The sequence below is a fragment of the Lemur catta genome, chromosome 1 (assembly GCF_020740605.2).
Source record: "Lemur catta isolate mLemCat1 chromosome 1, mLemCat1.pri, whole genome shotgun sequence".
NCBI classification, from domain to species: domain Eukaryota; kingdom Metazoa; phylum Chordata; class Mammalia; order Primates; family Lemuridae; genus Lemur; species Lemur catta.
The window spans coordinates 259,647,613-259,791,791 of NC_059128.1; the positions used below are offsets into that span (position 1 = coordinate 259,647,613).

The 144,179-nt window shown below is 36.3% G+C and overlaps 1 protein-coding gene across 6 annotated transcripts; it reads right to left on the reverse strand.

The window, feature by feature from the left end:
* Positions 1-18,253: 18,253 nt before the first annotated feature.
* Positions 18,254-112,474, reverse strand: NRIP1 (nuclear receptor interacting protein 1). 6 transcript variants are annotated; one of them, XM_045540468.1, is made up of 5 exons: positions 112,368-112,459; positions 91,867-91,948; positions 72,087-72,146; positions 69,949-70,071; positions 18,254-25,538 (listed from the first exon to the last, which is right to left on the reverse strand). In XM_045540468.1, the coding sequence occupies exon 5, from the start codon at positions 25,185-25,187 to the stop codon at positions 21,672-21,674; it is 3,516 nt and encodes a 1,171-aa protein (XP_045396424.1). In that variant the 5' UTR covers positions 25,188-25,538; positions 69,949-70,071; positions 72,087-72,146; positions 91,867-91,948; positions 112,368-112,459; the 3' UTR covers positions 18,254-21,671. The 6 variants fall into 6 exon arrangements, 5 of the variants coding, with proteins under 5 accessions (XP_045396424.1, XP_045396425.1, XP_045396423.1 ...); XM_045540469.1 differs by lacking the exon at positions 112,368-112,459 and adding an exon at positions 111,718-111,822; XM_045540467.1 differs by lacking the exon at positions 72,087-72,146.
* Positions 112,475-144,179: the final 31,705 nt, after the last annotated feature.

Genomic DNA, 144,179 nt, shown 5'->3' on the forward strand with positions numbered 1-144,179 from the left:
TTTAAATGAAAACATGGCCAGGGACTCCATTAAGTTGTATCTAAGGGAAAAAGATATTGAGGAGGCAATTAAGAGGCTGCCACAGTCATGCTCTCATGAAACTTGCAATCTACTTGTTGAGACAAAAATAACAGAGAGAGAAATAAAATAACATAAGAAGACACAAAACACTTATTTCATTGAAGCTCAGAGAAAAGAAGCAGTTCGTATGAGATGGATAGTTAATAAAGGTATCATAGAAGAAGCGGTTCTTGAGTTTGTCCTTGGATAGAAGAAGTCAAGTCAGAAAGACATGAGGCTGAGAGTGGGGGTGGTACAGGGTAGGTGAAAGTCAGAACCCCAGCTCCACCACAAATGCTGATAAAATTCAAATTGAGCAGTTACATAGTAAAATAAAATTATGGCAAAGTTTTATGCCGGCCCATAAGGAAACTCAAGCTGCAGAAATGACAGAGAAGATAAATCATGTGTCACCTAATCTCCTAGAAGACCCCAGGGCTTTTAGAGGCACAGTTGAACACCATCGATCTAATCCAACATTTTTATTATAATCATGAGGAAACTGAGGCCCAGAGATGTTAACTGATTTCTCTGAGGTCAAATGGTAGTTTTAATGGCCAAGACAAGACTGGAATTGACATCTTTCCATTATATCACTACATTTCCCAAGTTTTATTTTAGCATGAACATCCTCCCATGCCAAGCATTTATCACCAAATAACAAGATTCTATTATTCTCATTTGAACTTACTGTGTCCAAATCTAGCCAGGCTGCTAATAAGTAACAAAAATGTGTCCAAGATTAGCATAGACCATGGTAAAGACAAGTGCTTAGACATATCTCAGCAAACTCACAGGGGGTGAGTCTGGGGGGTTGGATAAGAAAACATCAGTGTTTCTACAACTGAGTGTGTCTTTCACTGTTTTGACTGGACAGCTGTTGAATCTGGAGCTTTGTATCCCGGAAAAAAATTCAATTATCAAAAGGGCACATTCATTCACCAGCTGTACATTGCTAAGATTTTCTAATATTTAAGAGTCATAAAGGTTAGCGTACTTAAAAAGATATTATTGAATGTTACTGTTGCTTCACAGAAATTGATCTTTCACTATTTATTCAACTATTCATTCAGTTGCACTCACTGAAGAGAATCACACTGCCCTGCAAATATTTAAAGGGCTCTTGTTGAAGACGTAGCGAATCGGCATAAATAGGCTGGAAAGCAACATTGGCACAGTCTGAAAACAAATATTCAGAATAGAGAGCCCAATTTTACATCCAGGACACCAGCCTCAAGCAGTTCTATTATTAATAAGACTCTAAGTTCACATTGTCTGTGGTTGAGACGCATAGATGTCCCATTTTAAACTTAAACAAAAGTGCTCGAAACGTGGTGAGGGGAGGGGGCAGAAAACCCCTAAGTCTGAAGCATTAGCAAACGAAGTCAAAACCCAGCTTTCCTTCCTGACCTCAGGCAAATGATTGACTTTGGAGCTGACAATGACCCGTTTAGAGCTATTTAGAGTGCCAAGCACCACCTGGTTTCATGTCATTGAACATGTAACAAAGCGCAGGGAAAGAGAGGCTGAGGAATTGGGGGAAAGGTTTATATTGAATTACATACTGTAATCTCAATCTTTCCCAAACAAATGTAAATAGTTAGATGCACCTGAATCATTCATTTTGAAAACCCAACAGACCCTTTCCTGGACGAGTAGGACAGATTAAAGCAGTAATAACTTAGGCTTTGCTCAACTGCTTTTCTAGATTGAGCTGACAAAACTGCTCTTGCGGAAGCCTGGCCTTGCCTCCTTTCACCTACAGAATTAAAATGCCCCACGCAATGATGATGAAAAAGGAACCCAGCAGAAGGGCCAGAGAAATCCTAAGAGAGGTAAGGCACCCAGAGCTGAGAGGTCTGAATTAGGACCACAAATTGATGAGCTTCATTTATGATATTAGGATAATTTTCAGGTTTAGCTATTCACCTGCCCGTGACCAGCCACACCTGAGACTGTGTGTGGCTCATCAGCATAGGGCCACTAACACACTTGGCCTTCACGTGGTTACACACATGGAACTGAGGGTCCCAAGCTTCTTTTAATTGTGTTTACTTCTTCATTTACGTACTCATTTAATCTCTTACTCCTCCTTTCCCCATTTATCCACCCAACAAACCTTTATGAGTAGGACAGGAAGGCATGGTGCTGATGGATGGAATGTGAAAAGACAAAACACATCACACAACTAGGCAGCATCGCCTTGCCAGATATGGAGATGGAGATTGCGGGGCACACAGGAAAAACTGTAATTTTGCTAAGGAGAGTAGGGAAGGCTCCACTGGATCATTGACCCTGAGAAACAGTGAGGGACAAGACAGAAATTAATCAGGAGGAAGGGGCATTCCAAGCGGGAGGAAAGGTAGGTATAAAGGCAAGTGAGCACTGAAGGTCTTGGTATGGTTGGGGGACAGTAGAAAAGTTCAGTATGCCTAGAGAGTAGGATGGCTAGGCACGGGAGAAAGGGAAGGAATAAGGAATGACCAGGGAGTTGGAAGAATTGAGCGTAGTGGGGTAGGTCACGTCTAAACTGCTTCTCCACCTACTAGCTTCTCAGCCCAGAGTGATGTAGCTTTGCCTTCCCTGCCTCCTCTGAAACTACTTTTTCCAAGATTATCGATTGCCTTGTTGCAACTGAGTACATGGGTAATTTTGAGGCCCCATTGTACTTACCGTGTAGGCCAGTATTATACCAAAGGTTGGGCCATCAGAGTAGCCCACCTTGGGTACAAGCAATAAGGGAACGCATTGTCTGTAAAAAGTTGGAAAACAATCATAAAAACTGAAAAAAGTTGGTCAGCTTTTCATATCACAGTGCACCAACAATTCCAAACAACATTAGTATATAAAACTCCTCCCTCAAGACTCTTTTGTTGATCTAAGTTCTAAGCAATTAATATGGTTACTGTTGCATTCTAATATATTATTATTATATGTCTATGTTATCACATTGCATTGTGTGTATACATGTATAGATGTGCAGACTTCAAATAAGCACACTTTTATTATTTAATCTTTAGTAAACATCATATATACCTGAAAGTTCATTTCAGGAGTTTGCAGTTACACAGTCTATGCCAGACACACATGGATTCAGCTACACATGTTCATTTCAAAAACAAATTTGTAACAACTCAGAGTCATTCAAGCTTGCTTTGGGCACAATGTCTCCAACACTGTGCTACACGACCCTGCTGTAAATATCCTATGTTTAATCAGTAGATTTAAAATAAACAATGACAGCATAAAGATTGTAAAGACAAAGAAATAGAAATTGAGTTATTTTAATTCAGTCATTTTATGTGACCACTAGGAGTTTTTATTTGTATTTAAAATTGAAAACAGTGAACGAGTACAAACTGTGAGGTGCTAATCATTGACTTGGTTGGTAAGTACAAATTTTAATTCATATATGAAATAGCTTAATGAATTTGAATATCTTTAAAATTGAAATTCATTCTTGTTAAAATTATGCTCATGTTAAAATCGAAGAATCAAGAAAATAAAGATGATTATTTATTCTTACATGATGATGACTAAAAATAATTTTACCGTATGGCAGAGGGAATCCCCTCTGGGTGTCGAATACACTAGGTACACCCCTGAGTCAAGGCAGCATTCCACACTTGTGACCTCTCCATTCTTCTTTGAACACGCTTTTCTTTTGGCTTCCATGATGCACACCCTCCCAGCTACTTAGAAGTCTCTTTTGCAGGATTTGCATCTCCTCATCCCTTAAAACACTCTAATTTTCAGAGTTCTGTCCCAGGTAGTCATCTCTTCTTAACCTACAGGGTCTCTTTGGCTTCATGGCTTCAGCAATCAACTGCATGCCAACAGCTCTGAAATCTATACCTCAGGCCAAAGTCTCTCTCCTGAAATAACCTGTTTATCCAGTTGTCTGCTGAACATCTTCCCTTGAACATAACTTAGACATCTCCAGTTCAATTGTCTGAAACTGACCTCATTAATTTCACCTCCTGCTTGATCAATCTGGAAAACTAGGAGCCATCCTTGATTTATTCTTTTACTTTCTCCCCTACTTGCCCACTCAATCTCCCAGGCTGACAAATCACTCTCCTAAATATCCCTGTGTCACCCACTTATCTGCTTTCTCACTGTCACAACCGTTACCTTGGCCACCACCACCACCTGCCTCTACAGCTCCAAGAGAGCAGTCTTCTACATCGTAGATGAACGCTTTCTGAAGAATAAATCAGATCATTTCTCTAACCTGCTTAACACTATTTAATAACTTCCATGGTCTTTATTTGCAAGGCCCATATAAAAAGATTTCTACTACCTTCACAGCCTCATCTCTCAGCCACGTGATCCTATTTCAGTTGTTGTAACATGCTTCAGGTTGTCTCCTGGCTCAAACCGTTGCGTATGCTATTTCCATCCTTTAAGTTTCAAGGAAAATATTATTTCCCTGGAAAGACTGACCAGGACTCAGGGTTGTGTTAGATGCTTTCCGACTGCACCCCATCGGAGCATTAGCTGGTGATTGCAGTTTGTCTTTCTCCCTTCTTAGTCTTTAAACTAATTAGACTGTAAGTGTTAAGAGCAGATACCAGATGTGTCTTATTCCTCATTGTATTTCTAGCACCTCACACAATGCTGTTATAGAGTGCGTGCTAATAAATATTTTGTTAAATGAATGAATGTATGTATGAATTGTTTCCTCTAACTAGAATTTCTCTACACCGTGGATCACGCATGCCTGCTTTGTCTATAAACTGCTCCACTTTGACTTATTTCATTCCTAGAAAACTTTTTCTATGCTTTATTATTTATAATCACATTAATGATTTATATCTGAATATACTGTAGTAAAAAATGATACATGCTAAATGAAATCTGACAGCTTTTTTTTTTTTTTCACCATCAGCAAGGAAATGTGAATAAAAATACATTTAAAATCCACCATGTGGTGATGGAATGCAGGACTTTCGGCCAACCTTAGAATTATTTTTTCAATTTTAAATTCACACAGCGACGAAGAGGATAATTTTAAGTCTCTCTTGGTTCAGAGCTTCAGGAGACAGTGCACAGAGTGGATATTTTCTGATTCTAAATGAAGAGACACATGAAAACTACCAAAGTCAAGGCACTTCATAAAGAAAAGGATGATGTTTCATCACTGAAGAGGCCCAGCTAAAGTCTGATGCTGAGGACTAGAAAGAGAGGAAGTTCGTCACGTACTCTAGCCAGCACAACCTTCCCTTCATGTGTATATCAGCAGCAGTGGCTGCCCCCTGGTCTGATGTTTACACAAAGATGAGAGGCAGCTGGAGACTCTGGCTCCATGCTGGCCCAAGGCAGAGCTGACAGCAGCAGGTAACAGGCACCTGGACGGGGCTCCCCATGGGCCATCAGGGGTTCTAATCAGCCTCTCTTAGCCGGCAGATTTTGAACAGTGGGTATGTTCCAAATGTGTCAGGGCCTATTTTTCAAACATCACTGCAGATTCATTCGTTATGTCTTGCCTTTTTTTAGACCTTGACAATAAAGGGACGGTTTTAACCAAAGAAGGGAAAGAGAAGCTAGTGTACACTGATATTTTATGACACGCTAGGATCCACAGTGAGATTAACCTAGTTCTTTGAGTTCTTTGGGGCCCTGTTATCTGTGACTCCTTGTTATTTTCCTGTCCACGATGGCAATTATATCTCCAAAGGGGGAAGATTCAAACTACACTTTCATGTTTATGTGCTCTGAATTCCTACATATTTCAAAGTGTCTAACTCAAGGTGGACTTTGAAGAAAACAGGCTTCTGTGCTCTGCTCCAGCTGTTTATATATCTGTGTGTGTGTGTGTGTGTGTGTGTGTGTGTGCGTGTGTGTGTGTGTGTGTCCCAACTTAGAACATAAATACCTCAAGCACAAGAATCTTACCTTTGCTTTATTATTCTCCATAGGTCAGTAAACACTTGATACTTAACAAACTTTCACACACATTAAAAAGCAAAGATCTCCAACATATTTTGTGCATGTTTACTGGAGCCTGTGTTTACCCTAGGAAGATATTTGAGGAACAGAATTTGGAACATTAAAAAGGACTCCACTGTATTCAGTGTTTCCTATGTAATAGCAAGTAGTGTATTACATTCCTAGGGCTTCTATAACAAACCATCACAAACTTGGTGGCTGAAAACAATGGAAATTTATTCTCTCATTCTTCTGGAGACCAGAAGTCCATGATCAGTTCCACTGGGCCAAAATCAAGGAGTCATCAGGGCCACACTTCCTGCAGAGGTTCTAGGTGGTAATATGTTCCTTGCTTCTTCCAGCTTCTGGTGGCTGCTGACATGCCTTGGCTTGTGGCCCCATCACTCTAATCTCTACCTCTGTGGTCACATTGCCATCTCCTCTTCTGTCTGTGTCAAACCTCTTTGCTGCCTCTCTCTTATAAAGACTCTTGTGATTGCATTTGGTACCTGTCTGGGTACTTGATGATAATCTTCTCATCTGAAAAATCTTAATCTTAATCACATCTACAAACCATATTTTATCATCTAAGGTAACTTTCACAGGTTCCAGGCATTTAAGAGATGAATATCCATTTGGAGGCCATAATCAGCCTACCAAAGGTGGTAAACACATCATCTTAATAAAAAATTTTTTCTTCTGGGGTGCAAGCAATTTAAGAGAAATCAAAGATGAAAGGTACCAGCTCTGATAGAAAGAAGCATCCTCAACATAAATCTAATCCTGACCCTGTGATTCAGAAGTCAATGCAAAAATGGGGTTCTGACTTCAGAAGAGGATTGTGTTCCAAAATTTTCCAAGTCAGTTGTTGAAAGTTTGCATTTATGTCACCTTTCTGTAGAAACAATACCTAAGACAACTTGATTCTAGTAAGCCACGTAGGACTAATTAACTGTAACTGAGGTATAGAAATAGGTTACTTGTATCTTCTAAGAATTTATTCTATGGAAATAATCAGAAATGTAAAAACACAAATGTGTGTTCAAAGATGTTTCTGGCAACATTATGTACAACATTATGTACCATATCATAAAAAATATGGAAGGGAGAATTTAAATATGCAACCAGAAAGGTTTATATAAATTATAGAATATCTGCATAATAGAATTCTATACAACCGTATTACATTGATGTAAAAATGGTTAAAGACATGAGAAAATGTGCATATAACATTTAAGTGAAATAATGAAAATATCTGTTTTGCTCATGAGTGTGTCATTCGGGCAGCACTCCGCAGGGACACCTTCTTTCCACTCCACGTGGTGTAAACTAAAGCAGCTCAAAGGCTAGAATCATCTGAAGCCTCGCTCACTCATATGCCCAGCAGCTCTGCTGTTGGTCAGAACACCTACACAGAGGCCTTCAGTGTGACCTAGGCTTCCTCACAACATGGCGACTGGGTTCCCAGGGCCAGTGTCCTAAGAATGAGAGCCAGACAGCAGCCAGACAAGGCCTGGCCAGTAATACGTGGGGGTAAAATAAGACTCTACCTCTTATGAAGAGGCAGGGTTCAGACACTAGAAATATTATGTGGCCATTTATGGAAAACAGAGTTGGCCACACAAGGACACAAGCTATATTACAGAGAATAATCCTGATAATGTTAAACACAGACACATCATTATGAGCAGATTAGAAGAAAGTAGTAAAAGCATTTTACATGACTAAAAATAGCCAATAGTATTTATATCTTGGTGGTAGAATTATAGGTCATTTTTATTCTCTTCTTCGTCTGCTTTTCTGAATTCTTCATAAACTTTATGATCAAATATAATTCCTATGACTGAAAATATAAGCATACTTTTTAGAAAAGAGAGCATGTAAATAGCACTTTACACAATACTCTCATATGCAAATGATCATGTGTTCCTAGCAATAATCTGTCAGGCGAGAGGTACTAAATTCATTTTTTGGGCCAAGAATCTGGTACTAAGCCAGGTTTACTGCTAGTTTGAAGTGGTTCTGGACCTCACATTCCAGGCTTTTGACTCCAAAGCCTTGTTTTCTACTGTATTCTAGTTCCCATGGTTTCTCCTTAAAATGGGCTGGGAATTGCAGCTAATATGGGTCATCCTCTAGGAGAGAGTGTCTTCTGTCATCTTCTTGCTCCTCATTGCTGTGGTCAGAAATGAGTCCTCTTCCCTCTTCTCCATGAAATGTGTTTTTCCCTAGAGGAAGGTGCTGGGAAGAGGGAAAACGAAAAACCTTGGGAAAGCTTCTGAAAAGGTTCAGGGAAAAGAGAATGGGGAATGCTGAAGTTTGAGATGGGGACTTGGAGAATTCTCTTGCTGTAGGAAACAGAAGCAGGAATACAGGGATGATTTTGGTTCCTGTTCAGTATAGGCTCAGGTAGCACAGGTAGGGACTGGGACGCGTCTTGATTGTTGACCGCAGTGAGGCTGAGGCAAGAAAGATGAGAAAAAAGGAAGGAGGGATGACTCTCCAAGGGCTGCAGTTTCTGTAAGGAAGAGAAGTTTCTCAGGATAGTCTAGGAAAAGGGTGAGTAGACAGTTCTAGGAACTGTTCATAAATAAATGATTTTCACATGATGGGTGCTGGTAAATCAGAATTTGCCAGCAAACCTTGAAGAAAGAAGTGTCTATAAAGCTTAAGAATTCAAGGGCAATTAAATTAATTGAAATGATCTAAACCAAAATTATCTTCTGAGTTCAAATTTGCTTCAGTATGTGTTTAGGTTCCACTGGAATATATCATTTTGGAAAAGTAAAGAAAAACTTTAATCATATAAATAAACTGAACTAATGAAACCAATAAATGTATATAGATACACAGGTATATGATAGCACAAGTGAACATCCCTCTATTGTTATAATGAGCCTTGGTGAAAGAACTTATCCTCATTCACTTTGGGTCTTACAGTGTCAGCAGTGCCAAACTCTATCAATTCGTTATTAGATCTCACGCTCAGACTCCTGCTGTCTTTCTTTCAGTAAGCCCATAGAGCTTGTCTTACAAACTAAGCCTTTGCCTTTGGATTGGTAAATACTGTTTGAGCCCTTAAGCCCTTAATTTTATCTTCTAGCCTATTGTCTATAGTCTGGAGAAGGAAGGCAAACATTAAAATACAATCAAATTTAATTTAGTGATCAAAAGATCATGGTTCTATGCTTCAGAAAATCGAGTATTAAAAGAAGATGTTACTGAATGCTCATCAATATTTCTGATTCTTCCTCTTCCAGGTACATTATAAAATTACATTTCTCACTGCCTTGAAGGTAAGCAGACCGATGCTTGGTTAACGTAATGCAAGGAGAAGTGTTCAGTTCTTTAAAAGTCAGTGCTTAATTCACCATGTTCTCTCCCCTCTGCCATTATAACCAGTGACATTTCCAGATAATGGAGGCTCCACCACCCTGGGCTCCAGAGTGAGGATGAGGTGGCACAGACTTCTCTGCCAACTGAAGATGGAAAAGTATCAAGGATATGAAATAAACCTTTGTGGTTTTCATTCACTGAGAGGTTAGGGTTGTGTGATACTGCAGCATAACTTAGCCTCTCCTGATCTGTAGGTCCAATGAAACTGATGGGTTTGGGATTGACAGTTAAGCATTTCTTGAGCACAAGAGTGGTGGGGAAATCTAAACTGTTAGAAGATAAGCCTCTACCCTCTGAAAACATGTAAAATATAAATGAAGGAAAGTTATGTCCACACAACAACCTGTACACTAATGTTTATAACAGCTTTACTCATAATTGTCAAAACTTAGAAGCAACCAAGATGGCTTTAAATAAGAGAATGGATTAAAAAAAGATGGTACATCCAATGCAATGGAATATTATTCAGCAATAAAAAGAAGTCAAGCCACAAAAAGACACAAAGTAACCTTAAATGCATATCACTAAGTGAAAGAAGTCACTCTGAAGAGGCTAAGTAGTACATGATTCCAACTATATGACATTATTGGAAAAAGCAAAACTGTGGTAACAGTAGAGTAGTCAGTGGTTGCCAGGGGCTTATGGTGGAAATGATGGCAGGAGGGTGGATGGAGCATGGGGGCATTTTCGGGCAGCAAAATGATTCTGTATGATACTACAATGGTGGGTAGATGTCATTATATACATTTGTCAAAATCCATAGAATGTACAAGGCAAAGAGTGAACCCCAATGTAAACTATGGACTTCAGTTAATAACTGGTTCACCAATATTAACAAATATATCACACTAATCATAAAATGTTAATTTAAGGGAAACTAGTAGAGCTGGAAGACGGGGTATATAGGAAATCTTTGTACTTTCTGCTCAGTTTTTCTGTAACCCTAAAACTGCTCAAGAAAATTAAGTTTAAAAAACAAATAAAGAATATTTTTACTGAGCTAAATACCAAGAGACATTTAAATTATTATAAGTGAATATGGAAGTGGTGGCAGGTGGTTCCATTGAGGGTTGGTTTCGTGGGTTTAATTGTGGGATATTTTATGGGCACAAAGAGTTACGAATATGAATATTATTCAGGAGAGCATATAAAAAATAAATGAAATTCCTGAAGAGAAAAGAATAGAAGATTTAGGTAAATTATGGTTAATGGAAGGGAGGAAGAACCATCTTTAAAACTGGCATGTGATTTAGTCCCCAAGGCCAGAAATAATATACCATCCTACGGACAGAAATAATGCCACATCACAACGTTGCCTAAGCAGGTGACCCTGGAGGAATGTGGCTTCAAGTGTGCAATTGTTTGGTGATCAGAAATAAGATAAGCAGGAGAGATCCACTTTTGGAAAGGCAGTGTGAGGAGCTCTGCAATCCCACTGTCCAGTGCAACAACATAATTGGTGAAAATTAAAAAAAAAAAAAAACTGAAAATTTTCCTAGGTGCATACACCAAATGAAAAAATATTAATCAAGAAACTCTATTAAATCCTGGTCAGAACAGTGAGAGGCTATGGTAATTGAACCTGTTCCTTTTCCCCCCTCCACAGCTTAGCATAATGAAGCTCCACTCAAATTGGGTGTGGCCAAGATGAGGCTCTCTCTGCCCAGTTTCCAGTTAGGGGCCACGGTATCTCCATGGGTTGGCAGGCCAACAGCATTTCTCATCCTCGGTGAGAAGCTCCATGTTACAGAACCTAAAGTCCAGGTGAGTTCCATTAAAAGTCAGGGGCTCTCTTCCTCTACTCAGCCTCCATTCTAGGTGTGGCAGGCCAAGAAAACTTGGGTTTGACTGCCTTAGGTGTAGCTCACTCACAGGGTAGACATTCCCCACTGGAAAAGAAAGCTGAAAGATCAGAAGCTATTGGCCAGGGGCCCTGCTTGTAAAGCAGGGGTGTCACTCTGAGAGAAGCAGGGCACTATCTCTGTCCCCAGCTCTGAGGAGATGACTCAGAAATTTTGCTCAGGGCATGAGGCAGGCTTTAAGAACAAAAAGATATATTACTACTCTTTTGATAATCCTTAAGGCCATTTGGGGAAATAAGCATACTGCTTTCCTGGTGTGTTTACTAGAGTGCTGTTTGGTTTAGGCTTTTTTGAAGAAACTGTAGTTGGTAAGGCCTGTTAGCACTATGTAGTCAATGGTTTCATAACCCAATTTTATAAGTCTACAACCTTGCCCAAAGAGATACTGGAAAAATTTTTTTGATTTTAAATGTGCAGACTCACAGGAAACTCTTTATCTTCTACAAGAATATAAGAATATGATTATCCTCTATATAGTTAAGATTAGAAGCCTTCTTGGTTTGCTCAAGCTAGCATGGAGCTTACAGGAGGAGAACATCTTAGGAGGGTCCCCTCTTCCTTAGGAAACCTAAGGACACTGTACTTCAAACTTACCTGTCCTTCTTCAAATATATCTAGCTATCTCCATGGTCCTTCTACATATATAAATACCTACTTGAAAAGATCCCTTTATTGAGAAAGACCAGCTTTGAGTCATGACCTTATATTGGGTTGAAATCATATGGGTCATGTTAATCAGTATTACGTGGCTATGGAAAGGAGACTGTTCTATCCTCACTGTAAACCTAACTCTTCACCCTAAATATGCTCTATATTTACATTTTCAGTGCCATTTGAAAAAAAATGTAGAATACAACAAGGATGATTTCAACCAAGTCCTTATTTTCTCTCTTGGGGGGTGGGGATAGTAAATGAGGATTTTTGTTTGTTTGTTTGTTTTTTGTTTTTGTTTTTTGGGGGAGATTTTTTTTAAAAAATAAAATACAATAGTTAAAAAATAAGATGTTTATTAAATTAATTTTATGGCATCAGAATAAAGGGAAATCATATCTATTAGCCCAACTCCACAGATACACAAGAGATGAACTTCTGCTTTCTCATCAATTCAACATACCTTTATTAAGCACTTACTGAATCACTGAAAACCTGGTGATTTGGTTTTAATAGATAAGTTAATGCTTTCAAAATCCTCTAATGAAAAAACATGCTAGTCAACAAGTTCATAAATGGCACTGGTTTCTTGCATTTCTACACCACAGGGACCCAGGTTTTCTTGGGGATCTGAAATACCCTAATTGCTAATTCCAGCTCCTATGTTGGTGAGGGTCTTACCATCAAGGAGTTAATTGTACCACACGCACCAGGAGGGTATATTCTGCCTGTGTTTGATTCTGGAGAGTTCAAAAGAATGTAGCCCTATGGAATATGACACATATTCATGAGCTAATTGTCAGGTAAAAACATGACTTCTAATCTCAGGCCTATCTCAATGGTATTTGGAAGGGCTGATAGCTTCCACGCTGAAAGTAAAGCTTCGAAGATGCTCTTGCTGATGTTTGAAGTTATGGTACAGCAGGTAATTTGATCTTTATTGGCAAAATCACCAAAGTTCCCATTCTCCTTTCAAGAACCTGCTTCTGTTACCAGGACATTCCCAGTAGAGATCAAATTTCTGCTGGAGAGCTGAGAAGGCAGAAGGCAGAAGGCCTGGGCTGGCCCCCACAGATCAGGAGCTCTAGGCCAGAGGTGGCTGGGGAAGCTGGGCCTTGCCTCAGGCAACCGATGTGTCCCTACCTTATCAATTACTTTGTTTCCGTCCCAGACCAGGGAGGGGGAGGCTTTCAATTTTTGTTTGAGAAGAGATCACCTTTCATTCGTTCTCTGACTGTGCATACATTTACTAACAGCTATGTATCACTTAATGTACTAGGTACCCAATGTAAAGAGATTGAGAAGAAGATACACTTCTTTCCTTTTAGAAGGAATACAAAGTATATCTTCAGCCCTTCCAATGAGTGCAATAAAGGAGGTTTACACAAAGTATTATGGCATTTCAGAGGAATACACTCTGCCCTAAATTTGAATTATGGAGGGAGAGCTTATTTAAGGAGGTAATATTTGTTAGGTTTTAAATATGAATAGGAATTTACCATGCTGAGAATGGGGAAGGGAGACAAAGGAATGAGGTAGTTTAGGCAGAGAATGTTACGTGACTAAAGGCACTGATGCCAAGAAGGCAGGTGTACTCAGGAAACAGGGAGCTCTTAATTGGGAAGGTTTGAACATGAAATGACTGGTGATGATGAACAGAAAGGCGTTAGATGGTGGGAGAAGGAATTGAAAAGGTGAAGATGCAGTCAGGGCCAGAAGTCCAAGGAGCCTGGAGGACATAGAATTAATCTCCTGGACTCACACCGGACACTGGGAGTCATATCAGTTTTTTTTGGCCATCACAGTGAGTTTTTTCTTTGTTCAAAAATTTGAATTACAATATCTTTAGCTCCTTCATTTAACATAGATCCACCACTTCCTACTGTTTTCCACCAGAAGCCTTACACACTTTACTACTCCACCAGCCCCCTAAAGACATGTGAGTGTGCAGTTCCACAAGCAATAAAAAGCCACCAGAGGGCTTTAGGCAGATTTAACAGATTTGTATTTTTGAATGATTGCTCTGGCAATAGGGGGCATTTTGATTGGGAAAAGGAGATATATAGGAAGGCAGGCCAAGTCGATGCTAGAAAAATAACTGGGGTGAGGTATGACAAAGGCAAAGGAGATGGGTTGCAAGCTACAGATTAAGGAAATCTTCAGTGAATAATAGCAGCTATTAATACTATAAGAAGAGTATTAAGAGAGTTATAGGAGAGGTAAGTATAAGAGAGGACCAAAGTTTTTAGAAATGAATGAATTACCAACCAAGGGATAGAAGAACAAATCAGGGAGAATGAATGTATACTGAATTCAAGACTGGGACGAGTTGAAATTCAGATATTAATAGGTTGACAAGGTGGATATCCATAAGTAGTAGGAAACAGAAGATAATCAGATGGAACTTGGAATAAAGTATGGGGTTTTTAAAAACATACGGATGACTGGTATTGCCAAAGGTATGAAGGAAGAAGAGAGAGCTGGAAGGGCAGAATATGAACAATTATGGGTAAAAGAACCTGTTGTGAGACAAAACAAAATTAGTGGGAAACACTAGGTTGTGAAGACCAAACAGATCATGTGTCAATGGCTCGCCCAGGCCAGAAACGAAAGTATTAGCAGTAAGTGCTCTGTTTCTGACTCAGGTCTGCCTGTTTTCTGAGTAATCTCTATTTTCTAGGGACTGTTGTATTCTTGTTATATGCCTTCCAGCATAATACCATGCAAAATAGGTCAGAACTTCCACCTTTGAGCATCTCAGTCTCCCCAAAACAGGCATTTCTAGAGTGGACCACAGCAAGAACTACCCTATCCCCTTCAAGAGGGCTGTCTATTCTTTGGCAGGTGGACCTGACTACACAGGAACAGCATAAAATTCCTTGGGTTGCAAGCAGTTCTAAAGGATCTGATATGCTATCCAAGCTGCTCCCTTTGGAAACATTATTACAATCATCTTTATTAGTATAGAACTAAGTAAAGTGAGATAGTAGTACATTTGATTATGGAGGTGAAACTGTGTAGAAGAGCAGGTAAGAGTGCTTGAGACCACTGAGCCCTGAATTACTCCACCCTCTGGGAGGACTGGCCCTAGAAGTTAGCCATGTGTGAGTCCTCATTTTAGACTCTGCTTAGGACATATGCATATGTGTATGTTGTCGAAGGTGGGGAGGAGTGGAAACAGTTTCTTTCCCACGGTGTTGCCAACTGCCCTTAGAAAAGCAAGAAAAGAACTAATGGTCTTATGGATAAATGCCTAGGTTTTTATGGACATATGGAAAGGCCACTGTAACTTTAATGTAGCACCTTCTATGCTGAGGTGAGATGTAATGAAAGGTAGCAAACCCAGTGGTATGGTCTTGTGAGGGAAATATTTATTAGTAATAGGACAGCAATTAGGGAAGACGAAGAGAAAGGCCTTAGCTAGAGACCTAAAGCGAGAGATCAGTATGTGCTACAGCATTTACCCCACTGGCTGTAACCCTGTGCTTTGGTCTCTCCCACTGACTGGATTGAGCCCCCGTTTTTATTTACATTAGGTATCAACATTCTAAATGCTTTTTTAATGGATATTTTTTTTTTTCCCAAAAGAAAGGTAACTGAAAGGGAAAAGCATGATTTAGAAGGTGGGGAAGTGGCTGAGATTAACCTTACAATTTTGTTTTTGAAAGTGACTATAAATTTAGGAGAGGGAGAGAAAGATGATCTTTCCCGCTCGCTATTCCCTCAAGATTTACCTAACAAGTCTACATATTCAAAGGTGCCACTGTGAATAAAACAAGAACACAAGAAAATTCACAAGCTCAGGGGACAGAGGCAAAAAGGCAGGGCACACAACAAGATGTAGCAAGGCTAGCTGGTACATCCCACAAGATGCTAAAAGTCTTTTAAGGACTTGCAGTTTGCTTAAGGAAAGATTAGTCACAGTGGCTGCCAGAGGCAACCCTTCAGCCTTTAGAGAAAATTGTAGTTTTCTAATTATAAGAAAATTATCCCATGGTTCTATCTTGGAATTATCACAGCTAAGGGAAAATACAATTTCAGACAATGTACTGTAGGTACCTTCACCACGGCTCTACTGTGTGGCACTGTGTATGCAGCTTTCCAAAAACACAGGCTATGACAGCTATGAAATACTTGGGCATTTTCCAGATGTGATCTCAGAGAGGGATGTTTATCAGCAAAAATGGGCAAAACGAATAGTCCAAAAGGATTGTAGACTTTTCTCAAAGGTTGGAGCACATACCGATGAAGTTTGGTAAAAGCAAGGGAGGAAAAGCAGGCACTTGTCTAAGTCTTTGCGTCAATACAAAGGCTGTATAAAGACTATTTAGAATGGCTCAAAAATTCTCTTCTGACTGCAAGAGTATACTATTTCAAAATTTGGCTTATTGATGAAAAGGTTTACATACTTCTTTTAGACACTCATAAGAGGGCATCAAAAGTGCAGCAGCTCTTCTCCAGGACTGGAATTTATGTGGTTTTATTTCCAACTATTCTACTACCAACTCAAGAGTACATTAATTTTGTTTAAGAGCAGAAATCTTTAACTTATTTATGAAAATGGCATCTTAAAAATGTTGTAGATAATTATTGTACTAACAACCACTTAGAGAATTGGAGTACGAAATGAACGCTAAATGATGCCAATAGATTTTTCTACCAATTCTGAGAAGATGAGGTAGTATTAGATACTTTAAGTTTTATGGAATAAACAAAAAATTACTGGTATGCTTAATAATGAACATTTAAAACATATTTTCTGGAGCCAAACAGGTTGCAGTTTAGCGATACCCATGGTAGGAAAAAAAATTTCAAAATTATTTCTCTGTTGACGATTTTCCACAGTAATAAGCTTGAAAAAGAACCTTACATAGTATGAGGGATTTCAATCTGATTTGATTTTTAAAGACCCTCAATAGTAAAGTCATTGGTACTGTTTTATAATCAAGAATTGCTAACTGGTGGTTCTCATCATAAAAATCTCTCTTAGGTAGTTTATTACTTGATGCACTTGTGCTTTTTTTTTTTTAACCATAGAAATAAATATCATGGCTGTGCATGTCTCATTCTGATGTCAGCATCTATACAGATAGCAAGGTGTAATTTTTCAACATTTTAATAATCTAAAACAGTAGAATGTATATTCATTACTTGAACATTTTTTAGATATTTATAAATTTGTTAAGAGGAGAAGCTACATGAATTATAACGGACCTATTTTAGTCCCAGGAAATAGAACGCATCTTTGGGAAAATGTCTTCCTCCTAAATTATCATTAATATAATTTGTAAAAATAAAAATTCCTAGGCCACAAGCTCACAAGACTATGTGACCACACAAGACCCATCTAGCTCAATTTTTATGTAACACAGTTGTGAGTTGTTCCTTGGTTGCCAACCCGGACCCCCAGGTCGAAGGTCAGGTAACCTGAGCATGCCCAGACGAATCAAGTGTGCAACCACGGGGGAGCTTCAGTGTTCAGACAGCGGAGTGGGAAATGAATTAAGAAGCACGGCACGGCAAGTTCTAGGATTCAATCAGATCAAGTTCTGGCGTCACCCCCATCGCAGGAATTAAGTCTCCCAGCATCACATCATTGCAAGAGCCAATCAAATTATACCTCATCACCCCATGCTTAGAAAACTCGACCCAGTCCCAGCTTGAGGAGACAGATTTGAGCATTTCCTCCTGTCTCCTTGCCAGTCAACTCCCAATAAAGAATTTTTCTCAAAAGTTTATGCCATAGTACTGGCTTCTATGTGCATTGGACAGCTATCGATTGCTCAGTAACAGGTACACAGGTTAGATTTTTTTCCCTCTAAATAAATTAGTCTCTATTATTACTTATTACATATGAATGTTGCTTATCATGGCCAACTACTCATTACCTACACACATATAGTATATAAATATGTATATGTGTGTACATACATTCATTTTTGGAAAATTATTAAAGACTTTTATTCTTTTATTTAAAATAAATGTAACATCCATTGAAAAGTGGATAAAAGCCCTCTAATAAAATCTTATCTTAAAATATGTGTGTATGTATAAGTCAACTTTATTTTTGAATACTGTACAAATAAATTCTTTTCCAGTTTAAAAATCTACAGTGGCCATTCAGTTACAGACTGAAACAGCAGAGAGGATACAGACTGACTGTCATTTGGGGCCATGCTTTAATTACTGTTTCTACATGCACTGACTTGCCGGCCACCTTTTTTTTTCCTGAGAAGGCCAAAACATCCCTGAAGACTTATTGCTATTTTCATAGCAATGTGTTTCATGTTTATGGAAAAACCTGAAAAGCAGAGAAAGTCCAGAAAATAACAGTCATTTCAAACCAGAGAGAATGCATTTTTTTTCTCATTTATTCAAATTCACTGCAGGAAGTAAACACTAAAAGATTAAAAAACAAAACAAAAAAATTCACACTGCAGTATGTACAGTTTCATGACATCACATGAAGAAATCAAATTTCTAATAAAAATGACAAATTATATTACTGAGCAGATTGCATCAAAATTGGTTGTGTAAACCCCAGAATTCTTATTATGAATGGTAATGTGCTTGTATTCCAGTATTTGCTAATACTAGAATACTTCTGGTACGTTTCCAATGGGATTAAAAAATTCATGAAAGTAGTTGTGTAAATTCTTTATGTTTAAAAGTGGTTGACTTGATTTAAAAAAAAAAAAATTAAGACCCTTGGATTCAAAGCACATTCTTCCACAAAGCTTAAACCACAGAAGTCATGTCCAGAAATGGAAAACTGTCATGTTGGGATGAACATCTGATCTGATTTGTTAAGACATTTTGCCAAATGCACAGATGCACAGGGTCCCCCATGCACTTTTCATGCAGCAGGTAATCACAACTTAAATAAAAGGTTATTCTATACATTTGTCCAGACTTGCAACTGTATACATACATGCACAATTTTTAAACCTGTCTGATTATATTTACACTTATACATGGAATATACAGGAACCAAAGAGATTAAAAGGCTTTTCTGTTGCATTAGAACAATACAAAATATGTATTTTTCATTAAGGAAATCACTATTTACATCACCTTTAAAAACCGATTTTAACATCTTCATGTAACAAGTCAATATATATATACATTTTATATATATATATAAAATATATTCTCTCACCAGTTTACTCTTCTGTAAGATGCAGCAGAATAAACAGGTAACGAATGCTACCTTACTGATGCCAATGAGAGCTGTAGTACCCTTTCACAAATGATTTTATTAGGAAGAAATTGTCTAGATATCTAAAATAGTCCTTGAAAATGTGTATATGTGCATCCTTGTATCTACATATGCATAAACAAAGTGAATTTGTGGATTTATGCCCTTTCTCACTGTTATTCTTTAAAATCACCCTAAACTCAAATTGGGGGCATTCTCTAGTAAATCAGAACCACATTCTTTGTGGTCACATTTATTTAAGTATTACATATTCTCATTTCCTTAATGGTTAACAACAAAAACAACCAACCAAAAAACAAACAAAAAAATAGTAATGCTGGCCCATGATGTTCTTTTCCCTGACCTAAATTTCACTCCCTTGTAAAAAGTCCATTTCCTCCTAACCAATGGAGAATACTCACACTTTTTTCCGACATACCTCTAAGGCTCCCAACCTTTCACAATGACCGAGAAAAATGACTTAAAAGCTTCACTTATACAGTGTTGACAATAAGACTGTCACATTATGGACATGGAGTAGAACATATTCACTGGCCAGTGGAATTTCATATCTGAATAAGCATATGCCTTCACCTGTGATATAGCACAATATTCACTCCTATTATTGTATAATATCTCCAGCAATTATTTACAAATCATTTTGAGAAAAAGAAAACCATTTAGGGTTTTAGATATTAGGAAATAACACCCACTTTTAATATAAAAATCTTAGAAACAGCTTCAAGTCGAATAACTTTAAACGAATTTCCTAATTAATAGTGATAATATAATAATTTTTGATAGGTCCGTTACTAACCTGGTTCACAATTAAAAACAAAAATATCATCTGGTGAATGAATTGTGGCTTGTAAAAATTGAACTTAAAAACAGACTTGTTTCAAGATCAAAACCCCATGTGGCTCAAGAATATATTAAGTTCTTCTAAGACTGTATCAATGTTTAATCACTAGTTTAAAATAATATATCTGATGAAGTGATTGTGTATAATTCTGTCATGTATATTAGCCCTCTGTACTTTTCTGTTTAGTCAGTCTGAGTTTTGTGCCTTTCCTGGGTTTGAACTGTTTTTATCTTTGTTAACATTGTTCTTAGGACAATGACTTTAATAGAAGTTAAGGATGTATTCAGGAGAAGTTTCCAAACCATCCTGGAGTCACCTGAGTTTGGTAAGTGGCCCTGTTATTCCATCCCTAAGGCTAATTAAGTAGATGTTACTCATTAGAACACAGAAATTATCACAGATTTTCCTGAGATGTTGAGCCAGTTAAGAAAATTGTCCCCTCCACCCAATTTTTTTGTCGTAAAAAGTATTCTGAACCCGATTTTCAAAGACATAACGGTAATAATACGAACTACAATATTGCAAATTTTGAGTAGAGTGTGACTGTACTGGGGAAAATACAGGCATCAAATAGTTTTTTACAGTCCCATGTTCTGAGAAAAGTCATAAGCAATGGTTCCCAAACTTCAGTGTGCAGAAGAAACACCTAGGGAGCATGTTAGGATGCAGATGGAAGATTCCCAGGTTCACTTAGCAGAAATTCTTGTTCTGTAGATCTGAGATGCCTGTGAATCTGCATTTTAAAACAAATGCTCCAGATGATTCTAATGCAAGTGGTCTGAGTCCAGCTTTAAGGAATCCTGGTCATGACTCGAAGCTACCAGAGGAATGGTGAGAATTAACTTTTACAAGAGGTGGTGAAAACTGTCCAAAGAAAAGCCATTTTGTTTCTGTTGTTAAAAACAATTTCTTAAATATTCAACTATTCAGGAAACCACCTGAAGATAAATATTAACTTTCCTAATTCTGTAAAAGGAGGAGTATTAATTTAATAAAGTAGTTAAAATACAAAAATGGAAATCTGCCTTTTTTTTTTTTAAGGATCTATCAAACTTCCCTCAATTGTAATCAATTTTTATTAAGTAGTACAAGGTTTAAAGAAATATATATTGAAAAGGACTGGGTGGGGCAGACACATTGGGAACCATAAAACCCCTTCCAAGAGTTAAAAATAAATATGTTTTTTAGCAAAAGTGAAAAATGTAAGCATATATTTTTCTAATTTATTTTTAAATTGGATGAGATGTAAATCAGCACTAGGGTTTTTTATTCAATAATCATCCCTTAAAGAGTTATTTAACTGTTTGGATTTTAAAAAATGGTATGTAGGCTGACTTCTGAAAAGCAAAATAAAGTACCCTAATAAAGGCAGCAAAATGCATTAATCCACTATGGATGGAGTTTTACATTTTAATTTATGCCTATTATTTACGATTATAAAAGAATTTCATTCATAGGCTACTCACAGTTGTTATCTGATGCATACAGAAGTGTTAAACAACCAATTGCTAGTTCAGTAGTTTCCTCATGACATCTAATGTTAAGCAAAAATCAGTATGCATATTTAAACATCACCAGTAACCAATACTTTTCAAAATGAAAAAAGTTTCAATTATACCATGCTTTTCTCAAATCATGCTCTTATTTATACAGATCTCAAGTTCATACTAATTAGTTTTAAAAAGATCCAAAGCTGGATGGCAGGTACATTTTATTCTGATTCTTTTTTTATTGTTAGCACGTTTCCCAGAAGTCCATAAACTTCTCCATTTGCGCTGTGTGGGCGAGAAGCATTATTTCCCATATGGCTATTGTAAGGGCTTCTTAAATTAAAGAAAGAAGCTTTAGTTTCTGCAGCAGGAACTAACTCTTCTTTGACTGTAACCTGTGAGACACTTTCGGCGGATGAAGGCTCCCTCCAAATGTCCCTGTCCTGTGTTTCTCGACTGGTAACAGAATTGCCTCCTTTCTGGAGCATATAATACAGTATTGGGTTAGTTTTGGTCAGTCTTGGAGAGTCTTTTTCATACTCATTCTTATCCACATCTGTGATAACCCACTTAATGGGTCCTTTCTCACCGGGCACAGAACACCCATTCAAATGCCCGGGTTCTGGTCTAGACCCCGCACAGCCCAAGTGCTCAGGGAAAGGAGGACTCATGGGAGTTTTTAATACTCCTGGGTATGAAAATGTCCTGTTATCTATGACATTGTTGAGCTGAGGGGAACCATACATCAGTCCATTTAAAGAAGAAAAGCTGAATTCAGGTTTGCTATTGGTCACATTATTTTTGTGTCCTTTCTTTTTACTGTCGATGACAGAGTTACTTCTGTGCGGGGACAAATCTCGCACACAATTTTCTGAGAGAAGCAGCTGTTTCAGAACATTGAAGCTTTTGCTCTCTCTGGCCCAACTCCTATGTTCATTTTCACTGGCTGAACCATGACCAGCAGGATATTTAAATTCAAGATCATTCCTGTTCAATTTCAGCTCTTCCTGGTTAAGCAAGGGCCCATACAGTCCTTCTGGAGCACTGGAATTGTTTGCAGCGTCAACAAGGTTATTTTTCATCTTTTTAAATGGATTTTCTAATGGCTCAGTATAAAGCTTCCTTTTCTTAGGGACCATGCAAAGATTCTTCGATTCTAGAAGTGTCAGTTCATTATTTCTGTGACTTCTGTCTGAATCATCTGCCAGGTAACTCTCTTGATTTTGCCTCAGCAATCGACTTAACAGACCATTCTTTGAGAAAGAAAAATCCTGAGGTGAAACAGGCTCCGATTTAAAGTCCTCAGACACTGGTAAGGCAGCTGCGCTTCTCTGCACAGCAGGAGCCATACCTAAGAATGGGGCACTCTCAGCGTCATGGCTCAAGTGCACATTTGTGTTATGAAGATGTAAGTCATCGCAAGGCTCAGATTTTATTTTCACCATCAATATTTGTTCACTTAAAGCTCTATCTGTATGTTCCTGAGTACTTTCATCTCGTAAAGGAATTTTCTCTTTCTTTTCACTCTTACCTTTGTTGGGGTTTCCCAGGAGCAACTGGAGGACAGTACGTCTTTCAAGGAGATTTTCTATTTCCGAACCAGAAAGTCCTGGTTCAGGACCTGTTGGTTGACTGCTGAATGCTTTGTTTTCTTCAACTGGATTTGTTTTATTTGAGAGCAGAGGGCTATTTAATCTATCAATCATACCTACAGGTTTATCTGTGTTTACACTTAACAGCTGTTTGCTGGGTCTCTGCTCTTCCACTGACATGGAAGACTGCATTCCACATTGCGCTAAATTTTGTAACAGCTTACTGGCACTAAAAGTTGCAGAGTTTTGTGCACCTTCATTTTGGGCTGGCTTCTCTCCTTGCGATTCTTTGCTTTTAGTAAGGTCCATTGAATGGCTAGATGCAGTATTCATTGGCTTTTCAGCCTGAGTACTGCAGGCATATGGTGGGGAATTCCACTTGATGACCAGAGAGTGTTGAGAGAGATTGATGGGAGACTCTGCTTTGGCTGATGTAAGTAATGGTGGAGTGCTCACTGGAGTAGTCCGATTTGCACTGGGGCTTTCTATTACGGAAGTCCTTGTATAATTTTGTGCACTGAACTTTGTCACATCGCCGTGTACTCCCTGAGGGCTGGCAGTTTTTTCAACATTTCCTTCATTCTTGTGGCCTAGTAGCAATTGAAGAAGTGTTACTTTCTGGTGTGAATTTAGCTTAGAATTCTTTGAGGTATCTTGATCTTCTTTGATATCTACATCTGGGACTTTTGGATCCCAAGTATTTAGCAAGGACTGAGTTAAGTTATCTAGAGAAACAGGTTGGTCAGACTCTGGTTTTTCGATTCGGTGTTTGCAAGACAAGTCTATGGGAACACAGTTGGAATAGGAACTTTCGTCACCACTGCTGTCATCTGTAAAGCTAGGATTGTTATCGGAATATTCATCGACAGTTGTAGGTGTACTACTGTCCTCAAAAATGCTTCCTCTCACACTATGGCTGTGTCCATTCATTGGCTTAGGTATAGTCTGGCTTTTAAGAAGATGTAAAAGCAAACTATTGTTAGCAGCTTGTTTTATACTGTTTTTTTCCAGTGAGTTCTTATAGCCTGCATTTTTGGGAGAGGAAGGAACAATACCCACTGGGTTTTGAAATGCCGCAGTATTGCTTTTGCTGGCCATTAGTCTGCTTGATGATGTTCTTGCCTGACCATTAAGATGGCCTGACATTCCTTTTGAGAGCTGGAAACTGCCAACATCCTTCTGGCCATTTTCTTGCAATCTGGCCATAGCAGCAAGTCTTTCACTTGCTGCTTGATTGGCATTTTGTGTTTTTAAAGCATGTTCCCGAGAATACTGCTGCAAATGGGCTTCACTTGAAAGGAGTAATGCTAATTGGCTACAAGCAACACTAGGTTTAGGGGAGGTGGCAGGACTAGCCCTTTTTTCCACCATGCTTGCAACAGCCTGTAATCTTGCAGCACATGACAAGGGTTCACTCATGACCTTTGTTCCACTTTGTCCAACATGGTGAGGTGACTCTACAAACCTATCTCTGATGAGATTTTTAGTTACCTCAGGAAGACTGGTATCAGGCTTTTGATCTTTAGCTTTACTTTTCTTCAACAGAGTTTTTAAGTGACTGGATGCAACACCATAGCACCTTAAATCCTTCTCCACTTTTAAAGAATCATGACCGAGGGCATAGCCTTGCTCCTTGAGGCTCTGCCTAATTTGTTGTGACAGAGCAACAGTCTGCAGCCTAGAGCTGAATGACTGAAGCAAAGAGGCCAGTAATGTGCTATCCTGTTTGCCTTTAGGCACATTGTCAACCATGCCAGCTAGCAAAGCTTCCTTCTTTACGTTTAAATTTACGATAGAATCAGACAGCAAAGCTTCCTTCTTTACGTTTAAATTTACGATAGAATCCGACAGCCTCTTCCGCTTTGCTGCATTCCAGTCCTCAGAAGACTGCAACAGTCTGGCTTTTTTGAGATGCAGCATGCCAGAGCCCTGGTATGTGTGTGCATTGAGAACTGGACCATTACTTTGACAGGTGGGAAATGCACTGCCAGAAATGTTCTGATCTTCTTCATTATGCCCAGCAGACTTTTTGTCAACGGCAGTGCCTGATCCCCCTGCTGCCTGATGCATTAGTAATCCTTCTAGGTAAGTTAAAACAATAGAATCCTGGTGCACATCAGAGCCAAGCTCTTCTCCATGAGTCATGTTCAATAGAAGTGTTCACAAGGGCTTGGTTTTTATTCACTTTAAAGAATGGTTTTCTGTGAGTGAATGTGGTGTAACTTTAATAAGTGAGTGTCAGTTTATCACCTTCCATTGCAATCAGATAGAGATGTACTGTTACATTCCGACCAGGATTTCTTCTGGCAATGACAAGATAAAGGCAGGCAAACTCCAATGCTGTCTGACCACAGAGCTGATCAACTTCTAAGCAAGAAGGAGCAGAAGAATCCCTTAAAACACAGGTCTGTAGCAGTAAGCAGATATAATCCTTAGCGAATATATTGCTTTTCCTTCTTCATCTTTTGTTCCCCATTAAATGCAAACATCAGTGTTCTAAAAAAAATAAAAATAAAAATAGTTAAGGAGGTACAGAACTAGGATCATGTTATGATACCTATAAGCAAAAGAACACAGCATTTGTAAGTTTATACATATATGCTATACACACAAATAATATATATATATGCATTGTAGTCACTTCTTTAGTAATTTATTTTATTGCCATTCTTATTCAATTGAAAATATCTACTGGAAATCTCATGTTAATCCATATTAAAATGATCAATCAGAGAAAATACTTAATGTTATATAACTGCCTTCTGAAGCCTGCCAAGTTTTTGAATTTTCATAAGCACCTTTATGCAAAGTAATATGAATGCTAAGTCTCCTTTATAGCCTTAAAGCTCTATAAGGCAACTAGAATTAGCTTCCTTACATTATTGGGCACTTAGGAAGAAACAAAAGTAGATGTGCAGAAAAAGGAAACGAAATGCGTATGACAGGACTCATCTGATGAGTCTAATATGGGGTTGAGACCAACAGAACAGATTCACTTCTGACATCATCCTCCAAACACCAGACACTCCACAAGTAATTTTTAGAAGTTCTGTCTTCAAAAAAGAAATGGAAGCACTAACAAATTTAGGATTATTTTGTGGGCCTGTACAAAGCGTGGCAGTCTTAATCATATTCATAAACATTAAAATACAGTCAAAGCTTATCCACCTATAGTTCTCAACCATGATTTATTAAAGACAGAGAGTGATTCTTCAGGTGCTCTTTCAGGGGTATCAGAGGTTTAACACAGTTGTTTTAAAATCCTCATGGGCTCTATGCAGAACAACTAATGTCAGGTCCATTCCTCACAAATACAGAAGACAGAACATTATTATATACGCGAAGTACAATGAGAAATGTCAAAAGACATGTTAGTCAGAATTTGAAAAATAGTCCACTGATATTTATCTAAGAAGATATTTATTTTTCTATTACCAGTATATATAAAATTGAAGAAGAAGAATTCATTTCACTTCTGAAAACCTGTTAGATAGTTTTTGTCAAAATAGATCTAAAGAAGGGAGTTATTACACTCTTTGGAAGAGAAGCTGGAATGAATTCCATGATTTGTTTTTCAAAATGCCAAAACATGTTGCTCAAGTTATTAGACTCCCTCAGTTCTATCAACAACTACCTTGGTCCCCAAGAAACTGAAAAAATTAATTTTAATGTAAAGACTACCTTGTAGCATTTTCGGTGAAATGTTTAACTGAAAGTCAAACTTTAGAAAAGAATTATTTGATTGTATCAAATTATTAGATTTATTGACTAAAAAGATAAAAAATGATAGCCCAAAAACAAGATACAGGAAAGAGGAAGTAACAATTAAATAAGTTGCAAGTGTGTAAGGAGCAGGTTGAAAAGGGACTTCCTTGAGATTCCAAAGCCACCATTTTTAATAAAGCTCTACGCTTTGCTATAGTATATTTTAAGAAACATGAACATTTTAAGAGATTTATAATGATTCTGAAATGAAATGATGATAATTATGGGTAGGCCTGATGACTACCACCTAATCCATTCTCCCATTTTCCCTTACTAACAAAACTTTGACTTGTTTTTCAGGGAGTAGGCAAATAACCCAGCTAAACACACTACTTTTTTCCATTGGTAGGTATCTTGCAATTGAGGACATGTTACCTTATTGCAGGCATATTTTTCTTTCTTAGGGGTACAAAAAATAAGGGTGCATTTTACAACTGATGACATCTTAGAGTTGAGGAAACAGTTTTATAATTCTATTAAAAACTGTTATATACAATTAATTCTCAACTAATTAAGGCATTTAACAACCACTTAATGGGGTATGCAAATCCATTATATTTCTCTCCATATCAGTCCCAATCTTTTGGTTCCTGAGTGGAGTAAAAAATCAGTCAAAAATCACATCAGCCATTTCAGATTTGATTTGTAGGTAGCCTTAAAAAGTACTTCATTGAGCAGAAGAATGAAATAAGGTTACTAGAGCATCTTTGGGTTCCCATTATTCACGCTATTTCTATTTCACATTTTACTATGCATAATATAAATTGCAAAGTATTATTCATTGCTTTAAAAAGACTGACTTTATACATTTCTAAATTTTCAAAGTAGATCTGGAAGTTGATTTAAAAAGGAATTGCCATAAATTCTTTGCAAAAGGGGCTCCAATACTTCATTTTACCATTTATTCACTTATCTAACATTTACTTCTTATTTTAACAGACAAACTAGATGGCAGAGACTAAGATAATCATTTTTTTTTTGAAATTATAAATATAATTTATTTCAGCTTCAAGTGTTCCTTACAATAAATATCTAGCATGTATTTGCATAGAACAGAGTGCTAAAGATTACATAAACCAAAAACTAATAGAACTCACAGGAGATACAGACAATTATAATTGGAAATTTCAACAGGTTCCTCCCATTTAAAAAGAAAATCAAAAGGATGGAGAAGAAAAGAACACTCACATCCAACTTGATATAATTGAATAATCATTTTTTAAATAAGAAAATATACTGTAATTGGATAATCATTTTTTAAATAAGAAAATATACTCAATTTTAACTTAACTTTAAGAACACAAAATGACATATACAAATAATTGCATTAAGCTTCTTGTGTCTGAGGCCTGTGCTAATTAAAATTATTATACTGCAACACACTCACTATATAACTGAACCTTATCATAAATTATTGAATGACCAAACTGCTAGTAGAAGGTATTTTGATATTCAAACACACATCTCTCTCCCTCCCTCTGAAAATATGGATAGATACGAAGCTAAAATAATTGAAATCACAAATTTGAAACCACACACTGTAAGTTCATCACTGTAAATCAAAGAAACGACAAAGCAAAGGTCATTCTAAATATTCAATTTGTTCATTTCATTTAAACCAATACAACAAACTGTTACTGAACTCCCAATCTGCTTGGAGATGTGTTTTAGAATTAGTGAAATATGTTCATTTAAAAAAGGAGGATGTGATAAGCAACATCTAAAGGATGAAGCAAGGTGAACCTGTACCCTTAAGTTTCCAGAATATTCCTAATAATTTTCTCTTCCCATTGCTATTTCTTTTCACATGACTTTCTTACATCAGCAAGTACAAAAAAAATTTTAAAAAGTGACTGGAAAATGTTTTTAAGATTTTTAAATCAAAATTATAAAACACTTTAGAAATGTGCCTAACACAATATATATAAGCATAACTATGTGTATATAATAATCTATCTTCTAGAAAAGTGGGCAAGAAACAAATTTAGAATAGATTTGAAGGGAAGATGCTTTAAAAAAATTCTACTATAAGCCAAGGTGGTTATTTTTCATTAAGTTCTTTGAAAAGAAATCTTATAAAAAGCACCAATTACATGAAGCAGTGGAGGAAAATGAACTTCTCATGAAAACCTGTTTTTTAAGAAAAGTCTGTAAATCAAAGGTCATGGCTACTTTGAGAGGCTGCTTCAGGTGACACTCAGTGGTATCACCTAACAACATTCACCAGAAAATGGAATACCTAAGAAAGCAGGAATTTGGAGACTACTTAGAGTCCTGAATTCACTCAGACCCTACTACTGAACGCTCTGTAGGCAGCAGAGTGAGCCAAATTTCTTCAGATACCTTCCTTTTCTATCCCTTAAAAACAACTAAAGAGGGAGAAATCATTAACAATCCTTCCCACCTTTTCCAAGTTTTGCCTTTTCATTTCTATAGTACAAAACTTAATTAAGAAATATAGAAAAAAGAAAATGAAGCATGATCCCTGGATACAGTAAAGCTTGTTGGAACCTATGGATATTAGGGTATGATAGAACATATGACTACCACCTGATAAATAGACATCTTAAGGTTAAAAATGTTAAAGTTATTGAGTATTTGAGATAGGTGATATCTCATTGTGATTTTGATTTGCATTTCCCTGATGATTGGAGATGTTGAGCATTTTTTCATATGTTTGGTAGCCATTAGTCTATCTTCTTTTGAAAAGTTTCTGTTCATGTCCTTTGCCACTTTTTGATAGAGTTGTTTGATTTTTTTTTTCTTGCTGATTTTCCTGAGTTCTATATAGATTCTAGTTATCAGGCCTTTATCAGCTATGTAACGTGAATATTTTCTCCCATTCTGTAGGTTGTCTGTTTGCTCTCATGAGAGTTTCCTTGGCTGTGCAGAAGCTTTTTAATTTGATCAGGTCCCATTTATTATTTTTGTTGTTGCTGTGATTGCCTTTGGGGTCTTCTTCATAAATTCTTTGCCTAGGCCAATGTCTGTAAGAGAATGGCTTTTATCAAAAAGTCCCAAAACAATAAATGTTGGCATAGATGCGGAGAGACAAGGAACACTCATACACTGCTGGTATGCAAACTAGTACAGAAAGTACTATTGCTTTCTGTGGAAAGCAATATGGAGATACCTCAAAGAGCTACAAGTAGAAGAACTACCATTTGATCCAGCAATCCCATTACTGGGCATCTACCCAAAAGAACAAAAGACATTCTATAAAAAAGACATCTGCACTAGAATGTTTACAGCAGCACAATTCACAATTACAAAGATGTGGAAACAACCCAAGTACCCATCAATACATGAGTGGATTAATAAAATGTAGTATATATATATACCACAGAGTTCTACTCAGCCACAAAAAACAATGGTAATCTAGCACCTCTTGTATTATCCTAGATAGAGCTGGAGCCCATTCTACTAAGTGAAGTATCACAATAATGGAAAAACAAGCACCCACACATGCTCACCATCAAATTGGTATTAACTGATCACACTTAAGTACACATATAGTAATAATATTCATCAGGTGTTGGGCAGATGGGAGGGGTGGAAGGGATGGGAGCGATGTGCACCGTCTGGGGGATGGACATGCTAGAAGCTCTGACTCGAGTGGGGCAAAGGCAATATATGTAACCTAAACATTTGTACCCCTGTAATATAATGAAATTAAAAAAAAATTTAAAAAGTTATTCAGTATTAGCGTGATTCTTTTTTTTCTTTTCTTTTCTTTCTTTCTTTCTTTTTTTTTTTTTTTAGCAAAGACATTATTCTTAAAGCACCAATGTATCTTGCCTGGTTTTAAATATGTATTATTTAAAAATGTTACCAGGTTTATATTTGAGTATATCTACTTACAAATACACATTTAAGAATTAGGTTTCTTTAGGAATTTTCAGGCAATATATTTTAAAACTGGAATAGCTTATAAAATGCTGTGATCCACTAGTTTGTCATTTCCCTAACTTCAACAATGATTTTATTAGAGCTTATATATGTGTCTGTTTGAAGATACTCAACATTTTCTTCATAAACACAGTTAAGGGGGAGATTTTACTTGGATGGCATATTCTTGTTAAAAGATTTCTGAGTCAAGGGATCAGAATTTTTCCAAAATTCAGTTTATGGAAGAGGAGAGGAATCAAAGGGAATAAAAACACTGAAGGGACAGAAAAATAAAAAAAATAGAGGGAAAAAATACTAAGAACAAATAAAACCCTCATAAATTCTGCAGCTCTAATGAGGCTTTAGAATGGAAAACTTAGTTTAGAAACTCAAATAGATTGCATTCCTAGCCTGTCTTTAAACATTAGGTTGGGAGACATAATAGGAAAAGTAAAGAAAATTAGTTTAATGAACATTAAAAATGCATATATATAAAGGGGAAGAAAATAAAACCTACTCAATAATAAAATAATAGCTAATTCAACGATGTGTGTTTCATCAACTGTCACGGATGAATCTGGAAATATAAATACTAACTGATTTCAGATTTCAAATACATGTTAAAAGGTTCTAGGACTTCAGGGTCTTCTTTTCTTACTTGTATAACTCAAAATCCTTACACTGGAAACTTCAACAGTTCATCATTATGTTGAAAAGAGAACAGAAATCTTTGTTCCATAATTGCCAAACATTTTTCATTTTTAGATTAGAATTCTGAATGAATTGCTTTGTTTCTATATCATCTGTTTCCTTCCAATCTCTTTTATCACACACCTGCCTTCAGTATTTGTACAGTTAAGAACAGTTTCAAATAAATGTGGGTGCTTCAGCATCATAAAAGATGAAAGAATATTGTCACACACTCTTTGAGCAAAACAGAGCAGCAGAGGTTCTACTGAGTAATGAAGTCCTTCCTATTGAATACCTAACTGGATGAAAATACTGTATTTCCTTTTTCTTCTTAGAATCATGTTGTTGAATTACACTGTGCACTCACTGATTCTTGAGTTCGAGAAAACTTATTGAGGCTGCATCATCATCTGAAGACAATAGTCAAATATGTTGCTTATATAATCAATAATCATTCACGCCCAGGGTGCTACTATCAGTTTCTTTGCATTCATCTTCTGATTCATCTAACTGAAATATCTTCCTATGTCAACTTTCTTCTCTGACATTATGGACAGAAAATGAAAAATACTCAGTTGTCGATTATGTTTAATAAAAATTTCTAACAAAACTGAAAGACTATAAGGATAGTATCTCCAGATTTTTTTTTTTACCTTTTTGAAAGATGATGCAGTATAATGGGCTATAAGAAAACTGAAGATGGCATAACAGTGATGCCTTATTTCACTATTGTATTATCCTTCTAGGTACTTCCATTATTTTCCTTTTATTATTCTAGTCTTTTTTTTAAGCACATATGGTAATAGATGATGAATTAATTTTCAAGACAGTGAACTGGCAGAATGCTTAAAGATATATTAATAGAAAAAATAAGATCACTAAAATTCCGTAATGTACCTCTGATTTATAAAAGGTTCCAATGGACACATATGGTAATAGGAAGATACTATGTTCTATTCTATTAAAAACACATTCATTAAAACTTTATAAAAGAATAAAAGTCATATAAAACGATCCATTCTACTAGTTAGAAACATTTTTAAAAAACAAACTCTGAAAAACTAAAACTGGGTCTAAAGAATCCTGAAAGTACACCAAGGGTTAATGCATTTCATGACAATTTAATAAAACTTGTGTCTACTTAACTGTTAAAATGATAACTGAATCTTCCTCCTAGCAATTAAAATTGTTTATAAGCATTTAATTATCTTTTAAATTTTGTAACATTGAGATTTTACTGGTCTAAAGCATATAGTGGAAAAAACTAGAGCTTCTGGATAGCCGAACTCACGGTGTGCTTGGAAGCTCCGAGCCCCTTCCCCCATACCCTGCCCTATGCATCTCTTCATCTGGTGTTCATTTGTATCGTTTTTAATATATTTTGTATTAATAATAAACCAGTAAATGTAAAAAAAAGTTATTGTTATGATGAGACACAATTATTAAAAAAAATAATGAAATCAAACTAAAACAAAATCCATGTAAACTTGACCATACACATAGATAGATTTTGGGAAACATTCAAGTTTTAACACAGACTATTTTAATGAAATATCTAGTAAAATCCTTGAATTACAAATTATATTTTAAAAAGAGCTACATTTTCTTTTAAGTACCTGGCAGGTATGAAATTAGGTTGAAGTGTAACTTTTTTTTAGAGCTTCAGCAATACAAGTTGTAAGTAATTTGCATACTAACAGTTCACAAATGGGTGTTTTATTGATTCTCAAAGTAAAACTATTCCCACTGCAAAGTGTTTTACATTCTCTTTTTGAAAATGGTTTATTACACAAGGGGAAACTTTGCTGAACTTTTACACACTTTAAAATGGTAAAATCCAAGAAATAAGATGTTACTTAGATAAATGAAAGATGTACCTAATAGAATTCTTACATGTTGGACTACTTTTGGTTGAGAATAGATAAATAATGACAAAATTCTTTCTCCAGCTGTTTTTAAAGAAAAAATTCAGTTTCTTACTTGCAATCAAATTCTCCATTAGAATATACTTAAATGATTAAACATCTATGAAGTCACTTTATATGCTATTTAAATTATGTGTAAGGAATACCTCATGACTTGCAATTGTTTCCATGTAATCTCCCCCAATTTCTTATGCATTATCGAATAGTCTCTAGTTGAGTACTAAATTTGATGGAATTTCTGCAGTTCAGCTTTAAGGAGCATTTAGATTCCTGGCTCTGAATGCAGAAATAATTGGGGGGCTACTTAATATCATTCAGAATAATTCCTATGGGAAAATAATATCTACATTCCACTGTAGATTATTTCAGGGGTACTTTTTATATAAAAGATTAAGAAAGACGTTAATGTGTTTTGTTAAGTATTAGAAGAAAAATATCTAAGTATATACTAAGAAGATTCTAAAGTCCTAATTATTGAAGCTTTTATTTAGGCAATATAGATCCAGGTATTCAGAAAACTCTTGGTGTTCTCTAAGGTGGAACTTTGAAAGGAAGTTTTACATGTGGAACAGGAAAACAAAACCCAAGAACAATTTACCAAAAGGATGTAATACTTAACATTTTATCCAAACAGATGAAATTAGCTTTCCAAACCAAGGGCCAATGAAAAATTAGAATACATAAAACTCGACATTTAATCACATAGAACAAGAAAGGGAAAGTAGCATGTTAGATAAAAGTCCTGAAGCTTTATTAAAAAGTGAAGACTACAGTGAGTGCTCTACTATAAATTAAAAGTTATAAAGTTGTTGGAAAGAAACATTAAGAAAAAGAATAAAAGAAACATTCAAGTGTTGATATTGCACATCAGGGAATAATAACAGAATAGTAAAAGAATCAGCCTGACATTTCATTTATGAAAACACATTTCTAATTTCTTACAAAAAATAAATCAAAATTAGTATATGTCTTCTGAAGGAATTTGAATTCCAAGATAATAACTTTCTTTGAAGTATCATCTTTACCAAAAGGTAGATGTATGGTTGTACAATTTAATGGGTTCCAAAAAATGAACTTATCTAAAAACACGTTGCTCAACTGCGGGCCTCAATATTTGAAATTTGACCCGAAGAGTTTTTTGCTCTCTCCTAGAGGTTCTCATTTTAGGTATAGGTATAAATACTCTTCAGAGACAGGTAGCATGGAAACCACTGACTGACACTGTAGCTAGTAGAACAGGTGTCTGGATTGCTTTCCGTTGCAACCTGAGGGGTTTACATATTTTTGCCCAAGGCCAAATTTGCTCCTAACTTCCAGGTCTATCAGCTTTAAACTTGCTTGTCAGCTGCTTCTGTTGGAGTAAAATAGTGTCACTCACATTCCCTACTAACAAGCACTCACTAGGAGACACTACTGCTTGACTAACTCAAGTGTTCCAACAAGGACGTATGTATCTGAGGACCTCTTCAACTCTAAAATTTTATTTCTATGATTCCATGTAATATGTCAAATTGTAGTTGATAAAAATGACAAGCATTTTAACCAGAAAGATGATATGCTGTCATAAAGTTGTGGAAATAGCCCGGACCAATATGTTTTATAGTCTTTTTAGTGAATTCTAAGGGAAGGAAATGGTTTTGAAATAGCCATACACCCTGCCCACCCAATCCCCAAAAAGTTATTTATCTTCACTACATTCTTCAGTAGGGTCACAGAATTTCAAACAGATGTTTATTTAAAAGCTAAATATGAGTTTATATTTAAACCAGAACTTTGCTTCTTTTATAATGGCTATATACTGAATAAAATGCAAGATAAGAGTAAAGATGCAGGATCTTTGATGACAGGGACAAATGCAAGGGTGATGAAGTAACTGTCCTGGTTACAGAAACAAATCCTCCGTATAATTGATACAGTGAAATAAAGATGGGCTTCTTGAGTTATCCCCAAAAGGCTTATACATATGAATCAGATTCAATAAATCTGCTATTCATTTTATGCATCGTCTATAGTTTATCTAAAAAAACTTTAATTTTAAATCAGAATTAAATTAAGATGAAAAAGTTGGAGACCTTAAGTTAAAAATCGAAGAGCAAGAGAATCAAAAGAGCTAGAGAAAGAGCTAAACTGCAAAACAATTTCTATTTCAAATATACAATACATTCCTGTATGCTGTGCTATACTGTCTTAAAAACATAGAATCCAGAATATTATTAAGTAAAAGTAATTCTAACTATAATTTTAAAAATTCCAGGAAAAGAATTATTATATGACAGAGAGTTACAAACAAAATTTACCATTATACTAATGTCTCTGCACTGTCTTCCACTGTTCTCAAATAAATAATAGTTTCCCTGAAGGAACACAAAATAATCATTAACAAATCATTTTGGTAGCATATAAGAATAAAAAAAGAGTTTAAATATAAAATTAACAGAGGATATAGCTTCTCCTAACCTTTCCCTATAGCTCTTTAGAGTAACTGGTGCTATCAGTTTTCAGAAGTATAATATTTTCCAATCTCTATCAAAATAAGAAATATAATGGAAAATGGATGTTTCTTCTTCTGGAAGTATTTGTTTATAATATATATATATACACACACACACACATACATATATATATAAATGTATATGGAATCCTTTGAGATTGAAGCATAAATCCTATTAAATTCAACTATGGTTTCCCCATCCCTAAAACAGATCTGACATACAGACACAACACAAGGTCAAGGTCACAGATCAGCAAGAAAGATTACCAACAGAACTGATGTAACAGCTGGCATTTGATCAAAGTTCCTAGGGTTTTTAGTACACTTAGCAGACACTGCATTTACTCACAGGGTACACTCTGTCTTAAAAATGTTCCCCATTTTTGAAGACAAGATCTTCATGCACTTCTTCTTATAAAGCATGTTCTGCTAAAAATATTGTACTGGATTATAGAATAACAGAAGACATCAGCGTGTGTGTGTTTCAGAATTATAAATTTTTACGTGTGTATGTATATACACTTGCATATTTTTTTGTTTGTTATAACTGATCTTTGCCATGTGTCAATTTTGAAATTAATTTAAACTGCATGTCTCTGAGTGGATCATGCTTTCTCACACCTCCAAGCCTTTGTTCCACATGAAGTTAATAGTATGCTCCCCAATATCTTGGGTCACTTCTTTCCAAATACACAGATTTAACTGCTAAGCATCGGTTAAATCAGGCAAGTTTTATAGTGTATCCATAGGCTTCCATGACAATTCCCAAATCATACGTATCAGAAGAAACTGTGGTTATCAACAATGGCAACAAAAGTGATTCTTAATGGAATACATTATTAAATATACTAGGGCAATTATCTAACAAAATCATGCCTCTTAGTTTAGTTGTTTAAACAAGATGTTGAATTTATCTTAAATTACATTTATGAAACCAAGAGTTACGTGATGAATGTTCTTACTAAGCATTCTGATCAAGAAATCATTTTTAAGGATGCATAATGCTGATGGGCTAAATTTACTCTTCAGAAGCTTTCCTTGTTATATCAAGTACCACCTGGTATGGCATTACACAATCTACAAATTATTATACTTATGATACACGTAAATGTTCTGAATTATCAGTTTTTAATTTTGCAAAAAGTATTTCTGATGAATTAAATAGGTTTGAATGAAAATATCAGAAATGTACTATCCTGCAAAGACTGCTAGTTTCTCAATAATAAAATGAAGTAAAAAAGGAAAAAAAAATATATCAAATTATCACGTTAAATACCATTGAAATTACATTATATTACATCACTCTTGTCAGTACTGGCTCAGAACACAAAGATTCAAGCTTCCGTTTAAAAGCTTCAGTCAGTCTGTGCAAGAGACTTGTCACTGCAGACACAACCCATGGACAGAAAGACATGGTAACGATTTGTGTAAAGGGAAGACGTCAATAAACCTGACCAGATCCCATCCCAGAGGATTAATGAACAAAAAACAGGAATACTATATGCACAATGTACCTGGAGAAGGTCAATATATCTAAATACTAACAGGTAACATTGAAGTATGTCTCTCAACTAGGAAGATGAAGCTACTGGCACACCATCAGTAGTAGGCTGCTTACTTTAAATGGTTTTATTTTTATTGACGAAATTGACGTGCATCCTTTTCCCTGACCTCTCTTTTGCCCATCTGTACACATAACCAACTGTATGAAGTAACAATCTCAGTAACTGCAGCCAGTAACTGCTAATCTGGGATCCAGTTTTACTGCTGTCCAGGTCTAAGGCATGTTCAGTCCATGCTGCAAGGAAAGCCTATGCACTGTCCTTGCCACGGCACCCGCCACTCTGCCATTCTGAGTTGAAGGTAGACTGAGACGGGGGTAGCAAGGAGGCTTTAGAAGAGAACTCCAGTGAGATGGAAAAGCAAGAAGGGCAGTAGCAGTCTAGGTAACAGTCAGTCAGGGCTTTCCTGACTTCACTTATTGGACCAAAACCATTTCAGAACCACTTGTACTTTAACAATAAAGATCACTAAAAACAACTACTTATCTATTATTAGCATTACTTAATAAAATTAACCATTTGAACACCAAAAAAACCCTAAATATTTTATGAAAATCCCTCATTATTTTTGTTTTTGTTTTTTTGAGATAGAATGATGATGTGTGGAGTGGCACATATACACATTGATCTCTCTACATTTTAGTTGTTCCTTCAATTCTTAATATCAATTTCTTAAACACTTACATCAATATTTCCTACTGTTTATATTTTGCTTTGTGTTTTGGTCTTTCCTGTGCTTTCAATTATAGCATTTGTATAAAATAATTTGTTTTGTATTTAAATTCTTATCATTAAACTTGAGGATATAAATAAGACAATAAGAGTGTGGTACAGAAAAAAGACTATAAAGAACCTTTTGCTTGGTACCCTTCCTCCCATTCGCCCACATAATCCCTACCATCACCATCACTTGATGAAATATATCAGACTTAACAATGCATAGAGAATCACACAATAAGCCCCATTCATCCACACCCAGGCTAAAGAACTAAGACATCTTTTTCATTCTGGAGGTCTCAGCTAAGGACTCACCCCTATTTAGGCAGCCTTCCCCGAACTCCATAGGCTGGGGACAGTTCTTCATCTCTGTGACTCCACAAACTCAGAAGATCTTTCAAACTTCTCACTTACAAAATTGTACAGGCATATGTCACCTTATTGTGCTTTGCAGTTACTGTGGTTTTTACAAATTGAAGGTTTGTGGTAATCTGGTGTCAAGCAAGTCTATCTTGTCATTATCCACAGCGGTCCCAAACCTTTTTGGCACCAGGGGCTGGTTTCATAGAAGACAATTTCTCCATGGATGGGGGTTTCGGGAGGGGTTGCAGCAGAGCTCTGTGGCCCAGGGGTTGGGGGCCACAATTCTAAGAACATGTGCTCACTTTGTGTCTCTGTGTCACATTTTGGTAATTCTTGCAATATTTCAAACTCTTTCATTATTATTATATCTGTTATGGTGAGTTGTGATTAGTGATCTTTAATGTAACTATTGCAATTGTTATGATAGTGTACTTAATCTATAAATGTGTTTGTTCTGACTGTTCCCCCAACTGGCCGTTCCCCAATTTCTCTTCCTTTCCTTGGGCCTCCGTGTTCCCTGAGACACAAGAATATTGGAATTAGACCAATTAATAACCCTAAAACGGCCTCTAAGCGTTCAAGTGATAGGAAGAGTCACACTCTCTCATTTTAAATCAAAAGCTAGAAATGATTGAGCTTAGTGAGGAATGCATGTCAAAAGGCAAGACAGGGCAAAAGCTAGGTTTCTTGTGCCCAACAGCTAAGTTGTAAATGCAAAGGAAAAGTTCTTAAAGGAAAGTAAAAGTGCTACTTCAATGAACATATGAATGACAAGAAAGCAAAACACCTGTATTGCTGATATGGAGACAGTTTTAATGGTCTGGGTAGAAGATTCAACCTATCACAATATTACATTAAGCCAAAGCCTAATCCAGAGCAAGGCCTTAACCCTCTTCAATTCTATGAAGGCAGAGAGAGGTGAGGAAGCTGCAGAAAAAAAAGGTAGAAGCTAGCAGAAATTGTTTTATGAGGTTTAAGGAAAGACGCTGTCTCCCTAACACAAAAATGCAAGGAGAAGCAGCAAATGCTGATATAGAAGCTGCAGTAAGTTATCCAGACCACCTAGCTAAGATCATTGATGAAGGTGGCTATACTAAAAAAGCAGATTTTCAATGTAGATGAAACAGCCTTCTGTTGGAAGAAGATGCCATCTAGGACTTTCATAGCTAGAAAGGAGAAGTCAATGAATGCCTTGCTTCAAAGCTTCAAAAGACAGGCTGACTCTCTTGTTAGAGGCTCACCCAGCTGGTGACTACTTTAAGTAGAAGCCAATGTTTATCTGCCATTCTGAATCCTAGGGCCCTTACAAATTATGCTAAATCTCCTCTGCCTGTGCTCTATAAAAGCCTGGATGAAAGCGTATCTGTTTACAGCATGGTTTACTGAATATTTTAAGCCCACTGTTGGGGCCTACTGCTCAGACAAAAAGATGCCTTTCAAAATATTACTGCTCATTGACAACGCGCTTACTCACCAAAGAACTCTGACGAAGATATACAAAGAGATAATGTTTTCGTATCTGCTAAAACAATATCCATTCTACAGTCCATGGCTCAAGGAATAATTTCAACTTTCAAGTCTTATTATTGAAGAAATATTAATACATTCTGTAAGGCTGTATCTGTCATAGACAGTGTTCCTTTGACAAATGTGGGCAAAGTCAATTGACTTTGGAACCTTATAGAAAGGATTCCATTAAGAACATTTGTTATTCATGGGAGGAGGTCAAAACACGGACATTAATAGGAATTTGGAAAAAGTTGATTCCAAGTCTTATGGGTGATTTGGAAGAGTTTGAGACGTCAGTGGAGAAATAACTGCAGACGTGATGGAAACAGCAAGAGAACTACAATTAGAAGTGCAGCCAGAAGATGTGACTTGAATTGCTGCAATCTCATGATAAAACTTCAATGGATGAGCAGTTGCTTCTTATGGATGAGCAAAGAAAGTGGTTTTTTGAGATGGAATCTACGCCTGGTGAAGATGCTGTGGACATTGTTGAAATGACAATAAAACATTCAGAATATTGCATAAACTTAGTTGATCAGGCAGTGGAAAGGTGTGAGTGGATTGATTCCAATTCTGAAAGAAATTCTACTGTGGGTAAAATGCTATCAAACAGCATCACTTGCTACAGAGAAATCTTTCTGATGAGGCAGACTTCATTGTCTTATTTTAAGGAATTGCCACAGCCACCTAAACCTTCAGCAACTACCACTCTGATCAGGCACCTGTCATCAACATGGAAGCAAGGCTCTCCACCAGCAAAAAGGTGACAACCTGCTGAAGGGCCAGATGATCATTAGCAGTTTTTTAGCAAAAAAATATTTTTAAATTAAAGTATGTACTTTTATTTTTCAGACATAATGCTACTGCACACTAAATAGTATAGTATAAACATAACTTTTATATTGCTTTATTGCGATATTCAGTTTGTTGCAGTTGTCTAGAACTGAACCTGCAATAACTCTGAGGTATGCCTGCATATTGGCTTGTTTAGTCCTGGCTCCCCACTAGAGTGTAAACTCCCTACGGGCAAGAATTATGTCTTTGTCATCTTTATGTTCCAGCACCTGGGCGAGGTACAATTCCTAGCAGAACATGCAGCAGGCAACAAGTCAACCACTTGGAGCCTCAGTCTGTAAAATGAGGGGTGTGCTGTCATATTTCTTAGTTTTCTCAAGAATGAAAATAATATGATAATGTTATTTATAATGTCTGATTTCAAAATCAAGACATTTCAATTTCAAATCAGACCTGAATATAAACTAACAAAAAAACTACAAAATTAGGCTGGGCGCGGTGGCTCACGCCTGTAATCCTAGCACTCTGGGAGGCCGAGGCGGGTGGATCGCTCGTGGTCAGGAGTTCGAGACCAGCCTGAGCAAGAGCAAGACCCCGTCTCTACTAAAAATAGAAAGAAATGATCTGGACAGCTAAAAATATATAGAAAAAAATTAGCCTGGCATGGTGGCACATGCCTATCATCCCAGCTACTCGGGAGGTTGAGGCAGAAGGATTGCTTGAGCCCAGGAGTTTGAGGTTGCTGTGAGCTAGGCTGACGCCACGGCACTCTAGCCCGGGCAACAAAGTGAGACTCTGTCTCAAAAAAAAAAAAAAAAAAAAGAATGAAAATAATATGATAATGTTATTTATAATGTCTGATTTCAAAATCAAGACATTTCAATTTCAAATCAGACCTGAATATAAACTAACAAAAAAACCACAAAATTAAAGAGTAATAAAGTATTTTATCCTACACAGAAAGGTCTGTGGGTTTGGAAAACATGTGTTACTTGTATTCTGGTAGAAAAACAAAAGATTTAAGCATTTTTTTAAAAAAATTTTAAATTAAAAAAATGTTGTTAAGAGATGGGGTTTTGCTCTGTTGCCCAGGCTGGAGCGCAGTGGCACCATCACAGCTCTTGCAGCCTCGAACCCCTGGGCTCAAGCAATCATTCTGCTTCAGCCTTCTGAATAGCTGGGATTAGAGGTATGTGCCACCGCACCCGGGTAAGCATTTTAAAAATACACATATTTTTAGAAGATTTTAAAGTCTGTCTAAGATGATCTTTATTTTACAATTTGTTTATAAAGAACTGACCATATTCATTTAGTTTCGTTTAGTCACCGTTTCCCCAGACAAGGGTAAGTAAATTCTGGTATGCATTTCAGCTCCAGTAAGAATAAGCATATATTTCAAAATGTTGGTACCATCAAGTTTTACATCATTTTTCCCCTCTCAAGTTACTCCCCCTACAGAAAAATGAATAAAACTCATTTAATGTTAAAATATTATTTTGTTACATTTTCTTTTGAAGGAGACATATTAAGAAAGGAAGTATCACATTGAAAGATTTATTCCCTGAAAGCAGACAACTTATACTCATTCTAAAAAAGTTACAATGAAATGATAAATTTTTTTAACTGTATCAACCACAATTAAGAAACTGTTTCTCTATGCTCATTTTAAAAATCAATCCTTGGAGTAGATAATAGTTGTATGCCAAAGAACCTAAACTCTTTAAATTGTGTGATAAAGATTAAATGAAATTGGTCAAAGCTATTCTTGCAGTATTTTTCACTTGAACCTGTATTTGTTGAAGAGCTTCAAGTATGGACTTTCATTGAGTTGGCTGAATAAATATAATATATTGCCATAAAATGATTCAATTAGAATATGTAAGAGTAATCAAATTATCTTTTAAAGAATTTAAACCTGACAAAACTAAAAACCAACTCAACAAAAACAAACATTATCCCAGTAGATCTTGAATACTGGTGCAAGATGAGTCAACATGTCATTGCTGTGCCTTTTCTACTTCTTACCGTATTGACATGCTGCCATTGCTAGAAATATAAAATCAGGAAAAATTACTCCTTTAAACCTGTACTGAAGAGCTAAGCTTCAGGTCCACTCCTGCTTCATGGCACAGTATTAAACCTCAATAATGTTTTCAGTTCTGAGGAGGCTAAGAAGTCATGTGGGTCCAGAAAAGATCTGACTTTGATGTGTATGAATAGACTTCGAAAACCCAGTTTTCTAAAATGCATGGGAAGACATTCATTAATTAAGGCATTTGCTTGGATATTCACTTACGTATTTGTTTTAAAGTTATTATACTATCAAATTTCTTTATCATTAGAAAATGATAGCTTTTTTGGCAGACACTTTATTCACTTGGACTAATGATTTCTTTTTAAAGCTAAACTGACAAACATCCTATCCTACATAACACTAGATACAAATTTTATAGAACTTCTTTAAAATTGGAAGAAGAGCTAATTTTTATGAAGTGAAATCCATTTCCCTCGAATGATTCTACCACCAGCTATCATTTTCATAACAGTATGGTGTGTAAAGTGATTTTCCAAACACGACAGAATCATAGAACTTAAAGGTTAGAAGACAACTGAAAGGTCATCTGCCTAAGCAAAGTTTCTATCTGATGCTTAATCCTTTTTATAACCTATTTGCTAACTCTGGTCACTTGGTTTATTTCTGAAAACCTCTGATGACCATGGCCCTGTCTTCCAAGATGGTATCTTTTGCAATCAGATGGCTCTGGGTTCAATTTCTGGCTCTTCCATTCACCAACTGTTTGATCTTGGGAAAGTTAGCTATTCTTGAAAGCTTTATCCTTTATCAATGTGTAAAAACTAACATCTATTTCATAGAGCTACTGTGAGGAATAAATGTGATAAGGCTCATAGAGCCTGGACACAGAGTGCTCAATAGGGCTATCTGCACAACTGCATCAGTGTAAAATTCTTCCTTGCACTGGGCCATAATCTGTCTCTTTTTAGTTCCATCCTTGGTCCTTTCGGGGCCACAGAAAACAAGGCTAATCCTTCAGTTATCTTTCAAACATTAGAAAACAGCTGCCATGTTCCCCTGACTGTATCTATCACCTTGTTAAGGTCTAGATAAGATAGGTAAAACCCATTGATGACAGGAGATTAGCAAAGGACAAACAAAGGAAGACATATGTTCCTGGGCACCAGTCTGTCGGGGGTGCTGCAAAGATGCAACACTTGAGGAAGTCTTGACTGGCCAAAGTAGTATACAAAGCCTTCTGGGAGCTCTAGGCATGGATTGTTGACTCCTACTAAGTATACTACACATTTAAAAAGCTCTGCTTTTTCACAGGTGCTTTAAGCCATACCCTCTCCTCAAATGAAATACCAATATATATTTTTCTTTGATTCTCCTCATGGGCTTGGTTAGTATATTATTTATTCTCATTCACATTTTACCAAACAAGGGCACTAAGGCTAAGAACAACTATGCGATTGGTTAATTGTCTAGAAGTGGATGATCCAAAACCAAATCAAGGTCTTCTGAATTCTAGCCTTTCCTATCATATTAAATTGCCGTAGATTGTAACAAAAACATATTTGAAAACATTAGGTAAACACTTTTTTTTTTTTGCAACACTTTGAAAATTGTAGATTAGTTTTTCTACTCTTAAAATCTTGTCTCTGTCATTATAAGTCTCTTGTATTTATTAGAAAGGCCACAAAGCACAACGGCTAAAAGAACACTCTCTGGATTCCTGACTCTGCAACTCAGCAGTGGGTGACTTTGGTCAATTAACGTAACCATTCTGAGGCTCAGTTTCATTAGCTGTAAAAGAATAATAATAATAGTTATCTACCTCATAAAGCTGTTGTATTAGATGAAATGTGTATGCAAAATAATACCTGGCATTTTCTAAGCACTCGAAGAATGTTAACTATTCTGTTATTCATAGGCAGAGGACCAGAGAAACGAACTTTCTAAAAAATTGTTTTTCACTTACTAGTCACCTGATGTAAAGCTCCCTGAGAGTTGGGATTGTCTTTTGTCTTTGTATTTCCATGCCTGATAATTTAGAGGCACTCAAAATTATCTGCTGAATGCTTTAAAACATATTCTATACACATCCTGAAAAACTTAGAAAATAAAACATTTGGATCTATAAAATAGTTAAATAACCTAGCTAATTCTTTAATTTATAACTTTGTATGACAGGTTTACTTAAATGAAGAGTAATTGCACGTACAAAAGATGCCTGTAATTTCTCCTTTCCCTAGAACTTTTTCTTAAAGAACCTATTCCCAGACCACAAGCCTCAGGGGAATGGACCAACATTGAAAACCTGACTGAAATGGACCAATCATTTCCTTTTCTAAGGTCTGGAATTCAAAGACAGACAGAAAACTTCATTTTTGGGTGGGCTTAATGATGGCACATTTCACAGATTTGCACAGAGGAGTCAGTGTGTTGAGAGAAAAGAATGGAGTAGGCACAAAGAGAGAGAAGAAGAGATGAGGAATGCAAAACAGAAGAGAGAAGAGACAACAGGGAATTGTTGAATGGTTTTTGAGTTTAAAAGAGGTGCTGAGCACTACTACCCCTGAGTTCCTGAAGAGCCTTCTACATACCTCTAGTAAATGCCCCATGCTTGGGCTTCGCGTTGAGAGTGCTTCTGTTCCATGTAATCACACCATCCTGAGACACTGTAGTCATATTATGTAAGGCAAACTGCACGTATTAAAGAACTCCACAAACACTCTTTTTTCTCACTTCCAGAGTACCTTTACCTCATGTATGGTCAAAGAGCAATATGTACCTCTGATTTTCAAATGGGGAAAGTTAATGACACAAAAAGGTAAATAAGATGTCCAAGGTCATACTTAAGAGTCTGTAGGTGCAGAACTGATAACAGAATTTCAGAGTTCTTGTTCCCAGGGGTCTGCGTTAACCAATAAACCAACTGCCTCCCTTGATGGAACTAAAGTATGCCAATTATCCAAACTGTGTAAGAAACGTTGACCAAAACAGGGGTTAATTGGACATTGGTTGTTTTAATTCCATAATCAGCTCTTTCCCTGAGCTACCCTGGGAGTGAATAACGTATCTTTCACAGGAATGGGAAGGAGGCCAGAACAGGCCATCTGGCCGAACATGTCCTTTCCTCAAGTCATCCCTGCAGCTGTGTGAAACTTACTGATGTTGAAGAACTTAACGGTTTAATTTGTTTCATCATTTTCCTTCTATTCTATTAAATTTAAAACTAGATAAATCTTTATGTTCATACTGGCCAAGCAGTTTCACTGACTCTGTAGTTATGGAATATACATGAACATATATATTTGATATATTCTATGTGTGTGTGTATGTGTGGGGGGGAGTCTGAAATTTTTTGATGTTGAAAAAGATTTTTCATAATCAAAAAGAGCAATTCATTTAGACTGTGGCCACTAGAAAAGAAATAAAGACTTGGCGTTATTTCACATGAAAACTAAAAATATTGGTCTTCCTATTAATCAAGGAAAAAAAGGAACCATGAAAGAGCACAGGTAGCCTATTTCCTTGACCATTTTCCTTAATTCTCCTACTTTGTAATTTTGGTAAGGTGGCAATAATTCTGTAGTATTAAATTCGAGAGTACTTTCTAATACCTCAGAATCAGATGCACATCCATCGAGTGAGTTCCAGTCCTGATTTTAGGATCACTAGCCTAAGAGCTACTCCAGCCTGTATTTTCCCTCTCCCATCCCTTCTCTCTTCCTGCCTCCCTCCACCCCTCCTCTCATATGGTTTGCTCTCTCTTCTTCTTTTCATCATCTAATTCTCAAGTTTGAAATTAATTCTACTCGTCTTACTCATGAATACTGTGGGCATTCAGAACTACAAAGGCTCCAGATACTGACATGAAGGCCACATCCTGTAAGCTGGGAACTGTGTACAGGGGTGCGATTGTGTAGATTACCCTCAAGCAATGCAATTACTAATGCCCACCTGTGGGTCAGACTAGGGTTGTCCAAGCCCTAGATGATGAGCCTTGAACAAGGTCTAAGAGAACATTGAGAATGAATGAATGAATGAAAGATGAGTTTAGGAGGAATGCCTTTACCTAATACATAATCTAGGTACTATGTCTATTAAATAGAAGAAGGTAAGAGGCCACACCACGAAGCAATAGCAAGAACTAGAGAAGAGGTGATAAAATATTAAAAGAGATGCTAGCTATTCAAACTATAGGTGTGAACAGATATGAAAAATGAATTCCTAAAGTGAAACCCTAGCACGAAGGATGGGTGAATGGTTATGTTGAAGTTGGCCAGCAAAGACCAGATGGTTCTTCCTCAGAGGACCAGATAGCAAAATATTAGATAAGGGGATCTTGATTCAGCTAACTGCTAGCAGGCCCAGCCCAGCATGCCTCTATTTCTAATAGATGCGCATGGCATCTAACAGTGGGCAGCCACCACACTGTGCCTGCAGTCAAGGCTCATTAGTGAAGCTGGGAGGGAAGAAGGGTTACCCTGGGGCAGGTAAGGCCAGCTGTGTATAGAGTTCTACGTGCTCCCCTTGTTTCATTTGCTGCTGAAAACTATTGGGTTTCCCACATGTCTCCAGTTCTTCTTAAATAAACTTTGGTGGCTCCTGGTTCTAGATAACAGCTCAGCCCCAAAATGTCTTGACAGCAATTGCCTAACAGAAGGAGTCAGAAATAACAATTATTCCATGGGGGAATAATCCAGAAAAAGAGGCAGCCACTACTGTAGTTCTAACTACTTCATCCTCAATTCCTTCCTGCATATCATGTAACATGCCTTGCCTCTTCTTATCAACAGGACTTAGGCAAGATCAATGGAGGGAAGACTGAAACTGTCCATACGCACCAACTCTCAGAATGCTGGGGCTGGGACACTGAAGAGAGAAAACAAGTTACTACATGTTATTTTCTCTTTGTGCCTTACATTACTCATTTAAAAGCGAAAGTCTAAGCAAAGTCCTCTTTTAAGATTCTACTGCATTTTCCCTGGTTTTAGTTATTTCACTATTACTAGTTATTCACTCTAAAGGCCTTCTTGAGAATGTTCTACGGTTAGTATGGTTAAATCTAATCACTCTGCCTTTCTTTCCCTGTTCCATCTTTTGAGATTGATGTTCCTTTCAGGTATAAGTATGTATTCCCACTCTAGAAGAATAAAATGCCTATTTTATCTTCCTTATTACCCACAAAAAGGGAGACTTTTATGAATGTCACTCCAGAATTTTTGCAGCTGAGTTTTAGAGATAATTATCATGGCTACCTAGAAGGAAATAAAAGTATTTGCATAAATGATAAAAAAATTAATATACCCGTCTATGGAAAGGAAGAAATAAAAGCAAACAAGGTGGTCACTTTTTTCTATTTACTTTCGCCAACACATTCTTAGAGCTCAGGCATGTGGCAAAGATTTGCCAAAATGATCCTAGTATTGAAGTAGAAGGTGACTAAAAACATTGTTCATTTATATCCGAGATGGTAAGAAACCTCAACCAGAATTAAAAAGCTGCTCTTCCTTTAAGATTATTTTTTCTTTTTCCCCATTCTCTGACCAATGTTTTGTCCTCTATTCTGAATATTTTACAGAGCCTGAAGGAACTCAGTCTATTTTTGAAATGAACCACAAAGGCAAAGGTATCACTTAAACAATGTAACTTACACATTTAGTTTGAGTGAGTTTTGTGGTTTATAATACATGGATAAAAATGGAGTTTCTACACTCCATTTATGTAAGAAAATACTATTCAAACTTTCAAAATAAAAAACTTACTATTTTCTCCCTGAAAAATCCAACTGTAAACATCAGTTTGCTACAAAATAACTATCAAAATTGATTTACCAAATAAGGTGTTCCTTCCACCCCAAAAGTATATATACTGCAGGAATACTCCCAAGAAGTGACACAAAGAGGGGAAAAAATACTCCTTCAATATGGTGAAAACATTTACAGTATACTAAAAAAGTTTCTATATTTGGCAATTTTTCTTCCAAATATATTATTCAATAGCATAAACATTATGAAGTAGAACTGGTTGGAACATGTTTAGAATAAAAGGGTTAAGTGGAGTTCAGCATAACCAGTAAAATGGCAGAACAAAATTATGAAATTAAAACACACATACACACATTAAAATCTGCATATTGGAACAACTAAGAATGTGCCTTGAATCTCTACTTTTATCCACATAATAAAAAAGTCATCAGCTGATACTAGTCAAATCTTAGCAAAATTGTAACTGAGAAGGGATAAAAATGGTTCAACTTTCTTAAAAATCTCTGTTCAATAATCAGTTTTTAGTTATTAAAAAATGTCACTTCTACAATTGCAGACGGTAATTCTTGTTTGTATTCTGTACTGTTAAGTACTTATAGCTTTGTGTTATCAGTGATGAGCCTGGAGAAAAAAGATGACTGGAAATAACCAACTAAAATGAGACAGTAACAAAAAAATCAAGGCTCAGGAACCTACACTTGACTTTCACCAACTATTTTACCATACTGGCTACACACAGGAGTAGACGCCACTCCAATCTATCAACTGTCAATTTCAACAATTTCAAATAAAGCAAATGTAAAAGTCAGATTTTCCACAGTTTACTTCTGAAAGAGCTTCTTTTACACCTTCCAACAATCTCCATAATCAACAATTTCTTCCATTTTCATTTCTAAAAGATACCATGAGCTTTAAAAACAGTAACACTGGAGTTCATACACTTGCTATGTAACCCTGGGTAAATCAGTCTGAGCCTCAGTTTAATGTATATGATACAATTTATCTAAAGGGCACAGTTATGAAGATTAAAGAAGATAATATATATACATATATACATATATATATATGCATGCAACATCCAACACAGGAGGTCCTCAGGAAATGTTAATTCACTTTTTCCCCTTTATGTTATTTATATGCATAGTAGATATTGATCATGATTTACATAACTGTTGTATGTAATTTTATACTAATTAGGCAAAATCTACCCCTTCCAAAATCAAGCAGTATAATGAAAACTAAAGCAGTGCAGTGTGTACCATCTGGGGATGGACACACTTGAAGCTCCGACTCGGGTGGGGCAAAGGCAGTATATGTAACCTAAACATTTGTACCCCCGTAGTATGCTGAAATAAAAAAAAATAATAAAAATAAAAAACCTAAAGCAAGTAGTACTACTTTACAAATGTTTTAGATATTCAAGTATTTTAAACCATTATCTGTAAAATAATATCACACACCAAGTATCTAGTATTTCTAATTCCTAGTAGACTCTGACATCTAAAGTTGAATCATATATTTATATATTTTACTGTGACTGACTTTAAATCATATGACACTGGTTAGTCACAATAAGTCTATTAATTCTACTTTGTTTGTAAAATCATCTATTAAAAGCAAACTGCTAGATTTTTATGTTATATAGTGAGCTTCCTTGAGCATCACCTGACTTTTTTTCTTATTTTCATTTAACCAGAGGACATAAAACTAATAGTTTACCAAAAAGGATCAGAGTGGTTAAGTCATGGATCAACTTTAATTTCACTAAAGAAATGTCATTTTTAATTTGAAAGTTTCCATAGGAATTTCAAATGATCTTTTCTTTTTACAATGAAAATATCGTTAGCAAGTGTAAATGCTACACAACAGGGACACCCTGAAGACACTTACTTCAAAGATACTTAAAAGTGTACACTGAAGCCTTAGAGTTAGGTGGTCCGTTTGGGCTTTGAATCTTAGTTCAGATACTAACAACTTTTTTGAGATTCTGGAGTTAATATTACCTATTTACCAGGGCTCTAAAAAAGACTTAATGAAATAAAACATTCAAAGAACTTAACACAATGTCTGCTATCTCTCAGTGCTCATAACTGAAAGCAGTTTCTATAGCAAATAAATTTTATTTTTTCCTCTAAAGTAAAAACAAAAGAAATACAAACAAAACCCCCCTATAAACTATATTGACATGTCTTGCATTTTGTCAGTACCATGAAAAACAATCCAAAACCTTGTACCATCACAGAGTAACAGTAAGCAACAATACAACACCAAAGATTAATAATTATTCCCACTTCATACAAATTAAATGGTGATACCGCAAATATAGTTTCTGATCCAAATAAAACAAATGGCAATTTTAATTCACATTCATACAGACAGATACACACACGCTACATAAAAGGAACAATCTGATAAGGGGAAATCACAATATATATCTGAAGACCTGGGTTTTAGCCTAACATCTGTCTGTCACTCACTACCAATATTGACCTTGGCAGCTTGCTTTTAATTACTAAATCTCAGTTCTTCACTTGCAAAACAGAGAGAATAAGCCCTATTGAAGAGAATTGGTAGGAGGATTAGAGCCTGAACTGTGCAACAAGGTTTCTCAATTTGGGGATCCAAAGCCACCTGAGAAATGTACGTATAGGCTGTGGGATAGGAGATGTCAGCAGCTTCCAACAAATCATCAATTACTTGAACCCCAAAATATTAATAAATGTTGCAGTTTTGTCAAAAATCTTCAAAATCTTTAAAAGTATAAATGATTTTAAAGTAGTATTATGATTTCCACAAATTACAGTGTTCTGGGAGTATGAGAGATTTAATTTAGTAAGAATTTTAATATTCTATGTCTATGCAGAAAGAGAATTCTTAATACATGTAAACCTAAATCAATGCCTACACTCACAGCTTAAAAGATTCTATCAAATAAGACTGAGAAACTCATTGCTGATTAGAGAGATTATTTTTTATGTATCTTTATCTAACAACTGTTGTGATAACTGGTTTAGTTTGGGGGGTGTGTGTGTGTGTGTGTAACTGTACTAGCTTCCTAACTGGCCCCCTCTAACACATTTTTCACATTGTAGCCAATGGTCTTTGTGAAAGGCAAATCCCTTAGCTAAAAAATCCTAATGGCTACTTATTTCACTTAGAATGAAGTCTGTATCCTCTCTATGGTTTAGAAGACCCTGCATTAACTGGCTCCAGCGAATCTGACAAACCTTATGTCATCTAGTCCCTTGCTCATTATACTCTAGTTGGGTGATGTCCAATAGAAATGTAATGGAAGCCACAAGTGTAATTTTTTAATTTTTTGGTTTTTAGTAGCTATATTTACTCAAAATTTAAAAGGGGAAAATTAATTTGAGTATATTTTATTTAACCCAAAATGTTATCAATATGAAATCAATATAAAATTCTTAAGATATTTCACTTATTTTTGTAGTACTAAGTCCTCTCCATTGATGAGTATTTTACACTAACAGCACATATCATAATTTGGAAAGGCCAAATGTGGCTCGTGGCTCTTGTATTGGACAGCACAGCTCAAACTACATGGACTTCCTTTGATTCCAGAACACGGATAGTGTTTTCTGGCCCTCTGGTCTTTGTTGTTCGTGGTTCCCTCTTTTCTGGAAAGCTTTTCCTGGCTCTTCCCATGGCTGGTTCCTTTGCCTTCTTCCCCAAGTTCAGTTTAAATATCACTTCCTGAGACAAGTCTTTGCCACTGGCCTTAGGTAAACAATCTTCCCATTTATTCCCTAGCAGAGCACCCAGGAGATCACAATTGTCTTAGGACTTCTCTCATTCTGTCATTGTTTTCTTGGCTTGCTTTCCTTGCTTTTATATACTTGTTTTCTGCCTGTCTTCCAACACTCGACTATAATTATTGCTCCATGAGGACAAGGACTACTTTCATTCTGTTCACTATGGGGACATCTCAGATACTGAATTTTTGCTAAATAAATGCTTGTCTATACACATTCTTAGTTTTCCTCTGGCCACTCATTTACGTATACAATTCTGAGAAACAATTGGCAGCATAATTTACATTAAAAAAATAGAAAAAAAATACATATAATTATTTAAATTATCATGTAAACCAAATAAAAAGGCTTACAAGGTGTAACTGAAAAATCCTTCTTATTTTAAAATAAGCTTTTATAAAGATCAAAAGAAAAAAATAGCTTTATTTAAAATTACGAGTACTATCTAATGAAAAAGTAAAACTTTATTTAAACTCAAATCAAATCATAAGGCATTCCTAATATTCCATCTTCTTCTGCCTTCCAGAGAAAAGTAAAGTGTTAATTGCTATACATTTGGCATTCACACTTGTAAAGTCAGATCATCTCAGTCTCCTAAAAATCTACAAACGAAATCTTTAACTGCCAAGAAATTTCTACAATTAAAGGGAGCAAAAAAAGGCTGGAAACTGTGGGTAATATCTGAAGAAAGCTGAAAAGTTTAGCTAAGATGTAAACAAATTAAATTTTGCTCTAGCCCCTTACTTCTCAAATTATTTACCATAATTCTAAAGTGAGATTTATGATTCATTTAGACATTTTAGACTTTGACGTGGAAAGGTAATCATTAAAAATTGTGCCCAGTTCTTTATATATAGTTTAATAAAGTCAATATAAGTAAAGTCAATACAAATAAAAATCACATAACTGATCAAGACAAACAGTATATGCTTTGGGAGAAGGAATCATATTATTAAAGTCACAGACTATTTTTTTAGGTTAAAATTTGAGAATTAATAGGTAAAAAAATAGGAATAACTGTTTAGACACAGCTTCACCAGGCTGCATATAAAAGATGGAAAAGACTGTATCCCTGATTTTGAAATACCCAGATAGCTCTACTGTATGGTTTCCTAGTAAAGTCCTGTTATTAATATCAGTATAAAAAATACATCAGTAGAGGGCTTGGCTATTTTATACCCAGACACAAAAACTCACACACACAAGAATCGTACACACACACAAAACACACTCTCCCTCTCTCTCTGCTCTAGGTACTATACACATATCTTCTCATTTAATTACTCCTCATAATAACCTAAAGAGGTAGATACTACAATAATCCCCTTTTGGAGATGGGAAAACTGCAGTTTAGGGAGTTTAATTTGCTTGAACACTTTGCCCATTAGTTGAAATAAAGAAAGAAGTCTAGAGATTTCTTTTCCACTAATGGGAAGAAAAGGGTTAGAAGCAGTTTAGCTACCATCCCTATGACTTGTAAGTTTATAAACTTAATTTTAAGCCTGAGACTCCCAAGTTTCCAAAGCACATACGTACTACCCACTAGTTTCCCCACTATCTCCATGTTTGGTCATTTTGGCTTTTTGACAACGTCTAGTTCCCTGATCATTTCCCTATTGTAAATAAAACCTAGTCACGAATCTCAGTCCATGCAGATGAAAGCCTGACCCACTTATAGCTAAGTCTAGATTTGTCAGCATGTGATTTTTGGATGTACCTCCTCAGTCTTTAACTCAGATACTTATCTGACATACACTGCTGGAACCTACCTACAAACCCTCATTCTACCCCCTAGGGTCTAATCGCTCCATGAACAATCTGAATTAGAATATTTCTTTAATTCTGACAATTCAGCATTTAATTATCTTTGAGGGAAGCCATGCCTAGCAAATATCCCCCCTTGGAAGTCCCCACATGGCAAGAGTTTCAGTTGGCTGCCTTCTTTCTCTGCCCAGCCATGGCAATCCTATTAAAGAAAATATTGCCCTATTAAATATCAACAGACTATAATGTGTTTACTTGTGACTGTACCATAGCTGACCCCTGAACAACACACGGGTGTGAGCTGTGCAGGTCTACTTACACGTGGATTTTATTCTGCCTCTGCCACCCCTGAGACAGCAAGACCAATTCCTCCTCTTCTTCATCCTTCTCAGCCTACTCAATGTGAAGATGATAAGAATGAAGACATTTATGATGATCCACTTCCACTTGATGAATGGTAAATATATATTCTCTTCCTTATGATTTTCTTAATAACATTTTTTCTCTAGCTCACTTTATTGTAAGAATACAGTATATAACATATATCACATGCAAAATATGTGCTAATCAATTATTTATGTTATGGGTAAGGCTTCCAGTCAACAGTAGGCTATTAGTAAAGTTTTGGGGGAGTCAAAGGTTATACACAAATTTTCAACTGCACAGGGGGTTGGCACCCCTAACCTCTACATTGTTCAAGGGTCAATTGCATGCACAAATTCATTCTAATACAGATACTATGACTTTGTATAAAGTTGGCTTCTTGATTTTTTGTATCTTTCTTGATGATACCCAATATTTTGTCACCCATTCTTGGCATAAAAGTATACTGGGTCCATATCCATGGGGATTAATCCACAGTAGTGTATGTGTGTGTTGGGGGGTGTGTGTGTACATACACACAAAACATCATTTTGCTTTGATTTACATTCTATTTAGTTATAAATTATACTTTAATGTGGCTACAGATATAAAATTTGACTAATATCAATATAACAACTATTATATGAGAAGCATAAACTTGAACAAAAAGTTGGTAGCATCTAAAAAACAAAAATCACTTTGTCAAAAGCTAATTAAGTGATTTGTGTTTTAGCCCTGCTATAACAGTGGCTAAGTAGCAACCTGTCTAAAGCTCAGTGTTCTCATCGGTTAAATGAACTCTTTATACTAATTCCTAAGGTTCCTAACGCTCAAGAACTCCAGTGCAAGTCTAGCTGACGTTGGATACCAAATAACACTGGATGCTCATTAACTGAGCTTTGAGAAGTGTCACCCACATAAAGTTGTTCTCATGAATGACTTTCATTTCATGGCTTAAATTAATAATCATAATAACACGTCAAGTGTTTGTTTACTACATAATTTAATATACTTAGATCTCTCTGACTGAAGTTAACATGCAATTTTCCTGAAAGTTTAAAATAATTTGTTGATATTGGTTAATAAGTATAATGTACCTAAATTCAAAAAATTAAACTATAAGAAATAGATTTCACAGCTTGGAAAAATTCAGCAGAATAGGTCAGCATATGAGGGAAAAGAATAGAGGCAAATTGAGGTGAAGAAGAACTCTAAGCACACCTTCGGAAGAAGAGCAATTTGAGGCTCAGCCACTGGAACTACTCTGACTAGAAAACAACTATATAAATGCAGTTGCTAGGCTGGTTCTAAAACACTGAATTCCTGTTCCTTCAATACTTAGAATATTTGCAGAAGAGAAACATACTAAAAACTCACTACAGGAACACAGCACAAATTAAAACTGTAAACAGAAAGAGATAAGAAAAAAAGTATGTGGTGGGGAGGAGAGGTTGCTTGAGTATGCTTTATTAATTTATTCAACAAATATTTATTAAACAGTTATTATGTGCTAGGTACAGTATAAAGCATTGTGGATACTGCAGTAAACAAAGCATAGTCCCTGTCTGTTAAAAACAATCTCTACCAAAAACAAACAAACAAACAAATAAAAAAAAACCAAAACCAATAACAACAACAAAAAAACCCAAGAAAACATAATATCAATTTTCTCTACTTGGTGTTCCCTTTATCTTCCCTTTCTTATTTGGCTAATTATTAAATATATGCATGCCATGTATTTCTTTTGAAACATTCCCAATTTTCTAGATTTGTAAGGTAATTACAAAATTTAAAACTAAAATTAAAACTAGTTTAATAACATGTTTTATTCTGAAAACTAAAACATTCAAATTTTTAATTCTATGGTTTGTTTTTCCTCTACATTTCTAATGCATTTTTTCAGTAAGAAAAAAAAAACCCATAAAACTAGGTATATGGAAATACAATACTAATAATTTTCACGGCTATATTCATTTGAAAACATATTTAATAGTCTTAATTTTTCTATAGAGTTCAAAAATTCTTTGAAAACATCTTCTTTACATTAGAGGCAACATGATTGCAAATAGTTCATTTTAGTCAGTGTTCTACCTCATAGTTTAGTATATTTGTATTTGCTATTTACAAGTGATTAAAAATGCTTCTTCACTTGTCCATTTGCTATAAAAGTATCCTTGAGCAAGTCTAGACCAATGTCCACAGCCTCTGATTACACAGATCTGTATATATACAGAACACATTCACACATTTAAATGGAAGCAAAATGTAATCTAAAAAATGAAAAGCTATGTACTAATTTCAAGAACATACAAGTAAACAATGGATAACAACTTTAATCCCATCGGTGTATTAGTATGAGCTATTTTGCCTCCTCTCTCTCCTAAATCAAGGGCTCTGATTGTAATCGAAGGATCAGGATGGGGACAGAGGAGGCAAAGGGCACCTGCAGTTCACACGTGGCAAGAGGCTTGGACAAGAGGAATTTCTTCTCTCCCCCTCACAGCATGATTTATACCCAACCTAAAAAGTGCAGCTATGACCACATTTCAAGAATGCCTGAAAATGCCAAGGGGTCAAACTCCAATCACAGATATTTTAATCATTCTGTAAAATGTTAAGACATTTATGAAATTCACACTAAGCAATCCCAAGTTGTACAAGTCTCTATCTGAAAAACATTCACAGAATTAAAAAAAAAAACAAAACTCTAAGGAATGTTGCAATCTCCTTTCCTACAACAGAGTCAAACAGTACAATGTTTACAGAAATCAAACTACTGAAAGAAAAAAACAAATAATATGTTTCTTAATTTCCTTAATATAGGTTAAGGTGGTATAGTGGCCACCTCTTTATTTTAATGCAAATCTCTTCCTTATCTTCTGCACTACATTACACAGGAACCCTTAAGAATAGAATGTACTGCAAAATAATTTAAAATAATTTTCTAAACTAATTATGTCCATAATTACCTCCATGACTTCTGCCATTCTGTGGTTAAAATCTTACAATATTAGCTTGAATTTCATTTCTGCCTGACACATTTCAAGCAGGGAAGCAGATTAGTGCCTCAGAACACTTTATAGGGTTGCATTATCAATCAGGTTATGTTCCCAGTAACGCTTTCAGCAAAATTATCTTATTCGAATGAACTCTCATGGACTGAAGTAAACAAAGCTGTAGCCGGATGCCTCTTATATACTTTCCATTCATTTATTTCCTTTTTTTCTTTTAAACTTATACTTGTAGCACGTGCCTTAGAAAGAGTGCATGTTAAATATTCCTGGAGTGTCACAATATGTAATACAATAAAACAGATTACAGCCCTACCTTTCTTTCACAGCAGTGGTGCCAAGCACAGGTACACCGGAGCAATCAATTTGTTCTGCAGACAGTAAGGCTTTCATAGAATACTAATGTAAAAGCTCTTTTCTTTCTCCTTTGCCTTGACTCCCCAATGCCCGGGTCCCGACCAATACAAGGAGGAGGGCGGTATGTCTTCTGCTGAGATAACCACAACTACTAATCAAGTATACGTGTACAAGGGCACAGGATTAAACCTCCACCAAGCTTGAGGCAGGGTTTGAGAACAGCTAAACACATGCACAGCACGGTCCAAATTAAACACACACACACACACACACACACACACACACACACACACACACGATTTCTCACGCACGTGCCATGAAAATACAGATGTGTCTACTTTGGTGAACTAATTCATCATACTTTACCGCACCTTGTTTTTTTTTATCTCAGGGGCATAAAATTACCTCCTGTTGAACTGAGGGCTTAGATCCAACAGTGCCCAACAACAACTGTTTTTCCAGAAATGAGAATCATGATCAGTATTCTCTGCATTCAACTATTCACTGTTTTTAAAACAAGGCATTTTTCTAAAGTGTACTATCCAGCACAGTTTATATGGACTTATACTTGCAAGTATTAACATAGGGTTAATAGACTCAGCATGGATTCTTAAGATCCTATACTTAAAAATGTATTGCAATAGCTCAAGTCTGTTTCCTCAAGAAAAACACATGTGCATTACCAGTAATGAAAAGACATCCAAAAGATTTTCATTTACCTTCAAGTTTTTACATCAAGTATAATCTCAAGCTATTTAAAAAAATACTCTCAGGCCTCAAAATTTATTTAAAAAGCATCTTTAACACTTTATAATTACGGTACCACAGTTGTATATTTGATCTCACAAATCTATAGTTTTGAGGTTCCTTTCAATTGGGCATTTTCACTTGGCTTATTTTTCTTTTATTCAAAATATGAAAAAAGGTATGCCAATCATTGAGTAGGGTGATGAAAGAAGTTGTTAAATATTTTTTAAAAACACACATTGATTGCCTCATTTTAATTTGCCTTCCTTAATTTTCAAATAACTCTTGAAAAGTACTGATAGTTAAGGGGCTGCAAACTAAGCAATAATTAAGAACAAAATACTCTAAATAACTGAAGAAACTTATTAGGAGGCTTCCTAAACCAGTTCTGTTTTCATGTATACAATTGCTTTAACACTGCTAAAATACATGTGTCTTATTCTATACTCTTCCTTTTTAAAAAAAAAAAATCTGGAGGAACAATTAAGAAATACTAGGGACTTCAATGAAGTATGGCAATAATGTTTAATCGATACTGATGTATTTGTCCTTGACACACTGACCATGTCATCAGGCTACTGTCATGTGATATCATGTCATTTCTCCACCTGGCTCATGACCTTGTCCTCTAAATGACCTAAAGCTTCCCTCAAGTAGCAGGAGGCCCCTCCCCGCTGTCTCAGCAAGGTCGACTGGGTCAGCGTGTCCTCATCTATAATCCACCACCATTTGTCAGCAGGGAGGCTGGAGGAGGCAGGCTTGCTACAAGGGGAGAATGCCCAATTAGGCAGCTGTCACACAAAGCATAGGCTGCAAAATTATCCCCTGTCAAAAGAAAGAGCAGCTGCGGGTGCCAATTACAGCAACCTTTCAACCCTTTAGGTACTGGAAACTACACAGAAGTAAATGAAGAACAATTAGTGATAACAAATCGATGAATTAGGACAGTAAATTAGAAATTACTAGCAGGTGAGCTTGGGTCATACATGACATTTAGGGCATACCAGGCTCCAGGCAAGGGCAGGGCGCACTGAATCACACTAACCATTTCCTTGCATATAGATTTTCCTTCCAACATTTCCCTTCTGCAAAACCGGAATCCTTCAAAATACCCACACCTAAAAACATGTATCTTAATGTATTCTTTCCATGGACCTAAAGAAATTGCTTCTTGATAGGAGGAAAATCCCTCAGAATAGTAAGTCTGGTTAATTCTAAATTGTTCTTATGCAATCCATCATGGTATCCTCTCAAACTTACATTTTTTAAATGTGGCCCTCAAAACCTAAAATATTAGTTCAAATAACCACACTTAAAATACTATCCATCTTTATAAAGCACTTGCCCTGACTCTACTTAAGTCACATTTACAGGAAAACATCCATTTGAGAAAGCAACTGGGTATGAATTCTGAGCAAAGTGTTTTGCTAATAACATAATCTTTAAGTTAAATTTCTCTACATGATGTGATTTTGTGTATAAAGAAATAACTGCAATGTGTACTTCTATATATAATATAAAGGAAACATCAACCATCAAATTACTCTCTAAGACTGTTTTGCTTCAATCCTGCAGAGGTGATATGCATTAAGTCTCAAGCACAGAAAGCCAATTCACTTGGACGCTACCCAGCTAATTTACTTGGTAGTTAGCACTTGTGGGCAACAAAGGAGGAACATGGGGAAACAAGCCCTGCAAAGGAGAGCGAGTGCAACATGGCTATTGAGTGTTCATGGACATGGTTTCACTGTGCTTTCAGAAGTCATGCATGTTCAGAAACAACTTTCTTGAAGTCCATTTTAAGCTAAAATTACTTTTTTTCCTTAGGAAAAAAGCATGTCTTCCTACACCAATTCTTTGAAAGTTGAGAAACCTGAATGATACGTGCTGTTATTTCTAAAGAGGCAGGGGTAAATTGCTCAACTAGACTTCTAAATCACAAATGAGTAAAAGTGAGGAAGAGAAGGTGAGGCAATAAAGAAGCACTTAGGCACCTCTCTCCAACACATTATAAATAAATCACTGTTGCCAGGGGGAAAAGTGCATAATTCCTAGTTCCTAAGTCAAGCCATCTGATAAAATTTCCAGGAGATAAATGTCATGGGGAGAAAAATTCTCCATTAAAAGTTTATCTGAGAATTTGACTTATAAATTATGTTTCACTCTTTTAAAAATGGGCATTTATAAACTTCCTTACATTTAGAATGCAACCTTCTAAAGTCAGACATACGGAATTCAAAGCAATGGCAAGTAGACAGGAATGAAGGAGTTAATGCCTTTAGAATTCAGCTTCCATCATACATGGGTGACTATCTCTTTAAATAATTTAAATCCTCTCCATCAACTACAAAGCTGTTTTGAAGCCATTTAGCTTTGTTCTTTACATGTGTTCTAATTAAGAAATGACCTTGTCATCACATACACCAGAAATCTGGGATTATTTCCTACAGCAAAAATTCACAGAGCCCCCAAAAAAAGAAAAAGGGGAAAAAAAAGACTTCATACTCAGTTCTTCACTAAAGGAAGTTGTTGGTTGGCTGAACGCTGAAGCAGTTTCACCGCATAATTTTTTTTTTGTTGTTGAATGTCACAGGGCGGGTTAGTGTGACCTTGAGCTGCATCAGCAGCACAGCAAGGGTCGAGATGCCTGCAGGCGCCCTTGTACTGGATTTGCAAGACAAAAACCTTCAAACTGGCTGAAGGACATCTTAAATCTCTTCAAAGGTTTTCCGAACTAATCTGGGCTGCTCTTAGCAGGATCTGTGCCAGTGTGAGAAGCAAAATTAAAAACAAGGTCTTTGACAGGATGTTGTCTCCTCTTAACCCTTCCCAAGCAGAATAGAACAAATCACAAACATCTGAGAGACATGGTTTACCTAGAAGCATTCTTTCATAACAAATTATGTAAGCAAGCAATCATAAATGATGGGGCAGCTATTAGTCCTCGAAAGTAAACAACCCTTCTACTGTGCTTATTAAAGAATTCAGGTCGAATTTTTTCTTGACCATATTTTAGTGTAGTCAATGTAAAACTTAAAGCTCTATTTGTCTTTTAGATTTGTAGCACAGTGATAGGTTAAGACAAAGTTAATATTTCCATCAACAGTTATCTCTAGAATTTTCATTTTTTAAAAAATAAGCTTTTAGACGGTTAAGTCACAAACTTCATGCATATTTCATATAGCTTACTAAAATTATAGGTAAAGGAAATGACATAATATGTTTACTAAATATCTTATTGCTAACATGATGGATACACTGTTAAAAATCAGAATAGTAAAAGTGAACATTAAATAAAACAAGGTAAAGCAATCTCAGTCCTGTTATAAGAAATCAGCATGACATTTTATTGTTATGTTTTAGCATCTCCAATGCATAGGCCAAAAGAGAAAGTATTAATGCCAGTAGAGGGTTTTTGATTCTTCCCTGGCAATACCCACAAAATTTAATTTAGTAGCTACAGTAGCCACGTGTTAAAATCATTACTCTAGAACAACAAAAAGATCAATAAAACAGTCCTAGCTCGCAAGAAATAAATAGTCCAGTGGAACAAACAGCTGTAATCCTTAAAATGTAATATCCTAAAATCAGTGTGTCTCCATCTATGACATGTTAGTTTGTCATCATCAGATAAAAGGTATATCATGATTAGTTCTAAAGAGTATTTAGTGTAAGATATAGAATTTATTAAGACCCAATATGTCAGGTATAAAGAGTGAGGGATTCTGAGTCTCCTTGGGACGAAAGTGAGTGCCTTGCCTTGGTGCTGCCTCAAGCAATTGCCCCACCTTGGAAGAACAAGGGCAGCCCCCAGGTCCCAGTCTTGGTGCCTCCCCTCCTTAATCCTGTCCCTAGCGACTGCCATATCTGGGGGAGGAGGGAACATTTTGCCAATCTACCAAGCAGAACTTAGCCCACCAACTGCAAAAGAATACAGAGGATTCCCTAGCCCATGGAGGAAGAGGCATAGGTACCAGAGAGTCTGGAAGGTGACTTAGGACAACCTGAGGCTAATTATCATGTCATTAGCTTAAATCTTCGTTGTGGTTCACTGCCCCCGTGGGCTTTCAGAGGGGCTCATGGGAGATCTGCATGCACAGTAAGATTCAGGTCATATAACTCCCAACTGTCCATCAAAGTGGTTCCATGATGACATCTGAACCATGGGGAGGTCCCTAGCCAGACACTATAAACCAAGATCCAGACCATAACCAATGCTTTTTTTTGCTATGACAAGTGGTCCGGTCATCATCTGTGGTGTATGTATCTTGTTCTGTAAGCCTATATCTTGCTCTTGCTCTATAATCCTATCTTGCTTCCCCTCAGTAAATTTCACCTCGTGCTTGCCTTACTTTGGTATGTCTGGTCATTCTTTGGCCAAGAGCACACCAAGAACCGAGAACACAGATGAGATTGCCAAACCCGACAAACAGGTTACAAATTATTCCCTTTTTAAAAAAATAAAGGAATAAGATAAATTTAAGATTGTGCTGAGTAACAACCACACTTTCACTCCCTTGAATTCAGACTTGCTTTCCTGAAAGGGACAGGAAAAAGGTGGAGTAATAATACCTGGTGAGCAGGTAACACACGAGAGTATATGTGAATTTCCTCCTTAGTCACTGTGCTGAAGAGGAGAGTATATACTCTCATGCTAGGATATGCTAAATGCTATGACTGAAGTATATAAAAAGTGCTCTAGGAACACAAAGTAGGCTATAACCAGGCTTTTAGTTCTTACGTGCATGTGCAGGTGGTGATCAGTGATGGTTAAAACATAAGAAAGGGCTAGCCAGGCAGAAGAGAATGGTGGTCACTCTAGGCTCCACAAATAGCATTCAATGGAGGGAAGAGCTGAGTGTGATACAGGAAGCAGGTAGTCCAGTGTGACTGAAGATTAGGCTGGAAACGCAAGTGGGACCAAGGACTTTGAATCAAGGCCATGCCAAGGAGCTGGCCTTTATCTGGTGGGCAGTGGAAGGTTTATAACCAGTGGTATGACTAAGTGTATTAACAAACAAAAACAGAAGCTGTGGAGTTGATGGCTTGGAGGGGAGAAGAAATTGTAGACCAGTTAGTGCATAGAAGGAATCATGGTCAAAATAAGGCAGAAGCAGGAGAGCTGAAGAAAAAGACAGCTCTGAAAACAATGAAGGTTGGTTTACTTGAATATTTATTTAGAAACCAATTTGTATAACATAAATAGTGCTATAAAATAGGGTTTTATTTCATAGCAACTTCATTAAATCAAAAGAGAATGATGAAAATGATTACTGTATCTGAAGCCTAGGTTTGTTAAACACTGTGTTGAAATGATTGGCACAAAGTTTCAAGAAAACTAGTAATTCTTGTAGAGGTATTTAACAGAGTCAGAATCAGATCCTGTTGGAAATCTTAATTTTGTACATTTAAAATATCAGTCTTCATTAAGTATTAGGTAAAGGTTTTGCTTACTAAGACAGCAACATGTACCTTTTCATAACAACGCGAGGGCATATTTCCCTTAGATACAACAGAGAGATGTCTGACTTAAATAACAATGTGGTTGCTGGAGCTAAGAGCTCCATCCAACATTAATGAGAAAAAAATTAACTCAGAAAACATTTATTGAGGGCTTATTATGTTTAGGACATGGAATTAAAAGATAAAAATTCCCCCAACATTCTATCAGTTTTGTGCTTCTAGACTATCAGTCATAATGATACTAAGTCCCCAAATTCCAGCTCTCCCCATGACATCATCACACAATAAAAAGACTGTGAGTAAAAAGAATATCGAGCTGTTGGTAAATCAAGCATCTGAACTGCCAGCCATCTTGGTATTCTCATCCAGCTGAAAGGTACACAATGCATTCCCAAAACTCTCAGGGAAGACCCAGTACCCATGCAATTTGAAGAGCGTCGTCAAATACTCTAGAGACTGACTGTCCTGCTAAGACCTCAGAAAGAATTTAACAGAGTATCAGCCAAGGTAAGAGGGTAGGGAGCAAAAAAAACCCAGGAGCCACTAGGGCCAAGTATATATCTGCCAGAGAGCAGACTGTACTCTCAGGAAAGGAGCGCCAGCATCAGGCATCAGGTTGAGGCAAGTGGAGGGGAAGGTCACACAAAGGAGAGAAGAAGGAAAGAATTGAGAGAAAACCTACTCACTCCCTCAAGAGAAAACGTCAACTTCATTCTGTGAAATCATTAAGAAAATGACAAAACCTCCAAAACCTCTGGAGTAAGGAGAATCATCATAGGAGAAGAATTTAGAGATTCACAAGTCATAAAAAGGGCTACTACTTGAAAGCCAGGGTTACTGACAGGGCATGACTAAGAATGACCTTACTGAGTATCCACAAATAAAATGACTTCTCCTTGAGTAAGCATCTCCATCTTATAGCTGCCAAGCCAACACTGGCAGTAAGTTTCAGCACATTCTTTGTCTAGACACTAATAGAAGGGTAGGTAATATGATAAGCCTTGCAGATATTTAAAAAGAAAACTTACTAATCTACAAACACAAAAACTAGGTTACAATATTATTGAAATAAAAATACAGAATATTCTGTTGGCAAATAGACAGCAGTTCTTAAAGTGTGCTCCAAGGACCCCAAGGGTCCCATGACCCATTCAGGAGGCACATGAGGTCAAGACTACTTTCATAATACTAAATGTTATCTGCTTTTTTGTATCTCTCTCTCATCAGTGTACAGTGTACTATGCATGTGCCATTATTTTGATGGTTAATGGGATGCATACTTGTGAATTCTTGCTTTAAAATTTTTCTCAGTTTAAATTTCTAATATGGTCACTATCAGCTGGTATTAATATCATAAACAAAAGCTTCCTTGGATTCTCAATAATTGAAGAATATAAAACAAGAAATTTGAGAACTGCTACTGGTAAAAGTCAAGAAGTACAATCTTGTTGTCTTCAAACAAAATCTCTACTTTCTCATTTTGAGAATTTCCACTAAAACTACGCAGACAAATAATGTTCTCTGTGTAGAAACGCCCCTAAGACCTGGGGGTGGAGGGAAGAAAAGAATGACCTTTTTAGAAAGAAGATTAGTTGACAAAAGAGGATATGAAAAATCTCCCATCTTTGAAGTTACGTGATTCTGAATTTATCATGCAAGAAGTAACAAATCTATAAATATTTATGAAGAAGCTGCTATGTGTTAAGAGCTGAAGCTAGATGGATAACTAAGTTACAAATGTAGTAAGATACTACTTAAGAGAAGACATGAACAAAGTGGAGAAAGCACTGAAGTACAGGTTTTGGGGGAGAAGACTGGGTGACAGGGCAGGGGACACTGTTCCTAGGGGAGGCACTCTACGGAGGTGGCATGCCAGGCGAGTCTAGAGACGACCTAAGCTTTGCCAGTTGGAAAGAAGCTTTAGCATTCTTTAGGGAGTGTGGGCACCAGCCCAAGCAAGGACGCACAGCAGCACACAGTATGTTCTAGAAACTTTACGCTCCTCAAAGAGCAGAAATCGTCAGTAATTAGAAACTTTTATAGAATGTGACAAAGTAATTTGATGTCTGTTGAATTTAATGATGAAAGATTTATATTTTGTAGTCTTTTTAAAAATTTCCAATCTGTCACAGACAGAAGTTTTTCAAAAATACAATGAAAGTGAGTTACTAAAAAAATGAATGAAAACACACACACAGAAAGTGGGCTTTCACTCCAGATATTTTCAGAAGCACTAGCTGAGAGGACAGGCTGCACCACGGTGGGGACAAGAGGTGCAAAGGGTGGCAATGGCCAGAGATGAAGCTTCAAGCTAGAAGCTTGCATAGATTGTACGAGGAACATTGTTTCTATAGGCAAATGCAAACAAGAAAACGGGGTTTGAAAATCACTAGCGTATCTCTAATCCAGAATGGATAAATTCTAGTTATCTAAATAAAAGGCATAAGCTCTACTGTCCGAATCATACTTCAGACGTGCAAACCACAGGTCATGTTGTCGAAGTGCAAATGTAGCAGAGAATCAAGGAGAATATCAGGTTCACCACCACTGAGTGAAAAAGACGAGGGTCTCTATAAGAAGAGAAAGTATATTGACAGTATGATCAACACATTTTTAACTTATTTTAGTTATGTTATTTGAAATATTTCAAGGAAGAGAAAAAAACCTGAGTTAATATGGAGGCTTAGTATACTAGGGATTTTCCTCCCAAAATGATGTTAGTTATATTAATTAACGTAGTAAAAGTAAAAGACTTAAGAAAAGTCAATTCTTTAAAGACATCAAATTCAGAAGAAATGTTAATTATTTTAGTGTTTCCCATAGAGAACACTAAGATTGATTAAGGAGGGCCTGTTACTTTCCTAAGGTCATTGTGCTACTGGAATCGCTAAATTATTTTTGATTAGAGAATAACACAACTGAACTGGAGTTTGAGGAAGACCTGGTGGCTGTGAGAGAATGAGGCAAGGATGTCAGTACAGGGCTTGGCAGCACAAAGGCTCTAAATGAGAAATGATAAGGCTCTGAACTAGATGGCTGGCTGCGAGAAAGGGAATTAAGGGTGGATGGAAGCGATACTGGAAACTAACGGTGCTACCTTTGAGCTGACCATCCACATTTTCTTACCAGGGTTATTCACGAGGCCAGAGAAACACCAGCGAGACAGCCAAGTTGGTTTAAGGCAATTAATTCTAAGTAAAATAACTCACCCAGATTGTGGATTGATGTTGGTTTCACCAACACCATGTTTCCTTCAAAAACTTGGTGTAGAGCTTTAAACACTTTTTACAAAGTGTTATTTCTTAAACAAAAAACACTACTTTGAGGAGTGTTTATGAAGCTTGGGATAGGCATTACATGGACACAATTAGCCTGCTTTACCAACTTGGTATTTGAACCTGTCGGAACCAGCTGAATCACTGGCCGTGTTTGTATCTTATATAGCTATCTCTATGTCCAACATGAAACTTTTAACACCCAAGACATCTACTGAAATAGTCATCAACAATTTAATCAAACTAGAAAAAAAGTGCAATAAATAAGTCTCCCCACTGAAAAACCATGACATATAACAATAAAAATTCCATTAGTGAGAAAATTAGTATATTCCAATGTTTAAGCTAAATTGATTCATGGTCTGTTATTTAATTCCACCCAAGATATACACTTTTTATCATTAATTTTTATCAAAATTAGCTAATAAATGTCACACTGAGATAAACAAAGCATAGAAAGTATGTGAACTCCTATAAAATACAATAAAGAGCAAACTTATTTTGTTAATTACTATAGGGGACGACTGTATTTCTTGATCACAAAAGAGCAAGAGAAATCCGGCCTAAGACACTAAAAAGTTTTACCAACACTTTATGTTTTGTGTAGTTTGCAATATTTAATTAATCAAATTCATTTTCTTTTCCAATCATCCCCTTTGGGCTCTCATTCCAAAAAAATTATACTTAAAAATACAACATAAGTGTTTTTATAGAGTGACTATATGACAAACTATTGTAAAACCTCATAAAATGTATCAATTCAGAGTCTTCAACTTGTCAAATACTAGTATCTTGAGATATACCAAATCTTTCTTTTGGAGACATAGACTACTGGCTAATGAGAGGTCTTCTGAAAAGACATTATATACTTTAACCCAATAATTCCCAAATGTATTTGACCACAGGCTCTTCATTCAAAAGGAAGAACTATTTAACAACACACATTTTAGAAAACACACCTCACATAATCACTTTTAAAATCTTGAAACATTTTTGAGTATGTGTAAAAAAATAGAAAATCACTACTAATAATTCATTTTTATGAATTTTTAGTTTTCAAAGATGTTTACTATACATTTTAAATAATCTTTTTGTTTTCTTCAATCTGGAAGACTTAAATTTGACCATTTTCCAAGCCCAACTCATTAGTTGGGTATACTTATCAGACGGCGATCTGATTTATTTATCCAACTCTCATACGTGATTGTTACTTATGATTCTGGTTACTTGGTAAAACAAAGTTGACACATTAAGAACAACAAACTAATTATATCATGGGTGTCATAGGAATATGCATGGTTACGTTAATTTTAACACAATTAAAAGTTGAGAAATGGGGTTCAGTATCAACCATGCTTTGTCAAATATAACAGCAGATGTGAGACTGTTGACCAGTCATTAACACGTAATTTAACCTGAATGAAAGAACTTTTATTATTTATAAATAAAATCCTAGTTGATTTAAATTCCAATTTAAAGGAAAAAATATATGACTGTGAAAAATGACTAGCAACCAAATAATTACTAATAATTTTATAGTCTTTTTTTAAAATACTATTTTAAAGATTTTCTTGATGAAACTACAAGAAAAGATAAGAATTTAATTGGAGTGATTAAAATAACTTCATCACTAGGTTTTCTGAATATAATCAGAATAATGAAGAAAAAGGAGTTAGTATTATCACTGACAACTATATTACGCCTACAGGTAAAGAGCAAGTAAGAGCAAATTTGGCTCAAATATGCCATCCCCTTTGAAACATGGTGGTCAATTAAAGCACTGAATTTTAGAATACTATATCTGTGTATCTCTCTTCTGACCAGAGTTTTTTAGTTAGCTAGTTGAACTCTTCACAACTAACTATAAGCACAATAATCAATCACTGTACCCTTTTCCAGTTTACTTGGATTGCTTCTGCCCAGAAATAAGCAGCAGAAGGTCTGTGAGCTTAAGACATGACAAATTCATTTAGGTTGTAGTTAAACTAGAAAACAGGAGTGTTAATCCAAGCAGAATTAACCACTCACTTATCTCTTTTGTTGCACTGCCCACCTACTTGTGTTAATTTAATCCAATTATTTTATCATTTCTCAGAAATACTAATATACTCTTGGCTTTGTAAGAGGAATTTTATATAATCCCAAAAGTAATCACTGACTTTATACTATAATAAACCCACAATAATCACACATGCTTCTATTTTTCCTCAAAACAGTAATTAACTTTTTATCTGAAATTAGATTACTATTTCAGGTTTTATATTAATTATCCATTTTCTCCGGTTTTTGGTAAAAACAAATTAAGTATCATCAACACAGATACTATTTCTTCTTTCAAGCTTTGAAATCTCTCTCAACAGAAGTAAACTACACAATGAATTCTCAAGGATATTTTTTGTGTTTTTCTTACGGCATTTAACCTCATTTACTATTTGATTACATTTATTTATCTATGTTTATTCTTTGCCTGTAAGTTCCTTAAAGGTAGGATTGTATCTTATTCATTTTTTTAACCACACTGTCTCATGAAATAACCTGCCCAGAAAAAGCACATTTGGTAATTACAAGCTAATTTATAACTGAGAAAGAATTACCTGAAATATATTAAAGTCACAATGATTAAGCCTTAAGAAGTCAAGGAAAAATATTCTCACCGTCTGTCTCCAAGGTTTGAGCCTCTGCTTTCTGAGAAAGGAAATTGAGAAGACTGTTGAGAAGTAGCTTTGATGTCATCTGGAGTCTTCAGATTCCCCCTCCTCCTTCAGTCAAGTGTGCATCTGAAGAAGAGGGAAAAAACAGTTTGGCATCTATTCCAAACCAGATTCTGGAACACCTTTTGTGAAGTTCAGTAAACGTATCCTACTACCTTTTGTTATTCAAGTTCTATGCAAAAGTAGTCATTTGACAGGCAAATATAAATTGTTTATGAATACTAGTTCATTAAAGGAAAACAGCAGATCTTGCTTTCCATATAATACACTTACTTAATTGATAAAAGTACTTCAACAAAATAAACCGTAAAAAATGGCTTACAGTGGTTAGGATATGCTTATTAACCTCTGTTAATTTCAAACTTCTTAACAGTATTCTGTTAAATCAAATTAATTCAGTTAAGTTATATCCAAAAATTTTAAGAAAATAAATAGCTATAGTTTCTCTCATATTAAACTTTTTCAGTTTCAAAATACCAACTGTATAACTTTTCCAGCATAAAATTTGGTAGTAAATATCAAATGCCTTATGTCCATACAAAGACTTGTACACCAATGTCCAAAGTAGATTTGTTTTTAATAGTCCAAAACTGGAAACAACTCAAATGCCCATCAATAGGTGAATAAATTATATGGTATATCCACATAATGTAATTTTATAATTCAGCAAAAAAACAAAATACACTATTCATAGATATGTGATAATAATAAACATGGATAAATCCCAAAATAATTATTCTGAGTGCATGAAGCCAGACAAAAAGAAATTTATAATGTGTGATTCCATCTGCATAAAATTCTAGAAAATGCAAATTAACCTATTGTGAAAGAAAATAGATGAGTGAGGTTGCCTGGGCTTAGGGGATGAAGGATGTAGGATGCTGAAGGGAAGGATTACAAAGGGGTGTTATCTTAATTGTAATGGTTTCATGAATGTATACAAATGTCAAAACTTATCAAATTGTATACCTTAAATATGTGCAGTTTATTATGTATCAATTATACCTCGATAAAGCTGTTAAAAAGAATCAAATGCCTTAAAATGTTACATGCCCCTTGATGTAGCAATTCCATATCTAGGATTTATCCTTTAAAAAAAAAATGGAGGGTATGTACAAATATTTAGCCAGGAGGATGTTCATAATACCTATTATTTCTACCAGCAAAAAATTAGAAATAGGCATTAAATGTCAAAATAAAAAAACTGGAACTGTTTTTAAATAAATTATGGTATATTATATTACAGAATACTATGTATCCATTAAAATATTATATAAGAAAATTAAATTATATGAAATGATATACTGTATTATATATAAAGTGATAGATAAAAACAGGAAATACATGTTCATCATAATTGAATTTTTGTTTTAAATTAAATAAAAATAAATGCAGTAATTATTTCTGCACTTATTTTTTCTTTTTACTGATTTATATTTTCTAATTTCCCTACAATAAACATGTACATATTATTTTTTTAAAAAAGCAAAACAAATTAAAGGCTGAAAACAGCAACAATCTAAAACTGTCCACTCCCTAGTACAAGTATAAAACAAATACTCCTACGAGGTGGCCGCCCATTACAGATGCAGTTCTGGGCTATCATGCCACCCTCACTAGTGACCTACCAAATAGTTGTAAGAAAGAGGCAGGTCTGACAGGATGAATGGGAGCAATCATTAAGTAAGCTACATGCTTTAGCAGTTACAAAACGCTTTAATGAACATGACCTTACTTGATTTTAGTAACTCAGTGAAATGAGCAGAGAAGGCATGATCCCATTTTATAGTGGGGAAACAGACACTGAGCAGGGCCGGTTATGTCAAATGCCCCAAATTACAGATCTTGGACTCAAATTGAGCCTTGACTATAAATTCTGATAGGAATTCTAACAGAAGCAGCAAACAATCTTTACACTTAGGAGGAAGTAATTCACAAGTGAACTTAACAATATTTGCAAGTATATTAGTACTCCTATTAGAATATGCCAGGCACTTTGGGAATTTCCTAAATCACCAATTCTCAATTTCAGAAGCTATACCCAAGGCAAGCCCATCTAGCCCCTTGTCAACATTACCTACCAAACCACTGAAATTCTAGTAGAATTTAATTGTTCCATTTTCAGCTACATTTCTTTCCTTCTGGAAAAAAAATTATTATTACCTTTTAAAATTGGAACAAGTAAGTAATCATAATTATACTTAAGAATGCTATCAATAGTAACTTATAAACTGATGTCAAAACATCAAACTTGACGGAACTTTAAAATAACTACCTTTCAGGCTAAAATTTTTTTTTTTTTGGCATAGGTACACAGACAAGAAATAGTCCCCAAATAGGCATGTGGGAAAAACTACCTTGCAAGAGTAAAAGTAAACATCTTTACAGAAACATTATTAATGAGCTGGTCAATATCTAGTGATGATACCTGGTAGCATAAGGAACCCTTATAGCTCCTACTCTTAAAACACTCCAGGACTAAGTGAGACTTACCAGGTAACGACAGCAATGGTTTACTGAGCAATCACTATGTGTCAAACACAATGCTATGCTAGTACATACATGATCTTTAAAAGAACCCTACATGGTAACTATTATTATCCTCATTTTATAGATGAGGAAACTGAGTTTCAGTTATCCCAAATCACAAAGCTAATAAGAAGCTGAAGTGGAGTTCAAATGCTGGTATATTTTACTTGAAAAAAGACAGGCCTTGGCAGTTCCTTGGAACATAAATACTAACTTTTCTCTAGCTATTCATCTACAATAGTCTCAATTCAAGTAGCATTAAACACTTGGTAATAGTATACGAAGTTCATGTAAGGAATTAACAATATTCCAAGCCCACAATTTGCATCTCATGTTTTGCCACAGTCTAGAATTATTTATATTAATGATTGGTCTCTATTAAAGCATTACTATATCCTTTTCCAGATAAATATATGACTACACTAAAGATAAATTAAAAGAATATTTAAACAATAAAAATTAACAAAGGATAATACAGAATAAACAGATTAATATTCACAAGTTTTCTTATATTAATAAATGGGTAAATCAGCCTTAAATCCAAGCCAGTGAAACTTAATATGGTAGATGTGTTTTGAATTATAATGACAGGAAGCATGTCTATGAATAAAAAAGTTTAAATAACTTAATCATAATTATATTGTGGAATATTATACAATTATTAAAATGTACGTTTTCAAAGAATAATCACATGTTAAAATCATCAGATTACAATGCTAAAAAAGCAAGATACTATTCATTTGAGTTGAACAATCGTCAGACAATTAGAAGGTTAGGTACTATGCTAGGTGCTGGAATTACAACATGAATAAGACAAACAGCACCCATGGGAAAGAGGCAAAAACAAGACAACAGAAAATAAATAAAATAATTGAGGAGTTCAAACAAAGCAAGAGGTATACAGGAAGCTTCTTTACATAGTGATAAGGAAAATATTTTCTGAGGAAATGACATTTAAGCCGATATCTAAACAACCTGAAGGCCCTAGTCATCCAAATAATAAAACAAAGAGAATTTCCAATAGAAGAAATAGCATATCCAAAGGCCATGAAGCAAAAAAAGGACTTGCTTGCTCCAGGAACTGAAAGATGATCAGAGTAGGCAGTAATGAGCAAGGAAGAAAATAGAGAGAAATGAGGTCAGAGTAAAATATAATCTTAAATTTGTTTTTGGTAAAAAAAATATGCTACTCTACACACATAATACTGAAAGGAAGGAGATCACAACGTTAACAGTGATAATTCTACATAGCAGGAAAAGCAGTTTCGGTTTCTCTCCTTAATATTTATTTTCCACATGCTCTAAAATAAGTTATATAAATATTACCATAAGAAAAAAATATGTCTAGAACTTCCAGTTCAGGGTTGAATAGAAGTGGTGAGAACAGACATCCATGCTTTGTCTCCAGATTTTAGGGAGAAAATAGTCTCTCACTCTTAATTATGATATTAAGTATAAGGTTTTCCTTTCTCTTCTATACCTTCTTTTTGAGTTTGTTCATTTGCTGTAATCACTAATGTGTTGGATTTTGTCAAATGCTTTTTCTGCATCTATTGAGATAATCGTGTGGTTTTTGCTCTTTATTAATAATATATATTACATTAATTGTTTCAATGTTAAAAAAACTCTTCCTTTCTGGGATAAATGCCTACAACTAACATCATACTAATGGTGTAAGACTGATCTCCTCTTTCTCAAGACTGGAAAAAGGCAAGGATGTCTGAGGTCTACTTAGTGAAATAAAGCAAAAAATACGAAGACACATAGATTGAAAAAGAAAAAGTTAAAATTATCCTTACATGCAGGTAATATGATCTTGTGTGCTGATAATCCTAAAAAATCTACAAAAGAACAACTAAAATTAATAAGAAAGTTTAGAAAGGTGTATGACAAGATCCATAAACAATAGATTGCATTTATTAAATACTAGCAACAAACAATTAAAAAATGGATCCCACTCTCTTTTGCTACTCGTAGCAAAAAGAATAAGTCTTAACAATAAATTTAACAAAAGTGCAAAACCTGTGTACCCGAAACTATAAAACACTGCCATGAGAAATTAAACAAGATCTGTTTATTAGAACAGATTCAGTTGATTGGAAAATTCAATATCCTTAATATGTCAATTCTCCCTAATCTGATCTATCAAAATCCCAACATAGTTTTTGTAGAAATTGGTCCTAAAATATATATGAAAGTATAAAGGACTAAAACTGTCCAAAACAACTTCGAAAAAGAAGATTAAAATTACAGTACTTACAACACTACCTAATTTTAAAACTTACTATAAAGCTATATAGTAACCAACACAGTGCTAGCACTAACGCTATATGGATAATGGAACAGAACAGAGAGTCCAGAATAAACTCTCACATTCATGGTCATTTCAGTTTTGACAAACGTGCCATAGCAATTCAATAGAGAAAGAATAGTCTTTTTAATAAAAGGTGCTGAAACAGTTGGATATCCTCACACAAAAATAAACAGGTAAGTGTAAACCTTTTTCTTGCAATGTATGAAAATAATAACTCAAAATGGATCATAGTCTGAATTTTGAATTAATAAGATAACAAAACTTCTAGAAGAACGACTAGGAGAAAATCTTATAAACTTAAGTTACAGAAAGATTCCTTAAACATGAAAACAAAAACCCAATCTATTAAAAAAAAAAATCAAAAAAATTTAACTTCATCAAATTTTTTAAAAGATCTCAGTTAGATAAGACAAGCCCCAGGATAGGAGGAAATATTTGCAAATGATATACATGATGAAGAAATGGTATGCAGTATTAAAACCTTTAGAAATAAAACCCTTAGAAGTAAAAAATAATAAGATTAACTACTTCTTTTAAATGGGCTAAAGACTTAAAGCATTTCACCAAAGAAAACACATGAATGTTTAGGAAACACAGAAAAAGATGCTCATTACCATTACCCATTAGAGAAATGCAAATAAAATCCCACTGAGATCTCACTACAAACTCACTTGAATAGCTATTATAATGTTTTTAAAAGACTGAAAAAAATTAAAGGTTGGGGAAGACAGGGAGACACTGAAACCCTGCTACACTGCTGGTGAGAATGTAAATGGAACAGCCACTTTGGAAAACGGTTTGGCAGTTAAGCATACATGTATGTATATATACTTGCAATGTCCCAAGAATTTCACACTTGGGTACTTAACCAAGAGAAATGAAAACACATATCCACATAAAACTTGTACGCAAACAGTGGTGTCACCATCAAGCATAATAGCCCCAAATTGTAAATAACCCAAATAAATACCCATCAGCTGGAGACAGGATAAGTATAAAGCGGTAACCAAAAAAGAAAAGAAATGAAATAATGATTCATACGATAAGTATGAATCTCAGAAACTTTATGCTTAGTGAAAGAAGCTAGATACAAAAGACATATATATTGTATGATTCCATTTATATATGAAGTGTCTAGAAAAGCTACAATGTAGGTAGAGAAAGCAGAACACCTCTTAGAGCAGGAGAAGGGAGCAGAGATTGAAGATAGGCATAAAGGAATTCTCTGGGGGGATGAAAATGTTCTAAACCTGGAGCATGGTGATGGCTGCATATCTGAATAAACTGAATCAAAATCATTAAACTGAACAGTTTGTATGTGTTGATGTATGTTGATGTATGTAAATTATGCCTCAATAAGAGGCTGTAAAAAATAAAAAAGAAATACTACATACATAATCATAAATTGCTTTAAAATGAGTGATGTAAAATAAGTTGCCATTTCTTTCATTATTTAAAATAATAATCATAATTTAAGATAAACCTAATGTATTACAATTACTCTTTTGGAGAATGTAAAAGTATATTTAAGACAACTATTCACCTTCTTCATACATTGCTGATGGGAATGTAAAATATGATCCAGCCACTAAGGAAAACAGGTACTTCCTTAAAAGGTAACAGTTACTGTATGACCTAGAAATTTCACTTCTAGATATATACAGAAGGGAAATTAAAACATGTTGATGCAAAAACTTGCATATGCATGCTCATATCATCATTATTCATAATAGCCCCAAACTGGAAACAACCTAAGTGTCCATCAACTTGTAAGTAGATAAAATGTGATAAATTCATAGAATGAAATATTATTTAGATTAAAAAGGAACAAAGTATTGACATATGCTTCAACATACAGTCAGCCTTATTATGCTGAGTGAAATAACAAGTAACAAAAAAACATGGATTGTATGATTCAATTTATGTGAAATGTTCAGAAGAGGCGAATTAACAGAGACGTCTGACAGATCAGTGGTTGCCTAGGGCTGGGGTAGGGAAGGAGGGGGATAGGAAGTGACTGCTAATGGACATAGGGGTCTTTTTGAGGGTCATGATACTGTTAAAAAATTAGATTGTGGTGTTAGCTGCACACCTGCATGATTATAAAAGCCACTAAACTGAAACTTTGGGTGAATTTTATGGTATGCAAACTATATCTCAATAAAGCTGCAAAAAAATGACTATTCACCTGGATTTATTAAAACACCAAAAGTAACTTCAGGGTAAACACCTGGACCTCTCTAATCTTACTTGCTTTTCAGCTTATCTTACATTTGTTTGTATTTAATTAACTGTGGCTAAATACAAGATCACATTTTAAAAATAAACTGTATTTTTATACCCTAGTAACAACCAAATATTTTAAAAATATCCAACAGTAAACCATACCTAGGAATAAAAGTAATTTGTGAATATTGTGCGTTCAATATGGAGAAAATGTATTGGAGGACGTTAACAATGGAACCCAAACAATCTAAACAAACGGAATGACACACCATGTTCATGATAGAAAGACCCAGTATCAAAATGACAATTCTTCCCAATACTTTTAATGCAATGACAATCAAAATTCAAAAGGTTTAACAAGTTGGTTCTAAAATTTACATGGAGTAGCAAAAACCCATAATAGGGAAGCCATCTAACCAAAAAACGAATATGGGGGGAACTTGCCTTTTCAGATACCAAACTTATTATAACATAAAGCTCTAAAAATTAAGTTAGTGTGCTCCTGGAAAAGAGACAGACAAATTGACTGCTGGAGAAGAAGCAGATCATCACACATATAGAAAATATTTTACCAAAGTTACACTGCAGATCACTGAAGAAAGGAGGAGTCATTTAATAGTGTTGAAACAACTAGTTATCCATTTGGGGGAAAAAATGAAATTAGATCCCCACTGTCTAACATATAAAAATTAAATCCCACAGGGATTAAAGTTTCAAATAGAGAAGGCAAGTCTTTAATATTTTTAAAATAAAATATAAGAGAAAATCTTTATGATCTCAGAGGAGAGGTTTTCTTAAGATATAGAAAGGGCTAACTACAAAGCATAAGATTAATAAATTCAACTGCATTAAAATTAAAACCTTCCATTCATCAACAAATACAGAAAAGATAAATGAAAATATCACCTACAATACCACAAAATACACTGCCAAAGAAATTTTGTATCCAGATCGTGTGTGTGTGTGTGTGTGTGTCTGCTATTATATTTTAATTAAAAATGAGCCAAATGCAGAGGGGTACCCCTAATAAGAGGCGTCACAGCTCAAGCAGGAGGGGTGGGTGTTAATTGTGGAATGGAAGAAACGGGTGTGGTATAGGGAATTAGAGCCCAAGCTCTAACTCTGTATTGTACTTCTAACTTCTCCGTATGTGTTATTGTTTTAAAACACAAAAAATATAAAACATAAATGTATTGAAAGTACAGTTTTAAGTACATAACGGACAAAAGGTAGGACAAGCATTTCATGAAAGAATATGCCAATGGTGAATAATCACAGGAAAAGATGTTCAATCTCATAAGCAATCACAGAAAACCAAATCAAGACCACAATAAGATGACATTTTGCATCCACTAAACTGAGAAAAGGGTGGTTTTGTATGAGGTGAGCAGGATGACAGAGGAGTCCCTGCACAGGAATGTTCCAGCACTGTGTATCAATGCCCAAGCTGAGTGAGGAGGGTGCCCCCCCAAAATGCACTATGGTGTGTGATGTAGGAATCCACGTGGGGCCAGGAGGGCTTGCTTCCACGTGAAGGGGGCACTGACGCTCAAGTAGAATTGGGGAGCAGGAGGAGGGACAACGGAAATGGCAGATTGACCACATACAGGGAAACTGATCAAGTAAGGAAACACATTAAGTATCATAGGAGGCAAGTTTCTCACTGTTAGAGGAGGACGAGGTGCAACAAAAGGCAGAAAATGTAACTGAACCCTATAGCATTGGAATGAAATTGGAGATGCCAGTATGATCAAGGAATGACATGTCAAAAAGACAGAGAAGCCAACTTGAGGGGGATCCCACTGGCTAAATCAGGAATGAGCACCAAAGTAAGTAACAATAGTAATGGATTATAGCTCTTTGAATGAAATATAGGATCATGAGCACAAACTGATACAAATAAATTAATTAACTGAAAGTTTAATCGGGAAAGAATTGTTTGCATAGTTTCAAAGCACCTGCATGCAAAATATTAATTACAGTGGGAAAATGAGTCATTTCACAGTAGATAAACCTAGCAGATACTATCTTAATCAAGTAATCCCAGTGAACACCAACAATAATGGGTCAAAATGAAATTGTATGCCACCTGATAGAATGCAAAGAGAAGACACCGCATCAATTCTGTGACATTCCTGCTGAATATTCATAATACAGATCTCATTATAAGGAAATAACACATAATCCTAAAGGAAGAGATATTCTACAAAATGACTAGCCTTTATAGCCTTCAAGAGTGCCAATATCTTGAAAGTCAAACAAAGGCTAAAGAACTGTGGTAGACTGAAGGAGACTGAAAAGATGTAATAAGTAAAATGAAAGGGTGATTCTAAACTGAATTCTTTTGCTATAATGAACATTATTGAGATAACTTGGAAACCTGAATGAGATCTGAGGATTAGTTGGTAGAAATGATCAGTGATTTCAATAGTTTTGTTGTAGTTTATAGGACAACGTCCCTGTTTCGTTGCAGGAAACATGCACTTGTTTATTCATGGGTAAAGGGGCATCAAGCGAAATTTTCAGTGGAAAAAATTTCCCCTGTATTGTATGTGTAACTTTTCCATGTGTGTTATTATTTTAAAATTTAAAAAATACATAAAACACAAATATTCTGAATATACAATTTTAAGTACATAATGGACAAGAGAAACGAATAAGCATTTCATGAAAGAATACACCAACGTTGACCATGAAAAGATGTCCAACCTCGTTAACAATCACAGAAAATCAAGTTTTAAGACCACAATAAGATGTCATTTTGTATTTACTAAATTAGGAAAAGTTAAGAAGCCTGACAATTCCAACATTTGGCAATGATGTGGCTCAAGGGAAGCTTCTGATACATTACTAGTGAAATGTAAACCAGTCCAATGACTGAAATGGTAAAGTTATGCTCCACATCACTACTTGTCTAATGATGTTCTGTAGAACAATAAGGGATCATCTAAAGGAAGGAAAAAAAGGAAGGAGGGAAGATGATGAATTAAACAAAGTTAAAAGAGATAATTACAGTCCCTTTGTCTGTGTATACACTCTGGAAGGCAGCTGGGGCACCACCGTTTATTTGAGATGTTCCCCTTCATCCTTGAAGTAATCCTAAACTGGAGAGGGGGAGGGGAGGAAGTGGGTCAGGGATGGTTTGCCTCAAAGGGCTAATTTTGAGTCAGTGTTTTAATTTTTGTATCAAAGCTAAACCATTAGTTGGTGACAAAGCCAAAACCATAACTACCCAAAACCAGAACTCTTCAAGTTCTCAGTACAACAACCTAACAAACAACATTGCTTCCTCTTAAAAAGTTTGCAAATTCTAACAAAGTCCCTATACTATTAAGTAACTTACTCTAGATACGAGGCACCAAAAATAGAAGACATTAAAAAAGACTTTATCATAGGATAAACTTAACTCTATACTTAATACAATATCTGTAATATAGGGTAACTGTTTAATATCAATACTTTTATTAGCTGTCACTTTTGAAAAATTATTTGGATGAATTATAGCTCCGAAAAAAATTATTTAAAGCCTCTGAGAAAAATAAATATTTCTTTCAAAATTTTCTTCCCATATTCTCCAATAGTAAACAAAAGCCATAAAAGTTATTTTGTTGGTAAAACTTCAAAAAGCAGTCATCGCATCAATTTAACCGAGGGCTTTAATCTGGAGAGGATGTCTGGTCATCCTAAGGTTGACTGTACTGATCTCAGGTATAATCCTTGCCTTTTCCTGCTCATCCTTGCTTCTTCTTTGCGTCACTCTACGTGCAGGAAATGAAGCAGGAGAGACACCAGATACATAAATGAAGATTGGGTTAAAGTGTAAAGCCACAGAATGACCAAAAACGGTATGTTACGTAAAAATCTGTTTTTACAAAATATAAGTTAGTCTCTTCAACCATAAGGATTTAGAATATGGTTCCTTTAAATAATGAGCCATTAGGAAAGCTGAGAATTTAAAATGATCATCTCTGAAGTACCTTATCTTAATGTAAGTCAGGTAGATAAGCTTTATTCAAATAAAAAGAAAAAAGTATTTAAAACCAAAATTCCAACATTAACCATTACATTAAGAAATTCAGAACAATATTTCCCACAAGCAGTTAAGGCCATGTCCAAAAGGGCATATAAGGAATAACAGAAATAACTAAAACTTATTACATACTACATGCCAGGAACTGGATTAAGTGCACGCGTTCAATTCTTACACATTCATTCTCAAAACAAATATGAAGTTGCCCCCATTTTACAGATGAGAACACTGAGACTTAGAGGGGTAAGGTAACTTGCCCAAAGTAAACAATCACACCTAGAATACCTGGTCTTGTTCAAAAACACCATACCATAGTGTCTCAGCCCTTGTCAACTTCAATCCATTTACTGTAAACATTGCTTTGACTCAAATGTGGTTATCTAAAGATTTCAAGTAGCCCCAAATATACTTCTATACTGTAATGATGGCTCTGAATGGGAATGTTAAGTTTTAAAACAAGTATTTAGTGGGTTAGTCAGTTATGATGATTAACTTTGATTAATTAAATACAAGTAAATACCTATTATTGACAACAGTGCTAAGTCATATATTATCTCACTTAATCACAATCTATAAAATAGATATTACCCAATTTTACAGATGAAGCTCAGAGAAGCTGAGTGACTTTCCCAGGTAAGAGATATGTCTGGGATTCAAACTCAGGTCAGTGTGTTTCTATAAGGCATTCCACAGCCACTACCTGACAAAGCCTCCACAGTATCAGATCAGCTGCCTTGGTTAGCTGGTCTCCCGATCATTTTGTAAAAGATTAACAGTCTGTTTATAAATCATTGGTCAAATTTTCTGTGCCTAGAGCTATGCTAACGGGACAAATATAATTACAAGTCCTTGCCAACACTACTAGACTCTTTAAATAAAAATATGTTCCTAGTGTAGTCTAGCTTCTGGAAATTTCTATTGGCAAATTCCCCAAATACAGTGCTTTTGTTACTACCACAGCATGAACACTCTCAATTTTCTTTACTGGAATAAAGCCTGTTAAAACTTTTTGCAGGAAAATCTTTAGGACTTTTTAAGTGTCAAGAAGCTGAGGAAATGTTGATACTTCACAATAAATCTTGACCCAGTAAGAACTGGCACTGGGCCTTTTATTTTCTTGCAGTCAGCAAAACTACAAACCTATAAAAATTCAAATAGTAGTTAAGGGCATGCATTTTGAAGTAGTTCCATAGGTGGTGAGTCACTTCCAAACTCAGGCTTTGTACCGAAAACTTTTTTTAACCTGTATATGTAGGCAGAGAGCACTTCTAAAACCTATGACTGCCATACTATGGAAGAAAAAGCTAGTCCATGTGGGATTTTACTAATTGTTTTCCCTGAAAACTGAATATTATTACTGACTCCTTTGCACCACCTTGCTTTATAATTCAAATACAGAAACTGCTGTTCCTAACCCTGTACTGTATAGATATTTGCAAAAATGAAATGAAGGCCAGTTTAATCACCCAACAAACATAATAAGCAAGTGTGCACGGGGAAAGGAGAGTTGGAGGAAGTAGCGAGAACTGGGTCAATAGGTGGCAGATGTTAACTGGTTCACACTTGAAAGGAGTTCAAAAGCTGGGACCAGGTTTGTGAGAGCTCTTAAAAGTAGAAGCAAACAAAGAAAAATGAAGAATGTATGGAAGATAAGGTCCTATTTTAAAAGGATGTGCCGTTGAGTAAAACAGTCATCACCCAAAAACTTATTTTCTTTCTTTAAATATATTAGAATTAACAATATCGTCAATAACACGTTTTCCTGACATTACACTGATGTAAAATGCACTTTATGTATTTCCTCATTTATTCTGCATAATATTCCTGTGATGTAGGTTACATTCTCATTTTACAGATCAGAAAGCGGAAGCTCAGGTTAAATGGTTTGCTAACAGTCTATGTGAAGAGCCAGGGCTCAAAAATGAATCTTAGGATTCTAAAGCTAACATTTTCCATGCTACCATATTTAACTTTGGCCGGGATGTATTTAACTTTGGCCATGAAAAACTTGTTGCACAAGTGTAACTTGCATAATATAATACAGGATGAATTTTTATCCTTTCTTGATTGTTTCTAAACTGCTCTTAGTGTCTACCCAAGAGGTAAAAGAAGATTCTCTTTGGTTTAAATTTTTTTAAAAAACAAAGAAACAATTACCTCTGCTCTTTCGCAAAAGAAAACAAGAATCCTTCTATCCTGAATAAATGTTTCCTTTTATTTTAAAAGCTTTTATTTTATAAGCTTACCAGCTAATGAGTTATGATCATGTGATAAGCCTATTAGAAACAAGTCTAAATACTTGAACCAGTTTTAAAAAGTTCACATATATTCATTTCATACAATTTTGCTGTAAAAAGAAAGTCAGCACAATGATTTCCTTTTTACATTAAAGTAACCAAGATGAAGAGGTTACACTAGTCAAAGGCTTAAAAGCTATCAAAATGGCATTCTGAGGTCACCAGACTAAGTTTAAATCATATGTGACCCTCTAACAAATACTATAATGATGCTTTTCAACCTTAAAAAAAAACTTCTGAGAAGTTAAACAAAATGAAAATGTTATACATTTCTTATTTCCTGAAATTACTGTGAGAATGGCAAATTAGCATTAATTCAGTTAAAGCATCGCTATTAATACAATCTGCATGCACATTTTTAATACACTTATCAAAGTTACTTTAATAACATTCACTGTCATTATATCCAGTTCTATTGGAATAAGCAGGCTTTCCTTCAGAATTTTTGTCTGTGATATAAAATAAAACCAAAGGGTCAAATTTTTTGGCCAACAATAGGGAAAAAGGCTGAATATTTTCTTATTTTCTAAACTTTATGCCCTAGATAAGAAAATAAGTGTTCTGAATACTGCCTAAATAATCTGGGTGGCCTGTAAGGTTAACTTCTCAAACCCATTTAGTTGCCAAAAGAATATTATCCAAATCTTATTTTGTTATGAGTAAGGAAGATTTAGAAACCACAATCATTGTCTCCTCCTCCCAAATGCAGTTTCTGCTATATGCTCTGTGTTACCAACATCTGAGCATTTAGCTATATAAGACCATAATTAGCCCAAATTTTCAAGGTCTGCGTGTGATGACACTACTCATCCTGGTTTAAGCTGCTGATTCTATGAAACTCATTTCCTCCCTGAACCTTGTACCATCTCTCTCTGTGACCTGATTTACAGCCACCGCCCATATACATGATCCTGAGATTTTGGTTTTGAGGGGTGAAAAAAAAAATCTCTAAAAACCAGAAACTTATTCCATTCCTAGTTACTATTCTTAATACCCCAACCAAATAAAAAAGTTTTTATCATCCCAAATTCAGTCCCATTTGGAACCTCCACCAACCAGGTAAGCTATTTACTTTTAAATATTCCTAGGAAATAGAGTTGAAAGAATTGGGGTCAACGTTAAGAAATTTAAGGAAATCTGTTAACTGATGCCATTTAAAAACTGTATTTTGCTCCAGTGAGAATTAAGTATGAAAAATTAAGGATAAATTTTGGAAAGTTAACCAAACTTTTAAATTCATTAATTTTGAAATCATTGCTTTCCAAACAGGTAGTTAGTTTATTATTTTCACCAAAGGCATCTGTATTTTCTTTCTGGACGAACAGCAAATAGTAGATGTTCAGCTCGCATTCTAAGCCCATCTTGCTTGTTATTCAGGTATGGAACATTAAAAGATCATTCTATATATCATATTAAGTTAAGCCAAAGAAATTTATATGTTCAACAAAATAGAGTATGGGTGCTATCACAAATATTCATATCACACTTTGGAAGATACAATTTCTAAAACACACGCTACTATTTCATCTTCACACAAACCACATGGAAAACTTATTACACAAGTTTAACTTGCATATTATAATATAGGATGAATTTTTATCCTTTTTTGATTGTTTCTAAAACTTTAAAATAGTATCAGAATATACCCTGGACTTTTGTTTCAGAAACAGTTTGATTTATCGCCCTGTATGTGTGAGGCATCAAGCTGAGTGCTTCGTAAATCACAAATTTATAAAAGATACGGTCCCTTCCCTTTAGAAGTTTACAATCTTGCTGAAGAGATAAATAAACTATGAAAAATAAATGCAGTGTGAATGGTACTCATCAACTACTAAGGGAGTATGGATGAAAGCACAGTTCCCTTAGCATTTTGGTAAAAGACAGCTAGTGGGAATCAAAAGACATTTTTTGAGATGAAGATGGCAAAAATAATGTGGCAGCATAAGAAATGAGTGATCAATGTGTTTAAGGATGGGGCAAACCAAATATTTGATACTGTAAGCAGGAGTCAGATAGAAACAGGACTTGGCCTTTTTCATGCGAGCAAAGGTCTTTGTTTAGAATAATGATACATTCTTCAGAAAGTTTTATTTTTCTATAGTGTGTAGAATTTACTGGGTAATAAAAACTAAAAAGCAAAAGACCAGTTAGAAAGTTACTACTGTATCTGTATAACAGGAAGTAATAAAGGCTGAATTTGGAAGAAATAAACCAAAACTCTTAATTCTTCCTGTTCTAATGAAAATGATTATTGACAGTAGTATGGATGGCTGACTGCTATCATGTGTTGAATATGAAAAAGGCCAAAATGTGAAACCAACAACTTGCCAGTAAACTTTCAGGAAAGACTTCCTTAAGTCATCCCGTAAGATTATTTATTCTATAATGAAATAAACATTATAATATCTGCTTTGGATGTATTCTAGGGTACCATATACCATCACTTAATATGTCTTTAATTACATTTTTGTACTATTTTAAAAACCTTTATTGTAGGTGACCTATAAACAACACTTTCGAAAATCACAATCAGAAACTACCTGTATGTAATGAAAAACGATCTGTATTTTACAACACAAAAATTACTTACTAAAATCTTTCGAGCTCTGCCTGATCTAATCTAATATAAAAATATCAAAATATAATGTATATCTCCTATGTTTTATAGGAACAGGAGAAATCTCTTATAAAGGTACTTCATAAACTGATTACCAACATTATTTTACTACACAAATGAAAAAACACACATATTTATACCTAAAAGAAAAATTACCTGACCATAATAATAAACCCTATTTTTTCAAAACTTCATATCTATAAATTACCTTTCAAAAGGACATATATGTCAGTTTGATAAAAAAAACTACTTTCAAATTATTCACATTACCAAAATGTATGGTTATGTTTATAACTGAAGATTTTTGTTTTCACTACCTTTAAATATTCCCTGCCCCAGAGAATCCATAAAGGCAAATTTTCAAGAGGAAAAAAGTGTATATCTTCTCCACATGTGCAATAAATATTTTAGTCGATATGTACTTATGTGGTCCTTCTAGATGCCCAGCATTATGCTAGGTTCTTCGGATTTATCAGTGATGAACACAACAGAAATTTCCGCCCTCAGGAATTAGAATGGGTAAATGATCAATATACTATAAGTGTTTTTTTTAAAAAATAAATTTCATTGTAATTTTAAAGATTTTCAGTGCTGTGGAAAAAGAAAAGAGAACAGCATAAGTGAGAGAGGAAAAAGAGGAGGCCTGAATTTTGAATTGAGTGGCCTGTAGTTTCCTACCAACTGAGATGAAGGCAGTTAGGTAGTGGAATGATTTTCTTTTTTTAATAGCCAATAAGATGTACAATTAGAATTGAGTGTAAAAGGTATAGCTGATTTCTTTTAAGAAGGAAGAGGAAGTACAATCAAAAAAGTTATGGTGGGAGGTAGGGCTGTAAAACAACTACAGAACCTCAGATCCAGGACTCAAAGCAACTGCTAGTATGTGTGACTGTGCAAACTATCACTCAAAAAGCTTTACTGCCACAGCAACCTTATTGACCGCTTTCACAGGTCGGTAGACCTTTATCCACACTCCCAATTTTGAACATCAAAAAGCTTTAAAAACCAATCTGGCGGCAAAATCTGACCCACATTCATGTAAGATAGCTTATGGTCTTGACTTATCCTACTTGGCAAGAATATACATGAAGAAATACTAACCCTCAAAATCTAGGTAGCCTTTAAATATCCTAATAAATGTAAAGGACTAGGTACATCTATAGGCAGCGGTCCCCAACCTTTTTGGCACCAAGGACCGTTTTCATGGAAGATAATTTTTCCATGCATGGGTGGGTGGAGGAGCTCAGGCAGTGGTGCAAGTGATGGGGAGCAGCCATAAGGCTGTAAATACAGATGAAGCTTCCGTGCTAGTCAGCTGCTCACCTCCTGCTGCGCCCATCACCCCCAAGTTTCATGGAAGACAATTTTATTTTTCCATGGAAGTGGGGGGGTGGGGGTTGGATACCGCAGTACAGGTACACATATCAAACATATTTTATTCAGGATATAGTGCAGTTACATCATATAGCAATTTATCATATTCAAATTACACCAGCTATGATTCTTTTTTAAAAAAAGAAGACAATCCTCATCGAAGGCAAAATTCTACCTTACATAGAACCTGTAGTAAGACGGAAGACGTGAATCTACTGTTACACATTTTGATTTTACAGTTTAAAGATACACATTTGTCATTCAACATGCCCCCTAAACACTGACTAATTGCTTTATCTGATATTCAACCAAAGAAAATGTTATTTGTTCCAACCCTGGAAGAAAAATAGGCTGTTTGAGACCTACTTAAAGATGGTACATCAGCATCTGACACGGCATCTTTTTATTGGATTTTTAAGGCTAATTTTAACTAGATGTGAATTTGACTAAAGCATTATCTTTAAAAAACCCAAGATGTAACTCTATAGCTGAGCTGTCCAATATAGCAACCACTGGGGACATGTGGCTACTGAGCACTTGAAAGATGACTAGTGACAACTGAGATGTTCTATAAGTGAAAATACATACCAGATTTCAAAAATTTAGTATGAGACAGAATATAAAATATCTCATAATTTTAGGTTGGTTGTTCATTGAAAGGGTAATATTTTTCATATATTTGGCTCAATATATTATTAATTTCACCATTTCTTTCTCCTTTTTTAATGTGGCTACCAGAAAATTTCAAATTTAAAGTTATATAACACAGCCTCCATTATACTTATACAGAGCAGCACTGCTCTACAGGAAAGACCCAGAAAAAGATTAATATAGAATTTCTCAAATATTATATCCCAGAATGAATAATTTCACTTTTAATCACCAGAGTAATACAAACACAGTCACAGGACACAAGAAATATTTATCAGAAATGTTAAAATAACGTTTTTTGTAACTCAAGAATATCTACTACTTTAAATAGTCAAGGATGTATCTAAACATTCAACAAATAAAAAAAGTTGTCATTATGTTTTGTCTGATTTGCTTCAAAATCCATTTTCAGTATTTCCACAGTCCTAAGTACGTATAAGGTTTCGTGTCCTATTTTCCTTCACTAGGGCTAGAACAGATCCAGGTTTTGTGAACCAAATACATATTATAATGGAATCAGAAAATAGGTAACTTATTTAACATATGGGAAAATTTAAATAACTCTAAAAAACAACTTTAGAGTTTATATAAAGTTGAAGAAAAAATAGTCTATCTTACAATAAAATCTATCATTAGTAAAAGATACACTGACATTTCCTAAATATCTTTAAAAGCAACTCTATTACTCTAAAGTTAAACACATGCATACCCTACAACTCAGCAGTTCCACTCCTGTGCATATAATGTACTCATCAGAAATCAATGCTTATATCTACCAAAAGATACAAACAAGATCACAGCAGCCTTATTTGTAGCTACACATTGGAAAGACAGTCAGTGTGTATTTACAGTATAATGGATAAATGGTGGTATAATCAAACAATGGAATATAGACGATGCAGGAGGAAAAAACAAATGATATACACAACGAGAATGACTCTCACAGACAAAGTGTTGATAAAAAATTCAGACACAAAAAACTTCACTATTTTATAAAGTTCAAAAACAGGGAAAATTAATCTATGGTACAAGATGCCAAAGATTTGTTTCTGTTGGGTAGAGGAAGTATCTGTTAGAAAATACACAAATACAGTAAGCCTTCAGGGGTAGGATATTAGTTACACAGGATATAACATATAAAAATCAATCGAGCTAACAAATAAGAATGTAAGAATGTCTATTTGATTATATTAAATTATATTTCAGTAAAGAGGTTTTTCATAAAAATAAACTTTTTTTATGAGTTCCTTATACATTATGATTGCTTATCAAAAGAATTATTTAAAACTAATTCCTTTTCTGAATTTACAGGAGAATTTGTCTACTTAAACTTTTAATTTATTTGTCATTTCTTTTTAATAAAAAATAGTAACTAGTTCAACTCTATTCAAATGTACTCTTAATTTTGACATTATATGATAAACTTTCATAAATGGATAATTCATGATGGCTTTAAAGGTGTATCATTCCCCTTTATAACTAAGCTTGAACGTTTATACCTTCAAATATTTAATTGAAATGGTTAATTCTTATCTTCAATCTAAAAAGACAACTCTGAATTCCAAAAAATCCAGTTTCTGAATACATAATTCTTTTTACTAATAAAATACATAATAAATTTAACTAGTATTTGGGATTCATTCAAATGTTCTATTACAGTCCTAATTTGCTCATTTAAATTGCTTTTGCTTTCCTCCCATAACTGACAAGAAAAGGAAGAAAATGCTGCTTTACCAGTAGTGAATAATCTCAAACATGAAACAGTTTCCATTTTAAAAGTTTAATACAATGTGCTGGAAAGACATAAAAGACTATATTCATCCAATCCTAGAAATTCACAGTGCTTGACAGTGATTAAGAAAATTTGTAAAACTGACTTTTGTGTCATTCATGTGAGTATAAATCAAGCATATTCAGTTAACAACGTAAATATGTAGTCAAAGAAGTTGGCCTATTCTTTACAACCTTAAAAAATACATTATTTTATTAAAAATATATGTATATCCTTTCTTCATCTATTTCTATTCTAAGCAAGACAGATGGTAAAAATTTTTAAAAGGGAAAACACAAGATACAGGTGAGGTATAAAGATGAACATTAAGAAGGAAATCTTGGATATGGACCAAGGGGACTTTGTTGACCACTGACTTTAGTTAATCAGCCAGCACATCCACATGGGGTCTATGGGGTGTACTATGGTCTGAATGTTTGTGCCCCATCCCCAGATTCATAAATTGAAACCTGATCCCCAGTGTGAGGGTACTTGGAGGTGGGGCCATTAGGAGGTGATTAGGTCATGAGGACAATACTCTCATGAATGGAATTAGTGCCCTTATAAAAGAGCCCCAGAAGCTCCTTCTACCATGTGAGGTCACAGTGAGAAGACGGCCATCTATGAGGACACGGGCCCTCACTGGACACTTAATCTGCTGGCACCTTGATCTTGGACTTCCCAGCCTGCAGAGCTATGAGACATAAACTTCTGTTGTTTACAAGCCACCAAGTTATGGTATTTTGTCATAGTAGCCCAAACAGACTAAGATAAGGTGCAAAAGACAAAACACAAAGCAGGTAAGTTTCCCAACTGATGATCTTCTGTTGTTTTTTTTTTTTTTGAGATAGAGTTCTGCTTTGTCACCCAGCTAGAGTGCAGTGGTGTCATCACAGCTCACTGCAACCTCAAACTCTTAGGCTCAAGTGATCCTCCTGCCTCAGCCTCCCAAGTAGCTGATGCGCACACCACGTCTTTCTATTTTTAGTAGAGACAGGGTCTTGCTCTTGCTCAGGCTGGTCTCAAACTCCTAACCTCAAGCGATCTTCTTGCCTCAGCCTCCCAGAGTGCTAGGATTGGTAGGATTACAGGCGTGAGCCACCACGCCCAGCCTGATGATCTTAGTATCTTTCCTTCCTAGTAATATGTTACATGTGCTGACACTTTGGGCCTATAAGCAGATAAATTATTATGCTATACCAATGTAACCACATATGATAATGCAAAGAAAGAACTTAGTAAATGTACATTCAGAGGCAGAGCCAGGTGGCCTGTTTGAGTAATGGATTCTGATAACAGACTGATGGAAATATAGATGACAGCTCATCTGTACACTAGAAGGCAGAGCTGTCATAGGCAGGAAGGACTTTAAGACTGCCTGATGTTTATTGTATACTTCACACTGTCTTAGATAAAGAAGAACTTTATGTACCTCATTTTCGAATCAAGATATTCTTTAAAATAGTTCTATACTAAAAAGGTAAAATATAAGTACCACAGTGTTTAACATACACAAAACTGCTTTAATCTAAACCAGGTTTTCTATTCACTTACATAAAATTTAGATTTATCAAGATTGAAATATACCCCTCTTCTTGGTGAGAAATGTCAAACTAGTTTATCAATATCTGAAAGTTGATGAGGCACACTGGCTCATGTCTATAATATCTCAGCACTTTGGGAAGCCAAGGTAGAAGGATCACTTGAAGCCAGGAGTTCAAGATCAGCCTGGGCAACACAGACAGTAATAGGTCATCTCTACAAAAAATTAAACAAAAATATTAGCTGGTATGGTAGTGCGCGCCTATAGTTCTAGCCACTCGGGAGGCCAAAGCAGGAGGATCACTTGAGCCAAGGAGTTTGAGGTACATTGAGCTATGACTGCACTACTGCAATCCAGCCTGGGAGACAAAGCGAGACCCTGTCTCTAAAAAAAATCTGAAAGTTAAAGAAAAGTAAACAACACAACATGGCATAATAATCTTACTTTCGTATAATTGGAAAGGCTTGATTACATTTAAATAAATGGAGCAATGAGACAAAATACGATACCTTCTGGATGTGTTTCTCCCAAATATTAAAATCATGGGTCCTGAGAGCAGAGTTATGAAATAGCTCACAATCCAAACACTCCCTGAAAATTAAGAGAAATAAGTATTACTTCAAGTGTGTCTTGTCTCAAAGAATTTCAATAATATGTTTTACAATGGAATTTTTACTACTGACTAAAATAAATCATCTCAAAAAAAGCAAAAAAGATGTACTGCAGGGTAAAAAGTATTCTAAATGATACATGCTTTCCTGGCATAGCTGTAACCACATTTGATGAAACAACTTGCATTTCATAATTATTTACCAATATACGCCTGTTTTTACACTACTGTAAATACGGTGCCTATTCTCAGAGATGTGAAAAGTTAATGTCAAGGAAATGACAATGAAAGAGGAATTTCAATCAAGGATTCTGGCAGAAAAAGCATTAGAATTATTTGATGGTCATCGCAGAGTTTAAAACACTTCATTTCTTTTCCAGACCATGAGGAACAGAAAATGTTAACACTCAGAATTAGAACCATTCTAGATATGGAATGACATTGACATGTGGGAAAGTTAACACTTTCAGGAACAAAAGATGGGTGCAAGATTTTAGCCAGCAAAAGACACAGCATACAATTTAATACTGTGGTGGCTGAGGAAGCTTTATTTTGGTCAACAGGGCATTGCTAGGGAAGCCAGCTGGTGATAAGGGAGGTATGATGCAGCATTCCATTTGTCTCTACCAGCCACTGTACTCATATCTGACTTACATTTCTAGAGCTCCCAATTCCTAGCCCATAACCTATGATCAGTTCTCAAGGATTATACTTTGACTAAAAATAAATCTGAATTCTAACCTCCCAAAATAGTTACTTTTCATTATCACTTCATTTTACTAGGGCCCTTCAGTCTCCTTAAATAGATATATTCAGGTACCAGATTTCTTAGAGGGATGCTTCCCCAGCATCCTAGCCAAGCAGGCACTTCACCACTATGCCTCTAGGTCACTTGATCTCTGTCTTCCTTATCGTTACTTTCCCTGTGCCTGTGAGCCCTTCATTCATCTTTGAATCCCCCAATACCTAGCATGGTACAAGGTATACAGCTTACACTCGGTAAATGTCTGCAAAATGAAATCAATGAATCTTAGAGCCTTGATCAACTGACATACCATGCTTAAGTAAAAATAATATAAAAGGAAAGTAGTTATATGGATCAACTACAATGAAAAATACTTGTCTTTCTTTTACTTACTACACACACACAGACACACTCAGTCACTCACTCTCAGTTCTTCATAAGTAAGACTCCTCTAGTGTCTATGTCAATGTTCTCCCAGCTCCCACAGACAATCAGCTAGGCTGGGAGGGATGTCTCCTTTCTGCCCAGGTCAGCTAGGACTCTAGTGCCACTGTCTCAGGTCCTGTACCAACTGGCATGGTACTTGGACATTAATACATATTCAGGCATACCTCACAGATATCGCCAGAACTGTTCCAGCCCACTACAGTAAAGTGAATACTGCAAAACAGTAACACAGATTTTTTGGTTTCCCAGTGCATATAAATGTTGTATTTATACTATACTGTAGTCTATTAAGTGTACAATAGCACTGTGTATAAACAATGTACGTATCTTAATTTTAAAATACTTTATTGTTAAAATATGGTAACAATGCTCTGAGCCTTCAGCAAATCGTAATCTTTTTGCTGATGGGGGGTCTTGCCTCCACATTGATGACTGCTGACTGATCACAATGGGGGGCTGCTAAAGACTGGAGTGGCTGTGGCAATTTCTTAAAATAAGACAACAATGAATTTTGCCCCATCAGTTTGCTCTTCTCTTTACGAAACATTTCTCTGTGGTATGAAATGCTCTTTGATAGCATTTTACCCACAATAGAACTTCTTTCAAAATTGGAGTCAGTCCTCTCAAATACTGGGACTGCTTTTCCAACTAAGTTTATGGAATATTCTAAATCCTTTGTTGTTATTTCAACAATGTTCACAGAATCTTCACTAGAAATAGATTCCAACTCAAGAAACCACTTTCTTTGCTCATCTGTAAGAAGCAACTCCTCATTCACTGAAGTTTTATCATGAGATTGCAGCAATTCAGTCAAATCTTCTGGCTCTACTTCTAATTCTAGTTCTTTTGCTATTTCCACCACATCTGCAGTTACTTCCTCCACTGAAGTCTCAAACCCCTCAAAGTCATCTGTAAGGGTTGGAATCAACTTCAAGACTCCTGTCAACGTTAATATTTTGACCTCGTCGTATGAGTAACAAATGATGTTAATGGCATCTAGAATGAAGAATCCTTTCCAGAAGGTTTTGAATTGACTTTGCCCACATTCATCAGAGGAATCACTATCTATGGCAGCTACAGTCTTACACAATGTGAATAATAAGACTTGAAAGTCAAAATTACTCCTGATCCATGGGCTTCAGAATGAATGCTGTGTTAGCAGTCATGAAAACATCATTATCTCCTTGTACACTTTCTCCATCGGAGCTCTTGAGTGACCAGGTGCATTGTCAATAAGCAGTAATATTTTGAAAGGGACCTTTTTTTTCTGAGCAGTAGGTCTTAAGATTGGACTTAAAATATTCAGTAAAACATGATGTAAACAGATGTGCTGTCATCTGGACTCTGTGGTTGCATTTACAGAGCACAGGCAGAGTGGATTTAGCATAATTCTTAAGGGCTCTAGAATTTTCATATTAGTAAATGAACATTGGCTTCCACTTAAAGTCATCAGCTGCATTAGTCCCTAACAGGAGAGTCAGCCTGTCCTTTGAAGCTTTGAAGCCAGGCACTGACTTCTCCACTCTAGCTATAAAGTCCTAGATGGCATTGTCCTCCAATAGAAGTCTGTTTTATCTACATTGAATATCTGCTGCTTAGTGTAGCCACCTTCATCAATGACCTTAACTAGCTCTTCTGGATAACTTGCTGCAGCTTCTACATCAGTGCTTATTGCTTCACTTTGCAAGTTTATGTTAGGGAGACAGTTTCTCTACTTAAACCTCACAAAACAATCTCTGCTGGCTCCTAACTTTTCTTTGGTAGCTTCCTCACCTCTTTCGGCCTTCATAGAATTGAAGAGAGTTAGGGCCTTGTTCTGGCAGAGAGTTAAGGCTGTGGCTTAAGGAAATACTGTGGCTGGTTTGATCTTCTATCCAGACCACTAAAACTGTCTCCATATCAGCAATAAGGATGTTTTGCTTTCTTATCATTCGTGTATTTACTACTGGAGTAGCACTTTGAATTTCCTTCAAGAACTTTTCCTTTGCATTCACAACTTGACTAACTTTGGTGCAAGAGGCCTCGCTTTTGGCATATTCTGGCTTTCGACATGACATGCCTTCCTCAGCAAGCTTAATCATTTCTAGCTTCTGATTTAAAGTAAGACAGGTGTGACTCTTTCTTTCATCTGAACACTTAAGAGGCCATTATAGGGTTATTATATGACCTAATTTCAATATTGTTGTGTCTAAAGGAACAGGGGGGCTTGAGAAGAGGACGAGAGATGGGAGAATGGCCAGGTGGTGAAGCCGTCTGAACACACACATTTATCGATTAAGTTCACTTGTTTATATGGCTCATGGTTCCCCAAAACAATTGAAATAGTGACATCAAAGATCACTGATCACAGATCACCATAACAGATAAATAATGGAAACGTTTGAAATAGTGAGAGAATTATCAAAATGTGACACAGAGACATAAAGTGAGCATATGCTATTGGAAAAATGGCACCATAGACTTGCTTAATGCAGGGTTGCCACAAATTTTCAACTTGTAAAAAACACAGTATCTCTGGAGAGCAATAAAGTGAAACACAATAAAATGAGGTAAGCCTCTTTATACGTCAGCAACACCAAAGCTGCTACGCTCCATCAGCAGCAGGGTATGCCACCTATGTATAAATCAAAGATACCTAGAATCAAAAGTAAGGGCAGAATGTTCTCAAAATCTTAGAAGTAGACAAAAGGCATCTCCTTAAAATAGAATTCATAACTATTAGAGAGAACAAACAAACAACCAAGCAAACCCTGAAGAGACCTCCAGGCAACTGAGGGGAAAAAAGCATTATCATTTCCTATTAGGACACTACTTTTTCAGCAACTAAATAAAAACATTACCAAATCGTTTTATGTAATAAAATTTAACCTTATTTTGACCTTCCTCATAAAGGAAATAAACCTCTCTATCCAATAAGGTTCCATCTGAACTGTGTAAGATGATAAGCAATACCTTAATTGCATTCATTTACATGACTTTGAAACTATTCTGGGCTGAAGTCACTGACTGGAAGGTCACAAGATACAAAAAGTAAAATGTATGCAATTTACAGAGGAGAAATGATCCACTTAGCGCAGTAGCACCTTTTCCATCCTTCATTAGGAGATACCAAATGCTTAATGCAATCAACAGGTTCAGACATCTCTATTGGAAATATACCATACACATACATACATACATTGATTTTATTAATATAAATAAATATAACATATTAAGAATATATATTCAAATAAGTTCATCATCTATCCTGGTTTTCTTCTTAAAATTAATCTGCCTAAATAGAGGCAAGAACAATTCTGTACCTTAATAGCATTTAAAATCAAATTACAAAATAGGGCTAATATTTTTTCCATTGTCTCAAAAAACGTCTAACAACTAAAATTCAAGTTACAAATGTATAGTTTTAGGAGAAGAATTGCAAACACAAGACGCTAAGTACATTAAGTTTCTGCTTTCATTTTTTTATAACCTAAACAAGCATATGTTCAACTAATTTGCTTAGAGGAGCATACTTTACATGTCTCAAATCCAATAATAGCCCATCAGTAAAAGAAAGGAAGTACAATAGATTGACAGAAATTAACTACCATATTAATAGATTACAGGGGACAATATGTATTCTTCAAAACCTCAGAATATATCAAAACACAAAAAAGTTAACCCTACAAAATATTTCCCTTTAGTTTAGTAAAATGCAATTCTAACACAAACTAGATTATTATGGGCACTTTAAGTTACTGGAGAAAAGGGAAAGAAACCAAAAGGACAGGATCTAGGGTACTTTAAAAATGTTTAAGATATGAGTACAAATATGGGTGTCAAGTATTTATTTCAGGTTTAATAACATCATCAAGAGATTCATTTAAGAAGTTTCTGTCCATTAAATTAGGTAAATTTCTCACATTCAACTTACTATCCAAGCACTTTTATACTACTCAAGCCAATCTTTTGCAATTTAAAAATGATTTAGTGAAAGAGAAGCAATGATATAAAATTTATGCTTCTTCACCTTCTCTCCCCTACAGAGAAGGGCAAATCTTTTCTCATGTGAATCTGTATTAGATCCAAATTATTTCAACTGATGCTACATCACAAAGACACAAGGATGATTACATACTTAAGTATTATATGCCTAAATAAACTCTAGCACCATGATGTCATTTAGTCCTTTCTAAACAAGACATAAAATTTTTCAATTTATTTCCATAAATTACATCAATTCACTTTGAATTAGCTTAGTTTAAAAACAAATGCACACACACATTTCCTAAAATACTAATTATTATTATCATTTACATATAACTTTCAGGGACGATATTTCCTTAGGATATTTCAATTTTTCTATAAGAAGCAATTCAGGGCCAGACTGAATTGCCTGTTACATAGTTATACAATCTGTATAACTATGTAACAGGCAATTCATGGTTCCCATTCTTTGACAAGAGTAAGAGCATATGACATCAATCAGAATCTTCCAATGTCATTTCCATATTCTTGGTTATATTTTTATTTGAATTCAAACTTCAGGTTGAAGATAATCTTCTGATAGAGATAACTTTTTGTTTCTCTCAAACACTTCTCTCTGCCCACCCTAAAAGACTGAATGCTTTATGTTCCGAAACTCGTTGATTATGATAACATTGATCATCCACATAAAATTAGGGTTTTTTTCCTCTTCTTGGATATCAGAATACATTGAAGCCAATTTTTATAACTACAACCTAGTCTTTGTGTATCTTTAAATGGGCTACAATTTTGAACTGAAAACAAATTATACTAATGGTATCACTTACAGCTTTCAATGAAGAAAGAAACAGGTTGGAGTCTAGGTTTAGACACACTTCAATCTCAAGTGACCACAGTAAATACTACGGACAAAACAAGTATGCATGTATGTGTATAATTTATATTTCTTATTTTCTGTATATTATGAGGTTTTGACTTCTTAAAAACCTTTCTGGCTGGGGAGACACTGCCCTTTCCAGGGGCTAGCCAATGCTTAGAGATGGCAAAGCCAGGAGCATGCCTTTGATATGCAAACTAACCAATCCAGATCCATACCTCCTCTCACTGGCACATACAACCTAGGAGGCAATATTCCTCTGCCTTTATTATCCCAGGGCCAGGTACCAGGCAAACTAGGGACTACTCTTACAGTTTAGAGCTTACACAAAACTTATTATTGTTATATACCTATAGCTTATTATTATTATTAATATTATATACATATTAGCTTATTCAAACTAGCCAATCCTAAACTTGCTTAACCTGCCCTGCTTTGCCTTTTCCACAGAAACTTCAATAAAGGCCAAAGTCTAGGCTTTTGCCTACCTCCTGCCCCTTTAGCCTCCTGACCAATGCTGGTCCTTTCCCACGTGGCCCTGCATGGTACGGCCTTCTAGGACCGGTGAGTATAATAAACTATAAAAAACCATTGTCCTGAGCATCTCCTGTGTCCCTTTTGTGGCTGCACCTGACTGCCCACATAAAAGAACATAAAGTATATGTTTGTGTGTGTGTATCTTTGTGTCTATGGAACTCATTTCCTCTTTTCTCTTTTCCCTTCTCGAGGAGGTCAACGAACAAAATATTACACTTTTAATTATATATATAATAATAGGAGATAAATAATCCATCTGCCTGAAAAAGAGGTACCTAAATAAAGAAACCTACCAATTCTATACGCAGAATTAAATCCTGGACCGACAGTGTTGCTGAGCTAACACTCAGAAAAGAACAATGTGACTCAAACTGTAAGGAACGGGTCAAAAACACTCCATAAAATTGGAAACACCTGCTACAGAATATGCTAATTCACAATGCCATGTAGGAAATATTTTTCCTCTTCCCTCACCTGTTCCCCCACCCATCTTGCATTCAACTCCATAAACAGCAGTTATCCCCCATTATAAAACAGTTGACGGTTAAAACAATGAGCCAACCAAGAAAGTACAATATTCTGTAACTGACATTTACTGCATTGGCCTTGGACTTCTAATCTTTACCAGACGGGCACACAAATCAATCCATCAGCTCATAAAGGTGTGCTTTTTTAACCTCTAAAACAGATGGGATTGGCCAGAAGTGTCTGGCATGTCAAACTGCTAATCACTGCTGCCCTTTGCACAAAATAACCCACTTAAGTTGAGGCATGGTTGCACTGTAACCGACATTAGTCTGTGGGAAACCCATTTAACTGTCACACACTCCTGCCACTCCTGCTCTCCCTTAATTAAGCCTAATGCCTTATGCTTTGACCTTTTGTTCTAGCCTATTAACCCTATCTAGTACAAGTTCAATTATGTTAAACTAAAAACTTTGCTGTAAAATATTAAATGCCAAGCTCAAAAAATCATAAGGGACATCCTCCCAGCCCTAAGTTCTGTGCACCCTGATACTCAATGCATTTGAAAATAAAAGCTCACTTTCGAAGTAACACTGCTTCTGAGGCCAGAAAACATTAAATGACTCACCCATTTCATAGCTTTTCTGTGGCAAAGCCATCATGCTAAAACCTATTTAATCCCTATCTCTAATTCTTTATTCTCCACTGTGTCTCTGATTAATAGTTAAACCACCCAGTAATGTGTTAAGTAAGGATACTAATATTTTCACCACAAATTATTACCTTTCACCATCCTCTAGAATACGCTATGCAAATAGGCCTAAAACAAAATAAATGGTAACTTCAACACAATTTAGAAGTAATTTTTCCTTTCCCTTCCCACACACCAAAACTTCCTATCCCCTCAGTACTTCTTTTTTTTGCTTTATAAAAGTACCAATGGTCATTGAGAACTGCTAAATCCTGCAACACTCACAAGGCAGTATGCACAAACACGAATTTTTTTTCTTTCCTGATGCTTCATTTAAGTATTTAACAGAGCCAGTGACTTAAACTACACAAAGCAATTACAACTTGCTACTTATCTCCACTGGATAAATTCACACAGCATATCTTTAAAAATATCTTTTTTACACCTATATGCATATGAATTGCTCTTCACATTTACCAGAATTCCAAAACACAAAAACAAACTTTAAAATCCACTGTAAAATAAAATCAAATGCAGTCTAAACTAGCAAGCTATTATCTCAGAGATATTTTAGTTTTACTATGTAGTGATATATACTATTATTTCTCCTTTCACTTCATACAACTAGAAAAAAAAATTTTACCACTCTCACTGTGACACATGAAACAACTTAAAGATCAGTAACATAAGACAGTATTTCGATTTCTATGACTAGTGTGAAAAAATGTATATTAATTTTAGATTTTCAAAAGATTTAAAGTCAGATTTTACCTTTTTTGTTAACTACCCAAATGCCCATTTTTATCTATTCTCAACATTAACCAATATTGTCATCTTTTGCCTTTAGCAACCCTGAAACCTACAGGTTTAAGGTAATGTACCATCAAATGGAACATATGATAATTTTGCAAGAGCAAGATCATTTGGAGTTGTGCTAAAACAATGAATAATCTTAACGAGAGAATGTATCATTTTTAAAGGGGGGGAAAAAAGAATGTAGTACAGGAATTTAAAATTCAAGATGAATGTGTTTGTTATTAGAATGACACTTTCAAAGGAAAGCATTCCTTGGCATTATCAGGCAGAATACACAGAGATGTGTGAAATGTAAAATAAGTGGATGGATGACTGGTCAGAGCTAAGCAAACACTTGTATCAGGGGCAAGTAGCAGCATTCAGACTCTCATTCATTCACCTTTTTCACTGCAAAGGATAATAATGTTAATTTAAATGAAATGCCATACCTCAGTTACAAGTTTTAGTTCATGAAAGAGAAATTAAGTTTGGATGTCTGCTGAGGAATCCAACAGTGGGAAATTCATACTAAAGTATAGAAATTTATGCACTCTGCAATATACTGACACTAATGATCAACGAAAGGAAAGGAGTTCAGGTACTCAGGGTAAGTTTTTAGCACTGGTTAAAGCACAGAGTAGAATAGACCACATAAATAGTAAATGCTCACTTTTCTACCCTTTTACTTCAGACACTAGTCTATTAGTTTTTTCTTCTTTTGCTATGATTTATAAGCATGTGAATACATAGAAATGAAAACCATAAGGAGATATCTTTCTTGTTTACAAAAGAAATCCACTGTCAAACACTCATAAAGTTACCTTTGGTGAAAAATTTTGTCTTCACAAAGCAGGAAACTAGGTTAAAGTTATTTTAAGAGCATTTGTTAAACATCAATGCTATAAATAATAATATATACCCACATAATCGTATATTTTCATTAGCATTTGAAAATAAATTTCTCATCTAGAAATTTCTGAGCTTCATTTCAAAATAATTTTATTTTCTGCCTCTTACCACAATTATTAATATAACTGAAAATGATGATGTTCTAAGAGTCAGGAAACTCACCTCTAGTGAAGAGCAAATTCTAATAATTCTAAGATGACAAAAGGGCTTCATATACCACTTAAGTTCTATATCTTGTCAGGTTTTGAATCATCAATCATCCTTGGTACCCTGTAACTTTTAAGGTTATCGAACACCAACACTAACTCTAGATATGAAACTTTTAAGATGCTTCACCTTTCCAAGCAGTAAAATCCAATGCAATTAAATGCACTGAGCTGGTAGGTCCTTGTGACTACTGGAAGTGAAGCTAAAGAAACTACCTAGAAGGCTCTAGAAATACTTTGTTTCATTTCCTTACCAAAAAAATTAAATATTGTTCCCCAAAGATTCTCACAAACATGTTTTCTCATATATCATAACTTGTATATTTTAAGAAAATTAATATTACAAAACAAACTATTCCAAGTGTCAATTAATTATAATGTCATAAGTTAGTTTTACTTTTTCCCTCATAATTAATATGCCTAGAAAGAAGATGATATGTTTTAAGGAAGAAATAGTATTCCTTTTAGAAGTCCTACTTTAAATAGACTAAAGAAAAAATGAAGGGCAGCTATTATTCATAAATTATGAATAATTAACAACTGTAACATATAAATACATAAAGGCTCCATCTCTAACCCAAATGAGCCAAATTTCACCAATAGATGGGATTGATACAGTTCAATTCAACACATTTATAGACAGGCTTTCTGTGTGCCAGGCACTTAAGACATCAAAATACACTGATGAATAAGTTGCCATTCATGGAGTTTACAGTCTACTAAGGAACACAGATATAAAACAAGCATGGCTGTTACAACTGGGGCACAGAAAACTGAAAGAAAAATCTGATTTTGTTAGAGGCTTGGGGATGGTAATGAGGCTCTAAATTCTCTTGCCCACTGTCCTGTGAGAGAAAATATTCCTTCCCAATTTGCTTCACCAAGGTCAGGAATGTGGTCAGTCTGCGGCCCACATAAAGGGCTACAGTTAGGTTTCTTCTCTCCCGCTCTCTTTCTAGGCATGTGGACCTAAGTGCACTTGATTCATGGCACATTATCACCACTGGTCTACACAGTGCCCCCTCATCTTGTTTGTCACCTTTTCATAGGAGAATACAGGAATGGAGTCCACAACCTTTGCAATGTGTTTCCAATTGAACCAATGGACCCAACACCTCCATTAATGGTTTTGGAATATTCCTCCTCAGTAATAAGTAGAGCTGCCCTGGGAGTATTCTGGTCACACTTGTCAACTAAAGGTACCTGCCTCTGTTAATTTACAAATAGTAACTTTCCCATAGCTTTTTCAATAGAACTCCAAATATACATACGACACGTAAAACAAAGCTGCTGTATGAACATACACACAACTGTACTCTAAAACTTACCCTTTTGAAATTCTCAGCCTACAAATCACACTTCAAGTACTAGAAAATTCAATGAATCCTAAGACTTTTCTGAAGACCATGAGAAAAAAATAAGGCACGAGATCAAGAGTGATGGCCCTTTCTCACTCCACTTCTCAAGCCCAGTTCTGATTGTCATAGATCACTCCTTGGTAGGTTAGCTTGGACCCTACCGCTCAATCCATCACCAGAGGTTATTAACTCTTCCTTAATACCTGGTACACAAACCCCTCTTTCTGAATGAAAATAAACAAACAAAAAGTGTGAAATAAATCAAGATTTGCTTTCTCATCCCAGGTCTACCCAATTGCTAGCTGTATGACTTTTAACATTTATTTAAATTCTTAAGGGTTCAATTTCCTCCTCTGTAAAATGCCCATAATAAATGTTTTGGAAACTTTAACTTAACAACAATAACACAAACTGCAGGAATTTAAGTAATCATTCCCCATTGTATCACATGGATCCCCAGGCAATTAAAAAAAAAAAAAAAAGACAGGTGAGAAATTGAGAAATAAAAGGGAAAGCAAGGTAAAGAGGAAACAAAATAGAGAAAGGAGGAGGATCAAAAGAAAAGAAAATGGTATATAAGTGCTGACTGGTAGCATTGTCATTATTTGATTTATAGCCTACACTAACTGTGTGCTCTTCCACAAGCAAGATGCCTCCATAAACCGACCCCTGTGATAATGGGGAAGCAGAACAAGGTGCCTCTAAGACAAGCATGCTTAAATCCACAGCATCCACAGTTTCACAAATTCTCTTCCAACCTGAAATCTAAGGATTCTTTGAAATTACTTCAATTTGTGGAAGTCTAAGCAAAAGAAATTCAAAGTAAAAAAAAAGAAGAAGAAGAAATGTGACTTTGATTCAGGTCAGTCAAGTATTACCAAGATAGGTAAAGGCAACTTTTTTAGCAACAGAGCTAATGATGCATTGCCTTAGGCTTTGCCTCAATAATACCAAACATCCAGATACCGAGAAAGAACCAGACAGTAAATAACAAACCTCCTATTTTCAATCCTTATGTTTGGCATAACATAGATTCAATGCATTCCAATTAAGTATTTTAAAAAGGCATGGATGGGTTGGGGAAATAATATAAATATGTAAACTTTAGAAAGATTTTTTTCCCTCAGATTTGTTCACCTTGACAGTTTCTCTTTTTTCTTATTTAGCCAAAATACAATATATTCTCTTAATAAAAGACAGAAGCAAAACATTTCCTTTGCAGTTTTTATATTAATATAAATCCTTTGCCCTTCCAACATTACTTGGCAATTCAAAATCCAAAGCACCCTAGAAAATATTATGTATATGAATCTTATTACTCATCTTCGTGTCTCCAATATAGTTTCAATTTGCCTGTACCTTTTAGTGTATAGGGAACCACTCAGCTTGAATCTTTTGGGTTCAAAATTCCATAAATTTTAAATGAGGCAAGTAAAAAGAGGTGGAAAGGCTCATAACTCCATTTCTCATGGCCTTAACAATAAAAGCACATGCCTGGTGTGTACTTAAAAATACACTCTGTGCCATAAACCTCTCCAAGTCAAAAATCTCCTTCCTGACTGACAACAGTCTACTTGCAAAATGAAGCCAACTACTACTCATCTTTCTACTTCTGCTTCCTTCTAATAAGTTCACAAATGCATTATCAATTTCTTCTTTGTAGGGCACAGACTAGTTTATTAGCAGAATATATAGTCTTTAACAAAATTACTGTAGTGAAGCCAGGGTATTAAAAAAAAAAATCATCTTCAGAACTGTAATAGTCAAGAGTTGTAACTTTTCAACCAGGAAGAGCTATGGCTCTGAATTTGCTACAACTGCTCCTTGAAGTGGACAAACATAATTAGCCTTGGGAACACCCAGATTAACACCATGACAAGCTATTTTAATGAATTATATCAAGAAACATAGTTGCTTTCACTGCCTCAAAGAACACTGCAGTAATTCTGTGGTATACTTCACAAGAGCTAGCACTGGAGGGAAAAGAGCCTATACAGCCTGCCCTTGGTGACTACATTTCCCTCCAGCTAAACACAGGCAGCGGGACACGAGCTCTCCTAAGAGCCAACACACACTGCTGCAGAATCATCAGTTGGCAACAACGTGCCTTCCCAGGGAGGCTGGTCTTTGGGAATCCAGCCTTGGAGGCTTGTACATGCTGCATGAGTTTTGTGGCTACCAGGTTAGGAGCAAGGTTTTTTAATGACTTGCTGAAAATCAGATGGCAACTGGCTTTCTCTTCAAAAGATGGCATATTCTTATGGAAAATCAAATTATCAATTAAATTAGCTTTGTGACCTCAGGCAAGTTACTCTGGCATCTCTCAGACTAGGTTCCTTTATCTATTTGATATAAACTACAGAAAATGATGCCTATACGTCAAAGGAGAATTGAAGGATTTAAAAAGAGAAAACGTGTACAAAGCAGACAGCACAATGCCTGGCACAAAGCAGCTGCCCCCAAAATATCAGTTCTCTTCCTTTCCCTGTTCCTCCCAATAAAAAAGGAAAAGGCAAAAGTCAAGCAGCTAAACAACAACTTTTTTATATTCCAAGTTTTTACCCAATCATCTCTACTTCCTTTTTAAACTACAGGCTCGAAATCTTTACTGCTCACGATCAACAGCAGCATAGACTGATGTACAGTCAGAATTGAGAAATCAAATCTAACCCCCCCATTCTACATTCTCCCTGCTTCCCAGGGAGATTAAAAAACAAAAACAAAAAAACAACACAAAACAAAAAAAAACCCCTTTCCTTCTATCCGCCTCATCATTGATTTAGTAGCAGAACCTAAACTAGAAAAATAAGTGTGGAATAACAAAACAGAAATACTATTTTTAAGTACGTTTTTCAAAAATCAAATGTAAACCTACATGACCCATTGTGCAAACAGTCCCTTTAGGAGAAACACTGCAACTGTGATTAATTTATTTTGAGGACATTTCTTATTTCCCCTTTGGAGTATTTTACATGTTCCCAAATACTTTTTCTTGTGTCCTCCACCTTCTGTCCTCCCTCCTTCCCTTAATGTGTTCCTGTTAATATATAAATCCACTGCTGTATTACAGATTACTATAAACTCATAAATTCAGGAATTTAAAGAATCCAAAAACAGTGTGCTTTTCACAAGCTAGTTACAATCCCTTAAAAATTTCACATTGCTCAATTTCTAGATAAATTCCTCAGGAGAGATGTCCCCCTTTTATTCTCAACTTCTAATTCTCAAATTCTGATTGTGTACTGTTACATGCCAGGTTCTCTCACCTGCATTACATCATTAAACACTACAACATTATAATACTATTCTCATTTTAAGATTCTATATAAACATAATTTCCTATCTTACTGTCGCAATGCCTTTTAATGCAGTAACACATTGAACATGTTCACATGTTAGGTAGGGTATAGCAAACTATTAAAAACACCTAAATATAAGGAGACACCAGCTTAGCCACTGTGTATGACTTAAGCTAAGCTTCTCTCTTAACTATCTAAAGCTAACCACCAGACTTTTACCTAGTACCTTAACACAGCTATAACAGTAAAGAAAGTAAAAGTAAAATTATCAAAGCAGACTAGTAACAACACAGGCTTCCAACTCCTTAGTTTCTTATTGTCATCAATCCCTTAGCAAATTACAGGTTTGAAAACAAAGAGTAGTCTTATCACTTTAATTAGTGACTAAGAAATGGCTTTTTAAATTAAGATGTCCAACGTCCAACGTCCAATGGTGAGAGACTCCTTTCCACCACAGCTCTGAGTAAACACCAACATCAGGTCAACCAGAGTTGTCCTGGTCTCAGTGGTATCTTAAGCTGATGACTCAAGTTCCCAGCAGACTTCCAGTCTAATATTTCTTGAAACTCTGGGCTTAGTCAGGCAGTGACTTAGAATTTAAGGCAAATAAGTGTCTTTTCCCTCCATCCTTAAAAATATGTTTGTTCAACAACACAAAGTTAAAGAGGCAAGGTGGGTTTTAATTTAGAGCTTTTATTCCCTAAGGTGTAAGAAGTTAAAAATTTTTCTGGGGAGAGTGAACTATGCTAGCTTTGAATTTCAAACACAACTATTAACCCTGTCAGAGAATTCTATTTCCAAGTTTCTTAAAAAAAAATCCTTTTACCCCAGCCCGATTTATTGAAAGTAGAAAGAAGGGAAGGAAGGAAGGAGAAAATGGATGAATGGATGGATGTCACAATCATCTTTCCAGCCAAAGTTGCGACATATGCTAGAGATCTTGAAATTATTTCAACCAAAAACCAAATCATATAAATAGTAATTTAACAGCTAATTATTCATACTATTATCTCCAAGAAGAATCTATCTTAAAACTGGTTATAGCTTTTTTTAAAAAAAATTAATACCACTAAGTAAATACAGTGAAGATCCCTTTTTTCATAACCACAAAGAGTGTTTTTTTCTCCATTTGTGAGTTATTAGCCTTCTAAACTCTTTAAATATGTTTCTCAATACATTACATCTAGAGTTCTAGGCTAAATGTTTATCCCTAGCATTATTCAAGATATTAATTTTAACAAAATCCTAATATAATGGTAAAATTTAGTACATTTATTTTTAACTGATTTTTTGTTCTCTCTGTTTTACAAACTTAAGAAAAATTATACTTCAGGTGTATTGATAAACTAAAATACCACAAATTTTATAATGCTTTATATGTAATATTTGCAAGATAGTGTAGGGATCAATTTGAATTTCAAGGTTCATGATACATAGTATGTACTGTAACAGTGACAAAAAATAGTATAACTTTCTACTCATCTCGGTACCTATATTTATTATGAAAAATTAAGACTTTCATACCTGTAGCAAAACAAAAGTTCTGTTTTAAATAAACTCAAATCTTTAGAATCCTACACATTCAGTATCCATCAAATTGAACATTAAATTTCAAGGAAGAAAAAAACAACAGATGGGCATCTATATAATAGTTTGCAAAGAAAACCTGAAAAGACTTCAGAGGTCTCTGTGGTCTCAATTTTCCCCCTACCTTGAGTCACATGGTAATGTGCTTAAAGAAAACATTCTTTCTGTAGTTACTTACATCAAGTTATCCTTATGAGAGTTACTATAAAAGAGTTATCCAGTTCACCACCCAAACCTCAGCACTCAAAACTGTTTTCCATGATGACTAAGACCCTTAGAAAACTCCAGATCTTAAAAGAATAGACAAAAGAAAAATGATATGATACTAATTTATTTTCTTCCAGACAAACTTTAACTCCTGATTCCATTCTGGTACCCAATTTTGATCTTCTACTTTAGATATATTTAAGAGACATTCAAAAACAAAATGTGCACATCCACAAATGGGGAACTTGTCATTTCTCTCCCTCAAACAACCACTATTTATATAATATTGTTGGTCTCATAGAAGGGACTCCATTACCATCAGCAATTCATGTCCCTGCTTCAGCATCAGATGCAAACAGGATACAGAAACAAGATCTCTTCCCTCCATTTACTTTTTGTTCATTCCAACCTCTCTACATAATCCTCAATTCCATTCCAATGGCCTGCTTCATCATCTGACTCTCCTGGTTTTTACCTTCTCAAGTCTTAGTGACCATCCTGGTGCTGCATTTCTCATATTGCTGTGTTATCTAAATACTACAGAATGAGTTCACTCACTTCCTCCCCAGAGAGTCCCCTGAAAAAACTGCAACTTAAGGAAATGCATCTTGAACAATTTAATTCACAGATTCAGACTCAAATACCCTGAAAGTCCCCCCACCACAGTCTGCTGAAAATGCTTCTTTGACTTTTCAATAGCAGTCAAAATTACACTAATAAAAATATTTCTCCAGTTGGAAGACATGGGTATGCAGAATAGCAAATGCTATTTCCCAGTCCCCATCCATGTAACAGTAAATCATTATTAAAAACACAAAACAAAACAAAACTCACTCTGTGTATCAATCACTTGAAAGGGCAGAGGGGAAAAAGTACAAGAGTAAAGAAACTTCACCCCACCACAGCCAAGAAAGGAAGCTGCAAACGAAGGCAATTTTCATGGAAGAAAACATCCAAAGATGTAGAAGCTGTTTATTTCAGAAAAGGGGAAGAGAGCAAAACCGGGTGGGGGAGAGGGAGAGGCACTAGAACTCTTTTCTATTAACCTTCACTTTAAAAACTGTATCAGACAATCTAAAGTTAGGAAAAGCAAAACTAACCCTGTAAGAATTTAAAGTGAATTACATTTTTCTTGATAAAAATTATATATTTTAAACTTATCCTGAGCAGAATTATCTTGAACCTCATGCGCAAAACTATTACTGTATTTCCCAAACAACAGTTAAAACATGAGCTTTAAAGTGTCTTACATTCTTTAGGCTTTAAAATTAAAAACCTAATTCCTTTAATCTCATATATCCTTTAACCTCATATATCCTATGCCACTATGATTTAAAATTACTTCTATGTCACTGTCTTCTACTACTGGTTTGCAACAGAATCTGTGCAATTAATAATGATCTCCCTTCCTCTCATCTTTCTAGAGTCAAGGATGGTCTATCTCCTTATCTTATTTGTTCCATTAGGTTGACATATTTTGCCTCATCTGTCACCTTCCATAAAACTCTGCTTTCAGATATGAGTTAATTCATTTTTAGTTGTCCTCAATGTTCTAAAATAGTGATGTTTGACAGAATTAATACAGTGCTCTAGTTCTCTCTGTTCAACTGGTATTTAATTAAAGTCTTGGAGGCCATCTTTCTCTCAGGCTATACCACTTAAAGGAGGAACATTACTTCCTCCATGGACAATGTGATGATAAGCCACATAGCCAACAAAGCTGCCTCCCTAATGTCTCCCATTTAACAGATTGCTTTACTACACAAATAATCACCAGCAAAACAGATTACCACTTTAATTCACATTGATTTTACTTTTCACATCTCTGAACCACAACTCTGCCACAGCCTATATTCTCTCTTAACTTTTGAGTTTCTAGAATTTCTGTAGTTGTAATGCTCCCCTATATTTTTATCATTGCTTTTGTTTCACCTGGACTTCAGAAAGCTCTATTGGCATTTAATTTGTAAGATTTCTTGACTCTACGATAACACTGAAAGTTCTTAAGCAATCAGAGCTATCCTGGAGCATGAGCTGAAATTTTCCTGTTTTAAATTCTTTTGAATTAATATCTTTTGGAGAATAGCCCATTCAACTTGATATACCATAATTTTCAATCCTAAAGGTGGCTTGGATAATTTAAATTGGCACTTGCTATTTATTACTTAAATAATTGTTCTCTTGGATGGCCTTTTGAAAGTCATCGTTTCTTAATCATTTTTTGACTATATCAGAACTGTAAGAGACATGTCAAGTTAAGCAAACTTCAGGAGCAATAAACTAACAAACAGACTCTAGGTGGTGGTATAGGTTATTTTTTATCATGACGTTTTTGCTCTTAAAACTGCAAGAGTCAGAAGAGCCTTTAGCCTCTTCACACATTTCTTTAGTGCAAACTTACAACATTTTAAAGTGTTTAAATGAGTAAAATCTAAGTTCTGCAGAGTTTAGAAATACATGTAAGAAGTGGTTCTAAGTCAAGTCTTCCCATAGGCATTAAACCTGGTTTTCAACTACCTCAAAGGCACTCTAGAGTACTCATTTGAGTAAGAACGAACAGTATTTTTTTAAAAAATATGTATATATTTTACTCACAGTCCTAGGGCATTTTGGGTAAGTTTGGAAAGAGATCTTTCCCTAGGAGAGTAGGAAACAGAGTAACCAAACCTACGGGCATGGTAGCTGCTCCATTGATTGATTCTCCTTCTTTGTCTCTAGGAACTAAGTCCAAGCAGAGAAAAGTTACTATTTGGTGATGAAGCCACTGCTCCCTGAGCCAGTTAAACCCTATGGATGTTACCAAACTGCTGGGCAAAACTAGAGCAACTTACTCACTTGGAAGTTGAAAAACATTTCAACATATTCCAGGCAGCAACTGACACTTAGGGCCAGGCGATGAAGCACCATTTGTTTAAAAAGTCTATTATTTCACTGTCTCTGCAACAAAGGTGGCAAACTGATGATTAAACATTGAATAATGCCACCCACTTGCTAAACCTATGATTCACTAATAAGCAGGTTCAATGCAATTCATAACTTTAAAGAATGAATTACCAAAGCCCCTTGCTTCACAAATTCCCCCAAGAAATATAAACAGCATTCATCAAAAATAACCTGACAACCATTTCTACTCTGGACACCTATAAATGGTCTTTCTTTCTCTAAAGATATATTTTCTCACAATCTCACATTCAATCATTTACACGGAGACAAACTCCAACTCGGTTCCACCAACTGAGTTGAAAATCCTCGTACCTGAGAACGTCTTTTTTCCCAAAATAAAATATCCCATTAAAAAATATTTCAAAAACGCCAAAGTGCTAATGATTCTGTCCTTCTTTTGCTACCTCTGGAACCCAATTAAATCACTAACATGATAGGGGGTAGAAAGTCCTGGAATGCTTCGGAGATCAACATGTGTCACAGACTCTCGGCTTGTCCGCCTGGAATACACAGTTGATTCCTTTGTTCCTTCAGACTGAACGACGGCCGATTAAAATTCGGAAACTACTTTGGAAAGGATGGGAGGGTATGTCGAATATTCCCACGCAAACCCTTCGGAAAACAACAATATTCGATAGTAGAAAGGAGGGAAGACACAGAAGAAGAGAGAAAAGCAGCTTCCCAAAGCCTCCAGGACTTCCTCGGGGCTCACCCTAACCTGGCTCAGGGTAAAATGATGGCTGCGGCCTCGGGTCCGGGAACCTCGCCCCCGGGAGGGGACGGACAAGTGCTGGCAGAGCGGGCCGGGGGTCCGGCGGGGGCCGAGAGAGCTGTCCCCTCTCCTAGCCACTTTCCCGGCTGGGAATCGGCGAGCGCGCAGCGGGCAGGCACCCGGCGACAGGCGGGAGCCGTGCCCGGCGCCGCCCAGGACGCCGCCGGACAGCAGGTCCGAGCGCGGCGCGGCGAGCAGCGCCCGGGACTCGGGGCCGAGCCGAGCGCGCCCCCAGCCCCGCGCCGCGGGCAGCCGTGTCCGCCGGGCGCAGGGGACACGCGGCGGCGGCGGCCCCCGGCCGGGACTGGCACGGACGGACTGGCGACCCGGAGCTAACTCCGCAACTTGCCGGCTCCGCTGCCCAGGACCCCGAGTTCCCGGGGAAATTCGGACCCGGGAGGAGAGGCAGGGTTTCCCCAGAGACGATTTCTCCCGCCACCGAGCCCAGCCCGCGGCCGGCCGCGCCGCCCCCGCCGCCTCGACGCCCGGCGGCCCTGCCCGCCAACGCCGGCGCCGCCGCGGGCCGCGCTCCAAGGCCGTTTCCGGCGGCGCTGGCGGCCGCTCTTCGGGGCCCCCCGGCAGCGGCCGCTACTCACCCGAGGCCGCCGCGGCGCCGTCAGGCTCCCTCCGCGAAGGCGCCCCGCCGCCCCGACCTTCCCCGCGCCCCGGCGAGATCTTCCCTCCAACCGGCGGCGCTACCCAGCGAGCGGCGGACGCGAGGCCACGGCGGGCGGGCGGGCGCGCGCAGGCTGCGGGCGGGCGGGCGCGGGGCCGGGTCGTCCCTCCGCCTCGGCCGCCGCCGCCTCCTCCTCCTTCTCCTCCTCCTCTGCCGCCGCCGCCGCCTCCCGAGTTCGGGGCTCTGCTGCAATGTCTGCGCGGCTGACTGGAGCGCCTCGCTCGCCGCCCGCCCGCAGCCGCGCTCCTCCCTCCGCCGCGAGGCCGCGCGGCCGGTCCCTCCCCTCGCCGCTCCACGCCATTCAGCTCTTCAGCCAAGTTTCTTAACCCTTTTCTCCCCCTCCCTCCCATCGTCACCGGGTCGGGAGGAAGCCGCGCGGATCCCGGCAGGGCGCGGGAGCCGGGAGCCCCCTCCGTTTTGATGGTTTCCTCTTCGCCCGCACTCCGGGTGGCGGAGCCGGGGCTGCGGGGCCCGGCGGCAGCGAGAGCGGCGCGTCGGCCGGGAGAGGTGGGTGCTCGGCGCGCCCAGCCGTCCCCCGTGGCTCCCGGCTCTGTCCGGCCGCCCCCGACCGCTGCGGGCGCCTGGACAGCTCCTCCCGGGGGCCCGGGGACGGTCCTCGTTACCCAGGCCGAAGGGCTCGCGTTTGGGGCGCAGCCTGGGGGGCTGGGGCGCCCTCGATGCCCCAGGGTCCCCGCCCGGGTGCTGGCGCTTAAAGCGTCTCCGTCCTCCCATGTCACCCCCTAACACCGCTCCCTTGGCCCCTTTCACCGCCTCCCTTCCGTCCCCGTGTAATCTGTGTGTCCTGCTTCAATCTTGGGGGGCACGGGCGCGAACTCTAGGTCGCTTTGACCCCACGCCCAGCACGTAGTAGGCACCCAGCAATAGTGTGGAGTGAGCGCGAGAGGCCAACTAGGAAGGAGACCTGAGGAGTGCCCGGGTCAGCTCCCCGGACAGACGCAGGACCCAGGCACAGGGTTTGTCTTCGGCTGCTTTGTCACTGCGAAGTCTCCAGCGGAGTCCGGCAGCCAGTCTACATCATCGGGAAGGATCTGACCCAACTAGATAAGGCAAAAGGAGCGAGGGCTGCTACTTCTTCAGCAGCTCTCCTCGGTTCGGCCTCCGAATAAGAAATAACAATTACATCACGAGGCCGGGGCGGCAGCGCTGGGGAGCCTCTCGGTTTCCTGCAGCCTAATCGCACGGAACCCGCCTCTAAATTGGGGGGCGGGGGACGGATACAAATTGGTGAAGGGAGAAAGTCATATGAAACCATAATTTCCCTTTCTCCGTGTGTTTGCTGTTTTAAAATCGTATCCACAACGCTCCCCAAACATCTAACTAGAACTATTAACACCCTCTCAACACCTCCCCGGATGTCAGGTTTCTTTTTGACTCTAGCATCTAGCATTTAGTAACTCGCCATGAAAAAAATTACCAGGGGAAATGAGTGCCGTTGCTAAAATTGTTTATGCTTGACTCAAAAACGCTAAAGTATAGCTTAGTTTTATCCTACACGCTGAAATGGCATGCCTGTGTTAGCACACTTATTACATAAGACTAGTGAGTGTATGAACTCCATTCTTGTACGTAGGTTTTCATATCCTTAAGAATTTGATAGCATTTGAAAATAAAGTTGCTAATGCACTTAAAACAAAACAAAAACTGTCCAAGTCATAAAACTGTATTCTATGCCTGTTATGTAATAGCTGCGTTGTGCATTTAAAATTTCACTCAACCTTTAAAAATATGAATGAGAGTTTCGGAATACCTTCACGATCCTGAAAGTGAAAGCAATTTTTCAAATTAATGCTTAATAAATCCAGCACCTAACAAAGTGCCGGGCACATGGTAGGAATGTTTTGCTTAATGGTACTGGTACATTTTAGAACAATTATTTTATATCACCCTAGTGATTCAACTATGCAATCTGTTGCCATATTATACAGTTTAAACCTCATATAATAGCATATTATTTGCATATGCCACAGTTCAAAATCTGCTCAAGGCAAATTAGTAAAGCCTGTGTTCTATAGCGCATCATTTATTCAGAATTGATACAAAGTAAATTGTTCCGATTAAATGATGACCAGCAAAATTGGAACTTGCCCCTTTGGCAGAGGGGTTGTCAAACTTTAAAAAACTATTTTAACTGTTATACAAAAATTTTCTGAAATGTATTATAAATCTTTCTGTTTCTTTAAGCAGTTTATTGGATATCATTTGGCATTTTCTTGACAATTCTGTCTCAATTTTATTGAAAGTAATTGTTGTAGTAGCTTGCAGTGGATTCAAGAAATACATCAAGCTCCTATGGTATACAAGGCTTTTTCCTAGGTAGGTGTTAGGGATCCTCCCCAGAGGTATAAAAGCTATGAGTCCCTGCACTGAAGGACTCAGGATGCTCTGACTTAGTGATTACGTCTGCCTTTTGGACTTTCTCTTTCTCCCCCTTTGCTAACTGACAATCTGTTGTCCTTTTTCTGTTACCAGCGTAGCTGCCTCTAACATTGCCCTTCTCTTGTGATGGGCAGCTCAGTCTGTTGCAGACTAGGAATCCAAATAGCCTCTCTTGTCACAATTCTGTTTAAAGTAAAACTTAATAGGTTCTGTGTAAGGGACTGATGTGCTCACCAAGGAGTAAGACACACACACCTTAGTACATAGACTTAGGGACCAATCGTTGGACTATTCAAATGTTGCTTTTAAAATCATTTCTTTTGCTTCTTAATGAAAGTTTGAATCACTGATACTGCCCAACAAGCCAAGTATTGGTCCTGCCCTCCAACACGTGTTAAAAAGTCCATTGCCATACGTTAAATGACTTACCAAAGCTGCTCGCTTATTATTAATCTATCTGCTCAACCCCACAAAATCCAATCATTAAAATCCTGAACTCTTTTGATAGTTCAGTAGTGTTAAGTAAATCGCACACCTCTTGTGGAATTCATTTTTACTTAATCATGCTAATTGTGTGGAGACTATTTTGTTGTTGTCCTTTGTTTTTAAAAAATCAATACCTAACTTTCCTGGCTAAGAGAATCACTGCAAGGATATTAAGGGCATATGTGTAATATAATGCCTATTCGGTAATTTGTATTAAAAAGCCAATTCTCATTTGAGCCATTTGTGATGTGAACAAGATGTCATTCAGTTTATATACTTAAATAAATAAGTATGGTTTAAAGCCCAGGGTTCCCGTGATCAGATGCTTATAGTTCAGTTTATACGCCTATCAACCAAAAAGTCTGGGAGAGGTAAGCCTTTGGTGTGTTCCCGAAATCTCTCCTGTATAGCATTTTTCAAGCCATTTTATGAGTGAATATTTATTCTTCTGTGTCCCACCCTAAAATGCAAGCAGTATAGGCACAGGAGCCATATCCCTCTCATTCACAGTTGGTCACCCCCAACCACCTATCTCTGTGCTCCGCAAACAGCAAGCATTCAATAGATGTTGGCCAAGATACTGTCATAGTCCAGAGGGCAGAATGTGTCTTTCTATTTGGGATGTGGTGTGAGGCAAGGGAGTTTAGAGAAGATTTTACAGAGAAAATAATGCTTCAGCTGGTTGTTGAAAGGTAAAAAGAATTTGCCAAGTAGGTAAAGTGGGCAAAGGTGTTCTCAGAAGAAACAGACTGTTTAACAGTAAAGAGGTGAGATAAAACAAAAATATGCATCGAAAAGTATTGAACCCATAATACATACTATGGAATGAACTATAATACCTGAGGAGAAAAATGTGTGTAATAATAGATCATATAAAAATGGAACCCCAGTGTAGACTATTAGTTACAGTCCCTTAGCCTCTGGAGCAGCACTGTCCCATAAAAACATGAAATGAATCCATAAAAAACATTTGTGAATGTGAGCTATGTATGTAATTTTAAATTTTCTAGTGTCCACGTATAAAAAGTACAAAGAAACAGGCAGAATTAATTTTAATAGTATACTTTATTTAACCCAATATATACAAAATATGATTTCAATGTGTACATTAACATAAAAATTATTAGATAGTTTAAATTTTTTAATTTATTCTAAGTTTTCAAAATCCAGTATGTCTTTTATACTCAGCACATCTTCCAGGACTCAACAGCCACATGTGGCTAATGACTACCATATTGGATAGTCCAGCTCCAGAGAATGTAGGAAATCCTTAGTAATATAGTAAAAATAAATTTTCCTAAGACGAAAATATGTATTGTTAAATATAAGATTTTATTTATGTCAATTACTGATGTTTAATTATACTATGTTATAAAGACCACTTTTGTGTGTTTTAGGCTTTTATACCAATTAGAGAATCAGCAAAGTTTACATTTTATGTACTGTGTCTTCATTAACCATACTGTAGTTACAATTACTTCTATCTCTATTAACTGTGGTGGTAGACTGTAAATGTAAACTGTCTTTATGGCAGAAATAAAACGCTATAGATTTGGGGTTAAATAAGCTTAAAAAAAAAAAAAAGTCTTCCTACAACATGGAACTACCTCTATGCTAATTACTGCCAAGCATCTTCCTAGCTCTAGAAACCTGGGGTTTTGCACTTTAATTCTTCCATGGGTAGTTATTTATGGACTACAAAATCCAAACTAGCCTTTGTTTGAGGCAGTCACCCACCTAAAGTTGCAGCTGTAAGGATGCGCTTCAGATCCCTGAGTACTGAGAAAAGTGTAAAGAGCTAACGTGAAGATGTTTAGACACCTATCTGCAGGTTATTGTGCAATTTTCCTTAATGAGATTGGAGCCCTTTTACTTTCCGTGGGACTTGAGTGCAAAGAACTGGCAAAACCGGGGCACAAAATTCCTACACTAAAGTGAATCCTGAAAACTAGATCTTAAAAAAATATATTGAGAATGTGTACAAGCAGCTGAAACTGCACAATAAAAAGGCAGATACTTCAATGAAATGCGAATGTGCATGGTGCTTTCTCATTCCTCCTCAAAACAAAAAAAATGTCTAGTATTAAGGGGTCAAAAAAGCCAAGAAATATCAATGAAGCAAAGAAAACCTGTCAGTTTTGATGCTGTGTCAGTTTAATATGTCTAAATGATTGAGAGTAAATATTATACAGAACCCTATCCTTTTTATCTACATGGGGTATGTAGATCTCATTAAGCAGTCCTGTCATAAATAAATACAAAAGTTTCTTTTAGGGATTTCAGAAACATATGTCCATAACATGAATCAATTCAGGGAAAACATGATCCTGTTAATTTTTAGAGATTTATTCAGATAGCCTTCAACTAAAACAAAGTGTAGTACACATCTGTTTTTCCAAATTATTCAGGGTTCTGTAGGGAAGAAAGCTATAAAGAAAACATGATGTATGCTTGCCATTTGTATAATTGTTTGACTTTCAAAAGAAACAGAGACACTGACATATCTGTTTTAGATTTGTTTAATTTAAGAAACATAAAAATCTCATACAATTTGCCTTTTCACAAAAGCCTGGAGCATGCACACACACACACACACACACCCCTCTCCCCCCATGATGAATTCACACAATTCAATGGGGGAAATAACAGTTTTTCAATAAATGGTTCTAGGGCAACTAGGTACCCACATGCAAAAAAGACCCCTTCTTCACACCACATATAAAAATTAACTCAAAATGGAACATAGACCTAAATGTAAGAACTAAACTATGAAATTCTTAGAAGAAAATATAGCAATAAATCCTCATGACCTTGGGTAGGCAAAACCTTCTTAACTAGGACATGAAAAGCATAAATGACAAAAGAAAAAATAGGTATGTTGGACTTAAGTCAAACTTAAAATCTTTTGTGCTTCAATGGATACCATCAAGAAAATGAAAAGATACTCCACGGATTGGGAGAAAATATTTGCAAATCATAAATCTGATAAGGGACTTATACCTAGAATATGTAAAAAATACTCACAGCTCAACAGTAGAAAGACAAATACCCAATTTTTTAAATGAGCAAAGTATCTGAATAGACACTTCTCCAAAAAAGTTATACATTAAACACATGGAAAAATGCTCCATACGATTAGCCATCAGGGAAATGCAAACCCAAACCACAGTGAGATGCTACTTCACACGCAATAGATATGGCTACAATGGAAAAACAGATATAGACAGATGTTGGTGAGGGTGTAGAGTGATTGAAAAGATCAATTGTTATTCCTTGTTGGTCCATAACAAATCACCTCGAAACTTAGTGGCTTAAAACGAGAAGCACTTATTATCTCATAGTTTCTGGGGGTAAAGAATGTAGAAACAGCATGGCTGGATAGTCCTGACACAAGGTCTCTCATGTGGCTGCAATAAGGTTGTTGGCAGGGGCTGTCGTCATCGGAAGACATGCCCGGGTCTGGAGAATCAAATTTCAAGAAGGCTCCCTCACATGGCTGTTGGCAGGAGGTCCCAGGTCTTTGCCACGTGGGCCTTTCCACAGGCTGCTTGAGTATCCTCATGATGTGGCAGCTAACTTCCACTAGAGCGAGGTATCCAAGAGAGCAATGATGAAGTCACAGTGTCCTTTCTGACCCGGTCTCCTATTTCACACATGGTTACTTCCATTTTGTTCTATTAGTTAGAAGTGAGTCACTAAGTTCATTCCACACTCAAGGGGAAAGTTACCTTGAAGGGAGGAGTATCAAATAATTTGTGGACATATTTGAAAACCACCACAGTAGGCTACCAGCATTTTCTGCTATGGTCTGCCTTTTGGGTTTCCCAAACAAACATGCGCATCCTTGTTTCCACACATGAAACAAGCTCACTGTATCTTTCTGTTACTGCATTAAATCTACCACCCAAGATTTCTGGGTGATATGCAGCCCTTTCCAAGACATGCAGATAGGGCTCCTTGAAGCCTGACAACCAATAAACTAAAGACATGTTTTCAGCTGCCAGAACATTTAAATTTTTGATGATGGAGAAGAAATAGGATCATTGTGATAAATCTGTCCCTTTGAAAAAAAGGAGAATGAGGAACACACATTAGTCACCATTCCATGATAATTACCACAACCCACTGAGCAGGAATAGCCAGGACTGCCTGCCCTAGTGATGCTGGAATTTCCTTAGTTGGCCAACCTGGTAGCCCCTGATTCTTTCTCTCAAATATTCTCTTCCATGATTTGCCCTTTGTTGTTCCTGGATCTGCCCTTGGGATATTTATAACTTGACAATTTTCCTTGACAAATATATCTGAGGTGGGCACAGGGAAGGATACCCTTCTTGGAGATCTCTTGGATTTTGAAATGTTGCAGCATGGATTGCTTTGAAGTTTTTACAATCACAGACTGTTGCAGACCAAGTTCGGGGTTCCTTGGGAAGCTAATTTCTTCAAACACTTAGAAGGCTTGATTTGTTTCCATTCCATTCGATGTACAAGCTACCATAGTCAAAAGTCTTGCCCACACATGGTTTTCAAGCCTACAGATTCTTAGTTTTTATTTACTAGGCTCTGTACCCTGCCCATCCCTCTGGCCCTTAAATTAATGTTGGCTACCTTGAGATCATCTGAAATAATAGGCTTAGGAGGGAAGGCAACACAATTTATCACCTCTTGCCAACAATATCACTGCTGCTTTATGACGGGCATGAGTCTTACCTCCTGCTAAGCCTGCAGTTTCATGGCCACAGCTTAAAACTTCATCAATTTCAGGTACAGAGCAGATGACTTTTTCAACACTGCAAGGCCTAAATCACTGGATTTTCCATGAGAGTAGTTAGCAAGCATGGTCAAGAGAGTGCATTCCTTAGCAAATCTTTACTTCCTTCCACTTCTGATTCCAGAATGTTTGGTTCTAATCTAAGTTCATCTAACTCATAAGGTTTTGCTGAAAATAGCAAAAAAATAAGCCACCACCTGTCAACATTATGAATTTGTTCTACTATTTTATTTCCCTTAACATTGTAGCCTCAGTCTAAAAACAGTCTGCGTTTCAAGGTAAGCAAGTGCCAGCTTAGTCAAATATTTTGCTACCACCTTAAAAGCCGACCCTCACCACACACTATGCAACTGCTTCTGCTAAATCAGTGGTACTTGTCCCTTACAGCATCCCATTTCTGACACCAATTACTGCATTGGACATGGTTCTTGGTTTCAAAAAACAAAATCACTCTTGCCAGTTTAAGCAGAAACAGGTTTATTATAACATAATAGTTTACAAAATTTCTGCTGGGACCCTGGAACCAGGATTGTATGATACATAGAAGAATTGTCCAGCTGCACCAAGAGACTGCCTAGGGAATCTCCACCCACAATCTGCTACTTTGAACTAATGAAGATACAGACTAAACACTAGGACCTCCATTGCAACTCTATAGAAGAACCAAACACTTCAATCACTTTACTTGCCAAACAGCCCTATTGATTTCTGCTTCACAGTGTTCATATCCATCTTCCACATCTTATGTAGGTACATCTGGTTGGTGGAGACCAGTTCAAATGGGAAACCTTAGCTTCACCTGAATCTGAGAAATGTATGTAACATTCAGCTTCCAGCGTCCAGTAACCTGGAAAGCACACTAGGAAGAGATCAGAGTGGTGTTCAGTGTGTCGTTATACAGTATCTGCCACAGTGGCTAGAAGTTTATTTCTGAGTTTTAATTACATTTTAATTGATATACTAAAATTTGAGGAAAAGTATAACATATATAGTAAAATTAATAAAAAATATGAATTAAGTTGACTTACTGTGTTTCCCTTTTTCTCTAGGGTTGTGTGTGTGTGTGTGTATGTGTGTGTCTCAGTCTGTTTTGTATTGTTATAACAGAATACCTGAGGGTAGGAAGTTTATAAAGGAAAGATGTTTATTTAGTTCACAGTTCTTCAGGCTTGGAAATTCAAGGATAGGGCCCTGGCTCCCGGCTAGGATTTTAGAGCTACGTCATAACATAACAGAGAAGGTCAAAGGGGAAGCAGACACTTGCAAAGAGACAAAACCCAAAGGATGTCCTGGCTTTATAACAACCCATTCTCTGGGGAACTAATTCATTCCCAAGAGAACTAATCCATTCTTGCTAGGGCGAGAACTAACTACCACCAGAATAACACCAAGCCATTCATGAAGAATCCGCTCCCATGGCCCAAACACCTACCACTCAGCCCTACCTCCCAACACTGCCACATTGGGAATCAAATTTGAACACGAATTTTGGTGGGGACAAGCTTAAACCATCTCCAAACCCTAGCAGTGTTGTTGCTGTAATAATTTGTTTAGCCTACCTTTCTATTTTAAAGCTGCTAATAACATTCCAAAAATGTTGATATAGATCCCCTTATGCAGATGAATCAAAAACTGCTCAGTTTACATCCACACTTTTCCGTTCTAATAAGGTGCACCTCTTTGTTCCAAGCCTGTTCCTGGGGAAGACACAGGGATGGGACATGGTGTGGGACAATAGTGGATCTGGTATGTATGTCTAAGGACCATGTAGTGAGAGAAAAATAGCAGCTAGAGTTAAAGTGGGTCAAAATCAAGGGAGAATGTGAAGTCAAGTATACAGAAGAGAGCAAAACCCAAAGGTTCTGAAGCACAGAAAATAGATTATAAAATAAATAATAACATACCCAAGGATCATTAAATTTGGGTAAATTTTACATTAATTATATTTCATTATATGTAGTTCTAGAAAGGTTGGCTAACCACTGTTAACAAGTATACTATGTATTGATCTTGTTGGGATACAAAAAAGTATACTTACCCTTGGACAAGTATTAATAAGTGGATAAAGCATCTTTTGTTGTAAGGAAGAGAGACCTCTGCCAATTAATTTGAGGAAAAAGAAACTTTAAGGTATAAAACTAATGGTATACAAGGAAATTCCATCCTACTAGCACTCAAGAGACTATAGCCCTTCACCCTGAACCTCCATCCACAGTGTGCCTTCATTCAGCCAATGGACTAGTTCTGTTATGGGGAGGTATCCAGCCTTGGTCTAGTCAGTCTTTCTGAGTGGAGTCAAGGGAAAGTTAACTTAGTACAAAGAATCAACATTCCCAAGTCCTGTGAATAGGGCTGGTAAAACTAGAAGGGTAAGATGAGTGTCGCAGATCAATAAAGTAGTGTCTCTAGTATAGTCATTATCTTCTACACCACATAAATTAAGACTTGTAATATTGTAACAGCATCATTAATCTTATTTAAAAACTGTCTGCTTGCAAATTAATGCTTGTGATTCTTATATACAAAATACATCACACATATTCATTCTTTCACCAATTATTTACTGATTGCCTACACATACCCTGTGGCATACTGTATCAGTTCTCTTGATACCAAATGAATAAACCATTTGGTTTGTTACTTCTTTCATGGCGCCCACAAGAGAAGACAGCTAATACTTAGTTTGATATGTTTTTTAATAAATGCATAAAGATGGGTGTTATAGGGAAAAGAGGCATTGGTTCATCTTTTGAGAGATTCAAGGAAAGTTTCCTCCCTTCAAGGAAGTGATTTTTGAACTAGATCGTGAATGGTGAATTTACTAACATGTTTTTTTTAAATGGTCATCACTGATTAGCTTTTATACACTTACTATAACATCTTTTCATCAAATTATATTTTGCAGGTGTTATTACCCTTTCAGAAGACTTTATTAATTTTCAGTGTGTCACTATGTAGGGCTAGAATGGCATTTTATCAATTGGAAGCAGATTCAGATTCCTCCCTTGGGATAACATCTGTTTTTCTAATAGCTCCATGGCTTGCATGCATGTAGGAATTTTTCAGATGTCTTTAGTAGTAGTGAGTGTTGTCATTTCCATGATCTCTTCCTTGGTATCAAAGCCAGCCTTAAGCAAAGCTGTGGAATGTGCCAACCTTACCTTTGGTACCAATACATGCCCTTTTTGTAACTCATTTTTAGTGCAATACTCTTTCAGGTTTCCGATAACTTCATTGTAATCTTGTATGTTTATGTGCTAATTTTTTTTTTACTCTAACATATCATCAATTGTTTTACATACCCCCAAAAAGGAAGACTGTAACAAATTAAATAATTGTACAATGCTTTCTTATCATATAGAATTCTAATTTTATACTTATTGAAAGAGCTCATGTAAAATTATGTATAGATTTTTAATGTTATATCACTCTTATTTATAAGTAAAAGGACAATATAAGTAAAATACATTCTTTAAGGTATTCCTAAAATGTTTTCATATTGAGTCTGTCTACCAAGAGTCACTTTTTGACTTAGTCATCTATGTCTATTCTTTTTCGTTTGGTTTGTTTGCTTGTTTGTTTTGTGAGACAGGGCCTTGCTCTGTTGCCCAGGCTAGAGTGAAGTGGCATCATCATAGCTCACTGCAACCTCAAACTCCTGGGTTCAAGCGATCCTCCTGCCTCAGCCTCCTGAGTAGCAGGGACTACAGGTGCACAACACCATACCCGGCTAATTTTTCTTTGTTTTATTTTTCTCTCTCTCTCTTTTTTTTTTATTCAGTAGAGACAGGTTCTCCCTCTTGCTTAGGCTGGTCTCAAACTCCTGGCCTCAAGCAGTCCTCCTGCCTCAACCTCACAAAGTTCTGGGATTGTAGGCATAAGCCACCACACCAGGCCAGATGTCTACTTAAAAAAAAAAAAAACAAAAAAAACCCAAAAAACTTTTGTGATGTCAAGCAGTTCTGTTGATACAGCGTTTCTTAAAAGAGTGATCCACTACTATCTTTGGGATTTTTTTCCAAGTTGCTGACCTCCATTGGGCATGTTTTGATGTAATGACACTGACAACTGACACCCGTAGACAATGACAATAAGACACATTCCCATTTCAGAGATGTTATTTCAAACGATGAATCACTGGCATGGGACATAGAATCAAAGACATATGATATTAATTGATAACTTCCAAAGTGTTAATGCATACATTGTGTCTTTTCAGTCCTATCATAATAATGTAAGGTAAGTCAGGTAGTCATTGGTTTTCATTTTACAAATGAAGTACTGGATGGATGTCCCCCAAATTAAGTAATGTGTCCCATGACACAAAGATCATAAAAAGTAGATTTGGTACTGTGCTCGGTAGTACTGGGGCATTTTATTCATAATCCAAGACTCCACCACTGCATGCCCCTTCTCATCATACTTGTAGCTATTCATAGATCTACACTGTGATTCTCAACCTCCCTGTCACTCCTCCTTGCCTCTTGAAAAATTTAATCCAACAGTTCATAAACTAAGCTCTAGAAAAATATTGATGTTTCAAGATGTTCTGTTTTTAAGTGGAATAATGGTCATCTTCTCTCAACTTGCAGGAAAAGAATAGGCTATCAGATAGTTTTCTAAATCAAATATTTCTCAGGGCTAGACACAGTGGCTCACACCTGCAATCCTAGCACTTTGAGACTGGAGGCAGGAAGATTGCTTGAGGTCAGGAGTTTGAGACGAGCCTGGGCAACAATGAGACCCCATCTCTACATAAAATTTTTTAAAAAATTGAATCTACACAAAACATATGATCATTTTCAGTTTACAATGGCAACATTTCAAGGTGTTATGGAAAAAACTTTGCCACAAGGGTTTCATTTCTTGAACAAACATGAAAACCCTTGATTTCATTCATTCTTCTAGAAGCATACTCTCTTCCAGGGACAGATATACCAATGGCTCAGATACACTAATCTCTTACAGTAAGTTAGCAAGCTATTGTGTTAGAGTCACTAGAAAATTCACAAGGAATGAATTGAAGATTGGGAATTTGAGACACTTCATAAGATAATGGAGGAGTTATTTTTTGACAGCCAGACTTGTTCAATTTCTTACAATTACATAATGTGAACAAGACATTCTAATTTCAGGAAAGCTCTACCTGTAAGCAACACTTTTTCCAGCCCATTTTGGGGAGAGTAGCTCAATCCTGCATCAAAGACCCAAATTTACAGCTTCTTCCTACCCAGGAAAGAGCTGATGCACTTAATTAATCTTTCCAGGAAGCCAGGCTGACTCTCATTATTTCAACTCATTGTATGTTTAAAGCATGTATAATTTAATCCTGTTTGAAAGATGTGTGAAAGAGAATTGACATAAAATAGCAAGAAAGCTCTGAAGTGAACTGAGCTATATAATTTGGGCATAAGCATTCTTAATATCACCTTTCAAAGAACTTGAAATGTATTTGATGGTGGGAGAAATTTTAGTATAGATTTGAAAACTATCAAACAGCATCTGTTGCCTTCTCCATTTTGATTAAAACATGCTCACAGGGAAAATAGTGGTTTGTCTGTTAAGTCAAACACTAATGAAACATTTGCTAAAATAATCTTTTTAATTTGGACAACATTTGGCAATAAAGTGCACTCATTGGATCGTTTGCCTGTATTTTGAGCCTTCTGAGTTAACTGAGCACAGCTAAGTCTAATATGGTAATGGGCTCTTTGTTAAAACCTGGACATATGCATTTCTCATGCTCTGTTGTGTTCTACTCTGGTGAAGAGAGATAAGAAACGTTATTGTGATGGCATTAAAGGTTTCTCACAGACGTATCTAAATACCATGAGCCTGAGCTGTCTCATTTTGCCATGTTCTGTTTCTATATATCTTTTGGATCAAAGGCACCATGACTATAAGGCTCAGTTGAGTAATGAGGATTAGCAATATTAATCGAGTCATCAAAAAAAAAGAGTTGGTAATTAGCATTTGATCAAATACTGTGTAAATGCTTGTTGATTAGTCTATGATAGTTTGTACGAAAACGCAATACTTCTAGCATGCGAAATAAAATATATCCAGTAGGTATTAACAGTGGAAAATAGAAATAACTTATCACTATACACCATTTGTTTCCAAATTACTGTTTTCAATTTTATATATGTGTGTGCTTTTGCATACATATACACATACACACAACACACACAGAGTATTCCCCTCCCACATATTATAATGTGCTTTGTGTTAACATGTACCACTCACAGCAAAGTAGACAAGTAACTAGTAGACACAAACAAAACAAAAAAACCATACCTTCAGTTTCAGCTTGCACTCTGCAAAACCAAAGCTTTAGTCACACATATACACTTGGAAAAACTGACCCGAATATGTTCTTCCAGAAGACATATGTGGGTAAATCATTGTATTGCAACCCTTCATTGGTTTGAGGTTTTTGTAGTGTAAAGAGAACAGCAAAGTGTCATTACTATATCCTGAGATGATCTTCCTTTTAATCTTTGTCTACCTGGAGACAAAAAAAATCTACCTGGAGAGTCGTCTCAAATACCACTCTCTACATAAAACTTTCCTTTCTGTACATCATGTTTCTTATACTTTTTTGTGAGTAGTTGCTTCATCCACACTTGAATATGATCACATTTCCAAATGCCCTTTACCCTGCTAGACCGTAAGCTCCTAGAAGGCAGGGACTTTGACAAATCTGGGAGCAGCTAAAAAGGCAGTGTCAGTAGAGGTGGCATTTGAGGTAGTGACACCTGGCAGGGGTGGCAGGGGCCGTGGCAGAAGAAACATTGCCAGCAGCCTAAAAGTAGCAGGAGTTGAACAAGCAGAGAAGATAAAATAGAGGTAGAACCAGGTGAGTTGTCAACGACATCAGCCTAGGTCCCTACATTAGGAGTGGACTTAGATGCTAGAATACACTCCCACCTCATGGCACCACCTAGAATTAAATTTTTGATAATAGCATGGAATTATGTATTTTTAGAATGCACTCTTTTTTTTGTAATAGAGGTGTTACTAAACCTTACCATTTAACAATATTTCCTCATCCCTAACCCTGGATGCTAGGAAAAATAGTGCCCCAAGAATCTTCTTAGTTGAGGGTCAAGAACTCTGGCAGATTGATATCAGACAATCAAAATGTCAGAGAATATCCCTACCCACCAGTTATTTGTTAAAAGACTATTTCTCTCTTCTTGACCATGTTTTTCCAGGGATTAGCACATTGCCCAGCCATGTATAGACTTCAATAAATATATGTTAAGTGAATGATTAATAATAAATAATATTTAATTGGGGCTTATATATGCTAGACATGGTGCAAAATACCTTACAAATACTCTGTCACTTAAAGTAGTTACTATAATATTATTAGTATTTTCTGAATGAGTAAACTGGACCTTGAAAGATTAAATAACTTGTTCAAAGTTACTCAACTGGTAGGTGGTAAAATTAAAATCTAAACCAAAGAAACCTACATCCAGTGCCATAACTCTTAACCCACATATTATGTTCCCTCCCCATATTGAAAACATGCAAGAATGAATGACTGAATGTCCCATACTTGATAAGAGACAAAGACTCTCCAGGTTAATGGTGCTTCAAGAGTACAAATCTGGTTAATGCAAGTGCAAAGACTCAGGTCACTAATATTCTTACAAACAATTTGTTTTTGTAATAGTAACTACGTTTTACTTTTTTTTATTTGAAATTGGATGGAATGCTCTAACAATTTTTTCAACATTATTTTTAAACTTAACACATCTACATGATAAAAAGAAACTTAAGATGGCGACTACTTTAGCAAAGAATGACAAGCGAAACACCAGATGCTACATATTTTCAACTGCAAAAATATTGACAGCCAGCTGTATCATCTAAAATTTCATGATGTCATCATACGGCTTCAGGATCTATTTAGTTGGTTCATAATCTTATTAGCTTATCTCTGCTTCCAGTCATACACTAGGCCTTAATTGCATAGGTTTGTTTATAATAATGTTAGAATTCGAGTTCTGGTCTCATATTCCATGCAAGAAGCCTCTTACAGGATAGCACACAAAAACTTGCCACCCTGAGCAATATTTAGTCCATTGCAAACTTATGTCACTGTCCCATTTTTCTGAAGAGGTCATCGTTTCCTGGCATTGAGCTATCACACTAGTGACTCAGAGTTTTTGATCTTGTTCAACTTTTCCCAAAAGTTCAAGTCTAGGATGATGATTTCAAAGTGTGATGGAAGCAAAGTGTTTCAGTTCAGCAAGTTTCAATGTCACACTGTAATTTACCATGTTTTCCAGGCATCAGTTACACTGCCAGGTTCAGAGAGATTTCAATTATATTAGGGGTGGAAATAATTTTGGATTTCCCACACTTCTACTCTGAATTTCACTGTCCTTTTTGCCCCACCATCCCACCCCCCGATTTTTATTCAGTCTCATATCCATACTCTTTTACAGGCCAATAATTAGGTCAATATTTTCCCATTAAAAAATTTTAGGTAAAACAGCATCAGATATATTTTTAGAAGTCTCCCAGAAATAATTGGGCTCCACCACTTGCAAAATTTTTCAAAGTGGAACCACTAGCATTCATTGTCCAATAGAAAAGGTTGCTCCTCATGGCCCTACCAGAGCTAGGTTGAGTACTCACAGAAAATGGATGGCAAATTATCTCTATAAAACACTATCCCCTCCTGTATCTACTGGTTAATTAGACAAAAATGAGACCATCTTTCTTTCCCTCTGTGCCTTCTGCGAGTAAAACCTATTAATTAGGACTCTTTGTACAAGGAAAACTCAGTCCAAACTGGGTGCGATGGGGACTGTGTCTTGATTTGATGCACTTATGTAACTGAGAAGTTCAGGAGTGGAAATGGGTTCAGGTTTAGGCAAGAGCCCAAGCAGTCCCCTGGAAGTCTTGCTTCCTCTCAGTCCTCAGAGCTGGACCCATTCTCCACTCTTGGGCTGTTAGCTTCCTTCTCTGCTTCATTCTCAGAGACAAGATGGCAGAAACAACTTCCGACCTCAAATTCCTAGTCCAGTAGAAAAGGACAAATCATATTCCTCCAAAGGGCAATATAAATCCCTCCCCAAATCAGTGTCATTAGTTTTGATTGGCCTGACTTGAGCCATGGGTTCGCTGGGAACCAATTACTGTGTCCAGGAAAGTGTGATGCTCTGATTGGCCAGTTCTGGATCACGTGCCACTTCTGAAGTCATGGTAGCATTTTCTCCACAGGGACTGTGAGAACTGAGACTGGGAGAGGAATGGATCTCCAAATAGAAAAATTGGATGCGGTTATCAGAATAGGATGAATGGATATTGGGCACCTAGTACACAATAAGTGTCTACTGTAGTGCCATTTCAGTTATCCATTCTGCTTATTTATGTCTTTGGGTATTTTCTATTTCTCTTTATCTTTCCAGTTCTTTTAACAAGCATGTTAAACAATTGGTCTCTGTTTTCTTTGGGACTGTTTGCTTCTGAACAGTCATTTCACATCTGGCCTTTCCATATTCATTCTTGGGTCATGCCCACACCGTTTTACTTTGTCTTTTCTACATATTATTAAATTTTGTTGTTGTTGTTTTCCTTGGTTACTATCCTGAAACATCTCATTTCAACATCTGCTACTCTATTTGTTTCTTCATATTATATTGCCCAGATTTGGAGATAAATACTGGAAATTTAAATGAGTGGCCACTAAGCATCTAAGTAGCCCTTTATGCATAGAATTTTTTTTTATAGCAAAGGAGAACATCCAGCTCTTAGTAAGTAGAGTGCATAGATGTGAAAGAATTTGAAGTGAAAAGAAAAAAAATTAAAAATATTGGAACATCTGATTTTAATCACTATGCTCAACCTTTCACTCATAAAGCCTCTTAATATGTGCAATTAACAATAATAAATAAATATATTTGAGTTTTGCCTCCCCTTTATGGCTATGCCCACTGGAGCTGTTAATGAATAGGAAAATGATTAAGAGGCAGGTAGCAGAGGAGCTAAGGATGTGAATCAAAGAGTGTAGATAATGCACAAGCTCAATAGTGAGTGCTAAATAATTGATACATGGCTGTATACAATACACAAAGTGAGGACACTGATACACAGAGCAAGATGCTGTTGTTACTAATGGTCTCAGGTTAACAGCTACCATCTACCAATAATGACTTGTTATATTCAGTTCTTACAATAATACGATTCATGTTTTTGAGCCAGCATATTCTAAAACAAATTCTTCTGGAAGCCTTTAGATATATCTTTTTCATTTGGTAAAATAAACATTAGATAACAATAAAATGGGTACTGGAGTCTGCCATATATTTACCCCAACAAAACCATCTTATATACCTATTATTAGCAGAATGTGATTTTTGAAACTCCTAACAGCTGTATTTGGTACTAAAGTCAAAAGATAGAAAAGGCATACGGGAAAAGTAAGTGTCTCTCTGTCCCCCAGCTACCTGGTTCTCCTTTCCAGGAAAAAAAAAAATGAAAAACACCATTACCTGCTTCTTATGTACATTTGTAAACACATGTACATCTACAACACAAATGTGTTTTCATATATGTATTTACAAACACATTATTATGTACCTTACTTTTTTATTTATTAATATATGTTTAAAATTTCTAATGGCTAAATTACTAACAAGAATATTGAAAACCAGGTTTCTAATACAAATTCTACCATTTTGAAAAAAATATTACAATTGCTAAGCTAGTAGGTATAAAATAATTGAACCAAAACACCCCATCGACCAATAAACATATGAAAAGAAATACAAATTAAAGTTTAAAAGAGAAAGTAATTGTTATTCATCAAATAAGCAAATAACAATAATAAAATAGTAATATAAAATTTATAATTCTATAGCCAATTGCTGAAGTCAGAAACCTAGGCATCATTTCTGATTTCTTTCTCTGCTTTTTTCACATTAAATTTTTCACTAAGGCTTGCCATGTCATCGTCTAAAATATAAGTATTAAATCTCTCCAGAGGACATAGCTAAGTTGCACTCAGATTCCTGACCCACAGAGACTGTAAGATAATAATATTTGTTGTTTTAAGCCACAGTGCTTTGGGCTAATTTGTTACATAATAATATAGAAGCAATACACCTTTAATAGCACCTTGTTTTTTATAGTCATTGTACTTTTTAAACTTTGTCATTGGTCATTATGATATTTATTTAATGGCTATTCTCTCTCCTTTTAAAATGCATACCCCAGAGAGTAAGACCCTTGTATTAATATATTTGTCCCCCAAAATATCTGTAGAATTTATCATACTCCTGTAATTCATTTCTTAAAAGAATAAATAAATGAACTGATGTTCTGAATTTGCTTCTGATAGGAGAAGGTAAATTTGTATAGGCTCATCTTCTGTAAACAAGTTTATCAGTTTTATATCAAAGATCTTAACTATGCATACTCTTTGACCCAGCAAGTTCACTGTTAGAAATTTATCCTAGAATATAAAAATTTATCTAGAATACTGTTTATTCTAGCTGTGCTTATAATAGCAAAATAATGTAAATAATCTGTGTCTGACAAAAGAGTATTAAGTTACAGTGCATCCTAGGTATCCATTAAAAATCATGGTATGGAAAAATATTTATCAACATGGAGCATATTTACTCTATGTTGCTGAGTCATGCAAGCAAGTTGCAAATCAGAAATATATCAATAGATCATGTTTACCAAGTATTTAGTGTGTGCCAGTCACTGTGATACACACCTTACTGTGTGATCTCGTATGTATATATATGTGCAAGTTTACGTGTGTGGGAGGGTGTATTTGTGTGTGTGTGTGTATATACTAATAGACCTGGAATATGCCCAGAAGGTCTATTAGTGATGATTACAGTGATTATCTCTGAAAGGACAGGAGGGATTCTTATTTTTGCTTTTTGTTTCTTTCCCTCATTTTTCTACAATGAGAAGGAAACTCAGGCCAAAATGCCAAAAGGAGAGTTGCCAGAAGATAAGGGTTACAGATACCAAAGCTAGAAAATGGGGCCAGAGAGACAAAGAGCAGAGCAGTAGATCAGGGGTTGGGCAGGAATCCAGGACATGCCTAGAATAAGGAGCTATTGTTAATGGTTCTGCTGGGATATGCTGCCACTTTCTCAAGATAATAGGGGTCATGTAAAGTCTGAGAAAGACTCTGGGTAGTACCTCAGCTAGGCATGGACATAATCAGGCATTTACATGCTGTCCAAACTCAATTGCCTTGGTCAGTTGCAGAATGGTCTGGCTGGGCAGAAGGTCACCAGGTGAGAGGAGTATTTGGAGAGGTGTCTGTTCTACTGAGCCCTGCTGGCTTGTGCGACCTGGCATCTGCTTGGTGCTGACTGCTCAGGATTTAGACAGCATACAGGTTGAAGCATTTGAAGAACATTGCCCATTTCACCTGTCTATTCTGGTTGCCTTGGCTTTCCTAGGCTGCAGTATTTAGTTAGATGCCTTGTCATCAATTGACTGGAAACCTGACTGAAACTTGGCATTAATTGCCAGAGTTTTCTATCCCATAAGCAGTGTTGATTTCATACAGGACTAAGTTTCTAGAGACGTGGGCATGGAGATTACTTTCACTATGATGCTACAAGCTGATGCATCAGCTGCAGTGCTGCTGTCATCGTAAGGGTCAGAGCTTTCAACTGTTGGAATGCTGAAGTTTCTTCCATGGGCCAGATTATAGACTTTCGTTCCTGAGGTCTTTATTGGAGTTGTCAGAGTGAAAAGGTAAAGAATGAACCACTGTGATCTAGAACATCACAGGGATTCTTGGATGTTTTTTATTGTCCTTCTTCTCCATGATTACTGATACTTGTGTTGTTCTAGGAATTCTACCTCCAAACTTCTCATATGTGTTATTGGTATTAGTGAAGACATGGTATATTCACATGTTCAGAACAGTCCTAGTTAGGAACTTGAGGAAAGGAGCTCAGTGGTATATATCAAGAAGATGTCAACTTTTATGATTCCATTTGGGTCAGATTCCTTAGAATCAACTGTTGGGACACTTAATGGAATTACAGTGTATTCAAAAGTTTGGAAAACTGTCATCCATTTACCATCGTCTCAGATCAAGGGCTTGGCTTACAAAGACTCAGGAATCAGATGGTATGAGATGATCCCAACCTTCACAGAGCTGGTGCTAGTATAGGCAAGGATCTCAAGAGGGAATCTCATTAAGAGTATGGCAGATGTGAAAAACAAACAAGATTTTTCTGTTCTTTTTCAAAAGGAGTAATATGGGGTCTAATGAGTTTTCAATACAGGATATGTCTCTATCTATGTAATTTTGAATACGTGGAAAGTGAAGATGCCTATGAGCAGGGACTTGTGTGACAGAGAATGGTCCCCATGCCCAGTTTCTGTCACCAAATTTCAAAACTTGGAGCCCCCATAGTACTGCCTAATCATATAGGAATGAATTTGTTTTGGAACAGTTGCTGAGTCCACTGTGTCAGTGTCAGGTGAAAGCAGCTATCCGACCCCTTTGAGTCTATCAAGGATCAGAGGAGGGCATGGCTCCCTGCTAGCTTTAATTCCATGGGCTGCGAAACATTTGCCTCTCCTCACCTAGGGTGTGACGAGGGCATGAAACAGCAAGGCTTGGCCTGCTCCCTTTTTCAGTGGGCTGGGTGACTCTTGGATTGGTCACCTGCACACAAAAGAGCCCATTATCACAGTTTTGTCACTGCTAGTGTAGGTAGTGAGTGCAGCCAGTACTTTTTGACCTTTAAATTTTGCCCTCTAGTGCCACAGTCCATATGTGCCAGGTATAAAGACTGGCTACAACCTTGGGTGTCTTGGAAGGAGGAGGAAAGGGTAGGTCAGCAAAGTTGACTGCTTATGGGAGGAATGGGATGATGATCTCAGGCAGGATTGCCAGAGATGTTTAACCCAATTGGCAATTTAAGTACTGTTTACGTCAACAAGGGGTCGCTAGTTAAGTTATTCAGCACAAGTACCTCAACTCTTTCATGAGAAAATACCACTCAGTGTAAATTGCATATAAGGATGAAAGAGCAGGCCAACAGACCCCCTGAATTATTAATATTAATTTTAATCTGAGCACAAACCCAGAAGCAAAGAACATCTATAAATCTAAGTATTTTCTGTTAGTAAACATGTTTTTTGAATAAAACACAAATAGTTGCTAAAAGCTAACAGTTTACTTAAGAAGCAATTAAAAGTTAAATGATTTTTCCACAGAAAAATAGTGCATCAGAATTAGACCTGAAACTAAACCCCCAAATATCCAATATTGAGTCTTTTACCTGGCTAGATTACCAACCACCATATGGCTTAAATTTATTTTATTGATCTAGTAAGATAAAAAGAGATGAAATTTCCTGGAAAAAGGATGGCTGTTTCGTTAGTATCAATATTTTTATTTGATATCTGTCAAGTCAAACCCACATTTGTTTTTAGTCGTTCTAAGTTTTTAAAAACTATTGTTTTAATGCTATCATTTTGGAATGCAAAATCATCGATCTTTCTGGATTACAATAAAGCATGTTTGATCACCCTTTCCCATGACCCAGCTCTATCCATCTTGAGGGAAAAAAGCTCCTATAGAAAAGATCTAGGTCATTATCAAGAAAAATGGTTCTTCAAAGCTCTATTGATTGCCAAAAAAACTATTACCGTGAAAAGAGAAATCTTCAACTACTCCTAAAATAATTGACTGGACATATGTTATGTGTGACCCAATGGCACTAAAAAGAATTTCATTTAATCAACAAAATAGATCTTTCACATAAAAGTTGGCCTCCTATAATGACATACAATAATCACCAATTTTATAGTGGACTCCAATATTAAAGAAGCCCTTCTGAAAGCAATTGACTTTTAAGTGGTCTCTTTTTTAACATCATCAGATTCACCCGCTGTCCAGACTAAATTGTTTCGGTCAGTTGCAGTGTGGACTGGACTTCCAGAAGATCCCCAGGTTAGAGGAGCTTTCAGAGAGGCGTCTGTTCCACTAAGCCCTGCTGGTTTATGTGATGTGGCATCTGTTTGGTGCTGACTGCCCAGGATTTAGTATGCAAATTGAACAGAAAGGATGGCCACACACAACTCTTTGAAAAAGAATTTTTTTTTTTTAAAGAATAGATTGAGATTTAGGAATCTCTGTCCACAATCTGAGCAGGTCACTTTTTTGGCCTTGATGTTCTTATCTAAAAAAATGAGAAGAGAATTAAATTGATAATGTCTAATTCCCTTCGTACCTCTAAGATACTATGATTTTATTAATGCAGGCTAATACCTGTTAACATGTTAGTGATGACAATAGGTTTATGTGTGTTTGATTGTTGAGGCATTTTCATTCTTATCCAAGGTGAGATCACTATTGTGACTGCCAGACTATGTTTCATTTTATGAATGACTCTTTCTACTCAGTTTTAGCTAATCTAGTCTTTCACTTAAGGTTAGCAGAAATTAAAATTTGGGGAACAAAATTATTTCAACATCAATAACAGTGAAAGAATGTAGGACAATAGCTTTTGCCTACTTCACAGGAAATTTTATGAGGACATGGCGTTGCTGACCTAGCTGAGAATTCTGGTGGCTCACGTAGAAAGGAAGGGAAGAAAGAAGGGATGTTGTGTGCTGAGAAGTGACTGGCAGTCCTAACTACTCAAAGGTGAAGACATGAAATTAAAACCACAAACCTGTTAAAATGAGAATTACAAAAACATAGTAACTACCATCAAGCATTATAAATAAATAGCTGGTTTAAAATAATTAAAGTAGTCGCTGTATTGAAAAATCAGGATTATCTATTATTTTTTCCCAAGCATATTTGAATATGTTTTACAAAACAAGTATTTACCTTGATTTTCTCATTATCTTGACCCTGAAATTGATTCTGTGTCTACATGTGGCTACTGGACCAATTACTTTTAGGTGACAATCTCTTTTCATGCCGGCTGATCACATTAGTAACCTATTCAATGTGATTCAGTGAAAAGCCAATAGAAATCTTGAAATCAGCTGTTTTGCCCATGGGTCTTCCTCAATATAAACTCAGGACAAAGGTCCACTTTGCATTCATTTAAACTTACCAGAATATGTCTGGCTTTCCTGATTGCAGACCAGTGGCGTAAAGATCTCAGGTGAGCTGGTTTCTTCTCAGATTGCCAGAGGAATGCAAAATTTCCTTTACTATTGAATTACATGCAAATATTCAACCTATATCTAACTTCATTTCTTTTTTACACACATACACACACACACACACACACACACACAGGCACACATGTTTAAAGTTAAAGTAATATCTGTGCAACTGTATGTAAATTTGGGGAAAATTAAAGAAATACAAAAATTTCCTTATAATCCTATTACTCAAATAACTATTAATATTTTAGCTTGTTTTTTATCTTAACCTTTTTCTAAGACATAAACATAAATATATACACACAAATACAAACAAAATGGCTCCTATCTTATTTATCTGTTCATGTTTATCTATTAAAATATTTGCATGTATAAATATGTATGTACGTATATGCATTATATTATATATGCAACTTATCATTTTTCTTTTTTTTATTTTTCTTTTTTACTCCTTTTAAAAAATTTCAACATTGTGCCATTAGTATGTCCCTATATTTATTAAGTAGTCTTCAAAAACATAATTTTATGGCCTATACAATGTCATAAAAAGTTGACTATATTTTATTTGTATAATATATTTCTTTGAACATTATCATTTCCACTGAGAATATATTTCATTTTTGAAGACTCCTCCAAATTTGAATTTATTTATTCCTGATCTTCATATTTATTATATTTAATTGTTCTATTGTCTTCTTGACTATAGTCATCTGGTCAGGAACAGAGTGAGGGAATTTCCCATTGTCATTTCATTTTGATGACTCTACATATCAGTAAGAAAACAACTTTTCTTTTCTAAATCAAAAGTTCTTTTCTCTTTAGTGTCCAGCTTAGAGTTTTCAACCTTGTGTATGCTATAAGAATGAGAAGTACCCGGATTGGAAAAGGAATTAGCAATATCCTTTGACTGTTACCTGGTTTATAGAAAATTGTAACATTTGCCAAAGGGTATGAAAGCTAAGTCTATTTTAACATGGAAATAGCACATGCATATGTGGCTTTTGTCTTCTTCTGCATTAGAAAAATAGAATGGAGATGTTCTTTTCTGGGAGTGTTGTTGGAAGGTTGATCCCTCTCTCCCCTCCAGGGAAAGGAAACTCAATTTCTCAGTTTCTTATGATGTGGTCTCTGAGTTTAATGTATCATCAGGTTATATTACACAAGGATTGAGGAAAACATGGGAAGATGAGAATTTTCACTCACTGTTGGGGGAGTATAAATTAGTACAACTGCTTTGGAGATTAATGAAATCTATTCAAGTTAAAGGTGTACGTTCCCTGTAATCAGCAATTCCATTCTCCGTCAGGTACAAAGGGAGACAAATATATTCAATGGTGTTCATCATGGTGCTGTTTGTAATAGTAGAGCTTGAAAAGCCCAAATGTCTACACATAAGAGAATAGAAAAATTGTGTTATATTCTTATAATAGAGTTCTATTTAGCAGTTACAAAGGATGAACTAGATTTGTAGGCAACAATATGGATAAAATTCCACAATATGACGAATGATAAAAGCAAGTTGCAGAAGTATATGTACAGAATAATTCCATTCATGTAAAGTTCAAAAACAAGCAAAATAATGCAATATATTGCATATGAATTCCTATCATACATGGCAAAATGATAAAATATGGACAGGAAGGATCTATACCACCTCAGGTTTGCAGTTATCTGGGAGGAGAAAGGGAAGAAACAAGAGAGGGATGGGAACAGAATGAGGAGTGGTGTAAAGGGGCTTCAACACTATCTCTAACATTCTAGTTCTTGAAAAGAAAATGATATTGAAAGCACATTTGGCAAAATATTAACATTTGTTATATCTGGATGGAGGTAAAAGAGTATTCATTATATTAGTCTCTGTACTTTTCTATATTTTTGAAATGCTTCATAATTTTAAAATGCCATAAGTATATATTTAAAAGTCCTGTAAAATGTCGGGAAGAAGAGACTAAAGTGTTTGTTTTGTGGGCAGCAGGGGGCGGGTGGACAGGCGGAAACTGAGAAAACTTGGTGGATGGTGTAGGGAAACCTTGCTGCCTGTCACAGGAAATTGGCCCTGGAGGGAGAGGGATCTTCTCGGGACGGGAGAGGACTTATGCTCTGATGCTTCATGTGTCAAAAGCTAGGCATGAATGACACAGACTTTGCTTGGTTCTTGTCTGACGCTGCCTAATGGACATCTCTCACAATGCCCCAGGATGGCCAGAAATGGACGGGCCCTGGGTCATCTTGTACGAATGTGGTTGGAAAGTACATGTGGGCCCTGACACACCTTTCCCTAAACTTGCTACCTCTGAGACACATGCCACCATCCCCCTAAAGTTAGCAAAGAATCAAATCAAAAGCTATTTGTTGGCAACAAAGAAGTTATCTTATGTACAATGTTGACAATGGTGGTGAAACTGGCACTTTCCTCACCACTAGTGGGATTGCACATTGGGGCAATTTGCCAAAAAGTGTCATGAGCCTTAAAAGCACTGTACTTTATGATCTAGTGATTCCTTATCCTGAAGAAAGAATCAGAAATGTGAAGAAGTTATTCACAGCAATACTAGTCATAATAGATACTATTAAAAACAGCTTAAATGCCCAACAAGAATAAAATGAACAAATTATTGTCATTATATCCATACAATGGAGCATTCTCCAACCATTAAAAATAATGGGCCGGGTGCAGTGGCTCATGCCTGTAATCCTAGAACTCTGAGAGGCCGAGGCAGGTGGATTGTTTGAGCTCAGGAGTTCGAGACCAGCCTGAGCAAGAGCGAGACCCCCGTCTCTACTAAAAATAGCAAAGAAATTATACGGACAGCTAAAAACATATATATATATATATGTGTATATATATATATATGTAGAAAAAAATTGCCGAGCATGGTGGTACATGCCTGTAGTCCCAGCTACTCGGGAGGCTGAGGCAGGAGGATTGCTCGAGCCCAGGAGGTTGAGGTTGCTGTGAGCTAGACTGACGCCACGGCACTCACTCTAGCCCGGGCAACAGAGTGAGACTCTGTCTCAAAAAAAAAAAAAAAATGGAATTCTTTGTAGCCATTAAAAATCATAATATTGAAGCATATTTTTCTGTATGAAAAAAATTCACAATATATTTTGCTCAAGGAAAATATCAGAATACAATATAGTATGTATATACTATACTATAATAGTGCCAATTTCATAAAATATGTATGCATATTTATATATTTATGACAGAGGAAATATTTTAAAATATTATTAATATTATCTTATGATTTTTATATTCTTCATCCATTTCTATTTTGCATATGTCCTACAATAAACATGTTTTAATTTCTATAATAAAAAAACTTCAGAAAACAACTGGACACTAAAATCATAAACATTTTGTAATCTCCTATTCATTTTTATAACAGACATTTCATGTAGAAAAAGAATGGTCTAGGAGTCAAAAGACTAGAACTTGTCTCTTTTGTAGCATTTGCTTCATGTGTCTCTCTGGTCTCTAAATTTTCCTCTGTGTAATACACACCCTGCCTAGTAAATTAACATGCTGGATTAATGCTCAGCTTATGAAGGCCTTCAAAATCTGTGCCCACTTTTTTTTTTAAGCTTTTTCTCCTTTAACTCCCCTCACTGTAGCCCACTGGGCTGCTTCGGCTATGAACCCATTCATCTGCTCCTTTTCCTGAAAATCCTCCTCCCAACCCATGTAAAAAGTTACTCCTTCCTCTTTCATAGCCCTCGCCTCTGGTATTGCAATTGTTTGTTCCCATCACACCCACTAGACTGTGAGCACTTGAGGTTGGTTATAATGTTTTATTCCCTTTATCCCACTCATGCCCAGCACAATTCCTGACATGACCTCAGTAAATATTTATTGAGTGAATGAATAAAGGAGACCATGTATTTTGAAAGCAATTTTCAAACTGCAAAGTGCTAAAAAGTAAGTATTCCTTTCTTTATACGTGCAAAGCTCTTAATATTTAGCATATATTAGCAACACAAGGCACTATGTAGCACTTGAATGACAAACTCAAGATTGTAAATTTGACTCAATATTCTGAAGATTTTAAAATGAACAAGAAATCTTCCTAGCCTAAACCACAAGAAAAAGTCAGAACAAACTTAATCTTTTTGATATACTGTTAAAAAGAAACTAGGATCCAATAAGAATAGCATATAATGTGAAGCATTTAGATAGACAAAATGAGCAATACTGATACTATTTAGTGAGAAATGCTTAGCTGGTGCCACCATCATAATATCATGGTTGCCAAGCATCCTCACAGTAAGCCATAGAGTGGGGTCGCTGGTGCCAGGCTATTGTTATGAAAGCTAATATAACATGGAGATACACTTGCATCCACTGCTAAGCATAAAATGCTGCGGTGGCCAGCAAACCATCTAGAAGCTCAGACTAAGCCGAGTCCACAGAAGGCTTTGTCCCATTTGGAGCTCTATATTTTTTGAAGTGATTTGGAAAGTTGGAAATGAACCAAGGAAGAGTAACAAAAATAATTAGTGTTGGCAAATGGACCTATGGGGAACAAAAGGGAAAAGAACTTGGAATTATTTGAGCCAGATAAGAAATTGCTTCAGGGTGACCTCATAATCATTTTTAACTGATGAGGGGGTATCATAAAAATAATAGGTGCTGGGGATTGAGGATGTCCATTCATTATTTCCCTCATGTCTGGTTTCTAAATTTCTGGAACCAAACTAAAAACAGCTAAAAGCAACCAGGTGGGAATTCAAGGATAGAATCAGCTTTACTACCCTCAAGGGTCATGGTTTCCTTTGTTGGAGGGTCTAGCTTGGTCCTGAGACCTATGTAAGGTTTCCTATTACTTTGTTTACTTTCTCTACTCACAATTTGACTTCCACTACTTAACTCTACAAATCTTAACCCAGGGGTCAGTCAAGGAGAGCGTTGGGTCTACAAGGCAAGAGATTTAGCCACTTGGCCCATGTATGTTTGTAACCTGCTTCACAGGTAGTTCAAATAATAGAACCAAGAGAGTAGTCTGGGCAAGAGGAGTGATTTTACCCCAGGCTTAACAACAAGAAAAGCAGTAACAAAGACAGAGATAGAAAGTGTCCTTATCTGGTGCTTCTTCCCAGGAGGAGGAGATCAAGTGTTTTATTGGCCATACAAATAATAGGGAGCTGAGTAACAAGTATCCCCCCTTCCCCTCAACCATAGGAAGCAGGGGATCCCCATTTTCTTAGTACATAAACCAATTTTCCAAAAGAAAGATTTCTTTTGAAAATAAGAATAATGCTGAATATTTCTGAGAGAATGACATAGACTTTTGACAGACAGTTTATAATTTTCTACAGAGAGCTTCTGACAATTGTAATCATTTGACCAATATTGTTCAAAGCGTGTTCCATGGGATGTTAACAGGAATCATGTGGAAAAAAAAGATGTTCTGTGGTCAAATCCTTTTGAGAAACTCTAATTTAAACCAAGTTAAATCATTTTCTGTACTGAAGATCATAATAAAGCTTTTAATATTATAATATTTATTGTGAATCTCCACATTTTCCAGAACCTCTCCTCCTCCTCCTCCTTTTTCTTCTTCTGTTTTTTATTTTTTTTGGCAGAGTGTATCCCTTGGCTTATGTTTCATGAAACATGCTTTGGAAAATGTAGCCTTAGATGGTTTCATTAACTTAACGTGGAGACAGACAGAAAAGTTGGATCTTGTCTACAAGCCTCTTCTAGCTCTACTATTTCATAACTAAGTTTGGTGCAGTGACTCATCTTATTACAAACTGTAATCACCATCTTTCACCAAGCTTGAACGTAGAGGTGATTGGTGCAACTTGTAATGGAAATGAGGCTAGGACTTTGCTGACTGTATCCCATGGGTAGACAATATGGCTTTGTATCAAGAGTGTATACTGACAAAAGCATGGGAAAACACATAATCCACATTCATATATGAATGTTTTCTTTGTTTATCTATATTTAGCAGCAACATGATTATTGCTCAGATGGTTAGTGTAGGGTGCTAATGCACTTAAGTTTATATGGGACAGTGTTGCATTGTCATGTACGATTCCACTATGCCTTTACTGAGGAGGGGCACACGCTAAGAGTGTGGATAGAATAAACAAAATTCCTGGTGGCTCTGCATAACAAATCACGTTATGGCTTTCCTTACAGTAACAGTCATACCACACTTCAGAGGAAAAACAATTTCCTCTCCCAGAGAAAAGGATATCATTAACCCAAAAGGGCCTTTTGTTTTGTCTTAAATAAGAGCCTTCTGTTGATTTCCAGATTCTGAAAATGTTCCCTTTAAAATTTTCTGTTCTTATGGATAATGACGTGGCATCTGAAACAACATACTCCATTCAGTTCGGTGCCTTGGCAGGAAGTGGCTGAAAGAAATTGCTTCCATAGGCAGGGAAACCTGCTGAGGCTGCACGACCATCGTGGAAGGAGGACTCTCTCAGCTGCTTTAAGGGTTTTGCAGCTTGTTGGGTTAGTCCAGAGCATGGTAATTAAAAGATCCCTTCAAGGGAAAGAATTGCTTCAAGAAAGGCAGGATTTATGAGTAAATTAGGATAGCTTCAAATTCGGGTGCCGCATGCTGCACGTAGCTAGGAGTGCAGACTATTCTGTGATTCAAAGGCACACCTGAGCACCTCTGAGAAAAACCGGTCTCATTTTATTTCTTGTGCAGAACTCCAAGTTTCTTAAAAGTTGCTCCGCTGTCAGCATATGTGTGTACCACCTTTTCACAAGACAGCACTGAGTTTGAGAGAGCATATTGTATTTCCAGCTCTGACGTACTTGTTTGGGCTATATTGTTTCAAATCTGCCATTTAGATTGAAGATTTATCAGCCACCTTGTCAGCCTGTCAGTGAGAAAATGGATAGGAGGTCCATCTTGAATGAAGTAATGAGAATAAGGCATCTGGTAGATAAATGAAAAGTCAAATGTATCAGTAAAGTCTGGCCACACACTGCTAGGAGCTGAGATAGCCAGGTTTGTGCTCTGAAGTTTGCCAGAACAAACAGAGCTAAATATACACATATTTCTGTTGCCCATATAACCCTCAAGCCTTCGCCTACTTTGCTGAGAAACTTAATGCTTTCAAACAAAGCTGCAGACCTGAAGCATAACCCATGTCTACACAAATACTAAACCCTCTACGTAACTAGGATTCATCTGGTTACCAATGACCTGGAATAAATGAAAGGAACTGGGTCGTGCAATGTCCTCTATGCAGCCTATTTGCAACTAACTGACAGCACTGAAGACCACCAGCCCGGACTAGAAATGGATCAAGGAAATTATTCACAGCTTATTTGAGGACTTTGGGGTAAGAAATTACTTTTTATGTTGTACTGTAGTTACCCAGATAAATAGGAAATAAAATGTTAAAAACAGAAAAGAACCCCTTTCTTCCCCCAAAGATTCATAATCTATTCATGACGATTGGTACATAGCAATATTCTCCAAAGCCACCGAGAGCATAAACCATTTTTATCCTAACAAGCTTTCCCATTAGGAGGGTTTTCAAGACTCTCAGCAAAAGACTAAACATGGTTAAAGAGACAGCCGTTGGCCAACGGTGCCATATGTAAGGAGAGATGAGAACACAAGGTAATGTCAGGAAAGACAAACGTGGGAATCACAGTATCCTTCAGGCTCTTATAAATAACCAACATTGTGGTTTTTAATGGTTATGTAAAATAACGACAGCCTAGAGAAAAATGAGCAAAGGAAATGAGTAGGCATTTTACAGATTAGAACACCTAAATGGCCATAAATAAAGGGAAAAATATATTTCATGAGCTTAACTAGAGTAAGGGAGATGGAAAACGAAGTTACAATGAGATATCACTACTCACTCATCAAATTATTAAAAAAAAATGGTTTATTTCCAGTGTTATAGGGAGAAGGACACCCTTGTACATTGCTGTCGACATGTGAACTGTTTAGG

Excerpts from the sequence above, each read along its gene's own strand:
- NRIP1 (XM_045540467.1), bottom strand. The coding sequence starts at position 25,187 with ATGACTCATGGAGAAGAGCTTGGCTCTGATGTGCACCAGGATTCTATT.